The sequence below is a fragment of the Plecotus auritus genome, assembly GCF_963455305.1.
Source record: "Plecotus auritus genome assembly, chromosome: 1".
In the NCBI taxonomy this organism is placed as follows: domain Eukaryota; kingdom Metazoa; phylum Chordata; class Mammalia; order Chiroptera; family Vespertilionidae; genus Plecotus; species Plecotus auritus.
In genome coordinates, this window is record NC_137770.1 from 50376500 (window position 1) to 50517367 (window position 140868).

Consider the following 140868-nt stretch of genomic DNA (forward strand, 5'->3'; position numbering starts at 1 on the left):
CACATGTCCCAATGTGGTTTTTTTCCTTTCTTTCCCATACTGGGAAGCATATACAATGGCTTGGCCCATGGTCTGGTAAGCTGGCCAAGTGGTCTTTCAGCAACCCCCACAGCCCGCTGCCTTCTCCAGCTGGGCTGGCTGGCCTCACGCAGAAATTATGGACTTTGTCTTTCTTTCTTTTTTCTTTTCTTCTTTTTCTTTCTTTTTTTTTCCCCCCTCCAAGCTCTTCTAAAGACATCCACCTTTTCCAGACACCAGATTTCTATTGTGTGTGACAGCCCCTGTTCCTTGAGTAAAACAACTGGTCCAAATGAATAGGCCTTTGTTTTTAGAAAAGAGGTTTGGGTTAAAATAGTAAATCAGAGGCTGGTGGATGGTTCCAAAGTGATCTTGGACACATGGACAGTCAGGACAGAGGGGTGTGGGGTTGGGTAAGATGCACTGACTGCCCCTCCCCCAACCCCTCCTGTCAAGAAAGAGGCCATGGGGATTGGGAGAAGAAAGCGTTATTTATAATCAGGACAAAAAACTTTCCTTGATCCCCTGGCTGGCCCAGGGTAGCTCCTTTTGGTCGCCTCTGGCCTGGACTGGATTTGTACTCTTGGATCAGTATCTGCCCAACTCCCAGGGGTTTGGTTCATAATCAATTAGAAATTTCTCTGGCGGAGCACCCCTTCCCCATGACCTCTGAGAAAGAGAGCACATGCAGGGTTGGGCCCAGTGACCTTATGATTGATTGCTCCTTGATTCACTTCCAGACTATGCTTCCCAGGGAGCAGCTCTCACTGACTGCCTGGGGGTGGGGCATTGACTGACCTTCCCGAAGGGTCAGTGTTAACTATCTGCAGCACAGACGCCTTGCCATACTGCTTTAGGAGCCAGTGTGTGCTGCTTCAACCTGTCCACCAGTTCCCTTCCAACTCACCGAGACGGGTGCTGGGAGAGTGAGCTGGCTGGGCTCCCACCCCATGACCTTCCCTTTCTGTTCTTCATTGAGGACCTGAATAACTCGACTCCAGCAGGTTGCAGCTGGCACCTGACTTCTTTCTTTACTTATCAAACATTTATTGAGTATCTACCTACTCTATGCCAAGCCATGTGTATAGGTGGACTGGACTGTATGAGTATATAAAATATACCATACATAGTGGCACTACCACTTGAGGTGGTAATCAGAGGGGCTTCTTGGAGGAGGTTACATCTCATTTAAGGACTAAATGCTAGCTAGGAGCTTAAGCTGTGGCTGTCAGGAGCAAGGAGCACAAGCAGAAACAGCTTGGAGGCTGGGTGGGAATGGCAAATACCTCACTTTCAGAAAAGGAAACACTGTTGAGCTCATGGCACCGAATTTCTAAGCATCTTGCTTCCAAAGACTGGTATGCTGCCTGCTAGCTGCATGACTTTGGTCCATTTCCCTGGACCTCATTTTCCTTATCTATAAATGAAGGAGTTGGTTGTACACTAAAACAAATATAATGTTAGAGGTAGAAAAGGGTGTAGGGGGATAAATGGTGATGGGAAAAATATAAAAATAATAAAAACTAATATAGTTATATGTCAGTTATATCTCAATAGCTTTTTTCTTTTCTTTTTTTTTTTTTTAAGTGAAGGAGTCAGTCTAGCTTAGAATCTAACCCATCTCTAAAGTCCTTACCATGATTTCCAGTGAGGCTAAGAGCACGGTTCCCAGGATGCCTTCGCTTTACCAAACTGCTGATGATTCACCGGGTGTTTCCTTCCCCCGTGGAGACTGTACACTGGATGGACAAAACGTTCATTTCAGAAAAACCCTGGGGTTTTGGTCTCAGCCTGCTGTATACTGGCTGGTCACCCAGTTACTGGGCGTGAACTGTATGGGGATGGACAGCACATGGCAGGGAGGAAGGGCACAGGCCGAAAGATAGCAGGGCCAATCAGGCTGCTTCTGCTCCAGCCAAGGGATGCTCCAGGCAGAAAGCTCTCTGTAGTTTGGAAAGCTCTAGCAGATAAGGTGATAGAGCACACTGTCAGTAAGAGATCAGGACAAGAACAGAGTCTTGAAAGATTGAGAAAATTTAGACAAGCCAAGTTGGAGGCAGTGCAGGGATAGGTGGTTTCCAGCACAATGATTGGCCAGAGCCAAGTAATGGAGGTGGGACTGAACACTGGAAGGCTTTTAGTTACATGTAGCTGGGGTGCCGGCAGACAACAGGAAGGACTGGAACCAGGAACTGCAAAGCCATTGAATCCTGGCCATCACTCTCTCTGGTTTTGATTCTCTCATTTCCTCCCACTCAGTGGTTTTTCTCTCTTCAGTCTCTAACTCAGTCTTGCTCTGCTTCTCAGATTGACTCTCTGACTGTTTCTCCCTCCTCTTTCTAGGCCTCTCTCTGGTCAGCCTATTTCTCAGTCTCTTCTTTTTGCAGGCACCCTTAGTTTCTCTTTGCAGATCTGCTATGTCTGCTCGTCTGGATTCATAGAAGAGGTGGCCGTTTCCTCAAGTCAAAGAGTCCTGTCCTAAGCCCAGATTCCTTGGAGAGAGAATCTGATTGGCTCAGTTTGAAATGGGGCTCCACCTCTGGTCTAACCAACTGTGGCTATAGTGGGGGTGGGGTGAGGGGATGCTTAGGGGCAGTCCTATTAGTCATGGTTGCTGGGGAGATGGGGCAATTCTCAGAGAAATGGAATCCTGATGAATTGGGGAGACATTGCAAAAGGTGAATACTTCAGGTGACAGTGAACAGATCATTGTGGGCTTACTGGAAGTTTAGGGTTTTTCATTTCCAAACACCAAGGGATTTTAAATACATCAAATGAGATCTGTGTGGTACCTGTTTTTTGAAATCTGATGTCTTGCTTCATGACTTAGAACTTGATCAGTTTTTGTAGTTTCCATGTGCGATTGAAAAAAAAAAAAGTGTATTCCCTAATCATTGAGTGCAGGTTTCTACATAAGACCATTAACTCAAACTTGTTAATTGTTCTGTTCAGTAAATAAAGAGTGTGTTGAAATTGTCCACTAGATGATGCACTTGTCCGTTTCCCTCTGTGATCCTAAATTCGGCTTTATATATTTGGAGGTTATTTTAATGGTTGCCTATTATGTTTTGAATTTTTATGCCTTCTTCTGAGTTGAATCTTTTATTGTTATATGTATAACTATGTTATTTGTTCCCATAAAGGCTTTTTGTCTTAAAGCCTATATCTCCAAATTTTCTTTTCGTTAGTATTTTCTCAGTATATCTTTTAAAATCTTTTTGCTTTTAACCTTATGTATCCTTTTTTGTTGTTGTTAGTTTATTTTGTTCATAAGATTCCACATATAAATGAGATCATATGGTATTTGTCTTTCTCTGACTGGCTTATTTCACTTAGCATAGTACCCTCCTGATCCATCGATGCAATTGCAAAGGGTAATATTTCCTTCCCTTTTTTTTTTTTTCTGGTGAGATAATACTGAATTGTGTAAATATACCATAGCTGTTTTATCCACTTATCTACTGATGGGCACTTGGTTTGCTTCCAAATCTTGGCTATTGTAAATAACACTGCAATGAACATAGGAGTGCGTGTATTCTTTTGAATTAGTGTTGTGGGTTTCTTTGGATATATTCCCAGAAGTGGAATCACTGTGCTTCTGTGTCTTTTTAAAATGTGTTCTTATAAACAGCATATAGCTGAGTTTTAGTTTATCTAATCTAATAATCTGTCTTTTAACTATCGAGTCTAGTAAATATATATGGTAATTAGTTGTGTTTGCACTGTTTTTATCATCTTACCTGTTGATTTTTTTAAATTACCTTTTCTCTTTTACTGTTAACATTATGATTGAGCAATATTTTTCTTATTCAGTTTTTCCCCTTATATTAATATGGGAGTTTTACACTTTTTCTGTTCTTTCAGTGTTTTCTCTTGAATTATTTTTGTAAACTGATTTTAACAAAATCAAAGTTAAATAGTATCTTCAGCCCTGGCCAGTGTGGCTCAGGCGTCATCCATGCACCAAAAGGTTGCTGGTTCCATTCCTGGTCAGGGCACATGCCCAGGTTTTAGGCTTGATCCCCAATAGGGGGCATGTGGCAGCAGCCAACCCATGTTGCTCTCTTGGTCCTTCCTCTCTCTCTAAAAATCAATAAACTATTTTAAAGAACTGTATCTTTGCCCCTTAAACAATATTTTAGTTATTTTTTGCACCTCAAAACAAACATTTTAATGTTACCATGTTTGTTTAGATTTATTTACATGTTTATCACCTCAGACCTTGCTTTTAAGGTTATTTTTTCTTCTTCCTGAAAAGTATCTTTTAGATATTATTTTAGTGAAGGTCTGTTGTTGGTAGAACTATTGGGTTTTTTTAAAATTGGAATATAATTCATATACTATAAAATTCACCATTTTAAATTGTACAGTTTAAAAACTCAGTATATTAACTGAGTTCTAAAAACCACTATCACTGTCTATTTCCAGAACATTTTCATCCCAGGAAGAAATCCCATACCCAGTTACTCCCTAACCATCCTCCCCCACTCCTCTGGCAACTACTTTGTCTTTATGGATTAGCCTATTCTGGACATTTCACATAAATGCGTTCATACAATATGTGGTCTTTTATGTTTGACTTCTTTCATTTAGCATGTTTTCAAGGTTCATTCATATTGTAGTATGTATTAATATTTCATTACTTTTTATGTTTGAATAATAGTCCATTGTATGGACATACCAAATTTTATCTATTAAGCAGTTGAATATTTGAGCTGTATCCACTTTTTCCCTATTTTGAATTATGCTGGTATGAACATTTATGTACACGTTTTTGTATGAACATATATTTTCAATTCTCTTAGTTATATATCCAGGAGTGGAATTGCTAGGTCATTTAGTATCTCTATGTTTAAGTTTTGAGTAACTACCAAATTGTTTTCCACAGCAGCCATCCATTTTACATTCCCACCAGCACTATATGAGTTCTAGTTTCTCATATAGTTTCTCACTATATGAGAGTTCTAGTTTCTAGTTCTAGTTGTCCTTGCCAACACTTGGCATTTTTGTTTTAAGTTATAGCCATCTAGTAAGTGTAAAGTGGTATCTCATTGTTGTTTTGATTTGCATTTTACTAGTGGCAAATAATGTTGAGCATATTTTCATATACTTATTCATATCACTTGTATATCTTTCTTGGAGAAATGTCTATTCAAATCCTTTGTCCATTGTCTTAGTCTGTTCAGGCTGCTATAACAAAAATAGCAAAGACCAGGTGGCTTATGAACAAGAAAGAAATGGATTTCTCACAGTTCTGAAGGCTGGGAAGTCCAAGATCAAAGTGCTGACAATGTGGTGAGAGTTTGCTTCCTGGTTCATATAGATGCGTGGTGGAAGGGGCAAGGGAGCTCTCTGAGGTTTCTTTTAATAAGGGCACTAATCACATTTATGAAGGTCCCACACTCATGACTTAATTACCTCCCAAAGCCTCATCTCCTAATACCATTACATTGGGGATTAGGTTTCAACATATGAATTTGGGGTGGGAGTGGGGGCAGGGGACACAAACATTCAGTCTATAGCACCCATTTAAAAAATTGGATTATTGCCCTGACTGGTTTGGCTCAGTGGGTGTAGCGTTGGCCTGCTGACTGAAGGGTCCCGGGTTTGATTCCGGTTAAGGGCATGTACCTTGGTTGCGGGCACATCCCAAGTAGGGGGTGTGCAGGAGGCAGCTGATCGATGTTTCTCTCTCATCGATGTTTCTAACTCTCTATCCCTCTCCCTTCCTCTCTGTAAAAAATCAATAAAATATATATTTTTTTAAAAATTGGATTATTTGTCTTTATATTGTTGAGTTTCAAGAGGTCTTTGTATATTCTGAATGCTAGACCCTTATCAATATTTTTCTGTGGGTTGTCTTTTTAGTTCTTGATAGTGTCTTTTGCAGTACAATATTTTTTTGTTTTGCTGAAGTGTAATTCATTTATTTTTGGTTGCGTATGCTTTTAGTATCATATCTAAGGAACTGTTGCCTTAGAAAATCCAAGATCATAAACTTAACACCTATATTTTCTTCTAAGAGCTTTATAGTTTTAGCATTTACATTTAGGTTTTTGATTCATTTTGAGTTAAATTATGTACATGTATATAGGCAGGGGTCCAACTTCATTTGTATGTAGATATCCAGTTGACCAGCACCATTTGGTGAAAAGATTCTTCTTTCCCATTGAATGGACTTGGCACTCTTGTTGAGAATCAATTGACTATAAATGTAAGGGTTTACTTCTGGACTCTTAATTATATTCTATTGCTCTATTTATCTATTCTTATGACAGTACCACTTTGTCTTTTTTTGTTTTACTCTTCACCTGAGGACATGTTCATTGATCTCTTTCTTTCTTTTTTTTTTTTTTTAGAGAGAGGAAGAGGGGGGAGGGAAAGAAACACTGATTGGTTAACTCCAACCAGGGATCAAACCTGCAACCTATGTGTGCCCAGACCAGGAATCAAACCTTCGACCTTTTGGTGTATGGGACAATGCTTCAACCAACTGAGCCACCCAGCCAGGGTGTACCACTCTGTCATGATTATTGTAACTTTGTAGTTAGTTTTAAAACCAGGAAGTGTGAGTCCTCCAAGTTTGTTCTATAAGTTTTTGTTATCTGAAAATGTCTTTATTTTGTCCTAATGCCTAAGATAGTTTTGCCATTACACAAATACTAATTCAATTTATCCATATAATTTTAACAATTATATTTTTCATCTTCAAAAAGTTTTGCAAAAGAACAACAAAAATCATCTGGCCATGTTTGATAACCTCCAATTACTTGCTTATTTTATTTTATTTCATTACTAGAGGTCTGGTGCATGACATTCTTGCACTGGGGGCAGGGGGTTCCTCAGCCCGGCCTGTGCCCTCTCACAGTCCAGGACCCCTTGGGGGATGTCTGCCTGCCAGCTTAGGCCTGATCAGGCCTAAGCTGGCAGTTACACATTGCTCTCGCAGTCCGGGACCCCTTGCTCCTTACTGCCTGCGTGCAGCAGAGGCAGGAGAGGTTCCTGCCACTGCCGCTGTGCTTGCCAGCCGTGAGCCTGGCTTCTGGCTGAACAGTGCTCCCCTCTCGCATTGAGCGTCTGCCCCCTGGTGGTCAGTGTGCGTCATAGTGACTGGTCATTCCACCATTTGGTTGCTTTGCATATTATAAGGATTTTTTGAAATATATTTTTATTGATTTCAGAGAGGGAGGGAGAGGGAGAGAGAGAGACAGAAACATCAATGATGAGAGAGAATCATTGATTGGCTGCCTCCTGCATGCCCCCCACTAGAGATCAAGCCCACAACCCAGGCATGTGCCCCCAACCAAAATCGAACCTGGGACCCCTCTGTCCACCAAGACAAACCAGCCAGGGCTACCTGCTCATTTTAAAAACAATTCCTGAGTTTATTTTTTATTTTTTAAAACATTTATATTATAGTAGAGGTTTGCATTCATATTCTTGAAGAATTTTCTTTTTGTGAACCCAAGAATGTAATAAAAAACTGTGTTTCATGCAAGAGGATCTAATAGTGAGTCCTGCAGAGTACAGTGCACTGGTTAAATGCATGACTCTAAAAGCAGACTACCTGGGTCCAAATATTTGTTCTTATACTTATTGGCAGTGCAATCTTGGACATATTATTTACCTCTGTATGCTTTAGTTTCCTCAACTATAAACTTGAGAAAATAATATGTATCCCATGGGACTGTTATGAGGACCATTTGAATATACATATAAACACAGTATATATTAGTTACTGGCATATAGTAACCTCTATATACATGTTTACTGTTATTACTGCATACCATGCTGTTGGAAATGAAAAAAATGAATATTTGTGTAGATTTAATAAGCTAATGCTTCATTTTTGTGATATCATGGGAAATTGAGTTGTTTTACAGAAGTAGTTTTCCAGAAAATGCAATTTTATTCCTTTCATTAAAACTTTTTTGTTGTTGTTAATCCTCACTAGAGGATATTTTTTTCTCCAAATACATTTGTATTAATTTCAGAGAGAAAAGGAGAGGGAGAGAGAGATAGATAGAAACATCAATGATGAAAGAGAATCATCAGATCAGCTGCCTCCCCCGCAAACCCCTGCAGGGGATCCAGCCTGCAACCCAGGCATGTGCTGGGAATCAAACCTCAACCTCCTGGTTCATGGATCAACACTCAACCACTGAGTCACGCCAGCTGGGCAGGATATTTTTGCTTTTGAGAGAGAGAGAGAGAGAGAGAGACCAACTAGGGACAGGGAGTGAATTGGCAACCCAGGTACATAACCTTGACCGGGAATTGAACCGAGACACTGGTGCACGGGCAATGCTCTAACCACTGAACACACCCGCCAGGGCTAAGCTCCAAAACTTTTCAACTTTTATCTTGATCTGTTTTGGGTAGGAATCTTTATAATGAAGTACATATTATATCTTTTACAAAACAAAAGTAACATAATTCAACCTTTTTTCCATGTATTGGGAACACCAGTTATTATGGTGGTATAATTAAATGGCAACCAGGGCTGATATGATAGATAAGAAATGTGACCAATACCAAAGGACTTCAGATTAGATATTCTTCTTGTTGAGTTCTTATATTCATTTTTCTGTTTCCTCCTTTTTTGTCAGACTTTTAAAGAACTCTTTGGTTGTGGTTAATATGCCTGGTTCTAATACCACTCTCATTTCTAATTTACTCATTTGTAGGGTGGGGATCTATATGACCAAAACAATAATAAAAACGAGTATATAGACCCAGAGTGAGATTCTGAAGGCCTAGGTATGAGCAAAGTACATGAACTTTTTCATGCAAACTTTGCAATATCCATTTTGGAGACTCAAGCCTTTTCTCCTCATTTCCTTCATATTGACTAATTTACCAACGGGTACTACTTTACACACATAGCCCAGAGGGTTCTTGTGTATGAATAAATATCAATTGCAAGTAGTAAATTATTACAATTGCTACTGAAGTAAATATCACTTTTATTATTTAATACTAGAGGCCCAGTACATGAATTTGTGCATGGGTGGGGTTGGGCCAGCCCTCCAGACCTGTTGGGAGGAGGAGACGGGAGGAGGTTGGCCAGCTGTCCCACCCCGATCAGGGCCTGATTAGACCCAGGCTGGCTGGGGGGGAGAGGCTGTGGGCGATTGGTCAGTGGACCCGGCCCCTGATTCGGGGGGGAGAGCCGATTGGGGGCCGGGCAGGCTGTAGAGAGGGGCTGTGGGTGGTGGGCCTGCCGGTCCTGCCCCGGAATGGGGTGGAGGGGGCCGATCAGGGGTAGACGGTGGGGGAAGGGCTGTGGGAGGTTGGCCATCCAGCCCCACCCCTGATTGGTGTTGGAGGGGACCGATGGGGAGTGGAGCTGGCTTGGGGGAGGGGCTGCAGGAGGTTGGCTGGCTGGCCCCGCCCCCTATCAGGGTAGGAGGGGGCAATCAGGGGTGGGGCTGGCCAGGGGTAGGGGCTGTGGGCCAATGTGGGTGGTGGGGGCCCACTGGGGGTGGGGCTGGCTGGGGGGAGCAGCTGCGGGGGTATTGGCTGGCCGCCCTGCCCTTGATGGGGTCGGAGAGGCTCAACAGGGGCAGGCTGGCCGGGGGAAGGGGCCGAGGAAGGTTGGTGGGTTCGCTGGCGGCAGTGGGCATCATAGCAACTGGTCATTCCAGTCGTTAGGGCATTACAGTTGCTGGCTTTTTATATATATAGATTATGGCTAGTATAAGTGAATTGCAAATTGAAAAGACATAAACCAAAGATCCATATATATCCTTTCTCTTTCATCTCTTTTTCATATTTCCTTTTTTTTTTTTTATTTTAGAGAGTGGAGGGGGGAGAGAGAGAGAGACAGAGACATCAATGAGAGAAACATCGATTGCCTCCTGTATTCATCTGGACCAGGGATTAAACCTATAACCTGGACATGTGCCCTGACCTGGAATTGAACCTACCACCTTTCGATATACTGGATGATGCTCCAACCACCTGAGCCACACCAGCCAGGGCTCTTTTTCAGTTTGTTTGTTTTTTTATTAGAAATCAAGCAAGCTCCTTAAAACGCTAAGGTATAATGAATGGGATGAGTTCATCAACAAGCTAGCTAAGAATTACAACTAAAGCCCTGGATGGTGTTCTCAGTGGTTAGAGCGTCTGCCTGCACACTGAAGGTTTGAGTGTTCCATTTCTGGTCAAGGGCAAGTACCTGGGTGTGCTCCCCCCGTGGGGGCGCGTGTGGGAGGCAACCAGTAGATGTGTCACTCTCACATGGATGTTTTCTCTCTTCTCCCTCCTTCCCTTCACTCTGTCTGAAAAGCAATGGAAAAAATATCCTCAAACAAAAAAGAATCACAACTAAACAGGAATTTTATAGTGTTAACTATTGAAACCTGTAAAGAATTTTTGTGAGTTTATTTGATCCAAACTGTCAACATATGCCGGGAAGCAGAACCTCAAGTAATTGAGATAATGCTCTGGAGAATGGTGGGTTTCATCTGTATTTATACAGTGCAATCAAAGGAAAGGGACCTAGGTGGGTTACATGAAATCCATTGGTGTTAGAATAGAAAGGTGGGAGAAGCAAAGTGGGGGGTAGGGGGAACCCCTGGAATTGGATAAAAGGTAAAATAATAGACACATACTTAGGTGGGTACAGGAACAATTAACATGACAATGAAGGAATTTGTGGTATCTGTCTTGGTGCCCAGCACATTAGGTTGTGCTCTAAGGGGTCTGGGGGAAATAAAAAAAAAGGAAGTTACAAGTTACCCAGACATTTCAGATATGTTATCTTAGATGCAAAAAGACAAATGGGCTCAGTAAAGATCTAAGTTGATCTTTGTCAGGGAAAATACTGGCCTAGGACATGACTACCCACTATAACCTGTTTTTAGTTAAAGTTTAATTTCAGGCCATCCTTTGTAGTTACTCTAGGTCTCTGATTTTTCAAGACCGCCATGCAGGTCTTCCCTGAGCTTGTCAAGTTAGCATGTGCCCCTTTTGTCCACAATAGGCATAAAAGGAAAGCCAAAAATTACACATTGCACAGCAAAAAATATCTTTATTTATGAAGCACTTACTGTGTGCTATGGATCAAAGAATCATTTATTTCTCACATTAACCCTAGGAGGTCAACATCCCAATTTATAGTTGAAAAAACAGGCTTATGAAGTAAGTTGTCAGAAGTCACACAGCTGGTAAGTGACTCAGCTGGAATCCACGCACCAGTGATGCTACCATTGACATCTGGACCCTTTAGAAAAAAATGAAACAAGTATTTCCTAGCACTGTCTTCAAGATTGGGTACGCTATTTCCAATGATTAGCTTTGAGGACACTCCCCATCCCCCACCTCCATTCAAAGAGGAAAGCCATGGTGAGTTAGTGCCATCTGCTGGCCATTTCCCTGGGCATTAGAAAGAAGGACTGACCTCTAATTGAGGATAAGAGTGGGGGGGGCAGGGGTGGGGGGGGCGCGAGGGTCCTTGTGCTCTCTGAAGTCATCACCAGCCCTCAAGGATAGGCCTAAGAGGATGGTGAGCATCCTGCAGTAGATCCCATTGGTCTCCCTACAATATCAAGACTGAGCAGTGAGTCTGAGGGAGGAAGTGGTGGCAATTGGAGGGAGCCTAAAAAAGAGACCTTTAGAAGTAAAAGCACAGGCTTTTACCACCAAAGTGAAAATTCACCTTATTCGTTTCTACAAATACACTTTAGCGTCTCCTGATTTTAGTATTCTAGAAAAAATAGATTTCCGCGCCCACTCCAGACTATTTTGTCAAAACCTTTAGTGGAGGGGCCTAGGTATATTTCATTTTATTATTTAATCTTTATTGTTGAAATTATTACAAATGTCCACATTTTCCCCCATTGACCCCACCTGCCCCTGCTCCAGGCCTTCACCACACTATTGTCTGTGTCCATGGGTTATGCATATAAGCATACAAGTTCTTTGGTTAATTTCTTCCCACCCACCCCTACCTTCCCTCTGAGATTTGACAGTCTGTCCCTTGCTTCTATGTCTCTGTATTTGTTTTGTTCATCAGTTTATTTTGCTATTTAGATTCCACATGTGAGTGAGATTATGTGATACTTGCCTTTCTCTGACTGTCTTGTTTCACTTAGCATAATACTCTCCAGGTCCCTCCATGCTGTCTCAAAGGGTAAGAGATCCTTCTTTTTTAGCCTAAGTATATTTTAACAAACAACCCAGGTCATTCTTTTGTTAATCCTCACCCGAGGATATCTTTCCATTGATTTTTAGAGAGAGTAGAAGGGAGGGGGAGAAACCCTGATGACTGAGGCACATGTCCTTGACTAGAATTGAACCTGGGATCCTTCAGTCTGCTGGCCGATGCTCTATCCACTGAATCAAACCGGCCAGGGCAACCCAGGTCATTCTTAAGGAAAAATAGGCGGCGGGGTGGGGGGGGGGGGGGTACGTAAGGGGGGTAGGTTTCTGCCTTAATGGGATGGTAGCTTTTTAGTCTCTGATGTGAGATTATTTATGGGTAGGAAGTGGAAATTATACAGACCTTTACAATCTTACCAGCTTTTGGAGGAGGTTATAGGACGTAATGAAACCAGTATGAGTCCTGGTTCTGCTGTGACCTTGGGAAAGTCACATAAACCCTCTATGTCTTGATTTCCTCAGCTGCAAAACTGGAATGCAGATAACAATACCTCTCTTGCTGAGACTCAAGGTGAGAATAGAGTGAAAGTGCCTGGCCAGTGGTTGGGTGTCAGCCCATGAACCAAGATCTCACCTGTTCCATTCCCTGTCAGGCCGGGTTTCTGGCCAGTCCCTAGTGGGAGTGTATGTGTGCAGGAGGCAGCAGGAGGCAGCTGATCCATGTTTCTATCTCTCTATCTCTCTCCTTTCCTCTCTAAAAATCAATAAAAACATATTTAAAAAAATAAAAGAGAATAGTGAAAGTATTCAGTATCGTCCCATACAGTGTTGTATTATTTGAATCTCATACTACCTATCGACATAAGCCCTTTTTTTCAGTCCTTATCTTTTAAAATGTTCCTGTTATGTGCCTGGCAGCATCAATGTCTGATTATCTGAAGGATCAGTGTTCAGCCATAAAAAAAGAAATGCCTTCATTCAGAAGATACAGTGATTCCCAACAGAATGATGGCTCCCTGAGAGGCTGTACCAAAATCTTTGATGGAGAGGTAAGATTTTTATGTTTATCAGAAGGAGTTTTAGGTTAAAAAAGAAAAGATTAAGAAACAACGTTTTAAAATCAGAAGACTTGAACTCTATTTCTCTTTCTATTTCTGACTCATTATGTCACCTTGGTCAAGTCCCTGCTTTTTCACATGCCTATTACCTCATCTGAAAAATCCAGTGCTAAATTGGATGACTCCCTGACTCTAACCTATAAGATATTTTTCACTTAGCAACTCACAATGTTCACAATCTTGGGAGGTAGAATCAAGTATTAAAAGGGGAAAAAAAGACTTTTATGTAAATTTTAGGTAAATAACTCAAGAAGGGGAGTCAGATCCTGGAAACTATTTGATCTGGAAAATTGCATTTGACTTTATTTTTAAAGCATCATTAACCTGTCAGAACAGAGCTGAAAGTAGGTGTGATGTGGACATATTTTGTTTCAAAGAGTTGATAAGATGTGGCCACAGGTATTGCTATCACTCTTCTAATAGAGGAACCATTTTATTACAAGGAAAATATCAAATGGCTCTGTTTCCAAATCCATAACTTGTGGGGATGGCTTGATAGGAACCTGGCCAGAGGTTATCCATGAAGTGCCAAGTGAGAGAGAAGGGTCCTAGTGTGCCTCTGGAACCTCATTGCCCTTTGCCCAGATGCCAAGCTCTGCTCCATCTCATGGCTGTGTGGCTACACCCTGGAGCAAGGACACTGTCCCAATGCCTGGGCTGACTGGCAGACCCTGAATGATGGATAAATGATTACTTTGACACACATTTCTGTGAAAGAGAAGGCTAAGGGGCTGTTTTGCTTTAGGAGCAAACAGCCTCGATTGCCTGCCTCCTTAGGCTTTTATTGTAACAACAGTTTGAACTAAAATTAACTATTAGATACTATCAGCAGGGTAAGTATCCTTGAGAAAGCACATGCTTCTACAAGGTCGGGTTTGAAGACTAAACAGAGATTCCAGTAAAACACCTGGGAGCTTGGACTTGTTTGGAAAAGTCAAGGAGGGGCTGCTGCCCTCAGCAAGGTCCCCCTATGAGGCCCCCAACCTTTCGGAGAATCCTTCTTACAAGGCTTTCCAACCAAGTCCCATGCTTCCCCACATCCCAACCTGTGAATTTCAGGTCAGGGAATGTACACTTGTAAAATGGAACATGCTCCTCTGTCAAATAGTCACATGGTTCCTAAAGAATGATCCTTTACATTCGAACCCTTTCCAATATAGATGTTATTTTATTTAAACTTAACAACCCTCTAACAAATAAAAAACAAAACAAACAAATAAAAAACACCCCTCTGTGTTCAAACATCAAATGGGAAGTCTTAGTATATTTCCATGGTACAAGTTCCCCAATCTGAACACGACTATAAGACCTACACCAACAAAGAGCCTAGTACAAAGTTAGTGTCCCAATCCATGCTTGTTGGGTGGTGATCCTAATAATCCAGGTATATTCTGACCTACAGAGTACGGATTTGGGGTGATGTATTGAAACTACCAAAATCATGTTGCCTGTGTGATGAAACCATCACCAGTCTAATGCCAGAGCCACATGACCCTTGTTCACATTACCGAGAAAAAGTTAAACAGTTGTGTACAGATCCCTTTGTTTTTGTATTTTCTAGGGCAAAGTCTACACTCTGCTAATCTGGAATCTCCTGAGAATTTCTTCTGAGACACTCCAGTCAGTTGGATTAACCATTGTATAAAATTGTGTCTATTAACACTCACCTCTTTGTCAATTATAATTTGCTCTGATTATATGTCAGATTTTCTGGCCTAGGTATATAATAAAATACCTGCCTTCAAAGAGCTCATAGTCCAGTTGGGATACAGGCAAAACAGAAAACATCAATCCATAAATAAAATGAAATGCTCAATTGTCCTGCGAGTAACATAAGAATATATTACACAACAATATAAGGATATTCTATGTCATCATACCAGTGGAATATACATATACTAGTATATTTTTTTTACTTACTGTCTTACTGTAGAGGGCCCCCTGGGAATGCACATGGATGACCTTTAAATTAATGTCAGCTGAGTCCGAGGTGATTGGCATGGTCCTCCCCCGGAGACAGCCTTCCAAAATGTCGGAGACTGTTATCAGTACTGATTTCTTATCTTTATCCATGTGCTGGGAATAAGGAATGAATAGGACCTTGGCTTACCCAGGTCTTGATATGCTAAATCCCGTCCTTGTACCAAGAATGAGGAATGAATAGGACCTGGGCACACCCAAAACTCCTTTGACCTTAACCCCCCCTTTTGGAAACCAATAAATCGCTGTGTTGTCTGTGGTGGGTATGACTGTCCCTCCATCAGAGTGACAGCCTCCCACCCGGATCCCAGCTTGTCTCTATTTCTGTGTCTGGTCTCATTTTTTCTTTAATTTCTTAATCCCCAGCTCCTCTGCTCAGGAACCTGTTGTTTTCTGTGTGGGTCGCGGAAAACAGAGAAACAGCCCCCCACATCTTACATTTCCCCACTACAATAGAAGCTCCATGAGGGAAACATTTTTGTGTGTATGTGGTTCAATGTTATTTCCTCAGTTCCCAGCATGTAATAAATAGTGCTTAATAAATAGTCATTGACTGAATGAATGAGAAATCCAGCTCTTATACTAGACAGAGAAAGGGAAAGCTCCATGGAGTGCTCCCAGATGAGCCTTAATTCATTAAGCTTTTATTTAGCTTGATTTATAGCAATCTATAGGTTTTATAAAAAAATTCATTATTTATAGAATAAGAAGTGTTGTAGGCATTTAGACAGACATGAGCAGAGCAAGATTGATGGGCCATGCAGAGAAGGTCGCCAGGATGGAAAGCCCCAGGTGCCTAGAATAGACAATTGTAGGGTGGGACCTTGCCCCCAGGGTGACTTGCCCTCCCCTAGCATATTGCTGGTTGGGCCATTGTGTGGTTTGGACCCTCTGAGCTTTTGTCCCTAGAAAGAACATCTGTACCTCAGTTGTATTTCAGCTCCAGGCCCAGATAAGCAATAAAATCAGCCACAGCTGGCCCTAGCTGGTTTGGCTCAATGGTTGGAGTGTCACCCCTTGGACTGAAGGGTCCCAGGTTCAATTCTGGTCAAGGGCATGTACTTCCTTCAGCTGGTTGCAGGATCCACAAAAAATCAGCTGACATCAGGACCAGCTCAATCTCCTTGGCCATTTGAGGGTCCTGGACTCTGAATTATTTCCTAGCCAGAACCCAAGTACCGAGGTTGCTGAACCCAGGTTTGATCTGACCCCATCAGTCATACAACTGGTGCCATTCCTGCCACCTACAACAGAAAGAAATGTGCATATAATTGAAATACAAGGTAGGGTGAGATGACTATTTAAGTTGGGTGTTAAGGTCCATTGCTAAAAGGAAAGGTTTGTCCTAGCATCAGTGGTTTTGAAACATTGCTTTAAAGCTAAAGAACTCTATTTTCAAACAAAACCCTAATACATTAAACAGATAAAAGCAGAGCTGTTTTGATTGACCTTGGGGAGGAATAAGAGACAGAGGAGGTCCTCTTAGTCTCCTCACCCCCACCACAGAGCTATGGCTTCTGAGGGATTCTAAGAACATAATTTGAAAACACTGTATTGAGAGAACTTTATAGAGTTTTTCCTTCCTCAAAATTATATTAATGAGGCAGCTGAGGAAGACGGGCTGATTCTGGTGTCTGCCACTTTAAAACTGAGGGAATACCAGGAGTCAGCTCCCTTAGAAAGAAGAAACACAACGCGACAGGCTGGGCCTGGGCCAAGGCCAAGGCCAATGCCCCTTCTCATGGCCAGACCCACGGAACTAGAAGCCACATTTCTCTAATCCAAGATTGATGTGGGCTCAATAACTTGTGGCCTAGTCCTGACTCTAGCTTGCCCAACTCCCCCCAAATTCAGAACTAGAAGCATTCAAGATCACTTGGCAATTTCTCTGGGTTTCTGAGTTAATCAAAATCTTAATACACAAATAGTCTGGCGCCAACTCAGATGGGAAGAGTCTGATTACTTTGTCACCATCCTCCACCTTGTATAGGGTTGATCTGTTATAGCTGTCCAGAGAGGAACCAGCCATGCAGAGAGGACTCAAAGAGAGTTAATGAAGGAACGATTTACCAGGGTGTGATCAGGTTTAAAGGAACCATCAAAGGATTGTAAAGCAGTCAGGGATTAGCAACAGCTGCAAGTTATCAGCACTGGCTTATAAAACAAAGAGAGCCATCATCCAATAGTTGTTGCTCGGTAAAAAAAAAAACAACACCACACAAAAAAACACAAAACAAAAAAACACCACTTCCATGTTACAAGTGAGGAAACAAAGGAAAATAAGAAGCCAAGATATGGAATCCCGACGAAAGTAATTTCTGAAACATCCAGCGGCAGCCAGAAGCCTTTAAAGACTCCACGTGGGGCTGGCTAAGCCACCGGTCTCACTTTCATCTTCCTTCCCTGCCACCAGTCGAAAATGACCAGGACTTGACTGCGACGGGTTAGGACTACAACTCCCGGCCTGCATCTCTGTGTTTATCTCAAATTTTTTTCAACACTAGGATTAAAGGGGCTTCCGGAAGAATTGCCTTTCCGGACCTGTAGTTCCTGCAGTTAGGGCCAGCCACCGTCGCAGCGTGCTCATTGGCTCCGAGGTCTCCGCCCCCTTCCCCTCGCCGTACGACGGTGTCTCACGTACACACACGTAGCACGTGCCAACGCCCCGCCCTAGGCCTAGGACGCAGGCGCGCGCACGCACCCCGGGCCCGGTAGGCGGGTGTGGGGTGGGGGGTGGGGAGGTAGAGGAGGAGGGGAGGGAGGGAGAGGGGTTAGGTGTCTACAGTATTGGGTACACGTCAGAGGGCCACTGAGAACGCGCAGGCCTGGCTGCCTGGCGGGTGAAGTCTGCACTGGGCCTAGGGGTTGGCGGGAGGGTCCGGAGCCTGGTCAGCGCACCCTGCAAGTAGGAGTCGGGCTCCTGAGACTCGGAGGAGAGCCCAGGAGAGAGGAGGAGGAGAGCAGGGGGAGAAGCCCGGCCTAGGCCCCGCGGAGATGTCTGGCTGCGGCGCTTGTAGTTGCGGAGCGGTCGCCGCGCGGCTCATCACTTCCTCGCTTGCCTCCGCGCCGAGAGGTAACGAAGTAGTACTTCATCTGAGCCTTTGGGCCCGGAGTGTACCGGCCGACGGTGGGGATCCCGGGGAGAGCCAGAGGCCTACCCCATTGCGAGAGTGTGAGGGCTGCGCGGCGCTTCGCCTGGCACTCTCTACTTTCCCGGGAGAGTGGGGCTCTGGCAACCTCTAGAGCAGCTGTTTCTCAGATTTGGAGTAAACGCCTGTGCTCCCCCGCTCGCGCACTTTCAAGCCTCCGGACTTTAGGGCCAGAATGGGGCCACTTCGCAGAAACCCTGAAAGGCACAAAATGCTCCTCCTCTCGTTAAAAACGTCCCCAGACCCTACTCAAAGCTCCCCCAAAACTGCTGTCTGCCCTGCTGCGATTCCTCTTCCGGAGCGCGACCGGGTCCCCTTCGGGCCTGTCGGGAGCTCAGAAGAGGGCTCTGGTGGGGGCTGCCCAGTGGGGTCCGGGGTCTGCGGTCCGCGGTCCGCGGGGCGGCGAGCCGACGTCCCAGCCGCAGGCCGCGCGGGACCCGCCGTGTCATTGCCATTGTGCGGCCGCTGACGCCCGGACGTAGGCAGGTTTCAGAACACTTCCCGGCGCCCGGGAAACTTGCCGGGCCGCAGGAAAGCGGCGGGGAGATTTGTTTAGGTACTAAGGTCTCAGCAGTTGTTACTACAACTTGACAGTCCCGGATAGTTTCTTAAGGGTGGCGCTGTTTACTTTTCCTTTCTGTTTATCAGGAGCTGTGAAAGTGGCACTCCAGCCAGGAGGCTCCGGAAAAGAAACCATTTTTTCTCTTCCCCGAATTTATGAATATCAGACTATGAGGCTAGATCCTGTTATAATCACTTCTAGACAAATCCGTTTCACTTTGGGTTGACAGCTTATGACCCTTGGATAGATTAAAAAAAGAAAAGCACCTTTTTCCTAAATTTTAGGTTAATTATAAAATTTTTATTGTTTACTAAATGTACATTTTTCTGACAGTTTATTTCACAGAGGAATTAAATGAACATGTGGGCAGAAGCATTTGTAAAATGATATATAAACGTAAAGGAGTGAATTTAGTCCCAAGACCTTAACAAGTACATGTCCCTATTCCAGGAATTTGAGTTGCATACACTTGAAAGTGACAGATTTAAATGTATTTGTTTGACATATTTGTTGAGGGCCTAGGCTGTGTTGGCGCTGGAAATAGAATGGTGAACAAGTCCTCACCTTCAAGTTTAAATCTGGCAGAGGAGACAAATAATATTGTTTCTAGGAATGGATAAAGTATATGTGTGTTCAAGGTCATTATAGAATTTAATATTTTTACATGAAAAACAGCAAAATACTTTTCACATTGATTTAAGACTTTCCCAAGACATAATTACATAAAATATTTATTTTTCATAGTAGAAAAGTCTAAAAGTCTATAATAATATAGAGATAGTTTCTTTAAGGATTAAAAAAAAACACCAGGAGGATTATTTTTTCTTCCTGAAAAAAGGAAGAAAGGCAAAGATAGAAAAATCAGAATTGAACTTTTAACTAGTTTATTTTTATAAACAGTGGAGTTAAGAATTTTAGCAACATAATAAAAACAAACAAAAGAACTTGATCAAATTAGTCTTCTAACACAAAATTGTAAAATGAGTTAAGACTAAAAGGAGACATTTCAGAGCTCCTCTGAAGTACAGTGCTATTCTCTATTTCCATTGGTTTGTCTGTCATGTTAGACTTTAAATGTTATGTGGTAGTTTGAAAAATTATTTGGGAAATTAAATTGTCATCCTAGATACTGGATCTATTTTCTTTCCCTGATGGCCTATGTTTACCCAGTTTAATGTGTTTTTTCTCATTAGTTTCTTTGAATATGAAACCTATAGTAAAGTAAAATTTTAAATATTTTTTTCTACCCAAGTCACGTGTATTTTTAAATTTTAGTGTATATTTTAAAAAATGTACTTTGCATGTGTAAGTCAATTTGTTTTCTAAATATGTGTATTCAGAAATGCTTGATGCCATTTAAAAGATTGAGTGGCAGTATTTGGTCTGAATTTGGCTGTGAGACTTGTAGGATCAGAATTGCGATTTCTGGCTGCTTTCTGTCCTTGTCTGTTTAAAAGTTGTTACCTCATGAAGGTGTAATGATACGAAGATGCTTAAACATGTCCATAATTTTCATGATTGTTGCATAGTATGCCTAGACTATAATTGTAATTCTTTCTTTCTCTGTAGTTAAATACAGTACAGTTTAAATAAGGCAAAGTGAATAAATTATACAATATCTTTATTTCTTAATCAACATTTCTCTTTTTTTGGCGTGTTCATCTTCAGAGCAGCAGACTAGCCTTAGTGAAAAACCGTCAAACACTTTTAAACTTGAGGAAAGCTATCATAGGAGTGATGCTATTTTTTTTTTTAAGAAGTATTTCAAATTCATGAAACAATAACCTGGGCATAAAATGAAAATTTGAAGTTAATAAAAGCAATAAGCGTGTACTAAATTGCTGATTTTGTTTGTGAGTTTTGAATTTTCCCCCAATTTGTGTTAGAGGCTAGAGTCCAAGTGTTTAAGTCAGGGGTCCTCAAACTTTTTAAACAGGGGGCCAGTTCACTGTCCCTCAGACCGCTGGAGGGCCGGACTACAGTTTAAAAAAAACAACGATGAACAAATTCCTATGCGCACTGTGGGCCCGGGAAGAGTCGGCTGCTAAGCAGGACAGGCAGCGGCACCCGGCGGGCCACATGTGGCCCTCGGGCCGTAGTTTGAGGACCCCTGGAAACTTTAAGTGATCATTTACCTTGATTTGCCATTTCATCAATTGTTATGCACTTAAATATTGTCACAGCAAATAGTTTAAATTTTTCATTCGTTCTATATTTCTAAAATATAAATTAAAGATTGGTTTATCTTTTAAACTGAATCATTTGCATGTTTTTGGAGAATGCTTAATTCAAGATTGAGTATAGGCAGTCAAATATTTAAAAGTTTAATAAATAACTCTCCTACGTTTTAATAGCCCGAAAATTAAGTGTACCTTATTCTAATATTTCTTTTTAAAAACACTTGCTCTGAAACTCAGAAAGCTTGATCTATATAACAGAAGTTTGTAAATGGTTTAACTTTTAACTGTCTTTTGTCATTGCTGCCAAGTAGTCTTTTGAAATACACTTCACAGAAATACTTCCCGTTTTTGGCTTTAGGATTTTTTCCTTTGGAATTTACAGGCTTCCAACAGGGTCTAGGGATAGAATTCAGAGGTTCCGTGAACTTTATTTTCACTAATCTTGATGTGAAATACATTTCCTTCAATTCTGAACGTAGGCAACAAATCTACAGTAGCTGCAGTATCTGAATTTGTCACCAATCAAAATTACAAATATTTTCATATCATTACAGTTGCATATATCTCAAAATATATTGCTTATACTTTTCACACCTTTGAAATCATGGTAGTTATAAGAGCTGTTAGGCCTTATTTAATTCTGTTAGTAAAGGAGAATATTTTAAAGATATTTTGATAACTACAGTATAATTGGTTTTCTTTATTGTGTATTCTGTACATTTAAAAACATTATTCTGAGAAGGGGCCTGTCTGTAGGCTTCACTTGACTGCCAAAGGGGTTCATGGTGCAAAAAGGGTTAAAAACTCCTGATTAGTTTGCTGCAATGATTTCTGTGAAGATTTATATGATTTGTGAATGACTGGTTATTTAAATTGTTTAGTACAGTGGTTTAAAAGTGTGGTTTCCAGACCAGCAGCATCAGTATCACCTGGGAACTTGATAGAAAAGCAAGTTCCACCTCATACCTTCTGAATCAGAACCAGGGAAGGTCCCCTACAATGTTTTAACAAGCTCTCCAGGTGATTTTTTTTTTTTTTAATATATTTTATTGATATTTCACAGAGAGGAAGGGAGAGGGATAGAGAGCTAGAAACATCGATGAGAGAGAAACATCCATCAGCTGCCTCCTGCACACCTCCCACTGGGGATGTGCCCACAACCAAGGTACATGCCCTTAACCGGAATCGAACCCGGGACCTTTCAGTCCGCAGGCTGACGCTCTATCCACTGAGCCAAACCGGTTTCGGCTCTCCAGGTGATTTTGATGTGTGTTCAATTTTGAGAGCCACAGGTTTAGTATTTATGGCATCTTGTTGGTATACTATCCAGTGGTCGGCAAATTGCGGCTCGCGAGCCACATGCAGCTCTTTGGCCCCTTGAGTGTGGCTCTTCCACAAAATACCACGGCCTGAGCGAGTCTATTTTGAAGAAGTGGCGTTAGAAGAAGTTTAAGTTTAAAAAATTTGGCTCTCAAAAGAAATTTCAATCGTTGTACTGTTGATATTTGGCTCTGTTGACTAATGAGTTTGCCGACCACTGCGTATAGCCCATAGATTATAGAAAGTTAAAACAACACTACAGTACCATACCATCAGGGCCAGCAAAGAAATTCTTAAACTTTGAAGTTTAAATGACACAAACATGTTTTTCATATAGTATTTTCTGTGGTGACTGTATAGTTGCATTGTTGAGTTATTTAAGGGGACTTATTTTTCTTTCTATTCAAGTAGACTTTAAAAGGATTATGTTCACAGTTTTTTATATAATATTTTCTAATTTAATAAACCTTTATTGTTCAGATTATTACAATTGTTTCTCCTTTTTCCCACCAAAGCTCCCCTCCACCCGGTTCCCACCCCACCCTCTGCCCTTACCTCCCACCCCACCCTCTGCCCTTACCTCCCACCCACTGTCCTCATCCATAGGTGTATAATTTTTGTCCAGTCTCTTCCTGCACCCCCCATACCCTTTCCCCCTGAGAAATATCAGTCCACTCCCTTTCTATGCCCCTGATTCTATTATATTCACCAGTTTATTTTGTTCCTCAGATTTTTAATTCACTTGATTTTTAGGTTCACTTGTTGATAGATATGTATTTGTTGTTCATAATTTTTCTCTTTACTTTTTTCTTCTTCCTCTTCTTAAAGAATACCTTTCAGCATTTCATATAATAATGGTTTGGTGGTGATGAACTCCTTTAGATTTTTCTTATCTGTGAAGCTCTTTATCTGACCTTCCATTCTGAATGATAATTTTGCTGGGTAGAGTAATCTTGGTTGTAGGTTCTTGCTATTCATCACTTTGAAAATTAATTTCTTGCCACTCCCGTCTGGCCTGCATAGTTTCTGTTGAGAAATCAGCTGACAGTCGTATGGGTGCTCCCTTGTAGGTAATTAACTGTTTTTCTCTTGCTGCTTTTAATATTCTCTCTTTGTCTTTTGCCCTTGGCATTTTAATTATGATGTGTCTTGTTGTGGTCCTCTTTGGATTCCTCTTGTTTGGGGTTCTGTGCACTTCCTGGACTTGTAAGTCTATTTCTTTCACCAGGTAGGGGAAGTTTTCAGTCATTATTTTCTTCCAATAGGTTTTCAGTATCTTGCTCTCTCTCTTCTTCTGGCACCCCCATAATTCTGATATTGGTATGCTTGAAGTTGTCCCAGAGGCTTCTTACACTATCTTCAACTTTTTGGATTCTTTTTTCTTTTTGCTTTTCCAGTTGAGTGTTTTTTGCTTCTTTGTATTTCAATTCTTTGACTTGATTCTTGCATTCCTCTAGTCTGCTGTTGGGTCTCTGTATAATATTTTTTATTTGAGTCAATGTATGTTTAGTTTCTGGTTGGTCCTTTTTCATATCCTCGAGGGTCTCGCTAAATTTATCGGCTTTTTCTAGGATATTCTTGAAAAGCCTTATAACCGTGATTTTGAATTCTATATCCAGTCGTTTGTTTTCCTCCATTTCTTTCGTTTGTGATCTGTTTCTTTGTCTCCCCATTTTTCACTGCTTCCCTGAGTTGGTAGGGTAGCTTTGTGTGCTAGGTTTCCTATATGGCCCAGTGGGTCGGCCTCCCCAGGTTTAACCTGAGGTGGACACTCTTGGTGCACCCCTTTGTGGACTGTGTGTACAGCCTTGTTGTTGTTAAGTCTTGATTGTTGTTGGTATCACTGGGAGGAATAGACCTCCAGGCCAGTTGGCTGTGAGGATCAGCTGTGTCTACACTGGGAGAAGTTCAGTGCTGGAGACAGCCTTACAGGATTAGACTTGCAAAATTGCAAAAGCCTCTGTGCTCAGCTTGGATGGGGTGGAGTCTCAGGGCGGAGCAGACAGTCTTGGCTTCCAGTCAGTCCTGCCCTTGCGCCACTAACCTGAGTTTCCGCCTGACAGTCCAGATTCCCCCTGTAAGAGCGTGGGTCCCCAGGGGCTCGCCCGGAACTTGGGTTCAGTACAGTCGGAACTAGGGTTCAGTGCAGTCAGGAGCTTCCGACTCCTTTCCGCTAGGGAATGCCTGCGGCAACCTCCGCATTCAGCTTTCTCTGTGAGCACTCGCGTGTGCGCGCGCGCGCACCTCCAGACCTCCCTCGGCTCCCCCATGTCTCCGAGTCTCCGTGTGTCTTTCTCTCTACCTGACAGTCCAGACCCCCCCTGTATGAGCCTGGGTCCACGGGGTTTCACCCGGAACTGGGTTTCAGTGCAGTCGGAACTGGGGTTCAGTGCAGTCGGGGGCTTCCTTCCCCCTCCCACCAGAGAAAGTCAGCCAGGCACTCAGTCGCCCTTCCTCTCTGCGCACGTCTCCGTACCTCAGCCTTCCTTTGCCGCTCCTCTGATTCTCTGTGAGCTTTCCTCTTTCCTTCTAGTTGTAGAATTTCCACTCAGCCTTCCTGTGGTTCTGGATGATGTCCGTTCTGTCTTTTAGTTGTAGTTTTGAAATTGTTGTACGAGGCAGCAGTTTAGGTGCTTACCTATGCCGCCATCTTGGTTTCTCCTGTTCACAGTTTTTATTTCTCTTAAATTCCCAAAGATAATTTCCTTTCAGCTTATTTTCTAATATTAGATATTGTAAATTGTTCAACACTATTTTAAAAGATATATTTTATTGTAAATGGGAAAAAATATACCCACTATATGTGATAATTCAGGGTTGTTTTGTCTAAACATCTAAGTAAAATAGCCTCATATAATTTTGTTATAATTGTAGTTTTCTTTGTGAATACATTGTAATGGCTCAATTTAAAAAGCTATACTTGTTACATTGGTTATAATTTTATTTTGCTACCTCTCCTTCATTTATTATGAACATTTTCATACACACATAAAATAGACAATGAACTGCCACATACCCATCACCCAGCTTCAGTGTCCATTAACTTTCTGCATTACTTGATTTCCTCTCCCCGTTATTTTTTCTAGACTTGATTTTTACATTGTCATAGTCTTTAGATCATATTTTGTCCTTGGAAAAACATTAAACATGTTTAGCTTAAAATTTATGAGCTACCTTAAATCTCATTCTTATGAGGTAGTAATGGCAATTGTCATTTACTGCAAAAAATGGAAATGTTGCACTTGAAAAAATTTGCAATGTCTTTTGAAAACATTACTTAAGAGAAAATCATCAATTGTATTTTTTTAAATTATTTTTCAAGTTTAATAGTGTTAAGCAAAATTTTGCAGTCTAGATTAGGGACTGGGATGTCAAACCTTAAATCTTTTTCGGTATTTATATAGAGATAAAAAAAAATTTGATTCCTCTTATTTGTATCTTTCCTGAGAAGTTTGATGCATTCAGTTTTGTACTTTGTGGAACAGATGATGGCCTAGGGCAGCAATTTTTAACCTTTTTCATCTCATGGCACACATAAATAATTACTAAAATTTTGTGGCATACCAAAAAACATTTTTTGCTGATCTGACAAAAAATAGGTATACTTTTGATTGATTTATAAAAAATAATAGTAATTACCTACCCTTTTTGCTCCAAAATGACTTAAAGTTGTTTGTTTTTTATTTGATTTTAGAAAGGGAAGAAGGGAGAAAGAAACATCGATTTATTGTACCACTTATGCATTCATTGGTTGATTCTTGTATGTACCCTGACTGGGGATCGAACCAGTAACCTTGGTAAATCAGAATGAGGTTCTAATCAACTGAGCTACCCAGCCAAGGCTCAAAGTGACTTTTTAAAAAATCAGGTGCCTATACTTGTATATAAAGCTTTCTAGTACCAAGAATTAACCAGTCAGGCCCAACCTTATGTGACGTGACTAATAAGATGCAACTCTATTATATGACCTATATATTTATGGTTCAAGATAAAGCATTCACACTGGATTGCTGTTGTTATGTTTTTATTTGACAATCTAAGGGGAAAGAGGTCAGTGCCCTGCTAAATAGTCGGGTATTGCACGTTTTAGAAATTCTTGTGGCGCACTGGTTGAAAATCGCTGGCCTAGGGTGATAAATAGCTAAAGAAATTAGTTATTCTAACATTGCATACTGCTGGAAAATTGGAATTAATAAATCAGTTATATAACTAAGCAATTTTTTTTTTTTACTTGTTTGAAGGACATAATTTTAAACCAGTTTTTGGCTTTGGATACAATATATACATATGTGCATGATCTCTTAAAAGCTCTTAACAGGTGTAGAAATAAAAATTTAAAGCCTGAGTTGAGAATTTTGCAGGGAATAAAATGAGGGAGGCAAAAAACCCCAATATCTTAAATTTATTTAAATATTAACATTAACACACATACCCTTTCTGTTTATTACCTCCTAAGAGCACTTAGGTAAACTGCTGGGAAACTTCCTTCTTGGAAGTTCATTAATGTAGGTTAGCTTATGCAAGGTTCTGAATATCCCTACAGTACTGAAATATATAGCATTTTTTTAAATCTAGGACCATCTTGTGTAAGGAACACTTTTAAAGACCAGCTTGGGAAATGCTGCCTCACAGTATGCAGTATGGCTCTTTTGCTATTGTCTATAATTTATTTTGTATTTATGTAAGAAAAATGAGAGGTCAGCAAACAATGACCCTGTGGATCAAATCTGGCCACACCCATTTGTGTACATATTGTTTACATTTACTTTCCTGTTACAGGCAAATAGACTGAGATTATGTGGCTCACAAAGCTGAAAATATTTACTATCCTGGTCCTTTACAGGAAACGTTTGCTAAATAATAACTTACATTCTATTAAAGAATTTTAACTTTATGTCAAAAAGTTAAAATCCTTGAAAGCAGAATGGTGGTTACACAATATTTACTGAATTATATTTTTTTCTGTAGGATTGAATATTTCATTAGGCTAGGCTGAGGGACCTCCCTCTCTCCCCCCCCCCCCCCCCAGTGCACAGATGTTGTGCACTGGGCCTCTAGTATAAGAAGAATAAGAATATAGGACATAAATGGTCTTTTCCCCCTGCTAGCAAGGCAGATGTTGAACTAATTATCTCAAACTTTGAGTCACTCATTGTTATGACCTTGGTGGTCTTTCCTCACTTCCAAAAGTCAGGCCTGGAAAGAAAAAAACATTTTTACGCACCTGGAATCTGTCCAAGTCCAGGTCTGGCCTATATTTGAGAGGGCTTTGCCTCTAATGGTATTATTAGTTTCTTTACCAGTTTGTACTACTGTAAAAACTATAACTTTTTCAACCTCTTGTGCTTAACACATTTTTGTTTCCAGGGTATTTTATTGAAAGAATGTTAATATTTGATGTGTAGACTAATAAGGTTTTTATACTTTCAGGTATTTCTTGTGGTCGCATTCATATACCCATTTTAGGAAGGCTTGGGACCTTTGAAACTCAGATTCTACGAAGAGTTCCTTTTAGAACCTTTACAGAAACATCAGCATGCTTAGCCTCAAAAGATGGGATAAGTAAAGATGGCTCTGGAGATGGAAATAAGGTATTGGCACCTATGTACATATTTGAGTTCCCTTGTTTAAACAATCCTATCTAATAAAAGAGTAATATGCAAATTGACCGTCACTCGAACACACAATATGGCCGCTCCCATGTGGTCAAAGATGGCTGCCCCCATGTGGACACAAGATGGCCAGCAGGGGAGGGCAGTTGTGGGCAATCAGGCCAGCAGGGGAGGGCAGTTGGGAGGGACCAGGCCTGCAAGGTAGGGCAGTTGGGGGCGATCAGGCCTGCAGGGGAGGGCAGTTAGGGGCAACCAGGCCTGCAGGGGAGGGCAGTTGCGGGGGGACCAGGCCTGCAAGGGAGGGCAGTTGGGGGCGATCAGGCCTGCAGGGGAGGGCAGTTAGGGGTGACCAGGCCTGCAGGGGAGGGCAGTTGGGGGGTACCAGGCCTGCAGGGGAGGACAGTTAGGGGTGACCAGGCCGGCAGGGGAGGGCAGTTAGGGGCAATCAGGCAGGCAGGCAGGCGAGCGGTTGGGAGCCAGCATTCCTGGATTGTGTTAGGTATGTCCGACTGCCCGTTTAGGCTCGATCCCACTGGGCAGTTGGACATCCCTCAAGGGGTCCCAGATTGGAGAGGGTGCAGGCTGGGCTGAGGGACACGCTCCTCCCCCCCACCCTCGCCCCATGCATGAATTTTGTGCACCGGGCCTCTAGTCTATATACATAAAAGCCTAAGCAACCATTCTGACCGGTCAGGTTGACCAAACGACCAGTCGCTGTGACAACATACTGACCACCACGGGGCAGAGGCTCAACACAAGCTGCTCCCTGGTGGTCAGTGCGCTCCCACAACCAACCTTCCGCAGCCGGCCAACCTCCCGCAGTCTCCCCCCCCCCCAAAGCTGTAAAGAAGCTTCATTAAGTAACCTATGTAGTTAGTCTGTAGGGTTGAATTAGGAATAGCCATCACTTCTACTTTCATACAATTTTTGCAACTCATAACAGTGTAAACCCCACTTCATCCTCTACTAAAAATCTTGGATATCTTTATGACAATGCTGGGCTACTCCGTAGCTAGCAAGTAGATGATTGGTGATTGTATTGGGTCAGTGAATTACTATCAAATTTTTTATTATGTGAATTTGACTGACACTTGAGTTAATATTAAATGCGAGACAAAATGCTTGATGCTTTCACATTTGCACTTAATCCTAACAGTGACTCTGAAGTAGATGATATCTTTATTTTAGAAATGAAAAAAGTTAGATTTAAGAAAGTTAAGAATCACTACTTGCCATGGTAATAACACCCAATTTAATTTCATTGAAATGTAGTTTTATACTTTCAGAAATTTTTTTCCTAGTTATTATTGAGTCATTGAAAGAAAACTTTTTTTTATACATGGTGGCACATACCTACATGTGCCAGCAATAGTAGAGATTAAGTTATGCAAATGATTTAATTCTAGAAATTGTAAAAATAGTAATTAATTATCAACTATATTGTTTATATTTGTTTACATATAAAATGGTTGCCCGAAATTAATAATTGACACTCTCCTTTTTCCTTCTCCAAAAACTTTAGAAATCAGTAAGTGAGGGAAGCAGTAAAAAATCAGGCTCTGGGAATTCTGGGAAAGGTGGAAACCAGCTACGCTGCCCTAAATGTGGTGACTTGTGCACACATGTAGAGACCTTTGTGTGTAAGTATTACTTCTGTTTTTGTTCTTTTTCTCTACCTTTTCTATAAACGGTTAACTGCATAGAAATATATAAATGATATAAACTGAGGTTATTTTGTTCCTAAACTTACATAATTCTCTCTTATGTTCACCAGATACTAAAAATCCCCAGGACTAGTAATATTTTACACTGTGTATAGGAGAGAATTTAAGGAAACTATTTGCTTCTTTATTTTGCTTAAGTCTTTATTTTAAATTTGGATCTTAAGAACTGTTTTATTATATTTTATTTATTTGTATAATATATCTATAAAAACAATTCAAATTTATTGAATGAGGCCCTGGCCATGTAGCTCAGTTGGTAGAGCGTCATCCTGATACACCAAGGTTTTGGGTTTGATCCCTGGTCAGGGTACATGCAAGAATAAACCAATGAATGCTTAAATAAGCGGAACAACAAACTGATGATGTCTCTCTCTCTCTCTCTCTCTCTCTTCCCTCCCTCCTTCCCTCCTTCCATTCCTCCCTTCTTCCCTCCTCTTTCCCTCCTTCCCTCCCTCCTTTCCTCCCTTCCTCTCTCTCTAAATTCAATTTTAAAAATTTCTTGAATGAAAGGCTTTGCTTATAATTTACAAAGAAATAAAAAAATAAGTTGTTGAAGAGGTAGCATTTAGTGAATTAAATAATATAGTTCTGGGGGGAGGGAATCTGTGATTGATGTACATTCGATTGAAAAAAGAAACTTTGTATTAGGTTACCATGCAGATTTATACAACAATCAAATGTAGAAAAACACAAGAAATTATAAGTTCTGTGATCCCAACAGGGTACCCTTTCTTTGCTATAAGAACAACAAATATTTTTAGAAGCTAAAGCTATTAAGTTCACAGAAGTGCAAAACACTAAACAAAAACTTTATTTTTAAGAAAAAAGTACATTTTTTTAATTTTCTGTTCTTGGCATAAGTTTTTATTCTTTCCAGTGTAATCAAAATCTCTTGAACTCCTTTCAGTGTCATCCAAAACTTGAACTTCCTCTATTTCTGGATTAAAAAATCCATTCACAAATGAGCTATGTAATTTGGTCACCCTTTTTTACTTCAAACTTTTCTTTGCCAAAATTAAACAGTACAATAAGATTTCCTATAATTTTCATTTATGACACCAGCTCCTGCATCTATGAAATGTTTGCAGCCAAGACAGAACATGGAGCTATTCTTTCATAGCACCCAGAAGGAAGAGCTGTCTGAATGTCGGTTTTCGCAAGGGTTTTCTCTATAGGTGGTACTGTATAATCATAGGCACTGTACAGGTCATAGCCTGCTACCTATGCAGATCCCTTGGTCGGGTGGTGGCATGCTCCAAAAGCCCGGCAAAGCCACTTGCTGGGAGGTGGCAGGTATCTCTTCAGAGCACAGCATGGCAGAGCAGAACAAGAGTGGTGAGGGGGGTGGGGAGAGAGGCAGAGGGGGAACGAGAAGGTGCAGGGTCGGTTTTTGTAACTATTAAGCTATACAAGAACCAAGGCTTGCTTTTTCTGTATTTATTATTCTGTTCTTCACATACCTATTGATTGTCTCATAAAACGAGAACTGGGTCATTCAAATATTAAGGTATTTTCCTTCAATAAGTACTTTTCAGGGGAGCTATGCTCTCAATTCTAGAAAATGTCTTTATAATCATTAATGATTCAGACACTAAGAGAAGGAAGAAATCAACAGTCCTACTTTTGCTTAATGTCAATAATTCTCTCTGAAATCAACAGATATATTTTGTTTTAATGAATCAAATAACTAATTTCCTATATGATTAGAGTTAATGGTAATGTCTCCAGTAAATTGCATTATACTAACATGTCAGCCTTCCTATACAGTCCAATTATGAAAAGGTTGATGGTAAGGTGTGGCAGAAGTTTCAGTTTCTGATTATTAGTTGGAGAGGATTCTCTGTATTCTAACCCAAATAACTTCAGTTTCACATTTATCAGTGCTATAATTAGCCACTATACAAAAAAGTACTACATGTAGCATGTTTTTACAGTTTTAAAAAGACTTTAAAGTAGTTCCATTCTATAGCTGCAATGTTAGAGGTTCTGTTTGTAGTTTTTACCTAGTAAGAGATCAAAGAGAAAAATCAATCTGAATGAATAGTAATTTGAATTGCAGTATAAAATGAAAGTAGTAGAACTGGATGATATAACTTTTTTTAAAAAATATATTTTATTGATATTTTACAGAGAGGAAGGGAGAGGGATAGAGAGCTAGAAACATTGATGAGAAAGAAACATCGATCAGCTGCCTCCTGCACACCTCCCACTGGGGATGTGCCCGCAACCAAGGTACATGCCCTTGACCGGAATCGAACCCGGGACCCTTCAGTCCGCAGGCCAACGCTCTATCCACTGAGCCAAACCAGTTTCGGCTATAACTTCTAAATAACATTTTCTGTTAACAAAATTTGGTGTGATATACTAAAGTTCTCAAAAATCTGAGAATTGCTCAGTTCATAATGGTAATGTCATATATATTTTTAAATAAACTAGGTCCTCTCAAGATTAAGTTTAGTTTTCTTTTATGCAGTGTTTTCAAAACCTGCCAGGTCACTGTTGTTTAACTGATTAAGTGAACACTTCAAATATTAAAACTTTTTTTTTTTAAGTGAACACTGAGGATGATTGTTGACTATAGATTCCCTCCTTCCCTAGAGATTAACATTCGGTAGGTATTGGTAGGACCCTAGAATCTGTAAATATAACAGTGAGACCCAAGTGTGGAAAACACTCTACACTAATCAGCTCAGCTCTGAGGTGGTCTATTTTCTTTGGGACTTCTAATGGGGAAGGGAGATGTGAAAGAGAAAAGTAAAAGAAGTATACCTGCTCAAACATCTATTGAGTCAGACACTGCTGGGCTCAGAAAATTCACAGATGAGCATGACACTGTCCCTGTTCTCTGGATCTTTACTACTGAGGAGTAATAGGCCCCAGCAGTGAGACTAGGCCCTCCTCCTTTGGTTTTGTTGATCCATAATAAAAGTCTCTTCAGCATGCATCCCTTTTGAATGCAGTGGATTTTCTGTCTACTTATGGAAAATTTGGTCATCCTAGTTCTAAAGAGTTTTGTTTGATCTTAGGTTATTTATTTAAATCTGTATTTATATAGTTATTCATAAACATCTTTTTAAAATATTTTTAAATTGATTTTAGAGAAGAAGGGAGAGAGAGAGGAAACATTGATGAAGAAAGAGAAACGTTACTTCCTTGGTTGCCTCCTGCAGGCCCCTATTGGGGATGGAGCCCGAAACCCGGGCATGTGCCTGGACCAGGAATGGAACTGATGACTTCTCAGTGCATGGACCATTGTTCAGCCAACTGAGCTACACTGGCCAGGGCCATAAACATCTTTTTATGTGCTTTTTGTCACTTACAGGTCTTTTATGAATGGCCTGTTTAGGTAATTGTCCATTTTTTTGTCATATTTAATTATTTTAAATTACCTGAGGAATACATGTATATGTCCCTCTTTATGAAAAAGTAGAGCATTATAGATAAAGCTAAAAATATATTTTATAATATATCTTTGTTGAACATAAAACTTTTTAAAAGCATAAGTGGTATCATATTCATGTTTTTGTTTTCAACTCAGCAATGTTTTGAGAGCTATATATGTTAATACATACAGGTCTAGTCCTTTTTAAAAATTTTTTTGAGGTTTTAGTTTTTTGTTTTTTAATCCTTACCCAAGATGTTTTTTATTGATTCTAGAGAGAGAGGAAGAGAGAGAGAAACATCTATGTGAGAGAGAAACATTGATTGTTTGCCTCCCATATGCCCTGACTGGGGATCGAACCCACAACCTTTTAGTGTCCAGAACCATGCTCCAACAGATTGAACCACCTGGCCAGGGCTGTGTCTGGCTTCTTTTTTTTTAGCAGTAGAAGCCCGATGCACGAAAATTTGTGCAAGAGTAGCCTTCCTTCCCCCAGCTGCTGGCCTGGGCTGGCTTCCCTCCAGCCCCAGCTTCGTCAGGAAGGAGGTCTGGAATGACATCCGGAAGGCATCTGGTCTAATTAGCATATTACCCTTTTATTATTATAGATGATTATTATTATAGATGTTTTCAAGGTTCATTTGTGTTGCATTATGTATCAGTCTTCATTGCTTTTTATGGTTGAACTAGAGGCCCGGTGCACGAAATTCGTGCACGGGGGTGTGTGTCCCTCAGCCCAGCCTGTACCCTCTCCAATCTGGGACCCCTCAAGGGCAGTCGGACATCCCTCTCACAATCCAGGACTGCTGGCTCCCAACCACTCGCCTGCCTGCCTGCCTGATTGCTCCTAACCGCTTCTGCCTGCCAACCTAATCACCCCCTAACCACTCTCCTGCCTGCCTGATCGACACCTAACTGCTCCCCTGCTGGCCCGATTGCCCCTAACTGCCCTCCCCTGCTGGCCTGATTCCCCCCCAATACTCCTTCCCTACAGGCCTGGTCTCCCCCAACTGCCCTCCTCTGCCAGCCCAGTCACCCCTAACTGCCCTCCCCTGCTGGCTTGGTCACCCACAACTGCCCTCCCTTGCAGGCCATCTTGTGGCAGCCATCTTGTGTCCACATGGGGACAGCCATCTTTGACCACATGGGGGTGGCCATCTTGTGTGTTGGAGTGACTGTCAATTTGCATATTACTCTTTTATTATATAGGATGTTAGTATTTCCTTGTCCACTCATCTATTGATGGACATTTGAGTTGCTTCTACTTGTTAGCTATTATAAATAATGCTACAGTGCCCAGGCCAGTGTGGTTAAGTGGTTAGAGCATTTGGCGCACGCACCTAATGGTCATGGGTTCGATTCCCAGTCAAGGGCACTTACTTGGTTTGCAAGTTTGATCCCTGACCCCATTGGGGTGCATATCGATTGATGTGTCTCTCTCACATTGATGTTTTTCTCTCTCTCCCTTCCCTTTCTCTCTCTCCCTGTTTCTCTCTTGCCCGCCCTCTATCCCTTCCACTCTCTTAAAAAAAAAATCAGTGGAAAAATTATCCTCAGGTGAGGATTAACCAAAAAAAAAAAAAAAAAGCAATGCCACTATGAACATTTGTGTACATGATTTTTGTTTTTACTTGGGCATCTGCTTAGGAACGGAATTGCTAGGTGAAATGGTAACTATGTTTAGCTTTTTAAAAAAAATTGTTTTTAGTTTTTATTTATTGATTGGTGAAGGGAGGGAGGGAGGGAAGGAGAGAGAGAGAGAGAGAGAGAGAGAGAGAGAGAGAGAGAAACATCGATTTGTTGTTCTACTTATTTATTACTCAGTTGGTTGCTTCTTGTATGTGCCCTGACCTGGGATGAAACCTGTAACCTTGGCATATCAGGCCGATGATCTTACCAACTGAGCTACCTGGCCAGGGCCTATGTTTAGCTTTTTAAGAAACTGCCAAACTGTTTTTTAAAGAGACTGTACCATCCTACAACCCAACTAGCTATGTATAAGGGTTCCAATTATTACACATCCTTTTCAACACTTATCTTTTTTATTATAGCCATCATAGGAATTTGATTTACATTTCCTTAATGAGTAAGAATGTTAAGCATCTTTTCATATGTTTATTGGTCATTTCTATGTCTTCTTTGGAGAAAAGAATATTTAAATCCTATGTTCATTTTTACAAGACCAGTGCTCTAACCCTGAGCTACAGGGCCGATTCCTGTGTTCATTTTTAAATTGGGTTATCTGTATTGTTGAGTTAGGAGTTCTTTATATATTTTGAATACTAGACCCTTATTCAGATATGTGATTTGCAAATATTTTCTCTCATTCTATGGGTAGTTCTTCCCTTTTAAATGCTGTATAGCAGGAGTGAGCAAATAGTAAATATTTTAGGCTTTGTGGGCCATATGATTTCTATTGCAACTATTCTCCTTTAAAATTATAGTGCAAAAACAACCACAGACGATGTAAATGAATGAGGACGCTGTGCTCCAATAAAACTTTGTATGGACACTGACATTTGAATTTCATATAATTTTCATTGTCATTTTTTCCAAAATGTAAAAATAATTTTTAGCTCATGGACCTTGCTGTATATATTTAATCTAACAGGTTTGTTTGTAGTAATGTTTGTTTTTTTATAGTGGTATTACTCTTGCTTGTCTTTGTTGAAATAAAATACCATTTTTATAGATATCATTATGAATATGTAGAAAATCATCAGAAATTGAAATTAAGAATAATATCTAAGAAAGTTGATTATAATGACTAAGATATACTATTCTTTAGCCCATTTAAAAAATAACTTGTCAAACATGAATAGTCTCCCCTCTTTTATTTAAATTAGAGCCTTTAGTTTTTATTTTCATGTATATAATACTTTTTGAAGGCTTACTGCACTTACCTGTCTCATAGGGCAGAAATTAAACATTTCTGCAGTGTTTTGGAAATTTTGTGTTGGACCCTGAAATTTGTTTAAAATCATGAAACTTTGATTTAAACAAATCTCTTAGAAAAGTTTTTACTAAGGTAGTCTCTCTGTTGTTGGCATACTATATAAGCATGTTTACTGGGATCAGTATTCTGTATATAAAGGAATATAAGGTACTTGTAGTAATCATTTAAAGAAAAGAGGCTTAGCCCAGCCAGAGTGGCTCAGTGATTGAGCATCGACTTATGAACCAGGAAGTCATGGTTTGATTCCCAGTCAGGGTGCATGCCTGGTTGCAGGCTCCATCCCAGTTGGGGAGCATGCAGGAGGCAGCCGATTGATGATTCTCACTCATCATTATGTTTCTATCTCTCTCTGCCTTTCCCTTCCTCTCTGAAATCAGTAAAAATATATTTTTAAGAAAGGTTTATCCCCTTATAATTTAACAAAATTAGATTTTTGCTCTTAGTTTTTAAGAGTACAATATGCATTGCAATGTTTTTTATTAAAATAAGCATTTCGATAAATAAAATTGAATCTTTGAATTTGGGTATATGTTGAATATGTTTCTGTGTAAAATTGTATTGCAAATATTCAATTGGAATTTAAGCAGCCCTTTAACAGTAAGCAAAAAAGGATGATTGTTGGTGTTTAATCTCTTCCCCTTTGACCTAATTTCTGTAGAGAAATGTTTTGTTTGTATGTTCTCAAGCCAGATTTTCTTGTCACTCAGCCTGAATTAAATCAGAGGCTTCTCTGCCCTTTAATCCTTGTCCTGTTTACCATCACTAACAGTTGTAAGCTGGTGCCTCATAAAATAGAGGCATTGACTTTTCCCTGTTTTTTTTTTTTTTTTTTTTTTTTATAGTGATAATATAGGCAACAGGAGATGGCTGACTACATAACAGGCAGCCATGTGATCAAATTTATTCACTTGACACGTCTTTTTTCTTTCTTTTTTTTTTTTTAAACGTATTTTATTGATATTTTACAGAGAGGAAGGGAGAGGGATAGAGAGCTAGAAACATCGATGAGAGAGAAACATCGATCAGCTGCCTCCTGCACACCCCCCACTGGGGATGTGCCCGCAACCAAGGTACATGCCCTTGACCGGAATCGAACCCGGGACCCTTCAGTCCACAGGCCGACGCTCTATCCACTGAGCCAAACCGGTTTCGGCGACTTTTCCCTGTTGATGGGAAATGGTGATAATGTATTTGGGCTTGGGTTAATTGAAAGTACTTAGAATAGTTTGATATTTTCTTTAGGTAAGCATTCCATCTTCTAGTTTAAAATTTGCTGCTATAATTTATCCTGAATGAATTTTTAATTGGCCTGTGTTTAAGAAGGAACACATAAGAATCAAATTGATTGAATTAATAATTACATTTATGTTTTCATTGTGGGATTGTCCATTTTGTAAAATTTAGATTATTTTGTGAAGATTTAGGTGTATTTGCCAGTGCAGTTTTTCTTATAATCTGTGTTATAATATTTCCAAAGGAGAGAGATTATCATAGTTTTAAAAATTCTTTTAAGACTATGTTTAGTTTTATTACAATTCACCTGTCTAGTTATATTATACAAAAAATATATTACCTAAACCTACCAACATATAACTAATATCTATGCGTCTTTTGCTTTGTATCTGTTAATAGTCTGTATGGGTTTCTCTACTATCATGCTGCTTTCTGAGTTCCCTAGTTACCCTCAGTAGGGGTAGGCTTAGAAAAGGTTAAGAGTTTATGACCATATGTCTATATCCTAAAGCTGTGTTTTAGAAAGAGAAAGGAAGAAGTCACTTTTGGTTTAACACAGGATATTATGTAGTTGATGTATGCCATTAAGAAAGCATTTTCACCCTCACTTTTACCTGCCCTTGTTTTCAAGCGCTGTATGATTATCTTTAAATGAAGTAAATATGACTGAGAATATTGTTACTTTGTTAGTGTCTCAGTGATTTTTAGGTCAAAGACATAGGAATTAGTGGAAGTATTAAAGATAAAAATAAGGAAGCTATGAAATAATTTTATCTTTTTACCAAGTTACAGTTTTAGGCTTGAAGAACCTAAAAAATATACTTTTTTATATTTTGGGTGGATTAAAATAGATTTCTCTCTTTCAACTTCTGTGTATGAAATTTTTAATAATAAAATATTAGGGGAATAGATTAATTTATTTGTATTTTACTTTTTTACAGTTCACATATTTCAATGAAATAAAAAATATTTTAATATTCTTATGGTGGTTTTCAAGATTAACTTTAGTGTTTGGGAAGTTGAAAGACTCAATCTTTTCTCTTAATGTATTATATTATAAAATGACAGAACCTAGTGAAAATGAAGAAAATGTAGTTGACTAAACTCATCTATCTTTATTATCTATCTTAGATGTAAACTAGGCTATTTGTTTGTGGCTAGTGGAGTGAACTACAAGCATACTTTTTGTCAAGTACATAGTTTTATTTTTCATTGAATCTGAGGTGAAATACTATTTGAATTATTTCTTTTTCTCTGCTGACTCTTCTTTTACAGCATCCACCCGTTTTGTGAAGTGTGAAAAATGTCATCATTTTTTTGTTGTGCTATCTGAAGCAGACTCAAAGAAAAGCATAATTAAAGAACCAGAATCAGCAGCAGAAGCTGTAAAATTGGCATTCCAACAGAAACCACCTCCTCCCCCCAAGAAGGTATAAAGTCTTATACAAGCATTTGATCTTGAAAGCATTTCATTGTTCCCCTCTCCTCAGTTTATATTGTATCCTAATACTAGTATCTAAACACATATTCTAAGTTATTAATATGGACTATATTTGGCCAAATTGTTTTTGATAATTTGATACCTGGAATTTAGGTATGGAGTCCGTTGCTTTTTTCCCCATGTCATGATTACTCTATTCAGTAGCAATGAAATGTAGTTGTGCCCTGACCTGGTTCATAGATCAACGGCTCAACCACTGAGCCACCGCAGCCGGGCAAGGATACTTTTATAATACATTGTCTTTGTGAAGAATATTATTCCTATAATTGAGAAAGGTGTAGAAGGGATTAATTTTAATGATTTACATTAATGATAATGTCTTTAGACTTTGGGTGGCATATGTAGGTATTCTAAGTAACTTTAATATTAACTTTTAAAAATTAGGATCAATGGCATTGTTTATAGAATAGAAACTAGCATAGCACTAGAAGAGGCCAGTGATACTTTGTTAGGCTAAAGAACAAATTGTGTTTTTGTACATGTAGGGTTTTGGACCTTGAATCATTGCTACATAATGTATCATGCCCTTGCATTTTGTTTTTGATGAGTATTTGTTCAAATTTAAAACTGGAAGCATATATGCTCACTGTATAACTTCCTTTTAAATGTATGTATTTTTATGATAGCTCACATTAAATTATCCATACCTAATTATTTTTCAGATTTATAACTACCTCGACAAGTATGTTGTTGGCCAGTCATTTGCTAAGAAGGTGCTTTCAGTTGCCGTGTACAATCATTACAAGAGAATATATAATAATATTCCAACTAATCTGAGGCAGCAAGCAGAAGTTGAGAAGCAGACATCATTAACACCTAGAGGTTAGTGTTTTGATAATTGACCAAAATAGAGATTACTATGCCTAGAAGGAATCTTTATTGCAACTCCTTGCTTTTGTCTTAAAATGCTTTTGGTATAGTACAGCATTTTTCAAAGTACTGAAATGATTTTGGCATTTAAAAAGTTAATAGATATTAATAGAAAATATCAGAGTGCATTTAACTGTATTGTTTCTTAAAACTTTTTCTTTTAGTTATATGTGCGTGGGTTCTGAGTCACAGAGTAAAATGTATTTCTTACCAAGGTTCTCAGTGAAAAATGTTTGAAAGTTACTAAGGTAGAGATTGAGATACACCTTTGAATTACAGACCTCACCACAACTAGTTCCCCATGAACCTATCTTTGCAGTGCTCTGTATGACTCTGAGTTCTCTTCTCTTTTTTGAGTTCAGGGTACAGAATTCATCTGCCTAAGTTATATACATACATATATAATTCTTGGAGAACATACAGCACTCTTTCCTTTTTGGGCCCCAACTACAGTGCACAAGGTTAGGGGAAAATTTGTAAGCGATTCAAAGTATAATTCCTATTAATGATTGATTCTACTATACCAGTAAACTGTGTAATCTCAACGTACTGTGCATAATAATGTGTCATGTATATTTTTTATAGAATAGTTTATTGATTTATGGGAAGTAAGGGAAAGAGAGAAACATCAATGTGAGAGCACAACATCGATTGACTGCCTCCTGCACAAACCCTACCCATGATTGAGCCTGCAACCTGGACATGTGCCCCTGACCAGGAATGGAACTGGCAACCTCCATGGTGCACAGGATGATGCTCAACCAACTGAGCCATACTGGCCAGGGCAATGTGTGTTATATTAATAGAATGATTTTATTTAAAAAAAACTGAATAGAGTAAAATGTTAATATTTAAAATTTTGTTGTTGTTATGGGCCATGGAGTCCTGATATCTTACTTAGGCCTACAGCTATCATTTTACATTGTTTTAGTCATCATTTTACAATTTGAGGGAATTCTGCTAACTATTTACATTTATAAAACTACAATATCTTTTGATTGCTTTCAGTAGCTACTAAATATAGAACTAGCTCAATGAAAACACTTGTTCACTTGAACTTACTGCAAAATAGTTATGTAGTAGCATCAGTTACTCTATTTTTAGAAAGCATAAGTCATAATAACTAATGAAGATTTAGAACCTTCATTTTATAAGGTCCAAATAGCATTGCCTAGTCATGAAGCAAAAGGATTTTTTCTGGTTTCTTCAGTCAACAAATCAATAATTAGCTGTTCTAGTTCTAGAAAAATAAATGGTTATGTAGTATTTGTAGTATGAAGGGTTTAAACGCTTATTAAATACTTAAATTATTACTACTCTTTTCTTAAAATAGATACCAACTTTATATTTGACAAATGTGAATATTAGCAACTGGACAGCCATCATTAAGTATGTTTGGGTTTTTTTTTTTAATGTAGAAAGAATGCAGCATATAGATTCTTCATTATGTTTGAAAAGCTAAAAAAAGTTAATGAACATATTCTTTATTTGCAAGAGACAAGAAGTGGAATACTCCTTGTTTGTTCCCCTAAAACTATATAATATTTTCATGTTGCCATTTTCATCCTCTTTCTTAGAGTTAGAAATAAGAAGACGGGAGGATGAGTACAGATTTACAAGTAAGTGACCTTTCCTCAGGTCCTCTGTAATCATTCTTCCCTTTGAGATTTACCTCAGTGAAGTATGTCAGCAATAGTAATGGGGGACATGTATTTGTGTATTACCAAGAAAGATGTATATTATCTAAACATGTTTATCATATATGGTATATATAACTTTGGAATAGTTTTTCATAACTAATTTGTGTAGTTTGTGTATGTTGGCTTATTTCAGATAGTTAGTTTGATCTATTTTGTTGTATTTTGTAAAGCATAATGTAGAGAGATAAAAAGTAATATATATAGTTTTTCTCTATAAATGTAGACCTACATAATAACAGGAGTTGTATTTGTAAAAATCTATAGTTTGCCATTTTTTTTGTGTGTGTATATATATATATTTGCCTTAAAATTAGAGTTGGTCTGCATAATTATAAGTGACAGAAGTTTTGGGGAAGACCGATTATTTTACAGCTACTCTTTGCCAAAAACCACACTTTATTTTTTAGCATATATGAAGCTTAGTGTAGCTTGTAAATTATGAATAAGCCCCAATTCACCGTTTCCAACGTTGGATTGCCCCTATAAGCATCAGAAGATCTGATAGAGGGTGTGGAAGGACCTGATACATTAAGGATAGTGGCCATTCTGATGTCTTGCACCCATTCCTTTTGAGGTGGATATAATTGCTACACAGGGTGAAGATTCCAGGGATATCATAAAAAGAGTTATGTGGCCTTTGTTTCAGTAATTAAAATAACAAACACAAGTAAACAGATAATAAACCAGTATGAACATTTTTCACTTATTCACTTAAGTTTGATACTTTTACTTTGCCTTTGACTAAGCAGTATTATATACCTACTAATTGAAGTGTACTATATATATAGGATGTGCCATGAGAGCATAACCAGTTTATCAACTCTGGCATGAGATTTATTATATGTAATAGAATGATATTATCTCTAGTTATTTTTAAATCGTATGGAAATAATGATTATACCATGCATGATAAAATTAAGAAACACAGTAAATGCAATAGAATTAGATTACATATAAGAATGTAAGATCTAAATAATACAGCTTATTATACACTGCATGTATAATACATATTTTATAACCTAAAAATATAATCAAATATGCTGTCAATATTCATAAATTTGGGCAGATGGCTTATGAAACTAGTAAAGAAAAATTTATAGTGAATATAAATATATATGTAGTGATTTAATGTAATTTAAATGTTAACAAGTAATAGTACTTACGAACTTAGGTAAAAGCAATTTGTAAATATATATATTGATTGACTTGGAAATTAATATATTGAAAGTTTAAATAGAATTTATTTTCAGTATAATTTAGTCTTGTCCTATGTGGGGTTTTAAGTTCTAAAGTTAGGGCATTAGGCCAAAGACATATATAATCAAAATATTCTTGCATGTTCCTTTGGAAATCACATGTTAGATACCAATATACTACATAATAAAACTGACGACTGATGGTAGATGTACCCCATGCCATAAAAATTTACAGTCTGTATTTGGAACAAAGTGACTGGAAATGGGACTGGGACATTATTCTAGGTCTTGACCATGAAGCATGTTCATTTCCTTGTACAAAAAGAAGAGAAAACCAACTAAAAAAAAAGATGATAGTTTTTTTCTCCATCATTGGAACAGATGTTTTTAAGTTGAGCATCAGATGAAATAGTTGGCTTGCATTTAAAGGCCATATGATAGAAATAATTAAACACTAGCAAAATAGCAATGCTGATAGCAAATTCTTCTGTGACACTTATAAAACTACTAGAGGCCTGGTGCATGAAATTCGTGCACTCGGGGAGGGGAGTCCCTCAGCCCGGCCTGCACCCTCTTGCAGTTTGGGAGCCCTTAGTGGGGAGCGGGCCTAAGCCAACAGTTGGACATCTTTAGTGCTGCTGCAGAGGCGAGAGAGGCTCCCGCCACCACCTGCGCTCGCCAGCCTGAGCCCTGTGGGAGCACACTGACCACCAGGGGGCAGCTCCTGCGTTGAGCATCTGCCCCTGGTGGTCAGTGTACTGGTAGTTCTGCAGTTCAGTCAGTTTGCATATTAGCCTTTTATGATAGGATCTGCCAGGCATATATTTTACATATATTAATTCACTTAATCTTTCCAATACCTGTAAGACCAAAATGTATTTTCACTCTCATTTTTACAGATGAGAAATTTTGAAGCACAGAAGTTTCAAGTAATTTATCCAGGGCCACAAACAGCTGATGATGTTCATGCATCTAATCACTGTGCTAGCCTGCCTGTTCATAGTTCTGCTCATTATAGAGAGGTGCTTATGCAGGTAGAGATATGCAGCAACAGAGACTAATTAAAAGAACAGGAGAGTTATCTCAAGTTTACTGTGGCCTATTTTCATAAAATGTAATAATTAACATAACTGTTCTGCACTATTTAAAGTATTTCTCTTTTTAAAACTTAAATCATTGAGTAAGTTAAATACATGCATCATGTGACTCCATTGTAGTTAATGTGCTTCTTGCGACTTCATTCAAATTATTCACCTAAATTGTATTTTCCTCATTGGTCAGACCTATACTTGAGCCAGCCCCTTCTTATATTGTCACAATTTCTATCTAGATTTTGCTGAAATTTAAAAAACAATTTTGCTAGGGACAAACTAGCTAATTTCACTAAAATAGGGGACTGCATTTTTTTTGCATGATGTGGATTGTAATGAGGTATAGCATTGTGAGTTAGTCATTAATCATTCTCAACTTATCGCAATTTAATTAAATTCAAATGTTGATTAAATTCTGTTATTTCTGATGAATAGAATAACCCTTTACCTTAAGTGTGACCACTAAGATAGTTTGAAAGTGACTGCAAGATGGAAAGGACCATAAATATTTGTGTCTGCTGACATCTGTTGGTTAGATTAAAATAATGCATTGGAAAGTACTGATATTCTTAAACCATTTATTAGAAACAACCTAAAAATAAATTCAGAATATATAAGCAAGTATGATTAATTTTAGGGATCTGCTGATAAACTGATAGTTCACCAACAATATCAGTCCCATCTACTTAAGCTTTGTATCTTTTGTAAAGGGACTAGAAAGATCCAATGGAGATCCTATAACATTAGATTCAGATAGGGCCAGGGATAGTGAGTCTTACCATATTTGGTTTTTCTGGGAGACTCACAGAATTATTCTTAGATGTGGAAGAGACTGGAGATCGTGTGGCTCAGTATTTTCACTTTATAGTAAGGTAGCAGGGCCAGTAAAGTTAAGTGACTTGCCATGGACCTATGAGACCAGAACCAAGTTCTCTATTTCTCAGTTCAGTATTTTCCTCTGCAGCTATGCTTCTTTTCATATGTACTGAAAAAAATAATATATCTTTGTTTATCTTTGAAGTGCCTCCAAATCAATTGCATTTTATTCTTACACTTTGAAATTGATAAGGCAAGAACTGTTGCCATTTTATAGATTAGGAAACAGCACTAAGTTTATAGACTTGCCCCAAATCATATAGCCATTTACAGACAAAGGGTCAAAACGAATGCTTTCTGACTCAAGCACTGTTCTCTTTCCATTATATTTCCTTCCCTTGAGCAAAGGGCTTTCTTCATACAGGTTTACATAAATAAGGAGGAGAGGATAAAAAGAATTTTCTTTGCTCGAGGTTCCCTAAATAAATCACTGTGCCTTGTAATTTTGTCACTAGATAATTGGAATTTTTCTTTCTTTTTAGGTAAGACAAATTGTCAAAATATTTAAATTTTTCTAAATAAGCGATTGGTTTTAGACATAAGGTTTTATTAGGCATTTTTTCAAATAAAATAAAATGAAACTCTAGTAATTCTTTTGACTTTTTTTCAGAATTGCTTCAGATTGCTGGAATTAGTCCACATGGTAATGCTTTAGGAGCATCAATGCAGCAACAGGTAAATCAACAAATGCCTCAGGAAAAACGAGGAGGTGAAGTATTGGATTCTGCCCATGATGACATAAAACTTGAAAAGAGTAATATTTTGCTGCTTGGACCAACTGGGTCAGGTAAATAACTTACTGAAAAAAATTATTACTAATTTTAAAAAACAATATAAATGATTTTGTAACTGTTTTGTGATTGAGAGACCTTGGCTCTTGAAAAAAAAAAATCTTAAGGCCAATCATTCATATATTATCAGTATTTCTGCATAGGCTTCAAGCTGAATTTGAGACCTATAATTGGCCTAATAAGATGTTAGAAATTACAATTTTAGGCCAATTTCTAACATCTTATTAGGAACTAGAGGCCTGGTGCACGAAATTTGTGCACTGGGAGGGGGTTGTCCCTTAGCCCAGCCTGCACCCTCTCCAATCTGGGAACTCTTAAGGGATGTCCCGACTGCCAGTTTAGGCCCGATCCCTGAAATCATCCCAGCCATTCACTGTTCTGTGGATTGAAGTTTATCTCATAGATGCATTGGGTAGTGTCTTTTTAGCTTCATGTTGCTTTGTTACCCTGTGCTTTCTGTTTTCTAAATACATTGCCCAGTTCTGAAAATGTTTGGCATATGAAAAAGGACTTCAGTATCAACTGAGACTACTTTTGTTCATCTCAGGGAGCTTTCAGTACTCAAGAATGCTTCTCACAATCCGGGACTGCTGTCTCCCAACCGCTCGCCTGCCTGCCAGCCTGATCACCCCCTAACTATTCCCCTGCCAGCCTGGATCGATGCCTAACTGCTCCCCTGCCAGCCTGATTGCCCCCAACTGCCCTCCCTGCTGGCCCAATGGCCCCCACTGCCCTCCCCTGCTGGCCTGGTCACCCCTAACTGACTTCCCCTACAGGCCTGGTCCCCCCAACTGCCCTCCCCTGCTGGCCTGGTCACCCATAACTGCACTCCTCTGCAGGCCTAGTTCCCCCCCAACTGCCCTCCCCTGCTGGCCTGGTCACCCATAACTGCACTCCTCTGCAGGCCTGGTCCCCCCCAACTGCCCTCCTCTGCCGGCCCGGTCACCCCTAACTGCCCTCCCCTGCAGGCCTGGTCCCTCCCAACTGCCCTCCTCTGCTGGCCTGGTCACTCCTAACTGACCTCCCTGCAGGCCTGGTCCCTCCCAACTGCCCTCCTCTGCCGGCCCGGTCACCCCTAACTGCCCTCCCCTGCAGGCCTGGTCCCCCGCAACTGCTCTCCCCTGCAGGCCTGGGTCCCCCCCAACTGCCCTTCCCTGCAGGCCCGGTCATCCCCAACTGCCCTCCCCGGCTGCCCAGTCATCCCTAACTGCCCTCCCCTGCAGGCCTGGTTTCCCCCCAACTGCCCTCCTCTGCCGGCCTGGTCACCCCTAACTGCCCTCCCTTTCAGGCCCTCCCCTGCTGGCCATCTTGTGGCGGCCATCTTGTGTGCACATGGGGGCAGCCATCTTTGACCACATGGGAGTGGCCATCTTGTGTGTTGGAGTGATGGTCAATTTGCATATTACTCTTTTATTAGATAGGATAATAAAAGTAAAAGGACATTAGATCTGAATAATAGTGGAGAAAAGATGTAGCAGGGATTTTTTTTTTAATTGATTTCAGAGAGGAAGAGACAGGGGGAGAGAGATAGAAACATCAATGATGAGAATCATTGATTGGCTGCCTCCTGCATGCCCCCTACTGGGGATCGAGCCCACAACCCGGGCATATGTCCTTGACCAGAATCAAACCTGGAACCCTTCAGTCTGCAGGCTGATGCTTTATCCAGCTAAGGCTCAGTGATTTTCTTATTATATACCATTCCAGTTTATTTTGTATTTTAGTAGAAAATTTGTACATCAACATATTTTCAGTAAACTTTTAGTTACTGTTTCTATTTGTAGGTAAAACTCTGCTGGCACAAACTCTAGCTAAATGCCTTGATGTTCCTTTTGCTATCTGTGACTGTACAACTTTGACTCAGGCTGGATACGTAGGTGAAGATATTGAATCTGTGATTGCCAAACTGCTCCAAGATGCCAATTACAATGTAGAAAAAGCACAACAAGGTATGTTTTCAGAATAGCTTGCTTGTCTATCCCCAGATGTAGTCTACTGAGGAAGCAGTCTAATATTCAGTAAGAGCTAATGTAATTCTTATTTTGAATCAAGTAAAATTCTGTAATTATATAAAAGTACGTATGTTAAATGTTCTCTAGTATACTGACTAATGGCCACAAAGTTTGCTTTGCCTTATTGTCATTAGTTGATTACTAGGGTGAAAATTGGCTAAATTATTACTTTGTTAGATCCTTAATACTATCATTGTGTTTGCTGTTCTGACTCTCCTCCAGACTCTGATTGCTGGGATGGGGAGGGGAAGAAGGCAAGGACAGGGGAGTGCAAGATGAATCTAGAAACAGATGAGCCTATTGCCCTATGGGATATCATAGATGCTGCATTTCTCCTTTCCCATCTACTATCTGTCCTTGTTTACATGAAGAACTTGACAAATTCCTTTAAGACAATAATATAGTTGGGAAAGTTTTACTAGTATCAGCACTACGTGTACCTCATGCTTCTACACTATACCTCTCTCTCAGCTCCTAGAATAAAAAACCTGAAAACATCAGTGGGACAGAGTGCTATTGTCAGAGAGAATTGGTTATCATACCCAAGTGATATTCTATAAAATAAATTATAAAACATTTGCATGAAATGATGAATGGGAGAGATAGCAGCGCATGTTTATATATTTCTGTATGTTAAATGTGAAAGATCGAATAACCTTGCTCTCTGGCTACCTAGTATTTAAAAGCTGAGGTTATCTTGTGTATATATTTTTCATATTATAAATAGACTCCTCCTTAAATTATAGGAATTGTCTTTCTGGATGAAGTAGATAAGATTGGCAGTGTGCCAGGCATTCATCAGTTACGGGATGTAGGTGGAGAAGGCGTTCAGCAAGTAAGCAGTTGAATATTTTGTTCAAGCCCACTAAAAGGAAGGGAATACATCAACCTCCCAATATTGTACGTTTGGTTTCATATTCAATTAGATTCTGTTTTGTTTATTTTTCCCACCCCCAAACTCCACATGACCACTTTAAAGTACTTCAGATCCTAAGAGAAAGCTATTGGCAATTTTAAATACCAAATAACCTTTCTTAGGAAATTGAAAATATTTTAAAGAACAGAAAAAAAGTGAAATTTAATTTCTGTTGGTTTTATTCCTCAAAGGCCCAGTTAAACATATTTAGAGGACTCCTAAAGAAAGTTCTGGTTCTAACTAGACACAGATGAACTATGTACCTGTATCTTATTCTTTTCATTTAGTTATAAGGTGGGATAAAATAGTGTTTCATTCCTTGTAGGGTCATAATTGAAGTCCTAATGATATTGGTCAAATGTCCTTTTACTGGTGACTAATTATGACATAACTACAGGATAAGGAAATTGCTTTCTTTTTCTGACCAAGACATAGAGAGGTACAATCACAGTTAGAAAATATGCTGGATAATTTTTTATAAAGGCATCTCAAAATATAGTATTCTCAAAGTTTAATACTAGGAGTATAATAAAATTTTTATTTATATGAAAGACAAATCTTTGTTTTCAAAATTTTGAATGTTCCTACAATGGTTGGGCACCATCTTAGAGTCATAATTCTGACTTGATGTCAGGATTATGTCTTTACCATCGAAAACAACCTCTCAGTTGATTGATTCCTAAATGCATCAGCAGTCCCGAAACTATTTCAAATAAATTTATTAATTATTAATGTGATAGTGCATTAGATTTTCATGTTCTAGAAATGGAGTTTTCTTTAGTTATGCTCATTGACCATAACCACATATTATTTTCCCCATTGAATCACATCTAAAGTATAATAAATAATACACTTATATGATGATGCTAAAAATCATTCATTCTTTAGGGCTTATTGAAACTACTAGAAGGCACAATAGTCAATGTTCCAGAAAAGAATTCCCGCAAGTTACGTGGAGAAACAGTACAAGTTGATACAACAAACATCCTGTTTGTTGCATCTGGTGCTTTCAATGGTTTAGATAGAATCATCAGCAGGAGGAAAAATGAAAAGGTAAGTTTTTCTGAGAAGTTACTGGGATACAGAGCATTTGAAGTTACAGAGGATGGCTATTCACTTTCTATTCTCATATGTGCTGGCTGCCAGTTGTGAATTTTAAAGAGTTAAGGTTTTCTTAGAGCATACCAGAAACATATTTCTAGTTTTTTAATTTTTTTATTTTAGAGTAGCAAATTAGAATATTTCTAAATATCATCCATATACAGGATGTCCCCCAAAAATGTATACACACTTGCTATTGATTAGTCAGTACTTATTAACATACAGTTCATTTTCAAAATGTAAAAGAATCTACAGAAATGAATTTTTTTTTTTTTCGTCAATGCCTGTTTTCAAACTGATGACTGTTCTGGTCCAGGCACAGCTGATAACATGAAGTAGTAGAATCTCAAACATCAAGAATCATTTCGTTTGGTATTTGTGTGCCTTCAATTATTGATTGTTGCCGGTTTTATACCATAAAGTTTATCTTTTATGTATCCTCATAAAAAAAGTCTAGTGGCACTTCAGGAAAAATTTTCTTTGTTCAAAGCTTAATCTGACTTCACCCATTATTTCAAATCAGTTAAACCTGAAAAGGAGTGAAAAGTGAGTTATCAGCTGTTAAACTGTGTATATATATTTTTTGGGACATATATATATTTGGACATTTCAGAAGTATAACTTGATTATATCAATTTTCTATTTAATTTAAGGAGTTATTTTATTATTTGAGGTAGGTGCTGTATCAGTAAAATTTCTGTTCATTCCTCTTACTCAATTCACTGAAGCCCAATAAAGAGCTAGTCTCCATTGCCCCTGCTGACAAATGGAAGGGAGCAATTTGGGGATTGGAGCAAGGGTTGTGAATCCCACATAGTTTTTTAGATGTTTCCTGAATATTCTTATAAACCTTGATTTTTTAACTGGAACTTATTCATATCTTCAAGGTACATGCTCAGTATTTATTTATTGATTTATTATACTAAAATATAATATCAACATAGAAGCCTGAAAGACCTGTATTTTCCATGTGTTTTATATAATGGCTAGCCACAAATCAGCCACAAATCATCCCTTTTACATAACATAATATTCTACCTAAATGAATATATCATAAATAAATCAGCTCTTTGCTGTATCACTTGCTTTAAGTCTCTCTCCTTGGCTTTGCATGCAGTAGTTTCAGTAGCAGTTTAGTAGTATAAAAATACAGTGCTGCTAATGGAAGGGTTGCCTGTGGTAATCCCTTTGCATAGTCTAGATGAGAAAACTTTTGTACAAATACTAACAAAGCCACGTGATGCTGTTATTCCTCTGTACCAGGCCTTACTCAGCATGGATAGAGTTTTCATATTCTTAATTTGGTTGGTTTTTATTTTTTGCTTTTGAAATTTTGCATAAATTAGCCAAATAAACTAGAATGATGTTATTTCTGTGCGCGTGTGTGTGTATGTGTGTGTGAGAGAGAGAAAGAAAGATAACTTTATATTTGAAATTCTGTGACCTAAGGCAGGGACCATGTTCTGATACTTATTTGTAACTCATAATTTCAAAAAAGAATTTGAAGCTAAAAACATGTAGAAAAGAACAGTTAAAAGTAATATGAGAAAAGAGGTTAGAAGAATGTAGAAGGAAGGTTTAGATCATATGAGGTCTTGAGGAGAGACAAAGATTAAAAAAGTTTTTCATATAGATCTTTATGAAAATTCCTGTTCATAAGGGTCTTCAACAGGGATTTTACAGAGGATTAAACACATTAATGTGGCTTTTGTTTTATCAACCCTCACTGAAAGCAGCTAGGGTTACAATCTATCTATAATAATCTATAATAATCTATAATAATAAAACGGTAATATGGCCGAACAGCAGAACAACCATCCGGACAACCTTCCGGACAAAGTAGGCTGCGAGGGCCTACTCTTGGCACAAATTTCATGCATCAGGCCTCTAGTGTCAAATAACATACTTGTATTCCAACCGTATCAAAGTGCTTGTAGTCCTAAGTTTTATCCCTTTATCTCATGCCCTCCACTACCTCAATCTAGTTGGCAAATACATTCATCCTTTAAGACTCAGTCTGTTAAATGATTAGGTAATTCCTCTGTGAAGGCTTTCTTGATCACCTCCTACCTTCATTCCCCTGTATGTGCCTTTTCCTCCTTTCCACTGCCATTGTTTCCTGTACAGTTGTCCTTTATTACATCTACTAGAGGCCCGGTGCACGAAATTCGTGCACGGGGGGGCGGGGGAGGTGTCCCTCAGACTAGCCTGCACCCTCTCCAATCTGGGACCCCTTGAGGGATGTCCAACTGCCCGTTTAGGCCTGATCCCGGTGGGATCCCTCTCACAATCCAGGACTGCTGGCTCCCAACTACTCGCCTGCCTGCCTTCCTGATTGCCCCTAACTGCTTCTGCCTGCCATCCTGATCACCCCTTAACCACTCCCCTGCCAGCCTGATTGATGCCTAACTGCTCCCTTGCCAGCCTGTTTGCCCCTAACTGCCCTCCCCTGCAGGCCTGGTCACCCCTAACTGCCCTCCCCTGCAGGCCTGGTCCCCCCAAATGCTCTCCCCTGCAGGCCTGGTCACCTCTAACTGCCCTCCCCTGCAGGCCTGGTCCCCCCCCCCCCCAACTGCTCTCCCCTGCAGGCCTGGGTCCCTCCCAACTACCTTTCCCTGCAGGCCTGGTAACCCCCAAATTCCCTCCTTTGCCGGCTTGGTCACCCCTAACTGCCCTCCCCTGCAGGCTTGATCGCCCCCAACTGCTCTCCCTTGCAGGCCTGGTCCCTCCCAACTGCCCTCCCTTGCTGGCCATCTTGTGGTGGCCATCTTGTGTCCACATGGGGGCAGGATCTTTGACCACATGGGGGCAGCCATCTTGTGTGTTGGAGTGATGGTCAATATGCATATTACTTTTATTAGATAGGATAGAGGCCTGGTGCATGGGTGGGGGTTCCCTTGGGGCGTGGGGCAGCCTGGGCGAGGGGCCTGTGGTGGTTTGCAGGCCGGCCACGCCCGCTGGTGACCCAAGCGGAGGCCCTGGTATCTGGGGTTTATTTATCTTCTACAATTGAAACTTTGTAGCCTGGAGCGGAGCCAAGCCTTCTGCTTGCTCCGTGGCAGCAGCCATTTCTGTTGGGATTTATGTATCTTCTATAATTGAAACTCTGTAGCCTTAAGCGGAGGCCTGGGCCGGCCAGAGTGTGCGGAAAGCTTGGCTTCCTCCATCGCCAGGGGCAACCCTAGCCTCCTGCTCTTTCCAGCTCTGTGGCTGCTGCCATTTCTGTTTGGGTTTATGTATCTTCTATCATTGAAACTTTGTAGCCTTGAGTGAAGGCCTAGGCCGGCAAGGGCAAGCGGAAAGCTTGGCTTCCTCCATTGCCGGGGAAACTCAAGCCTGCCTCCTTCTCTCTGTGGCTGTAGCCATCTTGGTTGGGTTTATTTGCATATTTGCTCCTGATTGGTGGGTGTGGCTTGTGGGTGTAGCAGAGTGATGGTTAATTTACATATTACTCTTTTATTAGATAGGATGATACTTTAATACCTTCATGTGTTCTCACTCTCAATAAGCCCTTTTAGGGTAAGGACTGTGTTCAGGTTTGTATCCCCAGTGTTTTATAGTAATTGCTTAATGTTTATACTTACATAAAAATATGTATACATTTATTACTAGATATGCTTATATATAAAATATGCTTAATAAGTGTTTAATTTATTGAATGAAAGGTATTTTGCTTTCCTATACACTAACTGTTCATATACACAGCTTAGAGAATCAGAGGAATTGATTTTTTAAAAATACGTTTTTATTGTTTTTTAGAGAGAGAGGAAGGGAGAGGGATAGAGATATAGAAACATCAATGAGAGAGGAACACCATCAATCGGCTCCCTCCTACACATCCCCCACTGGGGATTGAGCCCACAACCCAGGCATATGCCCTGGCCAGGAATTGAACCAGTGACCTCTTGGTTACTGGGTCGAGGCTCAACTGCTGAGCCACACAGGCCAAGCCAGAGGAATTGATTCTGTTTTCTCATACATCATGAGCTTATACTTTTGACAAAAGCTATATGACATATCAAAATTAAGCTTTCTGATAATTACCTAGAGTATAGTTCTTTTATATTGACCGAAACAAGATCCAGACACCTTAGAGATCCAACCTTTTGTAGCAAACTTAGCATTCTTATTTGATGTCATCCTTAAGTGTTCTTTTTAAAATCTAATCTTAAATTATTCTAATTCATAGGTTGATATATGCAACCCCAAATGATTTTAATTGAATGCTTAGGAGTGACTTAAGACCCTTGTGGATAATTTTTTTTTAATATATTTTTATTTATTTCAGAGAGTAAGGGAGAGGGAGAAAGAGAGCAACATCATTGATGAGAGAGAATCATTGATTGGTTACCTCCTGCACGCCCCACACTGGGGATCAAGCCTGCAACAGAGACACATGCCCTTGACCGGAATAAAACCTGGGACCCTTTAGTCCTCAAGCCAACACTTTATCCACTGAGCCAAACCAGCTAGGGTTGGATAATTTCTTTATCAGGCTGCTTGTTCTGTAGGCACTACTCCTGTTTATAGTATTATAAAATTAACTTTGGTGACACAATAATTACTGTCTCCATTTTCACAGTTCTTACCTATTTTGGAAATCACACTAGTTCACAGGTCTCAGAAAAACCCTGAAACATCATTATCTGAGTTCTAAGGGACTTCTTACTTATCTACTTTACTAGAAATCATTCTTTGAGAGTTGGTTATTATAGGTTCTCAATTCTGAAGGTAGATAGACCTGAGTTTGAATCCTGCCTTTACCACTTCAGCAACAAGAGCTTTGACAAGGTACTTAATCTTTCTAGACCAATATGCTTTATTTGTAAAATGTTAAAGATAATAGAACTTTCTTCTGTTGCAAAGATCACGAGACATGCATGCAAAGTACTTAGTACAATGCAACTTCATTCTGTTATTTATAACATCCATCTGTTTTTTGGCAGTATCTTGGATTTGGAACACCATCAAATCTTGGAAAAGGCAGAAGGGCTGCAGCTGCTGCAGACCTTGCCAATCGAAGTGGCGAATCAAATACTCACCAAGACATTGAAGAAAAAGATCGATTATTACGTCATGTAGAAGCCAGAGATCTCATTGAATTTGGCATGATTCCTGAGTTTGTGGGACGGTTGCCTGTGGTAGTTCCTTTACATAGCCTAGATGAGAAAACACTTGTACAAATACTAACTGAGCCACGTAATGCTGTTATTCCTCAGTACCAGGCCTTATTCAGCATGGATAAGGTTAGATTTTTATTTTTCATAACTTAATTAATTTATGTATTTTTGCTATTGAAATTGCATATATTTGCATCATACACACACACACACACACACACACACACACACACACACAAGCCTAATATGGTAAGTGTCCAACCGTTTGTTCGACCAGTCGCTATGACATGCACTGACCACTAGGGGGCAGACGCTCTGACCAGTATATTAGCTTGTTGCTGGGGTCCCGCCGATTGGGACTGGGCGAGATGGGCCAGACATGCCCTGGAGTCTTCCCAAGGTCCCTCCCCAGCCCCGATTGTGCACCGGTAGGGTCCCTCAGCCTCGCCTGTGCCCTCTTGCAATCTGGGATCCCTCAGGGGATGTCGGAGAGCCAGTGTTGGCCTGATCCCCACAGGCCAGGCCAAGGGATCCCACCAGTGCATGAAGCCGTGCACCAGGCCTCTAGTAAAAAATAAAAAAGCAGTCATGTTCATCTGGAATACTAGCCTATTCCTCATTAAATACAGATCTAGGAATCAGGGAAAGTACATTTTGTTATATTAGACATTTAGGAGTTGGCTTTATTTGTCACAATTAAAAACTTCATTGTAGTTTAAAGTTTAAAGATAAATAAATATATATATGCTAGAGGCCTGATGCATGAAATTGAGTAGGCCTTCCTTCCCCTAGCTGCCGGCACCAGCTTCCCTCTGGCTGCCAGCAGGCACCCGGGCCCCAGGCTTCCCACGCAGCACCAGCTTCTTCTGGAAGGACGTCCTGTCTAATTAGCATATTACGCTTTTATTATTATAGATTATTCCAGCAGCCTACTCTAAACCCTTCAAGCCAGACACAGGATTGTCATTTCAGCCTTGTCATTCTAAAAGCTCTTGTTGTGTTATACTGTGTATACATACTTTTATATAGTTTTTTCTGTAAAGTTTTATTAGCTCCCACATCTACTTATCTGGGCCAGGCACCTGGAGGTCACTCAGACCCACACAATCAATCTGATAGCAAATGTTTTGGGTTTTATTAACTTAGTATCTCTAAATATTAGTCTCCTCTCCATTGCCATTGCCACTACCTCAACTCAAGCTCCTTTATCATTCTTCACCTTGACCCATGCATTTGGTTCCTAATTGGTCAGTTTCCCTGTCTCAAATCTGTTTATGACCATCACTACCATCATTATCTTCCACTTTACTTCCTGATCGGACCATTTTTAAATTATTAAGCACAGTGCCCAGCAAACGGCTATTAAGTTCTTAATAAATATTTATTGAATGAATAAACACAAAGCTAATTATCTTATACCCCTCCTTAAAATCCTTCTTGGTCCCCTGGTCTTACTTAGATACCCCCACTTTGGTGCTCCCTTAGCACAATGTGCATACACTGTGTTGTAAATGCTGATTTGCTAATTTTTCACCACCCAGTAGAGTAAGTTCTTTGAGGTCAAAGAGAGTGTCGCATTCATCATTCAGTCTCTAAAATATAATCACATAAGGGATTCAATAATTGTTGAATGAAAGTCCATGTTAATCTAGAAAAAAAACCTTTTCAAGGATTAAGGACAAAATAGGTTAATTGATAGAAGCAAGTGGTGGGGTTTTTTTTTGTTGTTGTTGTTTATCTTAGAGAGAGGAAGGGAGGGGGAGAGAGAGAGAAAGAGAGAGAAACAACACTATGAAAGAGAAACATTGCTAGATTGCCTCCCACATGCACCCTGACCAGGGATTGAACCTGTGACCTTGGCCTATGCCCTGACCAGAAATCAAACCCGCCACCCTCTGGTGGATGGGACGACACTCCAACCAACTGAGCCATACCGGCCAGGGCAAGTGGTGCTTCTTCAAGGCAAGGTTCTAAAAAACCATGAGAGACAAATATCTCACTTAAATTTTATATTTCCTGGAGGTAGGAATTAATAACTGAAGTAGTTTAATACTAAGATTTTGTAAAATTTAATGTTCCAAAGTACTTTGAAAATGTCTTGGGGGTATATTCTCAATAATTTGAACTCTATTTTGAAATGTGTGGTAATTTAGAGAGGCTTATCTAAAGTTTAGTAACACTCTTTAAAATGTATGTTTTCTAGTAAGAAATTGAGACTCTAAAAACCCTTTATTCTGAAAGGGGATAGAGAGGGTCAGTCAAGACATAAGATTCTGGCCCCATATTTCTAAGTGAATCGCTTACCCCTCTGGCTCTTTCTTATCTGTAAAGTCTGGACATTGGTTCCTTTTTGTTCTAAATAGACTAGTAATGGTGGTAGGTAGTAATAGTTAATGGATCAAATGCTATATGGTTATATTAGGAAAATATCATCAAGTATTATCTAAGTTCTTATTTCTTTTAAATCTATTTTTAGTGTGAACTGAATGTTACTGAGGATGCTTTGAAAGCTATAGCCAGATTGGCACTAGAACGAAAAACAGGTGCACGAGGTCTTCGGTCCATAATGGTAAGTTGGTGTTATTATTACAAAAACTAGATTATTTGTTGATCTTAGTTTTGAGAATATTAACACTCCCATGTTTTTCCTTTGGAAATATATCCAGTGCTTTTATGGTTTTTCAAAATTGTCATAGTAGATTATATTTTTCTTCTTTCTAAAAAGAAACTTTAAGATATTTGCAACAAAGGATACACATAATATGATTAATGAAATAGAGAAAAATCAGGATCAAGGGAGGGAGAATTTCAGAAAATTCTACACAGGCCTTTGGACTAAGCCCCAGAGTGCCTTTTCAGACCCATTGAAATCCTCATTTTTATGTTTGTTGGCTTGAAATTTACTTGCAAATACCTTGATCCTATACCCCTACATTTTTCAGTATGGTATGAACTATTTTTTATTTTGTAACAAATTCTAGAGACCCAGCCTATTTTCAGCCACAACCCACTTTCTTCTTTAGAGCTCTCTCCCCTACCTGCACAGTCTGGCTGTACAGTGTGTTACTATTTCCCTACATGCTTCCAAAGCAAAATCATGTTCCTGTTTTCTTTTAAGGATTTCACTGCTAAATATTACTTCTGTCATCTCAGTAGGACATTTTGAGATTATATAGTCAAACCTCGTTTCTCGAATATCTCCCATCTTGAACAGTTCAGTTCTGGACCAAACTCACAGAAAAAAAATGTCTTAGTTATCAAACCTGATACGCTGATACCGCAGCATGACAAAAAGTGTCTCGAAGGTAACAAACTGAGAGAGAATACTTTCGTTGCTGGCAGAAAAACAATTAGCACAATTTTAAAGCATAAAGAGGCCATCAAGAGTGCTCATGTTGCTAAGGGTGTGAAAGAAACATTGAACACAGGCAGTTGAACAGGTAGAAAAACTTGTTGATTTGGATAAATGAAAAGCAGTTAGCCAGTGACAGCATTTAGGAGGCAATGATATATGAACAAGCAAAAATGCTGCATACAGACCTGAAAGACACCCATGGAACAAGTGCTGAAAGTGGTTCCTTTAAGGTTAGTAGGGGGTGGTTTGATAAATTGAATAAGTGTTTGTTTATAGATTAAACAGTACATTAGACATGTACTGTATATAAGAAAGGATAAAATAGAATTATTTGAGGGTCTGGAATGGATTAATTCAATTTGCATTATTTCTAATGGGAAAAAATGATTCCATTTTTTGAACAAATCACTTCTTGAACAGCCTTCTGGAATGAATTAAGTTCGAGAACCGAGGTTCTACTGCACTGTCTAATGAAGGCCTAGACTTTAGGTGCTACTGATTAAGGACAAATTTATATTAAAAATGCACATTAGAAAAGTAGGTGATAGCATTGACATTTTATAAGAAATTTGTTGTACTCAACCAGTATTTATTATACAATGCTTGACATTAATGTTACCTACACAAAAATTAGGTTTCTGTTTTAACTGTCTCAAGGTATGTTATATTTTATGTTTGCTTATCTTCTGAGATAACTTAGGCGGTTGGTTTTGAACAACTTTAGTTATTCAAAGAACAGTCTTTTATTTTTGTTTTTAAATGACATTACTTACAAAGTAATTGTGGTCTGATCATAATTTTGATTAGTTTGAGTCAAGTCAGATTTTCCTTAAAATGGAATATAATCCAGCCACAACTTGTAGGCAAAACTAGTTTCCTTTAGTAAAGTTTTCTTTAATATGTTTTTATTGTTTTTTTCTTTTTTTTGAGGGATCGGTAGGGAGAGGAAGAGAGAGATAGAAACATAAGTGATGAGAGAGAATCATCAGTTAGCTGCCTCCTGCATGCCCCCTATTGGGGATCGAGCCTGCAACCCAGGCATGTGCCCTAACTAGGAATCAAACCCTGATTTCCTGGTTCATAGGCCAATGCTCAGCCACTGAGCCACATCAGCTGGGCATTAGTAAACAACTTTAAATCTACTGAAGCACTTGAGATAAATGCTTATTTGAAGTCATGGTAAAAATTGAAGAGCCTGGTAGAGATGATTTAGGATTAATCATTTTTAAAGTAAGACTAGTCATAGAATATGCCAGGAATGCTTTTGAGAAACATCCGAATCCGAAAGTATGTAGTCCTTTTGTATGTGCATGGTGACCTAAGTAGGCAGAAGTACAGACAAATAGCTTTCCTTATAGAATGACTTCTTTCTGAATTTATTTAGAAGTTGTTTTAATATGAATATAAAAACTTTTACATTGACTTTTGCAACTCTCAGTTCCTGGTACATAATAGGACTCAGTAATGTTTACTGAGTTAATGACTTTGATTTGTGACCTGTGGAATACAAGTATGTTATATGTAACCCCAGTTTTCCATGCCATTTATTATTTTTTGTCTCTTTAGGAAAAGCTATTATTAGAACCAATGTTCGAAGTCCCTAATTCTGATATTGTATGTGTGGAGGTTGACAAAGAAGTAGTAGAAGGAAAAAAGGAGCCAGGATACATCCGGTAAGGTGTTCTGTCAAGCTAGAACAGATCTAAAATTTAAGAACAGCTCTTCAGTGCTATAATTTATTGGTTTGTCATAAAAATCCTTATATTCATAAGGGAAGTAATAATCTCATAGGGGGTGGTTTCTGTAGAAAAACGTTCTCATTTTGGTTTATAAAATAGAGGCCCGGTGCACGAAATTCATGCACGGAGGTGGGGGGTCCCCTCATCCCAGCCTGCACCCTCTCCAATCCGGGACCCCTTGAGGGATGTCTGACTGCCAGTTTAGACCTGAACCCGGGGATCAAGCCTAAACCAGCAGTCAGACATCCCTCTCACAATCCTGGACCGCTGGCTCCTAATCGCTCACCTGCCTGCCGGCCAGGTTATCCCCAACTGCTCCCTCCCTGCTGGCCTGGTCGCCCCTAACTTGCCCCCCTCTGCCAGCCTGGTCACCCCCAACTGCACCCCCCACCCCCCCCGCCGCCAGCCTGGTCACCTCTTACTACCCCTCGCTGGCCTGGTCACCCCCAACTGGCCTCTTCCCCCCGCCCCCCTGGTTGCCCCCAACTGTCCCCCCCTGCCAGCCTGGTTGCCACATGCAGCCTGCTGCTCAGTCGTTTGGTTGTCCCTCACTAACCCCCCTGCTGGCCTGGTTGCCCCACACAGCCTGCTTGTTCAGTCGTTTGGTTGTCCCTCACCCCCGTGCTGGCCTGATCGTAGGCAGCCATCTTGTGAGGGTGTGAGGATTAATTTGCATATTACCTCTTTATTATATAGGATAGTTTGTGAGTCTTTCAAAAATTGATCTTCAAAATTGGCCTCTACTTTTTCCATTAAGGAAGAAGATTTAAAGAGACATAAAAGTAATACAAATGAAAAAATTTAAGTGAACTTCACTGCTAATTCTGTAACTTGTGAATGACTTGTTTTATGTCTTTCACAAGACCAAAACTTTGTGGACATAATTTTTCTCTCATTTGTATCATATCAGTTGACAAATTTGATACATCTTTCATTGCTTTATCTATTCCAGGAGTCAGCATACTTTCTTGTAAAGGGCAAAATATTTTAGGGCCATACAGTCTATATTGGCAACTACTCACAGTATAACAGCCATAGACAATCTGTAAATGAATGAGGATGTTTGTATTACACTTTCTTTATTTACAAAAACAGATGATGGGCCTGTAGGCTGTGGTTTACTGACCTGATCTATTCAATAAATAATTATTTAGTGCTTGACATTAATGTTACCTACACAAAAACTAGATTTCTATTTTAACTGTCACAAGATGTGTTAAATTTTATGTTTGCATATCTTCTGAGATAACTTAGGAAGCAGTTGATTGATTTTGAACAACTTTAGTTATTCAAAGAACAATCTTTGATTGATTTTGAACAACTTTAGTTATTCAAAGAACACCTTTTATTTTTGTTTTTAAATGACATTACTATATAAAGGAATTGTAGTGGTCTGATCATAATTTTTATTAATTTGAGTTAAACCAGATTTGGTCAGAGCTTAATCTTCTTTACCATAGACATATGCTAAAAGTCAAGCATTTGAGTTGAAATAATAGGCTCTAGCTACTTGCTGGAAAAATGGATTTTTTTTTTTTAAATCCTCACCTGAGGACATGTTCATTGGTTTTTAGAGAGGGAGGGAGGGTGGGAGAGAAAGAGAGGGAGAAGAGAAAGAAAGAGAAGCATTGATGTGAGAGAAATATCGATTGGTTGCCTCCTGCATGCACCCCAACCAGGGATCAAACCTGTAACGTACATATGTGCCCTGACCAGGAATTGAGCCCACAAGCTTTTGGTGCACAGGACAACACTCTAACCAACTGAGCCACACTGGCTAGGGCGAAATGGATTTTTTTAAGCCTTGTTGTCAATTTATTTCAGTAATACAGTTGTTGTTAAGGAGAATGTTAAGCCTAGAAATCATGTTTAGTCCTCATTTTTATTAAAAAAAAATTTATGGTTTTTTATTATAGGGCTCCAACAAAAGAATCCTCTGAAGAGGAGTATGATTCCGGAGTTGAAGAAGAAGGATGGCCTCGCCAAGCAGATGCTGCAAACAGCTAATTTGTCAGACTTTTGTCCTGTATATAAAGCTTTTCCTTCTGTGGTTAGGGTCATAACTGTCTCTACAGTCTGACATTAAAAGCATTGGATCTGTCTTGGATATCATACATGGTCAGAAGCCTTTAGAATAAAAATCAGATCATGTATATTAAGTAACATCACATTGATTGGTACAAAAGACATTATGTGGATTTTAATGACACAGTGTTCAGTGATAAAATGTACATTATTTTGGTTCAGTTTTTTTAAATAATATGCTAAAACAAAATTCTAAGGAGTTCTTTTAAGCAATGCAGATGTTGCAATAACTGTGGATTTTACAATAATGTTACTCTACAAATGGGAAAATAAATTCTTTAAAATTGAAGATTGAGATACCATTCTTTAATCTTTCTTACCCATATTTGTTTCCTGAAAAATAATAGAATTTTATTTATCTTAAACATTGGAAGAGGTAGTTTCCAAGTAGTTGAAATTTTCATGGAGAAAGTACCCTGAAGAACCATATTTTAATGATTTGTTTAGCTGTATTCTTAGTCTTACCTGCTAATGCATGACACTAACTTCCCAATTGGTACTTTAAGAAAGGCCAATCTCTTCTGATGTGTCTGATTTATTTGCCATCTTTAATGCATTTTAGTACCAGGAGTGAGCAGATGGAATTGAAGTCTGCCTTAAATCTTCAGAAAAAGACTACATCTAATTCTAAAAGTAGCATGCAGCATCAGTCATAATAACAGCCATGTGCTGAACTAAATAAAATATCCTAAAACTGCATTTACCTAAAATACTCAGCTAGTTTTTTTTGTTTTGTTTTGTTTTTCTGTGTGCTGGGTATTTGTCTAATTTTTTGGCTTCATTGAACATTAAAGAAAACTGCTTTGCTATCAGCATAAGTTAATGTGGTCACACTACAATATAAGTTATTCATCCTTGTTACAGGGTGGGGCAAAAGATTTATAGTTCATATGGAAAATAATACAAGAGTAAACTTTCACATATAACTGTAAACCTATTTTTGCCCCAACCTGCATATAATTAAACAGTGGGGGAAATTTGAGGGACTTAAAAATGAAAATTACTGCCCTAACTAACCAGTTTGGCTCAGTGGATAGAGCGTCGGCCTGCGGACTCAAGGGTCCCAGGTTTGATTCCAGTCAAGGGTACGTACCTTGGTTGCGAGCACATCCCCAGTAGGGGGCGTGCAGGAGGCAGCTGATTGATGTTTCTCTCTCATCGATGTTTCTAACTCTCTATCCCTCTCCCTTCCTCTCTGTAAAAAATCAATAAAATATATTAAAATTAAAAAAACCTCTTACCATTTAAAAAAAATGAAAATTACTTGTTTGCATAAATATTAAAATATTTGGGTACCTTTTAAGCTTTTTCTTCCCTTCTATAATATTGATGTAATGTTCAAACTTATTTGAAATTGTTTAAATCAAAGTACATTTAAATGTTTGTTTTTATTTTTTTGGTTTATAAATGTTTTTATTTTTTGGTTTATAGACTCTTTAAGTTTTCCTTTTACCACCCTTTTCTCAGGAAGAGAACCTTAAGCTTTTAGCAAATTCTAAATCCTGTGGATGAAGAGTTGGGCTTTCTATGATATAATAAGGAATGTGAGATATCTATGGCTGAGGTAGAACCAGAAATGCACTTTTGCAGAGTAAGTCTGACTGCTATAGTGTGGAACAGAAACTAGTATCCTTGTTAGTCTCCATAGTAATGGTTAAAGTTTTTCTCAGGAAGTCTTTCATATTATAACTGTTCATTATCTTTCTCTTATGACATCATTATTTTCCTTTTTGTAGAGTGAAAATTGAAGTAGCTACTAAATACATTAAGAGTAATCCTCCAGAAATGGACTCGGAGACGTTTTAGTCACAACAGCTCACATTGGTTTGGAAGTTGTTAACGAAACATAATGTTTTTAAATCAAACTCAACTGAGTATAACTACGATTTGTATCTTGAAACTTACGTTTTGGCATTTGAATAAAACAAAAGGACTAAATGAATGCCAATGTGGTGGTGTGTCCATAATGCAGTGCCATTTTTAAAATGACACATATATCATGAGCTGCTTTATTCCAATGTTTAATTAATCCTTGGCACTTTCATATCCTGCTAATTCTCCTAACTTCAAATTCCACAGAAAAAAAGACTTTTTAATGTTTATGTTAAACATCTATTGAAAATCCTTGGCGGAGAAACCAAGATGGCGACATAGGTAAGCACCTAAACTGCTGCCTCGCACAACAATCTCAAAACTACAACTAAAAGACAGAACGGACACCATCCAGAACCACAGGAAAGCTGGCTGAGTGAAAATTCTACAACTAGAAGGAAAGAGAAAAGCTCACAGAGAATTGGAGGTACGGCAAAGGGTCTTTGTGCGCGCAGAGAGGAAGGGTGGCTGAGAGCCTGGCTGACTTTCTCTGGCGGAAGGGGGAAGGAAGCCCCCGACCGCACTGAACCCCAGTTCTGACTGCACTGAACCCCAGTTCCAGGCGAGCCCCTGGGGACCCACGCTCTTACGGGAGGAGTCTGGACTCTCGGGCGGAGACTCGGGAGCTGGGGAAGGCGGAGGACTGAAAGCGCGCACACGCCAGTGCGCACAAAGGCTGCAGAGGCTGCCACAGGCTTTCCCTAGTGCAAGGGAGTCAGAGGCTCCTGAATGCACTGAGCCCCAGTTCCAGGTGAGCCCCTGGGGACCCACGCTCTTATGGGGGGAGTCTGGACTCTCGGGCGGAGACTCGGGAGCCGGGGAAGGCAGAAGTCTGAAGGCGCGCGCGTGCCAGTGCGCACAAAGGCTGCGGAGGTTGCCACAGGCTTTCCCTAGTGGAAGGGAGTCGGAGATTCCTGACTCCACTGGGCCCCAGTTCTGACTGCACTGAACCCCGGTTCCAGGCGAGCCCCTGGGGACCCACGCTCTTGTGGGGGGAGTCTGGACTCTCGGGCAGAGACTCGGGAGCCGGGGAAGGCGGAGGACTGAAAGCGCAAGCGCGCACGCCAGTGCGCACAAAGGCTGCGGAGGTTGCCACAGGCTTTCCCTAGTGGAAGGGAGTTGGAGGTTCCTGACTCCACTGGGCCCCAGTTCTGACTGCACTGAACCCCGGTTCCAGGCGAGCCCCTGGGGACCCACGCTCTTGTTGGGGGAGTCTGGACTCTCGGGCAGAGACTCAGGAGCCAGGGAAGGTGGAGGTCTGAAGGCGCGCACATGCGCGCAAGGGTAAGGCTGACAGGAAGCCAAGACTGAGACTCCACCCCATCCAAGCTGAGCACAGAGGCTATTGCAATTTGGCAAGTCTAATCCTATAAGGCTGTCTCCAGCACCGAACTTCTCCCAGCATAGACACAGCTGATCCTTACAGCCAACTGGCCTGGAGGTCAATTCTTCCCAGTGATACCAACAACAATCAAGACTTAATTACAACAAGGCTGTACACACAGTCCACAAAGGGGTGCACCAAGAGTGTCCACCTCAGGTTAACTGGGGAGGCAGACCCACTGGGCCATATTGGAAACCTAGCACACAAATCTACCTTACCAACTCGGGGAAGCAGTGAAAATGCGGCGTCAAAGAATTAGATCACAAACGAAAGAAATGGAGGAAAACAAACGACTGGATATAGAATTCAAAACCACGGTTATAAGGCTTTTTTTTTTTTTTAAATATATTTCTTTATTGATTTCAGATAGGAAGGGAGAAGGAGAGAGAGATAGAAACATCAATGATGACAGAGAATCATTGATTGGCTGCCTCCTGCACGCCCCCCACTGGGGATCAAGCCCGCAACCCAGGCATGTGCCCCTGGCCAGAATCGAACCCGGGACCCTTCAGTCCGCAGGCTGACGCTCTATCCACTGAGCCAAGCTGGCCAGGGCTATAAGGCTTTTTAAGAATATCCTAGAAAAGGCCGATAAATATAACGAGACCCTCGAAGATATGAAAAAGGACCAACTAGAAATTAAACATACACTGACTGAAATAAAAAATATTATACAGAGACCCAAAAACAGACAAGAGGAACACAAAAATCAAGTCAAAGAATTGAAACACAAAGAAGCAAAAAACACTCAACCGAAAAAGCAAAAAGCAAAAAAAAAAATCCAAAAAGTTGAAGATAGTGTAAGAAGACTCTGGGACAACTTCAAGCGTACCAAAATCAGAATTATGGGGGTGCCAGAAGAAGAGAGAGAGCAAGATACTGAAAACCTATTTGAAGAAATAATGACAGAAAACTTCCCCCACCTGGTGAAAGAAATAGACTTACAAGTCCAGGAAGCGCACAGAACCCCAAACAAAAGGAATCCAAAGAGGGCCACACCAAGACACATAATTAAAATGCCAAGAGCAAAAGACAAAGAGAATATTAAAAGCAGCAAGAGAAAAAAGTTAATTACCTACAAGGGAGCACCCATACGACTGTCAGCTGATTTCTCAACAGAAACTATGCAGGCCAGACGGGAGTGGCAAGAAATTTTCAATGTGATGAATAGCAAGAACCTATAACCAAGATTACTCTACCCAGCAAAGCTATCATTCAGAATTGAAGGGAAGATAAAGAGCTTCACAGATAAGAAAAGGCTAAAGGAGTTCATCACCACCAAACCATTATTATATGAAATGCTGAAAGGTATTCTTAAAGAAGAGGAAGAAGAAAAAAGTAAAGAGAAAAATTATGAACAACAAATACATATCTATCAACAAGTGAACCTAAAAATCAAGTGAATTAAAAACCTGAGGAACAGAATAATCTGGTGAATATAATAGAATCAGGGGCATAGAAAGGGAGTGGACTGATAATTCTCAGGGGGAAAGGGGTATTGGGGGGTTCATGAAGTAACTGACAAAAATCATACACCTATGGATGAGGACAGTGGGGGGGAGGTAAGGGCAGAAGGTGGGGTGGGAACTGGGTGGAGGGGAGCTATGGGGGGGAAAAGGAGAAATAATTGTAATAATCTGAATAAAGATTCATTAAAAAAAAATAAAATGAAAATGCATTCATAAAAAAAAAAAAGAAAATCCTTACATATCCTGCATTGGCTCCACACTAGGTACACAAACCAAGCTTTTCAAGATTACTAGTCTAGTAGGGGAAGTAAACACAAATATCAGCGCATTATAATAATGGAAGTGAGGTAGGTGCCAGGTGTGGTGCATAAAGGGTAGTGGCCCAGATGATCTGGAAGAGCAAGTATGACTTTTCCAGAAAAGTAATGAAAACACTGGAAATTTTAAACAATAACTAGGGAGCTTTAGGAGTTGAGGAATAGGCAACAAGTATGACTTCACATTACTGCTGAGATGACCATGTAATATATTCTCTCCCTTTTCCATTCAACTGAAGACTGCCTCATATTTCGTTGAGATACCATCAGAAGATGAAAGTCATCTTCCCATCATCAAATCTATAAATCTACCTGCTTCAGGACCCAATCTTTTCTCCAATTACAACTGAAGAATCCCTCTTACCCAAACTCAGTCACTCCACATCATTAGGGGATCCCATCATCCCCTCTCATTTCTCAACACCTTTATTTCTTTTGTCAGTATGTCTTCTACATTATCTGTCTCCTATGCCAGATTCACTACTTATAATTTTATGCAGAAAGGAGAAGGTCATTAAAAGGGTTTTGAGTTGCCCTGGCTGGTGTGGCTCAATTGGTTTAGCATAGTCCCTGTCACCCAAGGTCACCAGTATGATTCCTGTCAGGGCACATGCCTAGGTTTCAGGCTTGATCCCCATTTGGAGTATGTGTGGGAGGCAGCCAATATATGTTTCTCCTCTCAAAAGGGGGTGGAGAGTTTAGTAGAAAAGTTAGACATTAGATGTGTTTTTATTTTTCCCCCCACATTTTTATAAAAAATTCTTTATTGTTGAAAGTATTACATGTCTCCTTTTCCTCCCATTAACCTCTCCCAGCCTCCTCCCACCTCCCAGTACAGGTCCTCACCCCCTATTGTCTGTGTCCATTTGATTATGCCTATATGCATGCATATAGGTCTTTTGGTTGATCTCTTACCCTCCCCCTCAACCTCCCCTGCCTTCCCTCTGAGGATTGATGGTCTGTTCGATCCTTCTATGTCTCTGGACCTATTTTTGTTCACCAGTTTAATGTTGTTCATTACATTCCACAAATGAGTGAGATCATGTGATATTTATCTTTCTTTGACTGGCTTATTTCACTTAGCATAATGCTCTCTAGGTCCATCCATGCTGTTGCAAATGGTAAGTTCTTTTTTTACAGCAGTGTAGTATTCCATTGTGTAGATGTACCACAGTTTTTTAATCCACTCATCTGCTGATGGGCACTTAGGCTGTTTCCAAATCTTATCTATTGCAAATTGTGCTGCTCTGAACATAGGGGTGCATATATTCTTTCTGATTGGTGTTTCTGATTTCTTGGGATATATTCCTAGGAGTGAGATTACTGGGTAAAATGGGAGTTCCATTTTTAATTTTATGAGAAAACTCCACACTTTTCCACAATGTCTGCACGAGTCTGCATTTCTACCAGCAGTGTATGAGGGCTCCTTTTTCTCCACATCCTCTCTAGCACTTGTTTATTGAGGATAGCCATTCTGACAAGTGTGAGATGGTACCTCGTTGTTTTGATTCGCTTCTCTCAGATGATTAGTGACTGAGCATTTTTTTCACATGCCTCTTGGCCTTCTGTGTATGTCCACTTTCTAAAAGTGTCTATTTAGGTCCTTTGCCCATTTTTTGATTGGATTGTTTATCTTCCTCTTGTTAAATTGTATGGGTTCCCTATAAATTGTGGAGATTAAACCCTCATCGTATGTAACATTGGCAAATATGTTCTCCCATGCAGTGGGCTCTCTTGTTTTGTTGATGGTTTCTTTTGCTGTGCAGAGCTTTTTATTTTGATGTAGTCCCATTTGTTTATTTTCTCCTTAGATTCCATTGTCCTAGGACAGTGGTCGGCAAACTGCGGCTCGCGAGCCACATGCGGCTCTTTGGCCCCTTGAGTGTGGCTCTTCCACAAAATGCCACGTGCAGGCGTGCACGTACAGTGCGATTGAAACTTCGTGGCCCATGCGCAGAAGTCAGTTTTCGGCTCTCAAAAGAAATTTCAATCGTTGTACAGTTGATATTTGGCTCTGTTGACTAATGAGTTTGCCGACCACTGTCCTAGGAGATGTATTGGTAAACATATTGCTACAAGATATGTCTGATATTTTGCTGCTTATGTATTCTTCTAAGATTTTCCTATCTTACGTTTAAATCTTCTATCCATTTTGAGTTTATTTTTGTGTATGGTGTAAGTTGGTGGTCTAGTTTCATTTTTTTGCATGTATCTGTCCAATTTTTCCAACACCATTTATTGAAGAGACTATCTTGACTCCATTGTATGGTCTTGTTTCCTTGGTTAAATATTAATAGATGTGTTTTTAGATTATTGGGAAGGGAAGCGCTGAGAAAAATGGAGGGAAACATAACTAGAGGCTTACTTATGGACATTTCTCCAGCACTGCCCCTTTATCTCCTACCTCATCACTGTCCTCCTGTTTCTCAGATCATCTCATCCTCATACAAACAAAACAAAACTCCCTTGAACTCACCACATCCCCTCCACAGTAAACTAAAAGTTGGCCTTTCGTTTTTTACCAATTCCTTCCCAGGCTTTGATTTGAAGTGAGATGAGAAGTTATTGGAAGATTTTGCACAGAGAAATGACATAATGTCACTTAAGTTTTGAAAAACCATTCTGGTTGCAGTGTAAGTGAATAGATGATAGAGGAGCAAGGATTGAATCGGGGACATGTGGGACTATTATAATAAGCCTGCCAGGTGATAATGGATTGGACTAAGGTGATAACAATGGAAGTGGAAGAGTAGATGGGTACCTATTTTTGAAAATCTGATGAAAAGTGGTATCCCATGTTATTCAATGGGGAAACAGTATTATAAAGATGTCTGTTACCTCTACATTAATTTATATATTTAATGTTCCAATAAAACACTGGTAAGGTTTTAAATTAAAATTGACAAATAGATCTAAAATTCATATGGAAAAGTAGGTTAGAATGGTAAGCAAAATGATAATGTGCACTCATACGGTGTTTACTCTGTATCACTGTTCATGTAATGCAACAATTCTATGAGTTAGATTCTATTAACCCTTTTTATAGATGAAACTGAAGCCCAGTGGTTAAGTAGATTTCCCAAGACCATACAACTATTAAGTAACAGGATTTAATCCCAGGCATATTGGTTGGCCTCTCCACTTAACCAAGAGATGCTGCCTATTCTATTAAAAAAATTATAGCTTCACAAATTTAAGTGCATACCAGTGTATGAATGAACAGACATCAAAGGAAAATAATGTAAAGTTCAGAAATAGACCCCAAATATATATGGGAATTCAATATCAGAAATGTTATTTCAAATTAGGAAAAGAATATTCAATAAATGGTAATGACAACTGAGTATCCATCTAGAAAATATAGGATGTCAAAAATGTATATACACAGAATAATTATAAAGGCAGTGTTCATTAAAATACATTTCATTTTAAAAATTGAGCTATTAGCTGTTAAAATGTATACACTTTGGGGGATACCCTCTATAAAGTTAGAGCCATGCCTTACCTAATACGTTTTAAGATAAGCCTTTAAATGTTATGCAGAGTATTACAAATTATTCAATACGTAAGATACAAATAAATATTATTTAGAGCATTAAAAAGAGTTTCTGAGAAATATGAGAGGTCTGTTGGGAAGTGGGGTCAGGCTTTGATTAGTTCTTTTAATGGGATAGAGCTGGGCTCTTACCCAAGAGGGCATCCATTACTTTTGCCCAGCTGGTGTGGGTCAATGGTTGAGTGTTGACCCATTCACCAACAGGTCACTGGTTCGATTCCCAGTCAGGGCATATGCCGGGGTGACTGGCTCAATCCCCAGTAGGGGGCGTGCAGGAGGCAGCCAATCAATGATTCTCAACCATGTTTCTATCCCTCTCCCTTCCTCTCTGAAATCAATAAAAATATATTTTAAAAAACTAAACATCCAACTGCCATATGACTCAGCAATTGCACTCTGGGCATTTACTCCAATGCAATGAAGGTTTATGGTCACAGAAAACCCCGCATGCAAGTTTTATAGCAGCTTTATTCGTGATAACCCCAAAGTGGAAATATCTTTCAATAAGTGAATGATTAAACCAAGTGTGGTTTAACTTTACCCTCACTTTTTTTTGCACACTCTATTGCAATAAAAGGGAATGCTATTAATATAACCTGGATGAATCTCCAAAGGATTATACTGAGTGGAAACAGGGAATCCCAAAAGGTTATGTACTATATGATTCCATTTATATTACATTCTTGAAAGGACAGAAGTTATAGAAATGGAGACCGGGTTAGCAGTTGCCGTTAAAGGGAAGTGGGTGTGACTATAGAAGGGCAAATGAGGGATCCTAGAAATGATGGAAATAAATGATCTGTATCTTGAATATCAATGCCAACATCCTGGTTGTGATATTGTACTACAGCTTTGCAAGATATTACTACCGTGTTTCCCCGAAAATAAGACAGTGTCTTATATTAATTTTTGCCCCCAAAGACACGCTAGGTCTTATTTTCAGGGGATGTCTTATTTTTCCATGAAGAAGAATACGGTACACATTTATAGTAAAATGAAAATAAAGGAAATTTATTACCTGTATACGGTAGTACAGTAGTTGTCAACACAAACCAGACAAACTGTGAATCCTACAGTATCAAGAATTTACTCATTTATTCAATGACAATCATGTCATCATCTTCTGGAACATCATCATAACAATCCAATTCCTGAATTTCCTGTTGAATTTCTTGTGACTCCATTTCTTTCAGAATCAGTGGACCAAATCTCTCATGTTTAGCAATAGCACTGTCTTTAAATGAGTACTTCTTGTCAAGGTAGCCTGCTCGCAGTGCATTTGCAATGCAACTGTCAGTGATTTTCTCCCATGAATTCTTCACCCAAGTCACAACTTCTTGCAGTTTAGGTTTCACAAAGTTTCCACGCTGATTTCTCTCCATTCTATTTTCAATGTAGTCATTAATTTCCATGCACAAATTGTCTTTGAATGGCTTGTTTATTGCAATATCAAGAGTCTGGAGATAGGCCGTCATTCCTGCGGGAATCATTATCTGATCTATTTTTCTTTCGTGAAGAAATGTCTTCATGTCTTTAGCGCGGTGAGTGCTGGCTGCATCCCAGACTAGCAGACCTCTTTGGCTCCCTCGCATAACAAGCGGCAGCATTAAATCGACCCACTTCCTTGTAACTGCTTGTGTGGCCCAGGCTTTTTCAGTTTCAGGAATAAAAATGCCCAAAACACGTTCAATCTTTTCCTTCTTGCCCTTAGAAATGATTAAAGGTGGGATTTTAGTGCCATCCAGACGAATTGCCAAAATACAGGAAACACGTGCACTTTCGTAAGCAGTGGAGGGAATGTACGCTAAGGAGGCACCCCGCTGTTCAATTGTTGTTTGAGATGATTGGCCCATAAACACTGCAGTTTCATCCATAGCAATCATGTTGGAAAGATTGTATTTAGAGAAGTCAGCATCATCAATAAAGGACTTGAATGCAAGTGCTCGCTTAATAACTTGAGTATCTTCCAACCTAAACAATGTTGTAGATCTTCTTAAAGACAGTTCACTTCGCTGAAGGAAATTAACCAGCCAGTGTTGTGATGCTTTGAAGTCTTCGGGGGCTATGTCAAACTGTGGTGCCATTGCAAGGGCAAATTATTGAATCTGAGCCCTATTCACAACCAAAGCCTTTGCTCTCCTGTCAACAACCCATTCACAGATCAGGTCTTCCAGCTCGGAAAATAATGGTTGCCGACCTGATCCACACTTGCGCTTTTTAGCATTTCCCTTGTCCACTTGTTCAATGAGGTTACCATACTCTGCTCGCCATTTTCAGACCAATCGGATACTCAACATCTTCTCTTTGCAGAAAGCAGTAAGATTTTGGCCCCAAGAGTCTTCCACGATTCCTTTCTTGTACTCCACAGAGTAGCTTTTTCTTTTTGCGCTCATTTCTAGGGGAAAAAAAAAAAGGAATTGGGGGATCAAGGTGGGGGAGGGGGATCACTCAAAATGACACAGGGGGGATCAGAGGGGGAATCAAAATGGCACAGGAGAATCAGAGGGGGGATTACCATTTTAGTAACCCCTTTTGATCCTCCTGTGTCATTTTGATTGTCCCCTCTGATCCTCCTGTGTCATTTTGATTGTCCCCTCTGATCCTCCTGTGTCATTTTGATTGCCCCCTCTGATCCTCCTGTGTCATTTTAAGTGATCCCCCTCCCCCCACCCCTGTGCCACTGAACACCTTCACCAGACATCCCCCCTACCCCTTCATCAGACATTTACCCCCTGGAGCCTGCCTGGGGACTGTCACTGGGCTTTCTGGGGCCTGGATCTGGGCTGGAGCAGGGTCTGCCACTGACTGAGAATCTTCAGTCATCATGAAGGCGGCCGTGAGCATCAGGTAGTGTCACCAGAGACAGACCAGCACTCACCACCTTCGCCGCGTCCCGTCCGCTCTAATCCTCCTGTTCTTCTACATGCATCTGCGAAAGTCTCCTCCTCTCTCCCGCCCCACGCTCACCGCTCACTCCGACCTCTGCTCTGCCTCCACACAGCAGTGACGTCAGGACTCTGCATAACGTCACTGGTTGCTAGACGCCAGTCGGGATGGCCCTAGTGACCAGTTTACAGTAAATTAATTTTCATTCTGAGACAGAGCCTGGGGGCCTTATTTTTGGGGGATGCCTTATATTTCACTCAGAAGGAAACCTGTAAGTAGGTCTTATTTTCGGGAAACACGTTATTTCTTACAACTGCATATGAATTTACAATGATCTCAAAATAGAGTTTAATTAAAAAAACAAAACAACAATCACGTAGCATGGCTTTCCCTTCCCCTTCTGCTTAAAATCCCCCAGTAGTTTCCCATTGTTCTTAAAATATGAGATCCTGCACGCTGTATCTCTGTTCACCTGCCAGGATCACCAGGCTCCCTTCAGGCTTTCTGTGCTCCATCTGCTCTGGCATTCTTTCAGTTCCCCCACTAAGCCTACTCCTACCTGAGCCACGCCAGGGTTCGGGGAGCCTGAGGGAGGGCCCCTGAAGGATGAAGAAAAAGACAAAGAATAAGCTGGGTCTAGGTGGATCTTCTATGCCTTGCTGAGGCCACAGAACAGATCCAGACTGCAAAGCTGATGCTTTATTTATAGTCAGGGGCAAACAAGGTAATTTACAATGTTCTTATAAGTTTCACTTGTTTTGGCAGCACTTGCTGCCCCTCCCACAGCCCATTAGCTACCCAGGAAAGATCTAGGGAGCAGTCACAAGATCAAGCTTAATTATGCTTAGAGGACTGTGCCCTCCAAGCTGGGACTTGTTTGCGACTTTGCCAGCAGGTCAGTCCGAGCTTGCTCTGTGCTTTCCTCTTTGGTAGTACTATATTCACCGCGGCACTTTCACATTTGCTTGCATAATTACTTGATTAATGTGTTTTCTTTATTAGACAGGTAGCTCCACAGGAGAGGATCTGTATGTTAGTCTCGCTGTCTGCAAAGCAGCTGGCTTCACACCTAAAATGATCATTAAGAACATGCATGCCCTAGCCCGTTTGCCCTGGCGGGGCTCGTGCTGGAGGCAACCAATGCATGTGTTTCTCCCACACTGATGTTTCTCTCTTTTTCCCTCTCCTTAAAAATCAAAGGAAAAACGGGTGAGGATTTAAAAAAAGAACAACAAAAAAGAACAGTATTTTTTTAAAAAAAGTAACAGTATTAATTGGAGGACTGCATGAACGCCCACCCACGCGCCGGGCGGGTCACACTGGAGTCGCGAGTGACATACGTCACTTCCTCCCGGAAGACACTTTCTCGGAGACCACTCAGATTCCTGTCACTTCTCTGAACCCTCGGGTGGTGGCCATGGCTCTGCCGCCCTTCTTCGCCCCGGGTCGCCCGGGCCCGCCGCCCCCGCAGCCGCTGCCTCCCGCTCCCTTTGGCTGTCCGCCACCGCCGCTGCCCTCTCCGGCTTTTCCACCTCCTCTTCCCCAGCGGCCCGGCCCCTTTCCGGGGGCCTCCGCCCCCTTCCTCCAGCCCCCGCTGGCTGTGCAGCCCCGAGCGCCTGGGGAAGCCTCCCGCGGCGGCGGCGCCTTCTACCCGGTGCCGCCACCGCCGCTGCCTCCGCCGCCGCCTCAGTGCCGACCTTTCCCGGGGATCGACGCCGGCGAGCGCCCGCGGCCGCCGCCTCCAGGCCCGGGGCCGCCCTGGAGCCCGCGCTGGCCTGATGCGCCGCCGCCCGACGTGCTTGGGGACTCAGCCCTGCAGCGCCTGCGCGATCGGCAGTGGCTGGAGGCGGTGTTCGGAGCCCCGCGGCGAGCGGGCTGCCCGGTGCCCCCGCGCGCACCTGTCGGGCCCACTCTGGGTGAAGTGCGCGCGCGGTTGCGCGGGGCTCTGCGCTTAGTGCGGCGGCTGCGGGATCTGGGCCAGGCCCTGCGCGAGGCTGAGGAGGACGGCGCGGCCTGGGCACTGCTGCACGCCCAGGCGGCGCCGCTGCGCGCGGAGCTGGCTGAGCGACTCCAGTTGCTGACCCAGGCCGCCTATGTGGGCGAGGCTCGGCGGAGGCTGGAGAGGGTCCGGCGCCGCCGGCTGCGGCTCCGCGAGAGGGCCCGGGAACGCGAGGCCGAGCGGGAGGCGGAGGCCGCGCGAGCTGCGGAGCGCGAGCAGGAGATTGATCGCTGGAGGGTCAAGTGCGTTCAGGAGGTGGAGGAGAAGAAGCGGGTAAGAGCAGCGGTTGCGCACGGGAGTAAGGGTAGTGGCGTTTGGAACGTGAAGGGGCATGAGGTTTTGCGCTATTTCCCAGGGCTAAGCCTCCTTATCTTCATTTGTAAAGTAAAAAGATAGTTTAGTTTGCCTTTCCGACCTCATATCTCCGTATTGATTGCGTGTTAATAATGAATAGTAGCAACACCAGTGCTCTATGTATTGTGCAAAGCCCTGTATACATTATGTAGGAGGATTACACAGTGGCGTTGCAGAGATGACAGATCTGCACTGACATTCTTACATCAGCATTCAACACTAACGAGCATCTGGTGCTTTTATTTTTTAAAGTATATTTTTATTGATTTCAGAGAGGGAGAGAGAGATAGAAACATCAGTGATGAGAGAGGATCATTGATCTGCTTCCTCCTGCACCCCCTCCCCAACCCCCACTGGGGATGGATCCGGCAACCCTGGCATGTTCCCTGACCAGGAATTGGTGAAATCCTGGTTCATAAGTCCCTGCTCAACCACCGGCTGGACCCTAGGTGACTTTAAAAATACAATACATAGAGAACTTGTGGCCTTTCCTTAAGGAACATATATCCAAATTAGCTAATGGGTCAATAGTGATGATTTCCCCAGAAATCCTTTGTTTACGAATTTTAAACCACAAATCTTGAGACTCAACAATGGTGTTTTTTGAGCACTGACTATATACTAGGCACTGTGCTAAGGTCGTTACATACACCAGATCTTGAATCCTGGTAATAACCCTGAGAGGTAGGTGGTATTATCCCAATTTTACAGATGAGGAAATTAAGGCATAAGGAAGTTAACCTGCCAACAATCACACAAATTGGTTTGTGGCAGTTTCACTTTTGATTTGAGCCCAAGTTGTGTGATTTGAAAACCTGTTAACCGGCTCTTAAGTGGGGGCCGGAGTGAAACTGGAAATTGGTCAGGTAGTTGTTTAAGACATTGTCATTACTTTTGAATGCTTCAACTTTCCCCTTCCTCCACTCCATTACCAGCTAGTGTTTCCTCCTCCTCCTCCTTTCGCTTCTCCTGGTGTCTGCTACTGCCCCAGAGACTGATGTAACTCCCCCTCTGAAGTGTATTGATGTCAAGCTTTGTCTTCAAGCCCTCCAAAACACCAGTGCTTTTAAGAATACTTGGAGGCAAGGCCTTAATCTAAGAGAATTTGAGTCAGTTCAGAAATTTAGTGAGGGTCCATTAAGTACCAGGCCAGTGCAGGGTGCTGGGGATAGAGATAAATAGGACATAGTGCTTTTCGTTGAGGGGTTTAGAGCCCCCTGGGGTATCATGTCTGTATAGCATTGTGTGTTAGGATTTCACATGTAGGTGCTGTCGGAGCCCAGAAAAGGAATGTCTAATCCTTTGGGGAAGGTGTCAGGGAAGGTTTGGATGATAAAGTAACAACTGAACTGAGTCTTAAAGGAAATGTCAAAGCCAAGTGAGAATAACAGGTGCATTTCAGGCGAGAAGAGTGAAACAGCATGGTAGCTGAAATGGTGCAGCTACAGTGCTGATTTGAGAGATGGGAAAGAGAGCTTTAGGCAAAAGCATCTTCCCTACAACCTATGGTGAGTCCTTTGAGTAGTGGCTTAGAGCAGTGGTCGGCAAACTCATTAGTCAACAGAGCCAAATATCAACAGTACAACGATTGAAATTTCTTTTGAGAGCCGAAAACTGACTTCTGCGCATGGGCCACAAAGTTTCAATCACACTGTACGTGTGTGCCTGCACGTGGTATTTTGTGGAAGAGCCACACTCAGGGGGCCAAAGAGCCTCATGTGGCTCGTGCGCCACAGTTTGCCGACCACTGGCTTAGAGTAACCAGAATTATTTATCTACATGTGAACTTAAGGAGAGTACAATAGGGTCTTTAGATGTTTGAAAGGCTGTCATGTTGAAGAGATTCTTGGCAGGAGAGTATTTTAGGTTGTCACTGAGCACTGTAGAGTCCTGGGCTTTTATAACTCCACTAGAGGCCCGGTGCATGAAATTTGTGCACTGGGCGGGGGGAGGGGTGGTCCCTCAGCCCGGCCTGCGCCTTTTTGCAGTCTGGGAGCCCTCAGCGGATGTCCAACTGATGGCTTAGGCCCGCTCCCTACAAAGTCAGACATCCTTAGCACTGCTGCGGAGGCGGGAAAGGCTACCGCCACCGCTGCTGTGCTTGCCAGCCTTGAGCCCGGCTTCTGGCTGAGCAGCACTCCCCCTGTGGGAGTGCACTGACCACCAGGGGGCAGCTCCTGTGTTGAGCATCTGCTCCCTGGTGGTCAGTGTGTGTCATAGTGACAGGTCGTTCCGCAGTTCGGTCGATTTGCATATTAGCCTTTTATTATATAGGATAAGATTCCTTTTCTTCCCTGCTAGCCTCAGTCTTTGGATCCAGTTGTCTTTTTTTTTTTTTTTAATCTTCACCCAAGGATATGTTTATTTGTTTTAGAGAGAGGAAGGGGGGAGAGAGAGAGAGAAGCATTGATTGGTTGCCTCCTGTACATGCCCCAACTGGGGATTGAACCTGCAACCTAGGTATGTGCCCTGTTCAGGAATTGAACCTACAACCTTTTGGTGCACAGGACAATGCTCCAGCCAACTGGGACCCCCGGCCAGGGCCAGGTGTTTGCATTTTTAATGAGACCCCCAACTTAACAAGGTAAGTTGAATGCAGATGTTCCTTGGACCACACTTTAGAAACTCTGAGGAAGAAACAAACACCAGTGTCCACTTGGAAGTTGCAGAGAGGATAATCCTTTGGCTGGACCAGTGTAGAGAGGTGTTTTGGGCATGGCCCAGGAAATTGGGGTGTAAATCCAGTAGAATCTTTCTTAACCCTGGGACTGTCTGATTCTCCAAAATCTCACTGCTGGGCAGCTGTTCTCATGGGCTCTTTCTTCCCCAGGAGCAGGAACTTAAAGCTGCTGCTGATGGTGTCTTGTCTGAAGTGAGGAAAAAACAAGCAGACACCAAAAGAATGGTGGACATTCTTCGGGCCTTGGAGAAATTGAGGAAACTCAGGAAAGAGGCTGCAGCAAGGAAAGGTAACCGTGGCTTTGCATTTCTACTTGCATTTCTTCCTTTGTTCCCCTGTTCCTTCCCTTTCTTTACCATAGCGCTTGCCCTTCCCCAAAAATTTTGAAGGAAAATGCTTGATACTTCAAATTTTTCACCCAGCAGGGTAACTGAGCTTGTCAGCAGTATCTCAGAACCTTTGAAGTAGAAACCCTCTGATGTTTAGCTCTTGGTAGCCAAGGTTGAAAGAGAGGCAGGTGTGGAAACCCACTGCACCATCTTCCCCTGGACTCATCATTTCCACTACAGGCATTCCTGGCCACATTTTTCTGAGTAAGGTTACAGGGCTGGTCAGTTTTACCCATGTGCCAAGGTGAAAGCTATCCTATCCTATCCTGTCCTTACTTGAGGCTTCAGAAGGTGTTGAAAACTTGGCATGTTCCTTCAGATACATTTCAAATCTGAAATATGGATATTTGAAGAGGTGTGAATGGGATTTGGCTGGAGGGCCCTCAGTCCCATCTTTGCTATTTTAAAATCTCACTATCCTTCAAAACCAAATTTAGATGTCATATCTCCCATCCTTCTCTGCTCTAGGCTCAGGTAACCTCCTGCTCCTTCTCATTTGCAACTGGTTTGGGCCGGCTTAGTAGGTTGTAGGCCAATGACATTCACCAGTGATATTTGAAAGTACACAAATTAGCAAATACCATGACAGCAAGTTAATTCCTCTGTGTGATTTAAAATATAATGAATGAAAACTATAATTCAGACCCTTAATAAAAAGTTTTGTTGGGCTCTAGCTGGTTTGGTTCAGTGGATAGAGCGTGGGCCTGCAGACTGAAAGGTCCCGAGTTCAATTCTAGTCAAGGGCACATGCTAGAGCGTGGGCCTGCAGACTGAAAGGTCCCGAGTTCAATTCCAGTCAAGGGCACATGCCTGGGTTGCGTGCTTGATCCCCAGTTGGGGGCATGGGGCAGGCAGCCAATCAATGATTCTCTCTCATCATTGATGTTTCTATTCCTCTCTCTCTCTCTTCCTCTCTGAAATCAATAAAAATATATTTTAAAAAAAGTTTTGTTGGGATGTGACCATTGTGCATTCAGCCAGTCTTACTCACTAGCTAAGTGATGAGCTTCTGCATGCCAGCCCTTAGAGTGGCTGATTCAGGTTCAGGCCTCAGAATCAGATGATTCTGTAGGGCATTTGTGAATCATCTACTGTGGGTCATCTAGATTTGCTTCTACTGTGTCTACCCATGCCTCATCCTTATGAGAATGCAAAACTTGAGGGCTACTATTTAATGTTCCTCTGCTCCATGTCCTCTGTGAGGTGAGGGTCAGTAATATTCTGCCAAGTGAATTTATCAGCATAATTTCTCACTGTTAGTCTCTCCTCTATTTGGTCCAAAAGAAAGAGGAAATTTTAGGAGGAATTATGGTCTATCTAATAAGCAGGCTGTGTGGAGGTAATTGACTTGAATGTAAAATGATATGGGACTAGCAGCTGGTTGCCTTGTGTACTTTAAAAGAAAACAAGCAGCTTTCTAACTTCTCTCTTCAAAGCGTATGTACCTCCAAGTAAGTGCTGAGAGAATGAGACTGGATATGTAAGTAGGGTCACATCACAAAGTGTCTTATGGGCCCTAGCTTGGTTTGGCTCAGTGGATAGAGCATCACCCTGTGGACTGAAGGGTCCCGGGTTCGATTCAGGTCGAGGGCACATGCCCAGGTTGTGGGTTCCCAGTACGGGGTGTGCAAGAGGCAGCCAATCAATGATTCTCATCATTGATGTTTCTATCTCCTCTCCCTCTCCCTTCCTCTCTGAAATAAATAAAATATGTTTTAAAAAAACCCACAAAGTGTCTTATGGGCCAGGCTAGACTTCTCACCTATGCTTAAAGCTGAGGGGAAGATCAACCAAAGGACTTGTATGCATGCATATAAGCCTAACCAATGGACACAGACAACGGGGGGGGTGAGGGCATGAGTGGGGGGGGATGGGGAGGTAATGGGGGAATAAGGACACATATGTAACACCTTAATAAAGAAATTTTTTTAAAAAGCAAAACAAAACAGAAACAACAACAAAAAATAAAGCTGAGGGGAACCACTGAAAGATTTCAAACAGAGTGAAATGATGACAGATCGTTGCTGGCAGAGCAGAGAAAGGTTTGGAGCATCTAGGAAGAGAGACTAATAAAGGCTGTCATAGTCTGGGCCAGGATAGTATGGGAGTGTGAACTAAGGACCACAGTTGGAGAAAAGTAAATGGATTTAAGAGATATGAATAGAGTGTGTGTGTGCGCGTGTGTGTGCGCGCATATATATTAATAACTTGGGAAACTCAGCATGTGGGAGCTGAAGGAAAAAATGGCTTCCAGGTTGTAGCTTGATCCACTGAATGAATGATGATACCATTCTAAATGACCAGGAAAACAGCAGGAGGAGTAGGCTTTGGGTTGATGAGTTCAGTTTGGGACTTGTTGAGTTTGAGGTGCCTGTGGGACACCCTGGATAAGGATTCATTAGCATGTAAACAGACCTTAAAGAGGTTGTGTAGGATGAAATGAGAGCCAGAAAGACAATATCAAGATGAATAAAGAGGATTCCACAAAAGAGATCAAGAGAGGTCAGATAGATAGGAGGAAAAGGTAGACCCACTACCTTCTTCTGCAGAGTGGCAAATGTTCACAGAGATTGTGCAATCTTGGCACGTTTACTTAAACTTCTTTATGCCTTCGTTTCTTCATCTGTAAGGAAGGAATAATGATAGTACCTACCCATGGGGTGTTGTGGTGATTAAATTAGTAGACTTGAGTTAAGTGCTTAAAGCAGTCCTGGCACATAGTAAATGCATGCAAGTGTTTCATCTTATTTTTATTATTAAGTAATAAAAAGCTTGAGGGAATTAGTAACTGTGCTAGGGGCATTTCAGGGGATGGTAGAAGTAGAAGCCCGACTAAAGTAGAGTAAAGATGGAGTAGGACATAAGAAAAGCAGACAGTGAGATCAACTCATTAAACATTTGCCTGTGAAGAAAAGGAGAGTACAAGATCAGCATCTGACAGTCTGTGTATGTGTGGGGGGATGGGGTAAGGGGAGCTACCTTAGGGTCATGGGAAAAACTTGAAAATGTTTAAATCCTGAGCCAAGGAGTGAATAGAGGGAGAAAGATCAGTGAGAAGCAGAGGAATAGTTGATGGCTCAAGGTCTTGGAGGAGGTAGTCAGATTCAGATCCCAGGTGGAGGGATTAACTTAAATGGAGAAGAACCATCTTCTACTGGAATGAAATGAAGGGGACAATGATGGGTAGTAATGCAGATGAGTGAAAATGGGGGCAGAAAGTTAAGGAATTTTCCTTCTTGGTGGCCTGTTTCCTCTGGGACATAGATTAGAGGGTTTGCGCTGAGAGTAGAGAAGTAGGGCTTTCAGAGAGTGGTGAAATAAGCAGTGAGTGAGAGCCAAGCAGAGACCATGGCAGTATGGTTGCAGGAGGTGCAATGGGCCCAGCTGATGTAACTATATACTGGCACCAGGCCACATAATCACATGGCTTCTCCCAGGAGTACTCTACAGCTAGCACATGAGCACAGAGCTCTGGGCTGATGGGGTTTTGCTTTGTGGGTGACTATAAGTTTTGGTGAGAACAAATAGAAGATGGGTAGAATCTCATACATTAGATGAGAGATTTTAATGAAGTTCACAGAATCTTGAGGGAGAAGAAAATGAGAATACTGAAGCGGTAGAAAGTTGTCAGAGAAGAGAATATTTGGGTTTAAGATTTCAGGGTGGAAAGTATTTTCGCATTATGCCAAGGTCCAAAGACCGGATGAGGCCCCATGGTGCAGGTAGCTGAAGGGGAATAAAGGCGGCTGGTATCTAGGAGCTGTAGGAATTGCAGAAGTAAGTGGTAGAGGTGGAGGAAACCTATGCCGTGTCAGCACTTGGGATCAAGAGGAAGATTGAGTGAGGAATACCCTTTCCAAGGGAATGTGTCAAGGTGACCAGGAGTGATCCATGAGAGGTTGAGGGAGATATGGGTGGGTGGCGCAGGCCCAGCAACCTGAGATGGGAGCAGGCCACGGTTCCTTCTGGAGTCTGGAGGCACTTATGGGCTGATGATATGTCTATATATTTTCTCTATATGGGAAGATTTTAGTATTGCAACAGAGATTGTATAGCTCATAACCCTAAAATATTTACTATCTAGCCCTTTACAGAAAAAGTTGCTAATCCCTGGGCTAGGTAAAGAAACTAAAAACATCAAATTACTACAAAACAACTTAGTGACAGTTTAAATTTCTCTGTGCATAAGAATTTTAAGTGTATGTATATTTACAAAATAATAGCCCAGCAACTTAGTAGAAAATGGATTTGAGTTGTACAGTTTCCATTTCCAGTTGGGAAAAAGTGAATAGAAACCTATTCAAGCAAAGCAGTCATGAGAAAATGATCTGGAGAAATCTTAGCCTTGAAGGAGAGAGAATTCCACAACGGCTTAGCTACTTAAGGAACCATTATTTTATAACCATTATCAGCCAAAATTGAAAATTTAGTGCTCAAAGCTGGCATTGGCGGCAGCATAAATTGCCAAAACCCTGTTGAAAATCATTTGTTAAAGAAATAAATATTAATTATTTTCTTTGTGTCAGGTGTTAGGTACTGAGTAAATATATAACTTTTTAAAGAAACAGTTTAGTACTATACTTAGGTTAGTCTTGAAAGTATTAACATTTCCATTATAGAAATAATCCATACAAAGGAAAAAAGTAACATGCCTAAGATTATTCATTGTAGCATTATATAATAACAAGTCATTTGGAACAGCCTAACTGTCCAGGACTAGAGAGCTTATTAAGTAAATTATGGTAGGTACATTGATTTGGTGTAGCAGGATGGATCCATTAAATAGTTATAAGGAGAGGAAAAAAATGTAGGGAATTGACATGGAGATACGTAAGTTACACACATTTTACATTGAACTATGTGAAGTTGCTAATATAGGGACAAAAATGCCTGAAGGATCAACATGGGGAAATAAAAAGGGTTGATTATGATAGCAGAATTAGGATTTTTTTCTTCCATGTATCTGGTATTGTTAAAATACTGCCACAATACATACATTTTCCTTTAAAATCTTTAAGGACTAATAGGATTGACCACACATCACTCTAGGATGAATTAGCAGCTTCAGCAACTTTTTTATTGAAGGGCCATTATGGTAGTGAGTCACTATTGCAACCTACTTGAATATTCAATAAATTTCAAAAAGTTTTCCATATGAAATTTTATGAAAACTTTCACATGTGTGCAAAAATAGAATGCCTAAGCCAAAACCGGTTTGGCTCAGTGGATAGAGCGTCAGCCTGCGGACTGAAAGGTCCCAGGTTCGATTCCGGTCAAGGGCACGTAACTTGGTTGCGGGCACATCCCCAGTAGGAGGTGTGCAGGAGGCAGCTGATCGATGTTTCTCTCTCATCGATGTTTCTAACTCTCTATCCCTCATCCTTCCTCTCTGTAAAAAATCAATAAAATATATTTAAAAAAAAAAATAGAATGCCTAAGTAAATTACTCATCATCAATTATGCCATTATCAACATAAAATTAGTAATAATATTTGCATATCACCTAATAACTAGTCTAAAATGTTCCCAGTTGTGACTGTAGCTATGTTGGCTATAAAATTAGCTGACCTCACAATTAAATCAGGGTGACCAACCATCCCAGATTTCCCAGTACACTGGGTTTTCAAGTGCTAAAACGGGCAAACTGACACATTTGGTCACCCTACTCTCAGCAGCAGACTGTGAGGCCAGTGTGGCTGGTTAAATGTATTTCTTCTCAATATCCATATGTGCCCTAACTGGTTTGGCGCAGTGGATAGAGCATCGGCCTGCAGACTGAAGGTTCCCAGGTTTGATTCCGGTCAAGGGCATGTACCTTGGTTGCGTGCACATATCCAGTAGGGGGTGTGCAGGAGGCGGCTGATCGATGTTTCTCATAGATGTTTCTAACTCTCTATACCTCTCCCTTCCTCTCTGTAAGAAATCAATAAAATATATTTTTTAAAAAAATATCCATATGTGCTTTCCCAGAACTTCACACTTAAAGAGAGAATTGTTTTTTAGCTGTGGGAATTTCATAATGAAGAATATAAGACAGGAGAAACCAAGATGGCGGCATAGGTAAACACCTAAACTGCTGCCTCACACAACAATTTCAAAACTACAACTAAAAGACAAAATGGACATCATCCAGAACCACAGGAAGGCTGGCTGAGTGGAAATTCTACACTAGAAGGAAAGAGAAAAGCACACTGAGACTCAGAGGAGCTGCAGAAGGCAGAGGTACGAAGACATGTGCGCGGAGAGAGCTGGCAACTGAGTGCGTGGCTGGCTTTCTCAAGCGGGAGGGAGACAAAAAGCTCCCGACTGCTGTGAACTCCAGTTCCTGGCGAGACTCTGGGGACCCAGACTCAAATGGGGAGAAACTGGACTGTCTGGCAGCCGGCGAAACTCCAGGGCGGCTTTCTCTCAGAGGTGCTTGCAGCGATTAGCACGGGACACTGAGAACCAGGGCCCGCATAGGGCAGGGCTGACGGGAAGCCATCACTGTTTGCCCTGCCCTGAGATCCCGCCCCACGAAGCCATAGCTGTTTGCTCCACCATGAGACTCCGCCCCATCCAAGCTGAGCACAGAGGCTTTTGCATATGAATGGCCTCGTCCTTTGAATTTTAAACTTACCTACAGATGAGTCAGTGAGACCCAGAACATCCAAAAGAAGGCCCAAGGCTCCACAGAAGCCTGCATTGCTTCACAACTGGGCCTCATCTGGGCCACCTCCAAAACCCAAACAAAGAAGAGGAATCTGCAGATCTCTCCTGAGCTCCTGCTGGGTGGCCTCAGGCAGAGGCTAAATTAGCACCTCCTTGGAGATCCAAGAGCCAGTGTACCCAGGGGTCAGAGTGGGACCATCCATATTACAACTCCTCAGATCCATAGGGATGCACGCAGGGGGCAGACTCAGTGAGCACCAAAGCCCCACTGAAGCAAGTCTTGTCTCATAAGGGTGTCTCCAGCACAGAAGTTCTCCCAGCATAGACACAGCTGATCCTCACAGCCAGTTGGCCTGGAGGTCAATTACCCCAGTGATACCAACAACAATCAAGGCTTACCTACAACAAGACTGCACACAGCCCACAAAGGGGTGCACCAAGAGTGTCCACCTCAGGTAACTGGGGAGGCTGAGCCACTAGGCCCTATAGGACACCTAGCACACAAAGCTACTCTACCAAATCAGGGAAGCAGCAAAAAATATGGAGACAAAGAAACAGATCACAAATGAAAGAAATGGAGGAAAGCAAATGACTGGATATAGCAGGCATCCTCACTACGGCCCGCAGGCCACATGTGGCCCGAGGAGGACATTTATGCGGCCCACCGGGTGCCACAGCCTGTCCTGCTTAGCAGCCGACTCACCCCGGGCCCGCAGTGCACATAGGAGTTTGTTCAGAGTTTTTTTTTAAAACTATAGTCCGGCCCTCCAACGGTCTGAGGGACAGTGAACTGGCCCCCTGTTTAAAAAGTTTGAGGACCCCTGGGATATAGAGTTCAAAACCACCATTATAAGGTTTTTCAAGAATTTCCTAGAAAAGGCCGATAAATTTAGTGAGACCCTCAAGGATATGAAAAAGGACCAACTAGAAATTAAGCATACACTGACTGAAATAAAAAATATTATACAGAGATCCAACAGCAGACTAGAGGACTGCAAGAATCAAGTCAAAGATTTGAAATACAAAGCAGCAAAAAAACACTCAACCGGAAAAGCAAAAAGAAAATAGAATCCAAAAATATGAAGATAGTGTAAGGAGCCTCTGGGACAACCTCAAGCGTACCAACATCAGAATTATTGGGGTGCCAGAAGAAGAGAGAGAGCAAGATACTGAAAAAATATTTGAAGAAATAATGACAGAAAACTTCCCCCACCTGGTGAAAGAAATAGACTTACAAGTCCAGGAAGCGCACAGAACCCCAAACAAAAGGAATCCAAAGAGGACCACACCAAGACACATCATAATTAAAATGCCAAGAGCAAAAGACAAAGAGAGAATCTTAAAAGCAGCAAGAGAAAAACAGTTAATTACCTACAAGGGAGCACCCATATGAATGTCAGCTGATTTCTCAACAGAAACCATGCAGGCCAGACGGGAGTGGCAAGAAATATTCAAAGTGATGAATAGCAAGAACCTACAACCAAGATTACTCTACTCAGCAAAGCTATCATTCAGAATTGAAGGTCAGATAAAGAGCTTCACAGATAAGAAAAAGCTAAAGGAGTTCATCACCGCCAAACCAGTATTATATGAAATGCTGAAAGGTATCCTTTAAGAAGAGGAAGAAGAAAAAGGTAAAGATAAAAATTATGAACAACAAATACATATCAATAAGTGAATCTAAAAATCTAGTGAATAAAAAATCTGAGGAACAGAATAAACTGGTGAATATAATAGAATCAGGGGCATAGAAAGGGAGTGGACTGACAATACTCAGGGGGAAAGGGGTGTGGGAAGAGACTGAACAAAATCGTACACCTATGGATGAGGACAGTGGGGGGCGGGTAAGGGCAGAGGGTGGGGTGGGAACTGGATGGAGGGGAGCTATGCGGGGGGGAAGAGGAACAATTGTAATAATCTGAACAATAAAGATTTATTTATTTATTTTAATTTAATAAATCTTTATTGTTCAGATTATTCTCTTCCCGCACCCCCCACACCCCTTTCCCCCGGAGAATTGTCAGTCCACTTCCCTTCTATGTCCCTGATTCTATTATAGTCACCAGTTTATTATTTTCATCAGATTTTTTATTTACTTGATTTTTAGATTCACTTGTTGATAGACATGTATTTGTTGTTCATAATTTTTATCTTTACCTTTTTCTTCTTCCTTTTCTTAAAGAATACCCTTCAGCATTTGATATAATACTGGTTTGGCGGTGATGAACTCCTTTAGCTTTTTCTTATCTGTGAAGCTCTTTATCTGACCTTCAATTCTGAATGATAGCTTTGCTGAGTAGAGTAATCTTGGTTGTAGGTTCTTGCTATTCATCTCTTTGAATATTTCTTGCCACTCCCGTCTGGCCTGCATGGTTTCTGTTGAGAAATCAGCTGACAGTCGAATGGGTGCTCCCTTGTAGGTAACTAACTGTTTTTCTCTTGCTGCTTTTAATATTCTCTTTGTCTTTTGCTCTTGGCATTTTAATTATGATGTGTCTTGGTGTGGTCCTCTTTGCATTCCTTTTGTTTGGGGTTCTGTGCGCTGCCTGGACTTGTAAGTCTATTTCTTTCACCAGGTGGGGAAGTTTTCTGTCATTATTTCTTCAAATAGGTTTTCATTATCTTGCTCTCTTCTTCTGGCACCCCCATAATTTTATGTTGGTATGCTTGAGGTTGTCCCAGAGGCCCCTTACACTATCTTCAAATTTTTGGATTATTTTTTCTTTTTGCTTTAATGGTTGAGTGTTTTTTGCTTCTTGGTATTTCAAATCTTTTGACTTGATTCTTGCGGTCCTCTCGTCTGCTGTTAGGTCTCTGTATAATATTTTTTATTTCTGTCAGTGTATGCTTAATTTCTAGTTGGTCCTTTTTCATATCCTTGAGGGTCTCGCTAAATTTATCGGCCTTTTCTAGGAAATTCTTGAAAAACCTTATAACCATGGTTTTGAACTCTATATCCAGTCATTTACTTGCCTCCATTTCTTTCATTTGTGATCTGTTTCTTTGTCTCCGCATTTTCGTTGCTTCCCTGAGTTGGTAGAGTAGCTTTGTGTGTTAGGTGTCCTATAGGGCCCAGTGGCTCAGCCTCCCCCAGTTACCTGAGGTGGACACTCTTGATGCACCCCTTTGTGGACTGTGTGCACAGCCTTGTTGAGGTTAAGTCTTAATTATTGTTGGTATCACTGGGAGGACTTGAATTCCAGGCCAATTGGCTGTGAGGATCAGCTGTGTCTACGCTGGGAGAACTTCTGTGCTGGAGACACACTTATGAGACAAGAATTGCAAAATTACAAAAGCCTCTGTGCTCAGCTTGGATGGGGCGGAGTCTCAGGGTGGAGCAGGCAGCCTTGGCTTCCCATCAGCCCTGCCCTATGAGGCCCCTGGGTCTCAGTGTCCCTCCGTAATTGCTGCAAGCACCTCTGAGAGAAAGCCGCCCTTGAGTTTCGCCCGCTGCCAGAGAGTCCAGTTTGTTCCCGAATTAGTGGATTCCCAGAAACTCACCCGGAACTGGAGTTCAGCGTAGTTGGGAGCTTCCGTCTCCTTCCCACTTTAGAAAGCCAGCTGTGCACTCAGCAGCCCATGCACTTAGCAGTCAGTCCTCTCTGCGCATGTGCATGCCTCCAGACCTCTGCCTTCCACAGCTCCCCTGAGTCTCAGTGTGCTTTCTCTTTTCCTGACAGTCCAGATTCCCCTCTTATGGGGTCTGGGTTCCCAGAGTCTTGCCCGGGACTGGAGTTCAGCGCATTTGGGAGCTTCCGTCTCCCTCCTGCTTTAGAAAGCCAGCCGCGCACTCAGCCGCCTGTCCTCTCAGTGCGCGTGCGTGCGCGTCTCTGTACCTCAGCCTTTTGCAGCTCCTCTGAGTCTCAATGTGCTTTCCTCTTTCCTTGTAGTTTTAGAATTTCCACTCAGCCAGCTTTCCTGTGGTTCTGGATGGTGTCCGTTTTGTCTTTTAGTTGTAGTTTTGATATTGTTGTGCGAGGCAGCAGTTTAGGTGTTTACCTATGCCTCCATCTGGGTTTCTCCAGTAAAGATTTATTTTAAAAAAAGAAAAAAGAACATAAGGTAGTTTCTTCCTTTTGGGAGCCCACTCTCTAACTGCAGGATGAAAACCATTAGAAATAAACAAAATCAAAAGTTAAGTGGTAGTCTTCAGAAAGAGGAATTAGAGTAAAAAGAAAGTCAGGGTGGGGTCAGATTAATTGGAGATTCAAATTGATCTGTGAAGAGGGATTAGAATCTATAAATTCTAAGCAAATTCATACTATAAGTAGGACTTTGAGTTGGCTCATTAGAACACAGATTTGGAGATAAAGAAAAAGTTGTAACTAAAATGCCATTTGCATCTCTTTGCCCAGGGGTCTGTCCTCCAGCCTCAGCAGATGAGACTTTTGAGCATCATCTTCAGCGACTGAGAAAACTCATTAAAAAACGCTCTGAACTATATGAAGCTGAAGAGAGAGCCCTCAGAGTTATGTTGGAAGGAGAACAAGAGGAAGAGAGGAAAAGAGAACTAGAAAAGAAACAGAGGAAAGAAAAAGAGAAAATTTTATTGCAGAAGCGGGAAATTGAGTCCAAGTTATTTGGGGATCCAGGTAAGTTCCTCTGTAACCAGTGGAGAAAAGGACAATACTAGATTGACTTATTCTCATGGGTGACCTCAACCTAAGCTAAGAGATCGGTAGGCAACAATGACACCTAAACTATATCCTGGAAATCATGGATAAAGATGAAACATGTTTGAGCATATTGTCATCATAGGCTCAGTCATCTTGCCTTGAGAAATACACTCTGGATATGAAGTGTGATGGTGTGGTATTGTGCCTTTTCTTTTTCAGATGAGTTCCCACTCGCTCACCTCTTGCAGCCTTTCAGACAGTATTACCTCCAAGCTGAGCACTCCCTGCCAGCACTCATCCAAATAAGGTCAGAGGGCACTCTCCATGTCGCCTGTATCTTTATTTTTTTTAAAATTTCCAATGGGTTTATAGAAAGTTTCCAAGTGTTGGGATGCCACAAACATCTGTTTAGTCCTCACTCATCCTTGAGAAATAGATGTCCCTATTTTAACAGGTGAAGAAACAAACTCAGGTGTGACATGCCCTTTTGTGTTCTCCCAGGCTGCGCTGTTACGTTGACTTAAAGCACTGGCTACCTTTTTCTAGTTCTCTTCTGCTGCTAGACCCTCCCTGTATACTTGCCTGTGGAGACTGTTTAAGACCCATGCTGCTGACTTGTGAGTTCTTACAGGTCAGAGTCAAGAGAGCTAGGAACAAAGAGTCTCATCTTTATGTGCAGTTAATACTGAGCTATACTTTGCAGCTCTCTGGGTCTCACACTTTCCTCACCTATAAAATGAAGATGGTGGACTAGAATGTGGCCTTCAAACTTGGGCAGTATTACTCTTCCCACATGCAGTCTTTGGACAAATCAGTTTGTAAAACAGAATGAATGAATGGGTTCCACAGGTAACTTAAATCTGTTATTGATTGGAAGCAATTTGTTGTTTCTAGATTCCCAAAGCATCTACTTGGGGCCTAGGGGTCTTCAAAGCCTGGTTTGAAAATCACGGACCTAAGTGATTTCTAAGGTTCTTTCCAAAGCTCCAACAATGCTCTTTTGCATACCAAGTTTATGTCTGGGGAAAGTGCATTTCTGGCTAATATACAAGTTTTAGCTTCTAAACATAACTACAGTCAGTTCTTGTTATTTACAGTAGCTGTGTTCTGTAAAGCCACAAACACTGAATTAGAGAATACTGAACGGCTGCTGCTCCTAAAGGAAATATATGATTAGGTTTCTGTGGGCCTTTGGCCACATTTTCATCAACTGATCAATACATAACATTGTTTTATGTGTATTTCTTTTTAAAGACACCTCATTTAATATACTTTCTTAAAATATATATTTTTTATTGATTTCAGAGAGGAAGGCAGAGGGAGAGAGATAGAAACATCAATGATGAGAGAGACCCGGCTAGCGTGGCTCAGTCAACCTGTGAACCAGGAGGTCATGGTTCGATTCTCAGTCAGGGCATATGCCCAGGTTGTGGGCTCAATTCCCAGTGTGGGGCATGCAGGAGGCAGTCGATCGATGATTCTCTCTCCTCATTGATGTTTCTATCTCTCTTCCTCTCTCTACTTCCCTCTCTAAAATCAATAAAAACATATTTTTAAAATGACTATAAGTTCTTGGGAGTTTTTCCCCCTTTATATGTATATTTAAGAAATGCAGTCTTTTGCATTATTCCTGATAATCTAGTTCTTTTTAGTACATCAGTCATTGAAAAGTTAAGTCCTGAAATAGAATATTTAGTTGCTGAACATCTTGCTTGGACTAAAACAGAAATAAACAGTTGTTCTATAATGTTCCTATTAAGGCATGATTGGGATCAATACCTGGTGCCATCTGATCATCCTGAAGGCAATTCTGTTCCCCAAGGATGGGTCCTTCCACCGCTCCCCAGCAACGACATCTGGGCAACTGCCATTAAGCTGCATTAGTAAAGACGCTCCAGGAGTGTGAACCAGGCAACGCTCTTTGCAGCTCTGAATATTAGTGATGCTGCCATCTTCTTGTGCTGTAGACTAAACAACAACCTGTAAACTCCACATGGCATGGCCCTTCCCAGAAGTTCCATTTTCCTTCCATGCTCTGTCCTGGCCAAATGTGCTTTGGAATCAGATTAATATGGTTCTTTGGAAAGGACTTAGGTGAAGTGAGGCTATTGCCACTGAATTTGCCTCTGTTTTGAGGGGCTTGGTCCAGAGTGACTGGCTAATTTACTCAACTTCCTTGTGTGATAATGGGTAAGTACATGCCATACACTCAACACAGGTGTGCTCTGGGTAGTTTAGTAGCCCTCCCCCCACTACAGAGTGTGAAGGCAAGCTTGATGCAAAACCTCCATATCCTTCCTACCCGTGTAGCCCTCTAACTTCCAGGAAGAAAGGGGAAAATGCTTTATCTGTGAAACCCACTTTCGGTGCAGCTTGAGAGGCTGTCGGCTGCAGGCTGGGCTGGCAGTGAAGCTGGTGGCTTAGTCGGGTACTCATTTGGAGAACTTGGGACACCTGAAGAGTACCTACACCTACACTGGATCGTGTTTTATTGGGTGACGGCTACATGTTCCCTATGTTAGAAGGATCCTAATGAAAGGAACTGCTTTGTAAGTTCCTAGAGGTCTAGTTGTTCAGAATCCCTAAGGATAGAAATTTATTTCCCTATGGGAGTAGGGCCTTAACCTCAAGTACTCAGAAGGGGCCGGTATAACTGTGGAATTTCTTAGGAATATTCATGTAGTGAAAGCTGGGGAAAGCAGATAAAAATAATGAAATTTATTTTTTTATATTCATTAATAAATAAATGCTCTTGTGCCTGGAGATGATCAGTGATATAACATGTCAGTTTTTCTGTTTTATTTTGCCTTTTGTCATTTACTGTTATTTATATTTCCAAAAACCTAAATAAATATTTTTATTTTTTAGTTTGAGCCTTTGCTCCCAATTTGTTGCCTCCCAAATCACTGCACACACTTTCACACTGATAAGACACATTTTCATTCTAAAATTCAAGCTTATTAAATAGGCACTTGCTAGAGGAGAGTGGATCTACACCACCGAACTCTGTGGAATCCAACTATGGGTAGGCAGGAAAGGATGCCATCAACCTTAGAAATGATTTCATATAGTCAGAAGCTGTTGGGTGCAAGATGCTAAAACCTTTGTTCTTTTCTGTTGTTTAATTTGCAGTGTTAAATTTATGTAATGTGCATTACAGAGTTAACAGTATATGAGCCAGCACTCCTCCAAAGTGTGTCTAAGCTCATAATCTGAAATCTGATGTGATTAGCTTCACTTGACCCCATAGGCTTGTGTGCCCTTTTGTTATAAATCTCCACCATTTGCTCTCTGATGAGGTGCAGGAACATAGAAATAAAAGAGGACTGTACAGTACATTGTATGTTTGGTGTCCAGATAGCCTTGCCAGTAAGACATCTGCATTGATGGGTCAGGGAGTGTAAAGCAGGGACTCAGGCAGCACAACCCAAGGAAAAGGTATTTAATGCCAGGTGGAAAAAACCATTCCCTCTTGCCTTTGGCAACTTCAGTGTTTTAATAAAGTGAGTGTTTTCTTTGTCCGGTTTTTATTTTGTAAGTTTTTCTTGGTTTGTTGCCTTCGGTGGTGGCAGTAGGCACTGGTACTTTATGGGCTTAGAAAGAAAGACTTATAGTGGTATCTTTAACAAATGATGCTTCTGAGAATATGGACAGTGTCATTGTAATCTTATCCCACAGTCTTTTATTAAAAAAATTGTGCAGTCCTGGCTGGTGTGACTGGGTTGGAGTGTCGTCCGCCGGAAGGTCGCCGGTTTGATTATCGGTCAGGGCACGTACCTAGCTTACAGGTTCAGTCCCTGGCAGGGTGTGTACAGAGGCAACCAATCAGTATATCTCTCTCACATGGATGTTTCTCTCTCCCTATCTAAAATTAATAATAAATTATTGTGCAAAATTTCAAACATATCAAAAGTAAAGATAATAATATAATTTTTCCCCATATATCCATCATCCAGCTTCAAATAATTGTCAACTCCTGGACAAGCCTGTTTCATCTGTACCCCACCACTCACTCTGGATTATTTTGAAGCAAATCCCAGACATCATATTACTTTATACATTTTCCAGTATATAGCTCTAAAGATGTTTTTAAAATGTAACCACAGTGCTCTATCACACCTAACGAAACGAATAACTCCTTAATAACAGAAAAAAAAAAATCAGTGTTCAAATTTCCTTATCTCACAAATGTGTGTTTTACACTGTTCAAATCAAGATGTAGATGCAGTCTATGCATTGTTGGTTGATATGTCTGTTAAGTTTCTGATCATCTTTAGAAACTTACTCCCATGTACTTTGTACTCTTTCTCTCCCTTGTAATGTTTTGCTTGAAAAAATCAGGTCATTTTTTTCTTGACGTTCCCAGTCTGGATTTTGCTAATCGCATCCTTGGGATAGCATGTTCCTCTGTTCTGTATTTCTTATAATTTAGTGGTTAGAGCTGTACTGTCTGATATGGTAGCCATGTATGACTATTGGGCACTAGAAATTGAGAGTTTGAATTGAAATTGGGGTTGAATTGAGATGTACAATTACATATTTGGCTCACATTTCTATTGGACAGTGCTGATCTAGAGACTTGATCACATTTAGATTGGAATATTTTGGTAAGACTATTTCATAGACCTGTTATGTAATTGAGGAGGACTAATGTCTGCTTGTCTCTTTTTGTGACCTTAGCAGTCATTGATAATCAAGTTGCATTTTGGGTTGCCAAATAGTTTAATTCTGCCATTCTTTCTTTATTAGCTGGAATGCTTCTAAAAGGAGAAATATCCCCTTACCAACTATTTTGTTATCCTCGGGTACAATTTGCATAGGAAAGACAAGAGATTAATATGTAATTTCCTTGATTTACTAGTTTTCAAAATAGTGGTTTCCTAGCTTTGTCCAAACGTGACTAGTGAATTTTGTGTTCAAGTTTCTTTATGAACTCCGATCTAAACATATTTAACTTTCAACTCATTTTATTGTTTTCTTTATTGATTATGTCACCTTGAGCCAATGGGAGTCTCTTTAACTCAGCTCCTTAGTTCCCATTCGATCCCAGTATTCTGCTCCAAATTTGTTTTTCACATTTCCTACCCCACTGGAAGAAATGACTGGAATCAGGTTCCTCTTCAATGGAAAAGGCATTTACAAGCCACAACCTGCATGATAGGGGGCTCATTGTTATTGCTGATCATTGCTAGTCAGTTCTTACTTTTTCTGTTAGAACTAAGAACTACAGTTCTGTTGAGTCTCCAGCCCTCTTCTAAGTCATGCCTTTTTAACACCTATATATAAATGCTTTATGTATTGAACAAAAATTAATGAAAATAGAGAAGCTCACTCAAAGATTAACCAGAAATGTATTGATTCATCATGTCTTATATGCAAGAATATTGTTTATCTTCCCAGTAGAGACGGCCCTGGACTTGTGAGAAGCTTTAACAAAATAATTTATTTATAAGAAATTAAGTAAATACAGGGAAGAAGAGAAAATTAAATAAAGAGGTTAGTTATACATTAATACTAAGAGTATTCATCCCAGTGGCTGAGTTTATGACGTCAAAGACTTTGGTATAAGCCACCCAACTTAATCACTCTAAAACCATTCATGTTTCTTGTCCACGTGACTTTTGTGCAAGGATATATCAAGAAGTTTAGCTGGGATTATACCATCTGTTGTAGCAATTCACTTCTATGAGTTTTGCCACAGGGAAGCTATCCTGGGAATTACAAGGTAAGTACAAAGCATGTCTTGTTCCATTCAAACAAGTATAATATATAGCAGGAATGTGAATGCTATGAAGTATTAGCAGTGGTATATTGTAAGGGCTAGAGATGATATGAGGCATTTCCAACTTAATCTTTTTTTTTAATGCTTGTAACCAATAAGCTATTTCTGAATAATTAACTGTTTACTTTTGGAATAAGCTGCATTTCTTACAGTCTCTGAAGCAAAGATTAAAGTTTTTGAAGTGATTGGTGTTGAAGTGCATAACTATACAGAACAGGAGACACTTCTCAACTTTATTAACTCATGCTTGACAGAATCTAGATACCTGGATTTGAACCATATACTTGGGAAATTATTTTGATTTACCATTTTCTAGGTATGATGTTAAATGCTACAGACATAAAAAGGAGCAAACAGGATTCCTGCCATCCTGGAGTTAGAGCAGAGAAGCCTAATGACTGTACAGATAATTAGTCAGTTACAATTGTGATAAGTGCTAAAAGTGCCTACTCACCAATTTACATTTTTTATTATTCAAATATTTACTAAGTGACTGTTGAGGCTCAGATAATTTGTCAAATACAAGGGCTATTGCAATGAACAAAATACCAAATACACCCTAACACACGTTTTGAGGGAGATAGACATAATCCAATAATCATAAAAAATGTGCTGAGTGCTTTGAAGGACAGATATCCTATCTAATAAAGAGGGAATATGCTAATTGACCATTACTCTGTCACAAAGATGGCTGCATCCACAGCTGAGGCCAAGTTCCCATAAGGAGCCTTAACGAGCAATCAGCAGGGACCTGAGGCTACGCCCTCCCCCGCCCCCCAGGGGCTTGACGGGATCTCAGGCTGCACCCCCCACCCAGCAGGGCTTGACAGGGGACCTCAGGCTGCGCCCTCCGCCCTGGCGTCAGGCTGGGGGACCTCAGGCTATGTCCCCCGCCCTGGCACCAGGCCAGGGGACCTGAGGCCATGCCCCCTGACCGGCGGGGCTTGACAGGGGACCTCAAGGTGCACTTCCCGTCCTGGTGCTGGGCTAGGGGACCTCAGGCTGCTCCCCCTGCCCCAGCGCCAGGCCGGGGGACCTCAGGCCGCGCCCCCCACCAGGTGGGGCTTGACAGGGGACCTCAAGGTGCACCCCCAGTGCTGGGTCGGGGGAACACAGGCTGCACCCCCTGCCGAGCGGGGCTTGACGGGGGACCTGAGGTTGCGCTCCCCTGCTGGTGGGGCTTGATGGAGGACCTGAGGCTGCGCCCCCCCTCCTGGTGGTGGGCCGGCAGACCTGAGGCTGCACCCCCCTGCCTGGCAGGGCTTGATGGGGGACCTCAGGCCATGCCCCCATCCAGTGGGGCTTGACGGGGGACCTCAAGGCACACCCCCCGGCCTGGCACCGGGCCAGGGGACCTGAGGCTACGCCCCCTGCCTGGTGGGGCTTGACAAGGGTGGGACTGGCTGGGTCTGGATCTAGCCCAATGGCGGGGGGCCGGCCGGGTCTGGATCTCATGCGATTTTAAGGCGCATGTGGGTGCATGGGGACTTGACTCTGAGTCCCATGGTGTGCCCCAGATTCTGACAGGAGGAAGGTTTTCATATACATTTTACTAATTTTCTTTCATCTCTGACACTTCTATTATAGAGAAAGGGCAAATCACAATATTAAATTATTTCCTCTAATTAATCCCCTTTTAATGTGCACGAATTTCGTGCACCGGGCCACTAGTGGTTCTATAAGATTAGGCCTTTTTTTTTTTTCTTTTCCCAAACTGAGTGTTCTGTAATGCATTTAGATGAAATAACAGAAAATATCTATATCATATAATAAGGGTAAGAAATGTCATTATTCAGTTTACATATGTATATGCTATGTCACAAAGTCAAATATATTTTATCCTGTGGGTCACAGTTAAAAAAAAGTTGAAAGCCACCATACTAGGTGAATCTATCCAAGTTTGGGGGTCAGGGAAAGCTTTTTTGAAGAAATGATGTTTCAACTGAGCTCTGAAAAATGAACAGCTATTAACTAGTTGGGAAGAGACAAGGAAGAACATAGCAAGTATCTGGTATAGCCTATGCAAGAGCCCTGTGCTAGACCAAGAGACCGGAGACTGAAGGTCAACATAGCTAGCGGTGAGAGGGGCGGGGCCAGGCTCTGCATGGCTTTGGAAGCCCTTGTGGGGGTTTGAGTTTGATTCTGAGAGCAGCAGGAAATCATTGGAAGCTTTTAGCAATGGCTTAGTTTGCTGCTTTGAAATGATCACTTTTGTCCCAGTGTGTGGAACACAATTACAATAATAGGGCATAAGAGGATACATGGACACCAGTGGTCCAAGTGAGAGAGAACTGGGGGATGAAGAGCAGTTTGGGGGAGGAAAAATCAGGAGTTCACTTTGGATATGTTGGGTTTGTGGCACCCTGGAGACATCTTGGAGGAGATGCCTTGTAGGCAGTTGTGCTTTTGAGTTTAATCTCAGAAGAGAACTGGAGAATTTCACATGTGAGTCATTGGCACATAGATTATTGGTGCTATGGGCAAGGAGGAAGTCATTTAGAGAGTATAATGGAGACCTTTAAACATAATACTTATGTCATTGCCTGGGCTCCTTGTAGACTGATTACTATAACCCCCACCCACCCTGCCCCTTGCCCTCAAGCTCAGTCGGAGCCAAATGGACACAGACCATTGGAGAGATCAAGTATTACGCTGTTTGCTGAAGCATCACAGACTGGCATTCCTAACATCCCACTCCCCCACCCTCGCCGCACCCCTTTAAGCCCCTTCAGAGCTTTCTCCACTGTCTACTGAATGGAGTCAGCACTCAGCCTAAAGTTCAGGGCCCGCCCAGCTCCACCCCAATCTACCCTTTCAATCTTACTGCAACTGCTTCCCAGCACACACTATCTACTTGAGTTAAGCAGCTTGTCCCCCCCACTTACTCTGCCCTGCCTCTGCTCCCTGGCTCACGTTGTCCTCTCCCTGGAGTTACACTCTCCACCCCACCTTTACCCTGCTCACAGGCTGTTCCCCCACCCTCCAGGGTCCAAGTCAAGTCCCATCTTTCCTGAAGCTTCCCCACCCACAAGGACTAGAATACTCACTTTCCTCTGAAGAATATCATCACTTAAGAGTCTGTACTTCTCATTTTGTACTTAGCAGAGGTGACCTTCACTTTAGAATATGTTCCAACTAGAACACTATAGCCCTTGCTGTTCTTAAGAGATGTATTTGCAGAATCCTCAAACTCTTCAATTACTCCAGAAGCAAAGAGAGAACTGAATAGAGAATATCTATTGAGGATACAGATGCTGGGCCAGAGGTAAGGGAGGACGAGGGTGGCCCTGTACCTGCTCATTGGACCTGTGGCAGTTCACACTTGGGTGTCAATAAAATTGAGGTTCTTCCCCATGGCTCAAAATTCTAATGATAGCTGAAAACGTGAATGATAAACCTGAGAATGACAACATTTGCTAACTTTCCTATGTTTCCTGCAATGCCCTGAACCTCAAAGTCCCCTGTAAGAACAGGGTGTTGGGGCATATAATTTACTGATCACACTGGGACCTGTCTGATCCTGTAGCATAGAGCCACTCCAATGTGCTGGGAGACAGTCTTCTGAGTCTTACAAAATTAAGATACTGACAAGAGTGAGCTTACGGTGGAGATGAGGGAATTAAGGGATTTGCCCGTCTAGTCTCATTTGACCTCTCTATACTCAGATTACCTACTCTACATTTTTACATGATGCTCTCATGTGGGCATGGAGATGACCCCAGTGACCTTACATTACATCATACACAAAAATCAATTCTATGGGCTTTGACATATTAAGCCAAAGGTACTCCTAGGTAAACCCTTATTGTTTGCAAAATGCCAGACTGCAGTCAGGAGTCTGGATTACATATTATAGGCAGTCATGAGCTTGAATTCTGCGAATGAGTGCTGATTTGTGTTTTAAAGTGACAGAATCTTTATTTAATGTTTAAAATACAAAAAATTAAATCCATGGCTATTGTGATTATTAAACTAACAGATACTACACTTGTTCTTAGACAAAAGGCCCAGATGCTATGTGTCGATGCGTTTTTAATTCTTAGATTTCAGCATTAGTAGATACTGTTGACTAACACTAATGGACTTTCTCACCAACAGTGCACAAGAGTTCCAGATATTTCCACATCCTCATCAGTTGATTATTGTCAGGCTTTTAAAATTTTAACTGTATGGTGATACCTCATTGTTTTATTTTGCATTTCCCTGATGGCTAATGAAGTTAAACAACTTATATATTTATTGGCTATTTGGCTAGTCTCTTTTGTGAAGTGCCTATTAAACTTTCTTGCTATTTTTATATTGGCTCTTTTTCTTATGGATTTATAGAAGTTATTGGTATATACTGAATATGAATCCTTTGTCAGATACATGTGCTGCAAATATCTTCTCCCATTCTGATTTTTAAAAATTCTCTTAATGGTATATTCTGATGAATAGGAGTTCCTAACTTTATTTTTTAAAAATCTTTTTAAAAAATACATTTTTATTGATTTCAGAGAGGAAGGGAGAGGGATAGAGAGATAGAAACATCAATGATAAGAGAATCATTGATTGGCTGCCTCCTGCATACCCCCGACTGGGGATTGAGCCCACAATCCGGGCATGACCAGAATTGAACCCAGGACCCTTCAGTCCGCAGGCCGAAGCTCTATCCACTGAGCCAAACTGGCTAGGGCAGAAGTTCTTAACTTTAATATAACCCAATTTATCAGTATTTTCCTTTATGGTTAGTCCTTTTTGTAATCTGTTTAAAAAACATTTGCCTATTCTAAGGCCATGAGTATATTCTCCAATTTATCTTCAAGCTTTACCTTTTTACCTTTTACAATTAGATCTACAGTCTACGTAGAATTGATTTTTGTGTATGATGTAATGTAAGGTCAAAATTTTTATTTTTTAGGCGGCCATCCAATTGACCCAGAACCATTTATTAAAAATACCTTCAGCCCTAGCTGGTTTGACTTAGTGCATAGAGTGTCAGCCTGCAGACTGAAGGGTCCTGGGTTTGATTCCGGTCAAGGGCATGTACCTGGGGAGCCACCCGACCCTGGTTGGGGGCATGCCAGAGGCAACCAATTGATGTGTCTCTCTCACATCGGTGTTTCTCTCTGTCTCTCCCTCTCCCTTCCACTCTCTCTAAAAAAATCAATGGAAAAAAATATCCTTGTCTGAGGATTAAATAAATGAATAAATAAATAAAAATACCATAATTTTCCTACTGCTCTGCAGGGTCATATATCAAAGATCTATCTATATATGTGTGGACCTGTCTCTGGATTTTCTTTTATGTTCTGTTGGTCCCTTCATAAGCCCTCATGTTAGTACAACACTCTCTTAATTTCTGTAACTTTAAAGTAAGTCTTGATTGATATCAAAAAGTATATATCTTCCAACTGTGTTGCTTCTTCTTCAAGTTTGTCTTGACTTTTCTTGGCCTTCTACATTTCATTTAAATTTTAGAATTAGTTTGCCAATCTACTTCAAAACATGTGATGGGCCGAAACCGGTTTGGCTCAGTGGATAGAGCATCGGCCTGTGGACTGAAGGGTCCCGGGTTCGATTCCGGTCAAGGGCATGTACCTTGGTTGCGGGCACATCTCCAGTGGGAGTTGTGCAGGAGGCAGCTGATCGATGTTTCTCTCTCATCGATGTTTCTAACTCTCTATCCCTCTCCCTTCCTCTCTGTAAAAAATCAATAAAATATATTAAAAAAAAAAAAACATGTGATGGAATTTTGATATGTGGGGTCTGTAAATCAATTCAGGGAGAACTGATATCTTTACATTATTGAATCTTACAATCATGGTCGTGGTATGTTCCTCCATTTATTCTAATATTTTACAGTTTTCTGTGTAGAGGTCTTATACATGTTGTGTTATACTGAGTCCTAGGTAGTTGATGCTAATATCAATGGTATCTTTTAAAAATTGCAATCTCTAATTTCTAATTTTTAAAATATAACATTTATATGGTTTGTTGTTTGTATATAGAGATATAATTGATTCTTATATATGATCATATATCCAATAACCTTCATAAATTCTTTTGGATTTTCTACATATAATTATGTCATCTATAAATAATGGTGGTTTTCTTCCTTTCCAATCCTCATACTTTTATTTGTTTTCCTTCTCTTTTTAACAGGCTAGTACCTCAGTGTAATATTGAGCAGAAGAGATGATGGGGACATCCTTGTCTCATCATTTCCAATCTTGGGGATATCTTTCAGTATTTACCATTAAGTGGGATGTTTGCTTTAGATATTTTGGAGCTATTTTTATAGACTCTCGATTCCAGTAATTACAGGCTGTTGTTGTTCCTTGTGATTAAGCTCTTAACCCAGTGGTTGGCAAACTCATTATTCAAAAGAGCGGTAAACTGCGGCTCGCGAGCCGCAGTTTGCTGACCACTGGAAGGAAATTCTTTTCTATTCCTAAGTTGTTAAAAGGGTTTGTTGTTCTTAAAATAATGAAAAGGTATTAATTTTATCAAGCACTTTTTCTGCATCTATGGAGAGAAATAATTATATAATTTTTAATTTTTATTCTATTGGTGTTAATCTTTACTCCCATTGATTGATTTTGTAATGTTAAGCCAACCTCTCATTCCTGAACTAAACTCAACTTGGCAGTGTTTTTTTATCCATAATTATTTTTGTTAAGAAAGATTTTTTTCATTTATGTTCATGAGAAATCAGCGTCTAATTTTCTTGTCAAGTTTGGTATCAAGGTGATGCCAAACAAGTTAGGAAGTATTCCTTCTTTTCTTCTTTTTTGGAAGAGTTTTTGTAATTTGATATTTCTTCCTTAAACATTTGAGTGAAAATTCTTTTTTGTTAATTTTAATCCACTGATTTTGATATTTATTAGGTTTAAAAGAACTATACATTTTTTGGGGGGGTGAAAACTCGTTTGATGCAAGACTTTAGAACTAGGGTTCTAGACCTTGTTTTGGTAAACAATGCCCTAGTATAAGACTTAAACATGAAATAGTCAATCCCTGTCAGTTTGAATGGTCTTGTTTTTATCCATTTCCTTCCTTATGCAGCACTGGCCACATTACCTTTCCTTCTTAGCTGTGAGGGACTCAGCTAAGTCACCACAGAGGAAAGCACTGAGGCCATTTGAGGCCTGAGCCTGGTCCTCAGGACTACACTCTCCCACTGCCACAGGCAGCCTGCCTCAGCCACCACCACACTCCTCTGACAGAATGAGTGCCCTTGATGGTGTCCCTTTCAAGGTGCCCAAGGGCTTTCTGACCAGCACAGAGCTTCTCCCTGGGCCAGAACTCAGTGTCCCAGACTGCAGGGAGCTTCTGCTGGGTTCTATGGTAAGTGTATTTCTCTGTCTGTCTGTCTATGTAACTCCTAGTCCCTGGGTCTGTGGGCCTGATGCTGAGCCTCATGGGACCTTGTTCCTTGATTTTAAAGGGCAGCTAGGCCTGCTCTGGTATATTTAAGGGAGTTTGGAAATAATCTAAGAGGGAAAGGTGTTTCATGAGGAAGGCTGGTTGCCTGGTGATGAGGATTATTTACTGGGTCTTATTTTAGCGTTAGGATAACTAGAAGGTCATATAAAGTAATTGAGGATCATGGCACGGATGTTCCAGTTCCTCTCTGCTGCCATATCTAAAATTCCATTAGAATCACTCCTTAAGGTTAAGACATTAGATCCAGAATCCTCTGTTAAAATGCCACCTGGGGTACATTAGAAAGGAATACTATTTTGGAGGCACTCTTAAAGCACCCCTTGCCCCATGGCTCACACACTGGGATAGGCACCCAGTGTATATGGTCATATCACATGTGGCCTCAGGATAAACATGATTATTTAACTTTCAGAAGAATCAAGTTTACTTGAAGAATTAGGGGGAACCTATTGTATTCACATTAGAACACAGATATATCATGGGGTAGCATGCAAAATTCACATGAATTCTTTTTAAATGAAAGAATAAGCCCTAACCAGTTTGGCTCAGTGGATAGAGCATTGGCCTGTGGACTGAAGGGTCCCAGGTTCGATTCTGGTCAAGGGCATGTATCTTGGTTGTGGGCTTGATCCCCAATAGGGGTTGTGCTGGAGGCAGCTGTTCGATGTTTCTACCTCTCTATCCCTCCTTCTTCCTCTCTGTAAAATCAATAAAAATATACTTTTAAAAATAATAATAATAAATAAATAAAAATGAAAGAATAAGATTGCAAAGAACTGTGAAACTGGCTTTGGGCCTCTTGGGACCAAATATGCAGACTCCTACATGCTCATTCTTCCCTGTCTGCCAGGTGCTTCGTGGAACAGTTTGAGGATCTAGATAAGCTTTCACTCATTTTGAGGAACCTGAAACCCAGAAAAAGGAAATGATTTGTGCAAAGTTAGTGTCAAGACTAAAACCCAAGTCCTGACTCCAGATAATTTTTTATTAGCTAAGAGCAGGACTGGAACATGAGAGAAACTGGACAGGTGATGTTTGAAGGCAAAGGGTTTCGGGAAGTCAGTAGAGAACACAGTCCAGAAAGGAGAGTCCTGGAGAGGGGCTTGAGTGGCCTGGAGCACAGAAGCAGGAGGTGTGGTGCAGTTTTGCTCCATCTGCAGACCCCAGAGTTGCACTGAGGTTCCTCAGGACAGATGTTTCCAGAGTTGAAATAAGCTTTGTGAAGCCCAGAGCACTCTCTGTGGGGCAGGAGCTCTTGCTCTCCCCCACACCCTGTGTTGTGGGCGCTCACTCTGGCAGGAGAGCTTGTATTGTTGGGAAGAGGAATTTGCTTTACTGAGCTCCAGTGGAGGTGGATTATCACAGCTTTTCCTTCCCTGCTGAGCTCAAGTCAAGCCGGGAAGAGGCTATTTTTTCCTAGTAGCAGAAACAGGCACCCTTCTGCCAAGCCCATGTCTAGTGTCCTAGCCAAATGCTGACTTGGCTTAGCCTCCTGCTTTCAGGGTGGGCACCTGCAATCCCTTAAGCCTATTTCCCTTCCTGAGCCTGCATTTCATTAACTGTTGTGCCAAACTAACAAATAGAGAAGCATGAGACTCCAAGTATGATTCACAGCCTCTCCTGATCAGTCCTTCGAGTTCACTGGGCTGTACTTCCAGTGTTAAGAACTTAAAATGCATTTTCCCATAATGATGATGTTAGATTACTCGACGAACCTGTCGTGGCCTAAAGGGAAAAATAATAACAGCTACCATTTATTGAGCACCTACTGTGCACCAGGCCCATGTTAGGTGCTCTTTACATGTTCACTCTTCTCATTTTTATGAGTCTTTCAGCTGGGTGTTCCTACCCCACGGCACAGGAAATCAAAGCTCCCACCTGAGTGATCCACCGGGTCTCATGGCTTGTGAGGGGTACAGCCAGGATTCCAACAGGAGCCTGTCACACCCCAGAGCCCATGCCCACCCCTTCACCCTGCTCCTTCCCAAGGAGCCCTTCCTTACATGCGTAAAGCCTCTTCAAGTCTGTTTTGTTGTTTCATAGTCTAATTGCCAAAGTTTTAGGGGAAGGAGAGGATGGACATGGCTCTGTTTCAGTAACACTTTATTTACAAAATCAAGGTGATGGGGTCAGTTTGGCCCCCAAGCAGTTTGCCTTCCCATCTGCCCTGTTCCCCACCTCCACCCCATTACTGATGGCCTCTGTTACTCATTTTTTATATATTCTTCTAGGGATTCTTATGTGTGTATATACAAGCAAATACAGATATTTCCCCCCTTTTACACTAAAGTAGCATTTTATATGCACCGTTCTTCTTGCTTTTTTCACTTAATATATTTTAAGATCTTCCATATCTGTACCTAGAAAGCTTCTTCAGTTTTGTTCACTGAAGTATTGCACTATATGGATAATCATACTTTATTGACCGAGACCCCTCCTGATAGACACTTAGGTTCTTCCCAATCTTTTTTTAATTTATTTTTTCTTTTTCTTTTTTAGGGAGAGAGGTGAGTGGAGAGAGAAAGAGAGAGGGAGAGAAAAACATCGATATGAGAGAGAAACATTGATCGGCTCTGATCAGGGATCGAACCTGCAACTAGGATATGTGCTGTGACTGGGAATTAAACACACCACCTTTTGACATTCCAACGAGCTGAGCTAAACTGGCCAGGGCAGGTTCTTCCCAGTGTTTTGCCATTACAAACAATGCTGCAGGAAATGAGTATATACAAATGTCCTTTTGAATTTAAGTACATTACCAAATTGTTCTCCATAGGGATTATCTATATAATAAAAGCCTAAGCGACCCTTAGGGCGGAACAACCAGAATGACTGGATGCTATGATGCTCACTGACCACCAGGGGGCAGACGCTCAACACAGGAGCTGCTCCCTGGTGGTCAGTGCGCTCCCAGAGGGGGAATGCTGCCCAGCCAGAAGCTGGGCTCACGGCTGGCGAGTGCAGTGGCTGTGGCAGGAGCCTCTCCCGCCTCCGTAGCAGCGCTAAGGAGTAGCGAGCCGAGCGGTAAGGAGCAGCAAGCAGGCAGGCGGTAAGCAGCGAGGGGTCCTGGACTGCGAGAGGGATGTCCGGCTGCTGGCTTAGGCCTGTTCCCTGTGGGGAGTGGGCCTAAGTCAGCAGGCAGACATCCCCCGAGGGGTCCCGGACTGCAAGAGGGTGCCGGCCGGGCTTAGGGACCTCCCCCAATTCCAGTGCACAAATTCTATGCACCAGGCCTCTAGTACTGATATATATCCCAACCAGCACACTACAAGAGGCCTGTACCTCCCACACTCCCAACAGAGTGTCATCAGACTGTGGGTCCTTGCCAAGGGATAGGCAAATGTATTTTAGAGTAGTTTTATTTTGCTTTCTTTTATTACGAGTGAGGTTGAGCAGCTTTTTCTATATTTAAGAGAGCTCTGTATTTCCTTTTCTGTGGACTGTCCATATTATCTTTTCTCCACTTTCCTGTTGGGCTGTGAGTCTCTTTCTTGTCTATTTCTAGGCACTCCCTATATTAGTAAAATTAGCCCTTTATCTCTATGTGAGTGCTATTCTCCCCCCCCCCCCCCCCCCGCAAGTTTGTCATCTGTCTTTGACCTTGCTCATGACATTTGCCATGCAGATTTTGGGCATATGCCTGTGTGTACTTTTATGGCTTCTGGATTTTGATTCTGAGTAAGAAAGGTTTTCCCCCTTGATGTTATGAAGGATTTCTATCTTGTTTTCTTCTAGTACTTTTATGGTTTCATATCACACATTTGAATCTTTGATCTTTTTTTAATTTATCCTTTTGTATATAATGTGATAATGGATCTAACTTTATTTTCTTCCAGATAGCTAACACCATTTATTGATTAGTTCTTCTTTTTCCCATTGCCTGAGATGCTATCTTATTATTTACTAAAGCCCTATAGATATTAAGGTCTATTTCTGGACTTTCTATTCTCTAATCTATCTGTGCCAGTACCATAGTTTTAATTGTTGATGTTTTATAATAAAATAAAACAGTTGGTAGGGCCAGTCCTATTTATATTTTTGTCCCCAGGGTTTTTCTGGCTATTCTTATTTGTTTATTTTTCATGTGAACTTTAGAATCATCTTGCTTAATTCCAGAAATCACAAGTGTTGGTATTTTTATTGGGTCTTTATATCATTTTATTCCTGAAGTCCTGCTGGCTGTCTCTTTAATTTAGTCTCTTTCTTTACAAGTCTGTCTCACCAGTTCTGAAGTTGTCTTTTTCCTCTTATGTTTTTCACAACTCATCTATTTTGCTCCAATCTCTTTCTCGAACCATGTATTCTGTACACCTTTACAAATGTCCACTCCGTGCCAGGCTCGCCCCAGCTCTGAGGAGTAAGCCACAGTCCTTGACCTCGGGGAGTCACACTGGGCCAGCTAAATTATGCTCCTCTCCCCAATGCAGGGTCATGTCCGAGGTGGGAGGGAACAGTGCCTGTCTGTCTTTCTGTCTCCCCTTTCCCTCACACACAACATTCCCCTAGCCTCTCTTTTCCTTAAATGGCCATCATAGAACATTGAAATTGCCCTTAATTTTTTTTATATTTTTAATGCCATGTTATATTCCTGGTTCTTAATTTTAAAGGTATGTGACAGGAATCTTTTATTTTTGCCTCATTTATAAACTCTCAAGTTAGGTTATTTATGTGGGCTCCAGATTGCTTTCTTAGGTGGCCTTATATGTAGTGGATAAAGCCCTACAGTGAGATGGTCAGAAAAATCCCAGCTCAGCCTCTCACCTCCAAGCTGACCTCCAGCAAATTAAACTTGCTGAGCCTCATTTTCATAATCTGGAAAAAGGAATAACACTAAAACCTACTAAGTGGGGTTCAACAAAGATTAGCAAGTTTTAGATTGCCTGGGTCCCAAAGCAACCTCAGATGGCAGCCAGGAGGATGGGGGCAGATGTCACCCACAGGGAGGTTATGTGCCTGGCGGGCTGCCAAGGCTGACTGCTTACTGGCAAATGGTGCTGGGCTCAAGTGAAAGCGCCTTGAGCAAGTTTTTAAGCTGCTACTACTGTTCAATAGCATACTAAATGGCAAAGGGACTTAGATATTAGATTTCACTGCATTTGTCCTTCATGCAGAGTTTACCTTTAAATTGTTGATATCCATCTACCCCAGTGCTAGCTAAAACGGAGGCTGGGGAGGGTGCGGGTGGACTGTGCTGACTGCCTGGAGCTCAGAATTGGAAGCTGTGCAGGTCTGGCAAGTCTTTGGCTGAACAGGGTCCTGGAGACCAGAGGTAGTGGTGCGCCCTCGAGCCCTGGTTTGCCTGGCTACGCCTCACGTAGCCTTCTCTCAGCAGCACGACTTCAGCCTGGAGAGGAGGACCCTCTTCTGGGTGGAGGCTGTCATCCGGGGACCCTGCCAGTTCCAATGCGATGCTCCCGAGACAGCGTCAGCTCCTCCAGCCTGGCTCTTGCTGGACAGCCCGGAATGCGGGCTGGCGTCCGCGCCTGCTGCAGCCGCAGGCCCCGAGGCTGGACCCCAAGAGCAGCCCGAGGAAGAGGAGCAGAAGGAGGAAGAGAAGGAGGAAGAAGCCACGCCTGCCAATGAGGAAAAGCCGGGGCCGTGCAGCCCCCAGCCCAGCGCTCCTGCGAGCCCCAGCCCGGGCCGTCACCGGTGCTCACTGCATGTGCTGCGAGGCGTGAGGTCAGAGCTGGCCGGTGTGCGGCGGAGGCTCTCCGAGGGCAGGACGGCTGCCCGCCCACGCGCCTTTCTGCAGCGCATCCGCCACCGGGCGTGGAGCCTCTGTCCCAGCCCAGAGCCGCCCCAGAGCCCCGCGCCCCCACCCCCGGGTCCCTGTGTACCCGCCCCGGCCCCGCGGCCCTCCACGGCCCCACGGCCCTCCACGGCTGGTGCCGTGCCCCCGCTGCGGAGCCACAAGCCCACGGTCGCGGTAAGGAACTTGCAGGCTCTGCCAATATCAGCAGCAAGGCCCCCATAGTCTGGGTCCCCAGCCAGGTCCATAGCTACGGTCCCCTCCTCTCTGTGCTCCTCCTCCCTAGCCTTTCCTGCTGCTCTTCCTGCAGCCCTTTGCCTAGAATAGTCCCTGCTCAGAGGGCTCCCATTCCCTCTGTTTCCCATTGTGCCTGCTTTGCCTCTGCTAGGGCTCATGCCACATCATTGTAGTTATCCAGTACCCGTCTCTCTCTTCCCGTGGAATATGAACTCATGTTCTTTTAGGGCAGGGGTTGGTTCGCATTCATTTTTGTTTCCAGAGCACCCAGCAGCAGACTTGGCCCCTAGGGGGTGCTCAATGAATGTGACTCAAATCTAGGGCTTGCTGGCAGGGCTTGCTGTAGACTCGGTGAGCTGGACGCCAAATGAGGGAATAGTCACTGTCTGTAAATTCCTGCCAGACACTGGGTTGGAAGAGACAGTCAAAACCACTGGACAATTGCCTAAGGGGGTGTGGAGACAAGGCAGTACTGTATAGAGCGTGGGATCAGGTGTTGAGAGAGAGGTGAGGGTTGTTACAGGCTGGGAAAGCTGGGGACAGAAGACTGTACCCAGCAGAATGGGGAGCAGAAGTGAATTTACCATGAAACCAATGAAGCTAAGCCTCAGGCCTCTGACTTTGCTCTTTCCAAAGCTTTATGCCTAATTTTATATTTATAATTCTGTCTTTTTTAATTTAAGAGGTCCAAATTGTATAATCATCAAATTCCACACAACCTGGATCCTGAGTAGATGGGGTGGGTCAGGATTAGCAGCAGGAGGTAGCAATAGGGCACATCTTTCTGCCCCCCAGCGGCCCCAGTCAAGCCAGTAGGTACAAAAGAATAAGGCCAACATGAAATTAAATCCAAAAGAGACTCGCGGTCTGGCTTTTCCACTCACTGGTGTGTGATCTTATGCAAGTCACTGAGGTGCTCTGAGCCATCCCTTCTCCACTTTGTAAAGAGGGCCAGCAACCCTTCTCACCGTTGTTCGGAGCAAACACAGAGAAGAGGCTCTGTGAGCTGGGCTGGCTGGGCCCACATCCAGGGCCAGATGTTAATGCCAGGATGGCTCTTTTCTGATCCGGATTAAAATAACTCTTCAGCCTCGTAACAACCCTTGAGGTATCTAGTATGATTGCCTTCATGTCACATATGAGTAAATTGAGTAAACAGTAGAGATCTGGAGTTTGAACCAGAGCAGGACTCCAGGCTCTCCACAGCATTTGCCCCTACACTCTGTATAGAAGGTGGCATGAAAGACACCTTTTAAAATGTTCTGCCCAACCAGATGTTGCTCCCAGTGGTAAATGACACATCCAGCTTGTCTGTATTTCAGTCCCTCAGCCCATACACTTGCCTGCCACCTCTTGTGCGGGAGCCCCAGCCTCTCATCGCCCGAAGATCACACCCTGATTCTGCTGACCTGCTGTCTGCCCTTAGCCAAGAGGAGCAAGATCTCATCGGGCCAGTGGTCGCCCTGGGGTATCCCCTGCATAGGGCCATCGTGGCTCTGCAGAAGACGGGGCGTCAGAGTCTGAGCCAGGTGAGTGATCCTCCAGAGTTGGGGGGCTGTGGAGCTGGAACCAGACGGGTGGCCATGTGGTTTTATCTTTAACTTGAAGAAATTTTGTTTCCTTCTCTTCAGAGGCAGAATCGCAGCCTGGCATTAATTATTGGGGGTTATGAGCAAGTTTCTAGATCCTAAAGCTACCTTCTGCATAGGAGTTTATCAGGAATCCCCATGCACACTTGGGGAAGTCTTGATATTTTACTCCTCTCCTGGTTTGTATCCCAAATGCAGGGGCTGGAGCTTTGGGCAGCAAAGAATCTCTCTATAGCTTCCCAGTAGAACTTTTTGTAATGAGCGATGTTTTATACCTGTTGTCCAATACAGTATCAACTAGCCATACGTTATTACTTGAAATGTGGCTAGTATGACTGAGAATTTTATGTAATTGTAATTAATTAAAATAGTTACATGTGACTACTACTAGATGTTGCAGCTCCAACCACTTCCCTCAATGAAGGAACTGTGTTCAGTTTACCCATACCCACCTATCCATCTAGTCAACAGTGTTTATTGGGTATTTCCTGGGTGTTTAGATGTGGCCAGGAGGTATGGGGGATACCAGGTACATAAAAAGCGCTGTTGTAGGTTGGAGTCCCCAGGAATCAGACTCAGATGGAGTTAATTAAGGAGGCTCTTGGGATCAACTCCTGGAGAAGGAAGTGGACAGAAGCAGGAGTGGGTAGATGGAGAGGTTGAGCTTTGTAGACCCAATGACAGTGTCAGCCATCCCCTCAGCTCTGGAGCAGATATGGCCCTTCAGAGTCATCCTAAGTGGGGCTTAGCTAGTCAGACCTTTATATCCCTTCATCATTCAGGCATTAGTGGTGTTAATATTTCGTAAACACCTTTTTTGTGTGTGCCAGTCCCTCAGTCTGAGAGTATACAATTAGGTCTTCTCAATTCTTCAAGGTTGCTGTTACTATCCTCACTTTGCAGATGGGGAAACAGGCTGGTTAACTCTGAATCTTTACTGTTCAATGCTTTTCTCTCATTTTTCTGTATGAGAACCTTTCAGGGCAGCACCCCAGGCTCATCTGAGATTTAAGAATAGATCTAAAGTTGCCTCCACCTTCAGCTGCCACTGAAAGCCAGGACCATGGCCAAGAAGCTACCCAGAGGATTGTGAGAGACCAGGCCCACAGAGGGGGCCCTGACATGTCTCCCCCAACCCTAGTCTCTAGGACTGGTGACAGGCTGAGGTCTCAGGCTGTCACTGTGAAGATCTGAAGATTAGTTGGAGCCAGAAGAGGCACTGGCCTCCCTGTGGGTGGCCTGGAAGAATCCACTGTATCAGGAACATTGTGTTTCCAGACATAGACCGACCAGCTGCCTGGCCCGCTGGGTCTCTGGGTGGCCTTCTTCCCCACTAGGCAGTCAGGGGCTAGGCCCGGAGGGGTGGGCCTGAAGGGCCATTGGATGACTGTATCTATCCTCCCCTACCAAGTTAATATTTTCCTCTATTCTCTGAAGTTCTTCCATTAACTAAGAAACTCGTTTGGGTTCAGTTTCCTTCTCCCCTTGAAACATATATACTACAGTAAATCCTTTATGGCCAGAGACGGCTCACGAGGGAGGACATCAGGTGATCTTCACTTTGAAGAGCCAGGGAGAACGAAGGAGACTCAAAAGATAAGCTTTGTCCATCACTCCTTCCTTCCTTCCACAAGGATCAAAGTGCCCACTGACTGCCTGCAGGACACATGGGTGGCACATGTGAGGGCCCATAGGCCAGGCCCAGATTTGCCATATGACTCCAGGCACATCAGGGAGTCTCTTTGAGTCTCACTTTCCCTATTCACAGAATGGAGGGGGAACATGTGCTTATAGACTTCTGGGGGCCCCACCCTGGGGTCTGAGGTAGGCCTGGTGGCTTTTACAGTCCCATAGGCCCCAAAACTGACAAAGCAGCAGAATCTTCACAAATGCAGATTCCCAGGACCTACTCGGGAGGGTCCCAATCAGTGGATCTGGAGTACCCTCAAGAGCCTGTTATTTTTAGAGATCTGTAGGTGGTTCTGATATGCAGCCTGGCATGGGATCCTCAGTATGGACTGAGGACAGCTCTCCCTTGAGTAAGTGGTCCTCAACCATGGCTTCTTATTAGAATCCTCTGGAGAGCTATAAGAGTCCCAGTGCCCAGGCGGCACCCCCTATATCAGAGACTCTGGAGGCAAGATCAATGGTTTATGGGTAGTTTTTTTTTAAAAAAAAATACATTTTTCTTGATTTCAGAGAGGATGGGAGAGGGAAAGAGAGAGAAACATCAGTGATGAGAGAGAATCATTGATAAGCTGCCTCCGGCATGCTCCCCACTTGGAATCGAGCCCACAACCCGGGAATGTGCCCTGACCGGGAATGGAACCATGGCCTCCTGGTTCATAGGTCAATGCTCAACCACTGAGCGATGCTGGTCGGGCAGTTTATGAGTAGTTTTAAAACTCCCAGGTAGCTGCAATCAACACTAAGGCCATGATCTATTGCTGTGGATGAGCTAAGAGGTGAAGGGAGATCTCCCATCTGCCCTTGCCCCCACTCCTGTTCTCACCTTCAGAAACTCTGTCTACTTTTAAGCTAGCTCAAGCCCCTCCTCTAGTAGTGGCCCCATGATGGACAAGGCATTAGCAGGAGATTAGGTGATCTAGGCCCTAGTCCTGGGACCCTGAGCAAGCTGCCCGCATTGCCTAGACCTCAGTTTCCTCAGGTGTGCAAGGAGGGCTTGGCTGGGTGGTTTTCCAGATGTGTTCAGAGCAAGGTGTAGGTGTCCTGGAGCAAGTGCTTGGACAGTTCAGAAGCTGAAACCATTAGTTTATATTATCCATGCTTTCTGCCTAGCTCTGAAGGTCTGCAGAAACCCAACCTCTTTCTTTTCCACTTATACCCACAATTCTTATGGCCTGGCACTAACTTCATTTGGCACTGACTCCCTATAAATTCTGTTTTGATTTGTCTGGGCCTCATGATTTCCAGTATCTGGTTTATCTCCCCCACTGAGCTGTGAGCTCCTTGAAGGTAGTTCTTAATTCACTTTATAAACACAGCATGTATTTATTGAGCTCCTTCTGCCTGCCATGCTGGGTGCTGGGACACAGCGGTGACACAACCCTTCCCTCATGGAGGAAAAAGCCAGTGGGTGAGAAAGATGAGAAAGACAGTAGAGCAGTTACAAAGTTGTATGTGCTGTGGGACCACCAAGCACGGCACCTTGGAAACAGGACAGAGAGGATCCCCAGGTAAGAGGAGTGAGGCTGGCCTTGATGAGGGACCTAGGGGGCTGGGGGAGGAGCAGAGGTGACTGACAGGCAGGAACAAGCCTTTGAGCCCTGGTTGGGAGGCAGCACTTCATCCTGAGGACCAAAGCAGCCCCTGAGTACTAGGCAGGAAGTGACTGGAACAGGTCTTCAGCCCTGTGAGGTCCACTCTGTCCCCTCCCCTCTCCAGCACGGACGCAGGTCTGTTGCATAGTGGGGGCTCATGAAGTCCTGGGTGGCAGAGATGTATGTGTCTAGGGGTGGGGTGGGGATACACAGGTATGGATGGCACCTTCATACAGGTAGGTGCTCACCAGGGAGGGTGAGCAGGCTGGGATGGGTGGTGAGTGAGAAGAGACCCTGTGTTTCAGGCCTGTCCCTCTTCCCACTTAGCTTCTGGGAGCACCTTAGCTCACCCTAACAGCCCCTTTCCTGGATTCCAGCCCATAGTTTGGGATAGTTGGTGTCTACCTGTCCACAGCCATGGGGTTTCTGGGGCCATGTCATGTGTGGTGGATTGCCTAGTCAGCTGGCCTGAGCTCAGGCCTTACGGAGGTCCTTGGGGTGTCTCCTCTACCCCATCCACTGCCCCTGCTGTTCCCCTTTTTTAAAAAACAAAAAACATGTTTTCATTGATTTCAGACAGGAAGAGAGAGGGAGAGAGAAATAGAAACATCAATGATGAGAGAGAATCATTGAACAGCTGCCTCTTGCATACCCTTTGCTGGGGATCAAGCCCTCAACCCAGGCATGTGCCCTGATTGGGAATTGAACCGTGACCTTCTGATTCATAGGTCGATGCTCAACCACTGAGCCACTCATCTTATCCCCTCCTTCTTTGCCCCTTTCTGGCCCAGTTTCTCAGCTACCTTAGTGCCTGTGACCGGCTGCTGCGGCAGGGCTACGACGAGGGCCTGGTGGAGGAGGCCATGGAGATGTTCCAGTTCTCTGAGAGCCAGGTCAGCTGGCCACCTGCCTGAGCCCGAGGCAGAGAAGGGATGGGGGTATACACATGAGCCTGGTGTGCAGGGGCATGCGGTGCCAGAGCCAGCCTGGGGGCGACAGGGAGAGAGCCTGCTTGCTCAGTGCTGGGGAGCAGACAGCCCAGGGAGATGAAGCACTGAAGGTGAGGGGACGAGGTGGGGAGGAAACCAGAGGCACGGCTTTTGTATTATTTAACTGAATCAGCACACGTGTCATTGAATGCCCTCTCATGCTTGAACTCTCTGCTCAAGGAGTTGGCCGTCTATCTGGAATCCAGAATATAGGCAGCTGTGAGCCCAGTAGTACATTCTGCGTGCCTGATGAATATGATCTGTCCATGCTCAGCAGCTGGTTCAGGCTTGAGAGCAACTCTTCACGGAGGCTGATGAAGGGACAGAAGGGTGGGAGAAACACAGGGGAGGAGGGAGGAAGAAAAGCAGGGATGCTTAAAGTGCTGGTGCCAGAGGAGGAAGGAGGACCAAAGCTGTACTGTGTGAAACCTTGGCAGAGTTTGGGGCCTGGCAGAGATCCTGGGCTGTGCCTCCTCTGGGCACCAGTATTTGGCTTTCCTCTTCCTGCCCCAGCCCCCAAGCACAGGTAGTCAGGAGAGAGCCGGAGTAGGGGAGTAAAGCCAGGACCAAGCCAGTGGCCAGGCTGGGGCCTCCTTCCTTGGCCCATGTCACCTCACAGGTACAAAGGAAATGCAGGTATCGCCCAGGGTCAGGTTTACCTGGCCTGTGAGGGCCACAGCTTTCTGGAAGTAGATACAGAGAACACCAGGGAGGGGGCTCCCCAGGGTGGAGGCTAAGCCTCAGTGCCCTCTCTGCCTTCCCCTCCTCAGGCAGGGGAGTTCCTGCGCCTCTGGGAGCAGTTCAGCGACATGGGCTTCCAGCAGGACCGGATCAAGGAGGTGCTGCTGGTCCATGGCAACCGCCGCGACCAAGCCCTGGAGGAGCTGGTGGCCTGTGCCCAGTGACCTCTGGGGCACTCTGCAATGCCCAGGCATCCCAGACCTGTGCTAAACCTGGCAATCCAAGTCTACAATGCATACTCATTGTAAAAATGCAACAATGCCAAGGGTGGGAGGAAATGCTATAGGAGAGGCAAAACTTCACCCATGTTGGGTTTTCAGCTGGACCAATTAATAACAGAAAAACAGTTTATTAATATATGCAGCACACATTATGTGGGAGAACCCTCAGTGAAAAGTAGCTCAAAGCAGGGGTTTAGAACTCTGGCTTATGTAGCATCAACAAAGAACACATTTGTATAGAGATAACAAGACAAAGGAAATCCGTTTTAGCCTTCCAAAAATGACAAACTTGGAAGGTAAATGTATGGGAGGGAACTAATGGAGTAAGGCTCACTTGCAGATTCCTCTAGTCCTCAGAGTCTAGTGTATCTCTGGAAGGATAAGAATCAATCTCAAGAAAAAGAGAATTTATATCCTGCCTTTAGACAGAAAAGGGAGAGGGGGAAGAAAAGCTTTTCCTGCATTTGCTGCTGCTTAATTGCCTTCAGCTCGAAATAATTTTTATGTCAAAGAAGCATATTTTGGGTGACATTCTGGCTTCGTTCAATACCCAAAGAATCGGCTAAAAGAGTTGAAAGTGGTTACCGGTGGGGAGGGAGAAGTGGGAGGGTGTAGACAAGGAGCTGTGTTTTCTCATACAAGTCTTGTAAAACTACCTTTATTTGAGCCTTTAAATTGTGTGCTTTGGTTTTAAGGAAATTAAAACAAACAAACAAAATGATGGGCAATTCTTTTGGGTCTTATAGGTTCCTGGTCTTTTGTGGAAATAATATCTAACTGTGGGTTCAAAGATCTAATTTCTGATTTTGGTTCTGCTGATGACTGGCTCAAAACTTTTTTGGGCCTCAGTTTCCCCAGGAAAAGTAGAGAGATTGGACCTGGCTGTTAGTCATACGAATCCCCTGGGAAGTCTGTTAGAGTTCCAGGCCCCACTCCTGGAGAATCTGACTCAGAAGGTCCAACTTGGTAGCCCCTAGGGATCTGGGTTTTGTTTTGTTTTTTCTTTTTTTTAAGAAGCTCTCTGGGATTGTTTTTTAAAAATCTTTTTTTTTTTTTTAATCTGCTGTTTGTTGTTGTTGATTTTCTTCACCCATTCTCCCACCTCCCATCCCCTGGGCCCACCTCTGGCAATTGCTAATCTGTTATCTGTATCTATAAGCTTGGTTTTTTATTTTTAGGTTTCACATATGAAACCATATGGTATTTGTCTTTCTCCATCTGACTTATTTATTTAGCATAATATCCTTGAGGTCTACTCATGTTGTCACAAATGGCAAGATTTTATTCTTTTTTATAGCTGAACTAGAGGCCCGGTGCATGAATTCGTGCATGGGTGGGGTCTGGCCAGCCCGCTCCAATTGGAGCCAATCAGGGCAGGCTGGCCGGGGGGGAAGGGACCCAGGAGGTTGGCCAGACGGCCCTGCCCCCTGGTCCAACTCCCAGTCGAACTCCTGGTTGAGTGGACAATTTGCATATTAGCCTTTTATTATATAGGATAATATTATATTATATATCCTATATAATATTCCATTATATAGCCTATATAATAAAAGGCTAATATATATTCCATTATATATCTTATATAAGAAAAGGCTAATATGCAGTTGTCCCCTCGATCAGGCGTTTGACCAGGGGATGGGGCCGGTTGGCAACCACCATGGCCCCTCCCCCCCAGCCGGCCCCACCCCCACCAGCTCTTCCCAACCCCAATCGGGGGCGGGGCCTGCCCTCCAACTGCCCACTGCCCCCCCCCCCTCTGGCCGGCCCAGCTCGATTGGGGTGGGCCAGCTGGACCCCACCCATGCACAAATTCACACACCAGGCTTCTAGTATATATATATATACATATATATATATGTATATATATATATACATATATATATATATATACACATATATATATATATACACACACACACAATTTTTTAAAATATGTTTTTATTGATTTCAGAGAGAGGAAGGGAGAGGGAGAGAGAGATAGAAACATCAGTGATGAGAGAGAGTCATTGGTTAGCTGCCTCCTGCACACCCCCCACTGGGGATGGAGCCTGCAACCTGGGCATATGCCCTGGCTGGGAATCAAACCATGACCTCCTGGGTTCATGGGCTGACCTTCAACCACTAAGCCACACTGGCGGGGCATACACAATTTCTTTATCCATTGATCTGTTGATAGACATTTAGATTATTTCCATATCTTAGCTATTGTAAATAATGTTGCAATGACTATGGGGGTGTACATATATTTCTGAGTTAGTGTTTTCATTTCTTTGGACAAATACCCAGAATTAAGATTCCTGGATCATATGGTAATTCTATTTTTAATTTTTTGAGGAACCTCCATACTGTTTTCCATAGTGGCTGCACCAATGTACACTCCCACCAGCAGTGCACAAGGGTTCCCTTTTCTCTACAGCCTTGCAACACTTATTTCTTATCTTGTTGATAATAGCCATTCTAACAGGTATGAGGTGATATATCATTGTGGTTTCAATTTGCATTTCCCTAATGATTAGTGCTGTTGAGCATCTTTTCATGTACCTTCTTTGGAAAAGTGTCTATATAGTTCTACCTATTTTTTGTTGTTGTTAATCTTCACCAGAAGATATTTTTCCATTGATTTTTAGAGAGAGTGGAAGGGAGGGGAGAGATAGAGAGAGAGAAACATCAATATGTGAGAGAGACATCGACTGGTTGCCTCCCGCAGTCCACCTGACCAGGGCCAGGGATTGAGCCTGCAACCTAGGTACGTGCCCTTGACCGGAATAGAACCCAGGACCCTTCAGTAGGCAGGCTGACGCTTAAGGCTAGATCTGACTTTTTTTTTTTAGATCTGCCTATTTTTTAATCAGATTGTGGTTGTTTTGTTTTTTTTTGTTTGTTTTTTGCTATTGAGTTGCTTGAGTTCTTTATATAATTTGGATTTTAATCTCTTATCAGATATATGATTTGCAAATATTGTCTCTTGTTGCCTTTTTATTTTATTGATGGTTTCCTTTGCTGTGTAGAAGTTTTATAGTTTGATGTAGTCCCACTTGTTCTTTCTGTGTATGTGTATGGTTTTTATTTGCTTGTTTGCTGCTTTTGCTTTTGGTGTCATATCAAAAATATTGCCAAGACCAGATGTCAAGGAACTTACTACCTTTGTTTTTTTTCTAGAAACTTTATGGTTTGGGCTTTACATGTAAGCCTTTAGCCCATTTTGAATTGACTTTTGTGTATGGTGTAAGATAGTGGTAGAATTTCATTCTTTTGCATGTGTCTGTCCAGTTTTCCCAACATCATTTTTGAAGAGACTATCCTTTTGCCATCATATATTCTTGGCTCTTTTGTCATAAATTAATTAACCATATACATTGAGTGGCCAGATTATTATGATCTCTGAATGCATAATAATCTGGCCACTCAGTGTATATATACTGAGGCCCGGTGCATGAATTCGTGCATGGGTGGGGTCCGGCCAGCCTGGCCAGGGGGAGGAGACATGGGCAGTTGGCCGGCCTGCCTGCTGGTCGAACTCCTGGTCGAGGGGACAATTTGCATGTTAGCATTTTATTATATAGGATATACATTGAATGGCCAGATTATTATGCATTCAGAGATCATAATAATCTGGCCACTCAGTATGGGTTGATTTCTGGGCTTTCTATTATGTTCCATTGATCTATGTGTCTATATTTATGCCAATATCTCTGGGGATTCTTATTCATTGTAATGGGCTCAGGGCTAGTGTGTCCCTCAGGGTCAGCTGATCTGGGCTCCCTTCTGCTCTGACAGTTTGTGTGCTATGTCGGTCTGTCCTCCATGTGGGGGATGGGCCAGTTGGGAGCAGGGTTGTCTTCCGTCACTACAGGCCTACCTTCTGGAAGCCCCTGGGGCTTGAGAGGATCAGTGACTACGGCAAGCAGAGGTCAGAAGCCAAAACATTGATGCTCCTGCCCTTCCCAGCTGGTCCTGTGCAGAGGCCTGCAGCAATTTCCACAGAATAAAAATTTCTCACTCATCCACCCAGCAACACAGTTGGACCTAGAGCTGAGGCCTATAAAACAACAAGCAAAATCTTCCACATTTCTCATGGCTTCAACCCAGACACCTTGTCTGAGCATGAAGTTAGGACTTCTGCAGGCCCACACAGGTCTAAACAGAAAGTTTGGAACTACAACCCAGGTCTCCCGAGGCCCATCAGCCCCTGGTGCTTTCCACTAAGCCTCAATGCCTGCCAACTTGAAATCACATTAAAAATATTTTTGGGCCTTAAAACTTGAATTAGATAACTTGTAGCAATGTAAAACTATTTTGAGAAAATCAGCCAAATGTCCTAAAGTTGATAAAAAATAAAACTGCACTTGGAAAAGAAAGTAAAATTCAAGTTAAATTTCTAAGATGAAATGTTAAATCCAAAGCTATTTTTGTTTTTATTAAGGTAATCTGGCCTCAGTCTGCCACTTTATTAAGTCCCCATGATTCATAGTGACCAGTTGGCAGGCCCCTCACACATGTGACATGTCCTTCCCCAATGACACTCCTCCCATTCTTCTCTACCTGCCCCAAACTTCCCTATCCATGGAAAGCTATTATTTGATTTAAAAATGAGACATCAAGACATCATCGTTAGTTTAAAATGTTTTTAGGAGGTAGAATAGTGTGAATTAAACGTATGGACTCTGAAGTAGACTGGCTGAAACTACAGTCCTATCACGAACTAGCTGTGTGACCTTTAGAAAGTCACATAACCTTTCTGTGTCTTAGTTCCTTACCCATAAAACATGGCTATTGAAACTTCCCAACTGGGATGATTAAACAGGATAGTGCACAGGAGGCTTGTGGCATGGTATTGAGTAGCTTATCCATGTTTATACCCTGCCTTGTTCTATAATCAGTACTACTTTTACTCTGATCATGCTCCTCTTCATTGTTATGATGAACAGATCAGCATTTACAATCAAACTGAGAAATCCTCGCAGAACCTCTCCCCATCTCTGGTCAGAGGGTTTAAGAAGGTGGCTGGAGCAGAGGATTCTGGGAGTACCACCTTGGTGAAGGACAATCTCTACAGCTAATCCTAAGGGTCAGGTGACTGTATTGGTGGCTCCTTGAAATAGCAGCAAATGACACACTCCGCTCCCTGAAGGCAGGATCTAGACAAGGTAACCCTTGGTGCCCTGGCTGGTGTTGTTCTGTGGTTAGAATGTTGGCCCATGCACCGAAGGGTCGCAAGTTTGATTCCCAGTCAAGGGCACAAACCTGGGTTGCAGGTTCCATCTGGGCGAGTGCAGGAGGCAACTAATCAATGTACCTCACATCAATGTTTCCCTCTCTGTTTTCTCTCTCTCTCTCTGCTCCTCTTCCTCCCTCCTCCCCTCCCTCCCTTCTACTCTTCTACTCCCTATAAAAATCAATGGAAAAATATACTCCAGTGAGAATTAACAAAATTATTTATATCTATCTATCTATCTATCTATCTATCCATATAACCCTTGGAGAGGAGGCCAGGAGTATGGTAGAGTCTAGGCTCCAGGTGCTGAACCAAGGCCTGGCCCAAAGATGCAGAATGAAGCAAGTTATATCCTGATTCTTGGTTTCACTTCTGTCCCTTATGCTCTGTCTCCTCCCCTATATCCCTCAGAGGCCTAGTGCCAGCAAGTTGAAGAAGGTCTCCTGACCGATGAGGAAGAGAGTGAGGAAATATTTTTAGGAGGTAGAATATTGTGAATTAAATCCAGGGGTGGGCAAACTTTTTGACTCGAGGGCCACAATGGGTTCTTAAACTGGACCAGAGGGCCGGAACAAAAGCATGGATGGAGTGTTTGTGTGAACTAATATAAATTCAAAGTAAAGGAGCGGGGTGGGGGGGGGGGGGGCGTAGAGCAAGAGAACCGGATAGAACAGCCGGATCCGGCCCGTGGGCCGTAGTTTGCCCAAGGCTGGTATAGACTCTGAAGTCAGACCTGGGCTGATACTATAAACTCATAAACTATTTCAGGCTGAAATCTCATTTTCTGTGTGTTCCCTTCCCAGGGAAATGTGCACATTGCCTTCTATTAGTTAATCCTTATGCCTCCTTGTTATAAGGAGGTTTGTAATTAAGATGGGCCCACCTTGATAATCTAGGATAATCTCCCATCACAAAATCTCTAATTTAATCATATCTGCAAACTCCCTTTACCATGTAAGGTAACATAATTCCAAGGATTAGGACATGAACATCTTTGGGGGACCATTCTTCAGCCTACCACAGAGGGGCAATGCTTAACCCAAAATAACATGACTAATGGTAGAATTTCAGGCAGTCATCTAGAGGATGTTGTTATACAAGGGACATTTCTATTTTGGAGCAGAATGACTGTGGCGTAGGCTTTACCCAGGGGTCAGGGTCTCAGGCAAGGCTGGACACTCCCTGGGCTCAAGCTGACACAGCTGGCTCCGATCCTGTCTCCCCTCTGCTAGGAGCCTCTGGGGCTCTTGCTTCAACTCGAGTCCATCTCCTGTAGCTGACAACATTCTCCCGGCACCAGAAGAAGGGCCAGCTGCCCGGCTGCCAGAGCCTCCCCTCAGCCCTGACCCTTCCACTCTGGGGATGGTGGAGGGGGGTGTACCCTCAGATCAAGTGGAGAAGTCAGGAGCTTCCTCTTCCCAGACCCTTCCCCCTCTCAGGCCCCTTCCTTCTCCCGTTCCTCCCAGTCCTTCTCCCCAGTCTGACCTCTACCTGCCCTGTCCTGTCTTTTCTGGTGATTAGAGAATTCTTTTGTGGGCCCCTGCAGGGAGCACTGTTTGCCTTTTAAGAGGATTTAGGGAGAGGGCTTAACTCTGGAATCACATGGCTGATAAGTGATGGGGTTTTAGGCCTAGGAAAAGCTGGCGAAGGGACGGTGCGGCCCTCCAGCTCTTCCTCTCATCTGACCATCCATGCTGTCTCTAGGTAAGACTTGCCACCAGGCGGTGTTTGGGGAGCTCTGAAAGCCTTTTCAAATGAGGGGCGGGGAAGGCTTCCAGAGCCCTTCCTCTGCACAGGGACCTCCTGTGTTCGCGTCTCCTCACCCTCACATCCTAAGGGCCAGGGCTTTGTTCCGAGATATGCTTTGTTCCTCAGGGTCAGAGAAACACTTTGACAACCAGGACTCTTCCAGAAACTAGCTAACTCGCTCTCATCTCTATCTCTCTCCCGCCCTCTCCATCACGCACACACTGTCCTCAAGGGGACAGGCATTCTCTGGAGGAGTTTAGGAGCGTTCATGCCTTCACTTTGGGGACAAGTGCGACCCTGAGTGGGGCAAGAACTGATCACTTGGCTCTACTCAAAGTCATGGCCCATTCAACCACCAAATCCTTTATTGAGTTGCTACCGTGCACTCAGGCCTGCACTGGTCCCTCTGTGAAGATGCTGTGCCTGTGTTCCAGGTGCTTCAGCCCAGTTGATGAGCCAAAACTACCACTGAAGAAGCGTTCACTACTCATTCTTCCACCCAGCAAGCCTTTATTGCTTACCAGTTGGGCCCAGGAGTGGGCAAGGTGGGAAGAAGAATGAGAAGTGGCCTGTCCTGGGGTGGAGGTTCCCAGTGCGAGGCTGGGCAGTGTGGGTGAGCGCGGCAGCTGGCTGGGAGCAGGTCAGTGCCTGTGCTGGTGACGACGGCAGTGAAGGAGGACAGCAGGCTTCGGCCCAGCGAGGGCCTGTGGAGGTGGCGCTTTGCTAACTTCCCCTGTGGAACTGCGTCCTAGCTAGCACCCCTGCTGGCTCCACTCCCAGGCCAGCGGTGGGGCACCCATCCCCACCCCACATTCCCCTCCTGGCGGGTGGCCCTGCCTCCTGCCCACTCTCTTCCTGAACCTGTCCTTATAAGGCCACTCACTCAGGGGACGTGTGTTCCATGTCCTCTGGGAAGTTGCCCACGCAACGTCATCTGCTGTTTTATTGCTCAAGATTTTTAACCTATGATTTTATTTTTTTGTCATTTAAGAAAATGTTTATAGGCTTAGCAGAGACATTAACAGGGTGCCAGTTTAAGATGGAAGGATGGAAGCCAGGGGCTGGGGACCCAGGGTCCTAAGGCATAGCTGAGTCACAGATTCTGAAAACCCTCAGCAGCCGCACAATTCCATGAACCTCAGCCAGCCCCGTGTTGGGCACAGGAGGGGATGGGAGCAGGGAGGCCCTGAGGGACTCTGCCATGGGGTCGACAATGCATAAGCCATAAATTCTGGCGCAGTGAAGGTGGCCTTCAGGCAGACATGAGACTCCACACTACAGGAGCCTGAGCCAGGCTGAGCGATCTTCTAGGAGGGGCCACGACTGAGCTGGGCCTTGCAGGGTGGGCAGGCGTTCTCTGCATGGAGAAGTAGAGGAAGGACATCCAGACTGCAGTCACTCAGGCACGAGACAACCTGGGACAAGAGGGGGGATGGGGAGCTCCTCAGTGTGCCCCGGAGGTGGAGTCTGGACCTTGAGGCGTTTGGACTTGACGCTTGTAGCCCGGGAGCACTGGACTGAACACAGAGGGAGCACTGGACTGAACACAGAGGCGACAAAAGGGAGACCGTGGTGGTCACTGCTATTTTCTTGCCACCCACTTAAGGGCTATTTTTCCTTATTCTTAAGTGCCACCTGGTGAACGTGGAGGAATTACCTTCCTTGCCATTGGGGGGCCATCTTAGTGTGTTGTCAGTCAAAGTGCCCTGCCTCCCCCTGGCCAGGGGTGGGCACATGTCACCCACGCAGGGCCAGGATGTGGCCCTGGGATCTCGAGTGCACTCACTCTGGCTGCGGCCTCACAGGGGCTGCGTACAGTTCCTGCTGCTGCAGACCCTTCAGCTGCTGGGCTCCTGTCCTTTCCTGGCCAGGTGCGCTCATCTTCCCAGGGTGCCTGCAGCGTCCAAAGTCCTTCCAGTAGAACCCTGTCTCCTTAACTTTGCTGACAACCACAGCCCCCTGCTGGATGCAATGAGAGAACGCGAGTTAAGGCAGCCCCCAAAAGGGGCAAAGAGTGCGTCCTGTCACCCCTGGAACCTAGAGACAGGTCTAAGACGGCAAAGCAGGATGAGGCAGGTTGACTATCAGGAGGCTTGGAAGTCCTGGTTCTCACTGAGGGGTGTTATCTCATCAGGAAATTGTCATTGTGGTCCTATAACTGCCAAGGGGCCGCCTCCTTCATTCCATTGTGAAGCCCTGGGGGGCAGGGACTGCACCTGGTTTGTCTCTCTGCATCCCCTTCCCCCAGCTTGTGGTTGGAGGAGGTGCTCAGAAGTGTTTGCTGAATGAAGAGGAACAAAGGGAGCGGGGGGGGGGGGGGGGGGGGGGGAAGAAAGGCAACCCACGAAAGTAAAGTAAGCTCTGAGGAGTGGCCCACGCTGAAAGGCTCCCAAAAAGGTTTCACCGAATTGCCAAATGAAGGATTCACCAGAGAGTATTAAGGGAAGCTCTGGGTACTTGGGATGACACTGTCCGGGGGGTGATTTCAGGGGACAAAGGCACCCCAGCCCCTCAGAGCCTGGAGGGACCACACTGCTGGGACTGGAGTGAACAAGAGGTCCTGGCAGCTGCAGGGAAGGCCCTGGTGTTAATCTGCACAAGGCTCCCCAGTGCCCCAGGGAAGGGACAGGGTTCTCAGTCCCTTTGTGAAGTGTGACATGCTCCTTTGGGGAGCATGTGGCCTCTTTGATGCCAACAGGGCTGGGCAAAGACAAGCGTGGGTCACCGTCCCTGAACGGTCCAGAAGCAGTGACCGCTTCCTGTGGTGGGCCAGGCTGAGCTCTGAGAAGAGGGCTGGGTGCTGCAGGTCACGGAAGCCATTACCCCTGTCTCCGTGATGAGGAGCTTTGCTCTGTCCACCTGAACCCCAGGCCATGGGGGGAATGTGGCCAAGGGGATGGCTTAGTAGCAATCCAGAGCTGTTTTCAGGGTTCAAGGTAGGTCACTGTTTCTGCTGCTAAGAGAAACATTTTGAGCTCCCTGGGGGTGCAGGGCCTTCATTTACAGGGGCTGGGCCTTCTCAGTATCTGGTGAAAGGACTCACATGCCTACCCCTGAACCTTACCTGCCCTATATCCCTAAGACAGTGCAGGGTCAAGAAATTAAATTCTGGAGACAATGCCTACAAGGAGGAATAGTGGGAGAGGAAGGGAAAGGGAGAGAGAGATCAAAACATCAATGATGAAAGAGAATCATTGATTGGCTGCTTCCTGCACACCTCCTACTGGGGAACAAGCCCGCACCCGGGCATGTGCCCTGACCAGGAATCGAACAGTGACCTCCTGGTTCATAGGTCAACTCTCAACCACTGAGCCACACCAGCCAGGCAGTAGGAGATGATTTTAAGGCCAAAGCCTCTCTTTGGGGCTCCCAATCATGTAGTCATTAATTGCCTTTTCCATCTGAAACCAGAACAATTGCTGCTGCCAAGTTTAGCCACTGTCCTCCCCTGAGAGGAGAGCTTTCTGGTTTATTGACACTTGCTGTGGGCTGGGCACCATCCTAAGCTCTTTCTGTGCCCTATCTCTCTCACTTCGACAGCCCTATTGACAGATGCCACCTGACGTTAGCAGTGACGAAAGGTCACATGATTAGGAGTGCTAGAGCTGGTTTGGAATCCAGAAAGTATGAGCTAGAAGCTGGAGCATCTTAGCTCCCCTCACCATGGACCTGCACACAGTCCCCTCCCCTGACCACACAGCAAATGTGTGCATCAGATGGGAGCTACTGTCTTCGATGAAAGGTGCAAAGTTGGGCACAGAGAGGTAGGGCCGCTAGCCCCAACTAACCCAGCAAATGGGCAGCAGGGCTGGGCCTGGAGTGAGGGTATCCAGGGCTCCTCCTGAGTACCCAGCAGGACGTCTGGTTAAACCTGGTAAAGGCCAGGTCTGGCCAGAGAACCAGGCCTTACCTAGAGGTGGGGCCTGCAGACCTGCCTGGTCCCCCACTTGGGAGGGGGCAGCAGAAGCTGTGCACCCTGGAGCGCATGCATCTGGTTCTGTTCCCATTCCTAGCCACTCCTCCAAGAGCTTCTAAAGGTCACTTTATTCCCCTCCAATTCAAGTGGCTTGGGAGGCAAGTCCCTAGCTTCCGGTCACTGAGGCACCACCCCTTCTGGTAAGACATTCCTCTAGTTTCCCATCACTGTACAATCAGGCCAAGGCCCTGAAATGGACATGTTGCAGTATTCTTTCTGTGCCCAAACTAACCACTCAGTGACAGATGCCCAGAGAGACCAGGGCCAGAGGGGACAGGGCATGTATTTTGGCAGGAAGAAGAGAGCACCTCAAATTGGGAGACTTGAGGAAAGAAACTATCTACAAAGAGTGGAAGGCCAGTGACAGTGGGGCTCTCACCTCTCCTACACCTGGGGACTGAGCGGCCGTACAGAAAGGGCCACCTGGCAGGAGCTGTGACCCTGGTGAGTGGAGGAAGAAGATGGGTGCAAGGCAGCCCTGCAGGGAGGGATCCAGAAACAAAGTCCCTTGACTTCCCCCTCCTCCCCACCCCCACCTTCTGCTAGAGTCCCCCATTTGGAGCCACAATCAGGAGAACAACCCACTGATACAACCCGAAAGGGCAGCCTCCTGGGGTGTGGAGCATGAGAAGGGGAGAATGAGCCTGGAGGGGCAGGCAGGAGCCGTGCAGCACAGGGCAGGGGCTTGGTATTGGTATCCATCTTCCATAGTTACTACCTCAAACACTTGCTGTGGCTCCCCACTTCCTACAGAGTAAGGCCCAAGTTCTCAGCCTGGCATTGAAGGCTCTTCACACTCAGGCTCCAACCTCCCTTCCCACCCGAGAGCTACAGGTGCTCCACACAGCAACTCTGCATGGGTATGTAAATCCCACCATCATCATCAACATTTTATATAGAGACTGAGTTTGCCTGAGATGACACAGCTGGCAAGTGAGGGAGCTGCCAGGTGCCCTGCCACCAAAGCCGACGCCTACCTGTTCTGCCATCCTGAGTGATGAGTACATCAACAGCAGAACCATAGGCAGCTCATCCAACCCGAGCCTGCTTCACAGGAAGGGTCTCAATGAAGGGGTGGGGAGAAGGAGTAAAAAGGAAGGCAGGAGAAAGGAATGCGAAAGATGAGCATAACGTGCTGAGGTAGGTTCTCATCTCACTCTCATAACTGTCAGAGCCAGGGTTTGACCGAAAAAACAGCTGGTTGCCTGACAGGCAGAGCTAGCTTCTGCAGAGTGGTGCCTGCAAGATTCTCAGTCCCTTGCTTCCACCCCAACCCAAAGCTACGTCCCTCAGAGCACCTGAAATTCCCTCTGCCATTCACGACTTGGAGTTAGGCACATCTATAGAAGGCCCCTGTTAGAATGAAAATGTTACTGGAAAGAGAAGCGTACTGGGCTAATGGCATCAGGCCACCCTTACAGTTGTCAAAATTGTGTGTGTGTGTTTTGAAGGGCCCAGGTGCCCAAATACTACAATTAGAGATCAACTTCTTTGTCTCCACCTGCTGAATGAAAGCAGAATGCTCAAAGAGTGGGACCAAGAAGAGTGAGACTTACTGGAAAAATAAGGATGGAAGTCTGGAATCAGGGCGTAGGCCTGATGGGTCATTTGGGAGAACCTCCCTCACGGTGTCCTGGAAGGCAGCACAAGAGAGGCAGCATGGTGTAGTGATAAGAGGATTCTAGAGACGTGGGTTTGGGCTCAGGTGGTCCACTTGACTTCCTTCTCCTCCCTGTAAAAAGAGAGGGGTTGGATGAGATGCTTACATCCTGTTCCAAGACCCCGTGGCCCCATAAAAGGTCCCCTTTACCTTTTGTCAGCAGCTGAGAGACACCAGAGTGGGGCTCCCTCTGTCCATGCTTCCCCACTTCAGCTGGACAGAATCATGATGGCTGCAGGGGACACTGCTGGGGTGAATCCTAGGATACTCCTCCATTGGGGTCCCATATCCTGTGCCCATGACGGGTCTGCTCCAAGGTGGCCTGTCTGCCCACAGCTGTGTCTCCCACCAGCACAGTTAATATGCTGCTGTTCCTGGGAAGTGACAGCAACTTGAAGCAAAGTAATTAGGATGAAAAAGAGGCCCAGCTGCTTGGGGCCAAAGGAAAATAAACAGACCAGCCCTGTGTGTATTCCACCGCCAAGAGCAGCAATTCTTCACAGAGTGATTACCACTTCCAACTCCAGTCTCCTCCCCTCCATTGAAGGCAGAGAAGTGACCTACCAGCTGCTGCTGCTCCCAGATCCCACTCTTCCCACAGTGTACCTGACAGCCCAGCACCTCCTCATGAAGGTCTCCCTAATTACCTGCCCCCCTACCCCTGCAGAAATGAAATCTACCAGCCTCTGGGTTTTTCCTTTGATTGATTGACCAATTCATTCATTCTTCTGATATCCACTGAGTGCCATTCATTCATTAAATATTTATCGAACCCCTACTATGTTCTAGTCACTGTTCTGGGTCCTGGCTAGTACAGCAATAAACGAACAGACAAAAATCTGTGCCCTCATCAAGGAACAACCAAATCTCATCAAGCTCCATTTTAGTAGGAGGAACAGACACTAAACAAGTAAAAATATAACATGGTTGCCCTAGCTGCTTTGGCTCAGTAGATAAAGCGTCGGCCTGTGGACTGAAGAGTCCCAGGTTTGATTCCGGTCAAGGGCACATGCCCAGGTTGCAGGCTTGATCCCCAGTGGGGGATATGCAGGAGGCAGCCAATCAATGATTCCCTCTTATCGTTGATGTTTCTATCTCTCTCCCTCTCCATTCCTCTCTGAAATCAATAAAAAATATATTAAAAATATATATATAGCATGGTAGACAATGCTAGATACTATGGAGGGAAGAGAAGCAATAAAGGGGAGTATGGAATGTAGAGAAAGAAGAGGTAGATTTTATTTTATTTATTTATTTATTTTTTAAATATATTTTATTGATTTTTTACAGAGAGGAAGAGAGAGAGATAGTTAGAAACATCGATCAGCTGCCTCCTGCACACCCCCCACTGGGGATGTGCCTGCAACCAAGGTACATGCCCTTGACCGGAATCGAACCCGGGACCCTTCAGTCCGCAGACCGATGCTCTATCCACTGAGCCAAACCGGTTTCGGCCAAGAAGAGGTAGATTTTAAAGTAGGATGGTCAGGAAAGGCCTCAGAATGAAAGTGACATTTAAGCAAAAGCCTGTAGGAAGTGGGGAGTGAACCAGGCAGCTAGTGAGGGAGGTGTGCCCGGCAGAGGGACACCGTGCAAAGGCCCTGAAGTGTGCCCCGTGTTCAGTGAGGCTGGGGGAGAGTGGTAAGAGAAGTCAGAGAGGAAATGGACTTTGGTTTTCACTCATGTGAGCAGAGGGGCAACAGGACTGGCTGGCATTTCATTCTGGCTGCCATGTGAGCAGACTGAAGGGAGGCAAGCAGGGAAGCAGGCCCTGGGTGAAGTGTGAGAAGGTCTGGCTTCTCCTGCCTCTGTCACCAGGCTATATAAGCAGAACAGGATAATTTCCAGGGAGAGGAAAGCTTGGGGTGCAGGACATCCAGACACTAACTCTCTGGGTCAAGGAGCGTGTGTGGACAACTGGAGAGAGCTCCAGGGAGTTGGGCTGCAGGGCTATCATGGAGGTTCAGGAAAACGCTCCTTGCTGCATTGCGCATGTGTGCCACATATAGATCTCTCTGGAATGACAGATTTCTCATAGTGGGCCTCTGGGCTGGGACAGAGGGATTTCCTTACCTGCAAACTAGGCACGGTTACGATTCTTGCCAAGCATGTCGGGTTGTGGGAGGAACAACGGAGTCTGACCTTTGAGGCCAGAGAAGAGATGGGCCGAGTTATGAAAACTTCCTCCATACTTCATGAGAGGGAGTATCTGTGAAAGTGCAAACAACCCCAGGGCCTCCACCAGTCACTGACACTCTTGTGAAGTGGGCCATTAGTCTCCTAGCTAGATCCTAAGGCAGAAGAACCCAGGACAGTTAATTTTCCTCTTGGAGGAGGAGGGAAAGGGCTGGGTCCAGCAAAATGGATGAACTACACGAAGTAGAGGTGCTGAGAGAAGGTAACGGAGGGGAGTGTTAAGGAGACAGGCAGAAACACCCTGTCCATCTTAGAATGTCAGCCAAGCAAGGAGGCAACAACAGAAAATAAGCTTGTGGTCCTGGGTTCAAAGCTGGGCTCTGCTACTTCCTAGATGTGCCTCTTCCAATCTCATAACTTGGGGGTGTTTGGGTTATTTTTCTTCCTTCTTCTTTAAGAAGGGAGTAGGAGTGTTGCTGAGATGTCTATCACTTAAAATTCTTACAAAGCTTAAATAAGTCAACTGTGGGAAAGCTGTAAACATTGCATTATTACTATGCACAAAAGACATCCCAGAAAGGGCTGCTCTGGATCAAGGAACAACCAAATCTCAGGAGCCAGCAGGCCCCATCTGGGCTGATCCTTGCAGCCAGCTGCAAAAGCTGACAAACACAAAGCTCTGTGGATTGAGAGAGCAAATGAGCTGATAGATCATCTTGAGATTGCAAGTGTCAGGGTGGTCAGCCCTGGACTGAGCAGAGATCACTGTTGTTAAGTAGGCAAAAGGTCTGCGTGTCCTTTCAGTGTCATCCTGGGCAGAATTGAAGAGCTAAGAGTTACGCAAGTCTCTAGGGGAATGTACCTTTTTTTTTTTCCAATTTAATAAATCTTTATTGTTCAGATTATTACAATTGTTCCTCTTTTTTCCCCCCATAGCTCCCCTCCACCCGGTTCCCACCCCACCCTCTGCCCTTACCTCCCCCTCCACTGTCCTCATCCATAGGTGTATGATTTTTGTCCAGTCTCTTCCCGCACCCCCCACACCCTTCCCCCTGAGAATTGTCAGTCCACTCCCTTTCTATGCCCCTGATTCTATTATATTCACCAGTTCTACCTTTGCTTTTATAGTTTACTACTGATCAGTGTCCTGGCTTTGAGAACTTATATGCTACTATGTGGTTGCATGTACAAATATGTATATGCATGTATGTGAAGATGCAAAGGATTTTAGTCCAGTAGAGAACCACAAAATTTATGGTTTTATTGCCCTGTAAGACATTAACCAGCTTCATTTCTTACCTTAGCAAACTTATTTCAGTATGTCTTTCCCAACTAAATATACAAATCTCTGTATCTCAAATGCTCCTTTGATAAACCAGCTTTATCATTCCTCTGGTTCCCTTCTTAAAGAGTTAAATAAATCTTGGGTAAAGTTATGCTTTGACAAAACCCCAAAATGAGTACTCTGCCATACTTTGGCATGGGCCAGTGGCTTTGGGCCAGGCAATCAGCCTCTGAGCCTCACATATCTCATCTGCCACAGGGAGAAGGCACCCAACTCCAAGACTGAGGTAGGGCTGCAGTGGGAAAAGGGACGTGAAAGTACTTCGCACATCATTCACAGGATGCACAAGTCAGGACTCATTGCTGTGACTCATGACATTAGGCTACTCCAGGGCTAGAAGGTCCCAGGCTTCTGAGGGCAGCATTCTCCAAGGCTTGGGACATAGACCAGGGGAAAGGCAGGTAGGGCAGCCCTGATACTAGACTCCAGGTCCAGGAGGTGCCATGCTGATGCTGCATTCTCCACTTGTGATGAGGCCAGGATTTTCCATGGGCCTCGGGTCCTGGAGGATGGAGACCTTTCAGGACCACGCAGAGAAGTCTACCCAGGGGCATGGAAAGGATGGAGGACTGGAGTGGGAATCTGACCAGGAGCCAGGGTGGAGTATTCTAAAGGAGGGACAAGAGTCTTCATCTAACACCAGGTCCCTAACTAGTGGACTCTATAGCCTGTCAGGACCTCATCATATTATATTGTAGGTAGGAAAGTGCCCAGCTCAACTGACAGCACAATAGGATCTCCACCCTTGCTATCTGCATACTTGTGTGGCTGCAGACGCACGTGCAAACACACACACATACAGAGAATGATGTCAGTCAGGGGCCCAATAAGCAATGTAGGCAGTTAAGGTCAGCAACAGCCAACCCTGCACAGAGGAAGGGAGCACAGAGCCAGCAGAAAGAGAAGAAGAGGAAAGGCATTCCAGGCCCAGGGAATAGCAGGAGCAGAGGCTGGAAGACAGAATTAACCTGCAGAATGTGGGGGAAGGATAAGATGAGGCCATCAGACCTGGCCAGGATTGGCTCATACATTGAGTGACCTGTAATCATGGAAGTTAATCCACTGCCCCTGTGGTGATGGTAAAAAGGGAGTGGACAAGGGCTTCCAACTGGGTTCTCCCCTGCAGGGCCACACCCTGTAAGGGGTGTGAGAACCTCTTTTTTCCTCATAGGTCTCACTCCAGGTTCAGTTCAGTTATTGTCTCTATAAGCCAGCCTAGCCTTGCCCCCTCCTGGAATGCATCCATCCATAGCTGCTCTGCCTTAAAGCCTGGGTTCACAGACTCTTCCCATTTGCTTAAACCTTCTCCTCATCTCTCCTCTTCTGAGCTCTCATTGTCTCCACCATATGAACCTCCCCTTTCATCAGCTAATTATCCTGCATATCTTCCTCATAGAGTTAGTATACCCTCCTTCCTGGAGTTAGGTACTTTTCCTCTCCCTATTTTCCTTTGCCCTGATTTCCTCAGTACTTTGTTTTATATATATATATATATATATATATATATATATATATATATATATATATATATATATATTGTGTGTGTGGGGGGGGGTTTGTTTTGTTTTTGCACGTTGCCTTCAACCCTTTGTGGACCAAGACAAGTATGTGTAAGCCTTTTGTTGTCCTGTAAATGTTCTGTTAAGATGATTTGGTCTGGACGAAATTCTAAGCTTGTGGACCCCTGTCTGGCAACTACAGATTACATTAGGGCAAGCACTATGCAGGGCCCACAGTGGTTGCCTAATTCTTGCCTAGTGATTGGCAGTTTAACATTACTTAACCCACTCCTGGCCATGCTCAGTTACTGGCCCATTCACCTACAAGCCTAGGTGATAGAAATCCCACCCCCCTGCCCTTTCCACTGACCCCCAGCTCTCAGAAAAGCTCTAATAATTTGAGGGCTCAAACCCCAGCATTGATTGCTCCCTGAGTTTCTTGGACATGTTCACACCACCAAAAGACATGAGATTCAGACCTCGCAACCAGAGAGAGAGAAGTTGCCTGGCCCAGCCATAGCCCAGGGAAGACTCAGGAGGTCATCCCCTCCTAGAGCCTGGCCCAGGAGTCACAGTTCAGGCGTTGTCAAGGCCACAGGCCCCGGAGCCCCACGAGGCAGCCTCAGGAGAAAGGTTTGCAAAGAGCCGGGCCGTGGGAAGCCCGCCTTTTCCCTGAGCAGCCGCCAGGTGCTGCCCTCGATGGCATAGAGCAGCGTGAACATGCGGTTGACAGTATAGACAGTATCGCCACGAACTACTGCCGTAAAGAGTGCTCCCTTGCTGTTGACAAACTGGCCGGGCAGCGCCGTCCACTGGCCCGTGGCCAGGTTGAGGCAGTCGATGGCGCAGTGTAGGAAGTCATCTGATGGTCCGTTGCGCACCACGTAGAGACTGTCACGATGGGCCACCATGTAATGGCCGTAGCTCTGCGGACGCTGCAGGTCGGCCACCGGCAGCCACGCGTCGGTCCGCACCGTGTACTCCACGACAGCCGTGGTGTCCGCCGGTCGCCACAGACACACGAAGAGGCGACCGCACGCCTGGGCGCAGGGCACGCCGGCAGCCGGCTGCGGCAGGTCTGCCACGAAGCTCCAGCAGCCTGTGGCCGGGTCGTAGCGCTCCACGGAGCTTATGGCCATCCTCTGGAACTCGCCACCGATGGCGTAGAGGCGGCCATCGAAGCCGGCCAGTGCGGTGTCGTAGCGCGGCTGGTGCGGGCTGGGGAACTCGCACCACGTGCCACCGTCGGGGTCATAGCAGAAACCCAGTTCCACCACCTCCTTATTGGCGCCCCGCACGCCCCCCACGATATAGAGCTTGTTGCCCAGCGTGGCCACACCCGCCAGCAGCGTGCTGGCCTCCAGGGGCAGCGCGGCCAGCGTGCGCCACGCGTTCTCCTCCTCGTCCAGGTAACACACCGTGCGCGACTCGTCCTCCAGGAAGCCGGGCGCGGGCGTGTGCGTGCTCACGGCCACGTAGCTGCTGGGCCGCAGCGCCGCCACGTAGGCGCGGGCCTCGGGCAGCGCCAGCTCGGCCGCCAGCTCGCGCGCGCCGTCGCGGATGAAGAGCGCGGCGCTGTGGAACACGTCGCGCAGGCCGAAGGCGGCGGCCGCGTCGCACAGCAACGCGCAGTTGTCAGACGTGAGGCTGTGCTCCAGGAAGCGCGCCAGCGCCGGCGCCTGCAGGAAGGCGGCGCACTCCACGGCCTGCAGCAGGTCGTCGTCTGCCTCCAGCGCCGGCCGCTCGCCGCGCAGCACCCGCAGCGTGGTGCGGAAGCCGCCCGGGCTCAGCGCGCCCAGGCGCACCTCGGCCGCGCGCGCCTCCCGCATGCCCGAGCGGAAGAGGCCGCGGAAGAAGCCGCAGTGCTCCACCAGCAGGGCCCGGTCGGCCTGGAAGAGCTGGCCGTCCACCCACACCTGCACCGGGACCTGCGGACTTTGAAGCATGGCGAGCCGGAGGGCGGGGGCTGCCGCTGGGGGCCTGGATTCAGCGGCCACGGACTCTGGGGCTCCCCCGTAGCAGCGGAAAAACACTTCCCGGGGATATAAATATATCCCTGGCTAAAGATAGTATGGCTCATGTGATGTGGTGGCTGGCAGGTTGTATGGCCCTGGGCCCAGAGGGCATCAGAGACCTGCACGGTCACCCAGTTCCTCACGGGAAATGATAATAGTGCCCATCTACTGAGCACCGACCTACGGCATGCTGGGCAGTGTGAGGGATGCTTACAAAGATATCCCGTTTAACCTGCACTAAACCAGCGGCATGCTCTTCTGTAAGCAAGTGCCCTCACTATCCGACCCTCTGTTTCCTCAAAATGGGGCTAATAATAACACCTCTTTCATGGTACAGGTATCCCCTGCTTCTTTAAAGTTCGCTTTATGCCACTTTGCTTTCTTGAAAGACCCACATTACTATTTGTTTTCACTAAGAGAATATCTGAAAAGCAAAAATAGCGTTCAGTGTTTTGTAACCAGTCCTTGTAGGAGCAGCTGGTACCCTGAGCAGCAGCGAGAGTGGCCCCTCCAAGATCCTTCCCTGGGAATTACACTCAGCATCTCAACATCAAGCCGCCATAACTCTGAACTGTGTCTGTGAGCATCTCTGCTTTTTTTATCCATTTATTTTCTGCATCCATTAGCAAGATAATTGCTTCTTCGCTTTTAGGCTATTTTGGTTTACAAAAGGTTTTGTAGGAACGCTCTACTTTGGGATAATTGGAACAATAACTGTAGTGTTCAGAATAAGGTTCAGAGAATATTATGTGACTTGTTCAGGGTCATTCAACTGGGAAGAAGCAAGGACAGGATTAATACCTAGCCCACACCATCGGCTGGTGGGCACGGAGTACTTGGGCACTGGAGGGAAGAGGCAGAGGTGGAACAAACAGGTGAGCCAGGCTGGGGTCTGGAGCAGAGTGCTAACTTGGTCTGGGCCCTGACTCTGGCCTAGTCCGATCTTATTTTGAGCCTGGATTTTCTTCCCTGTAAAAATGGGAGGGTAGCACGTATCCAAAAAGCCCCTGAATGTGGAAATACTTCCTGACTTGGGATGAGAATGGGAAGCTGATGTCTATTCCCCACTTGCCAGCACTCCTCCACTTCTGTGTTTTTAAACCTTAGGAAAATGAAAGTGTGGCTGCTGATCATATATCTCTGGGTGAGAAGGAGAAGGGCTTCTTGAAATAATAATAGTTAACACTTAAATTGCACTGTGTCAGGCACTTTTGTAAGCACTTTAATTCCTATAATTATTGTAACAATCCTATGAGTAAATGCTATTATTTTCCCTCGTTTAATAGGTATTTTCTACTTATTGGTTATAGCAACACTATGACTTAAGACATTTTTTATTTTTATTGATTTCAGAGAGAAAGGGAGAGGGAGAGAGAGAAACATTAATGATGAGAGAAAATCATCAATCGGCTGCCTCCTGCATGCGCCCCACTGGGGATTGAGCCCACAACCCAGGCATGTGCCCTGACGGGGTTCATAGGTTAACACTCAACCACTGAGCCACACCAGTAGGGCAGTTACATATTATTCATGGCCCCACTTCATAGATTAGGAGACTAAGGCACTAAGAGGTTGTCACATGCTCAAGGTCACATGGCTGGAAAGTGGCAGAGCTAGGACTGGTGTGCAGCCAGTCTGACTCTAGAGCATGTGGCCCTAACCCCTGTGCCTGCTGTCTCTCTCTACTGCAAATGCTGGGCCAGGAGGTCACAATTGGAAGGAACTTCAGGCTCATAAGGCTCAACACCTTTATTTATAGTGGAAGATCAGAAAGAAAATTACCCAGAGTCATTTAGCTTGGGGCAGACAGTCCCAGGCCTTCTGCTGCTCAACCTTGGGGCAGTTTTCCCCCTGCACTGAACTTTCTTGCATGACTTCCTAAGACTCTGGGTCCCAAAATGTCAGTTGGGAGACCGAACCAAGATGGTGGCATAGGTAAACACCTAAACTGCTGCCTCGCACAACAATTTCAAAACTACAACTAAAAGACAAAATGTCTATCACCCAGAACCACGGGAAAGCTGGCTGAGTGGAAGTTCTACAACTAGCAGGAAAGAGAAAAGAGCATTGAGACGTGCACAAGCGCTGAAAAGTTGAGGGAAGGAGCAAAATGCAGAGACAAAGAAACATGTCACGAATGAAAGAAATGGAGGAAAGCAAACTACTGGACATAGAGTTCAAAACCACATTTATAAGGTTACTCAAGAATCTTATAAAAACCGCTGAGAAACTTAATGAGACCTCCGAGGAGCTTAGTGAGACCTTCAAAGACCTTAATGAGAATGCCAAAAAAAAAAAAAAAAAAAAAATGGAAAAGGACCAGTCAGAAATTAAGCATACACTGTCTGAAATAAAGAATATACAGAAATTCAACTGTAGATCAAAGGACCCCAAGAATCAAACCAAAGATCTGAAATATGAGGAAACAAAAAACACCCAACCAGAAAAACAAAAAGAAAAAAGAATCCAAAAATATGAAGATAGTGTAAGGAGCCTCTGGGACAACTTTAAGCGTACCACATCCGAATTTTTGGGGTGCCAGAAGAAGAGAGAGAGCAAAATATTGAAAACCTATTAGAAGAAATAATGACAGAAAACTTTCCCTACCTGGTGAAAGAAATAGACTTACAAGTCCAGGAAGCGCAGAGAACCCCAAACAAAAGGAATCCAAAGAGGACCACACCAAGACACATCATAATTAAAATGCCAAGGGCAAAAGACAAAGAGAGAATCTTGAAAGCAGCAAAAGAAAAACAGTTAGTTACCTACCAGGGAGTACCCATATGACTGTCAGCTGATTTCTCAACAGAAACTATGCAGGCCAGAAGGGAGTGGCAAGAAATATTCAAAGTGATGAACAGCACGAACCTACAACCAAGATTACTCTACCCAGCAAAACTGTCATTCAGAATTGAAGGTCAGATAAAGAGCTTCACAGACAAGAAAAAGCTAAAGAAGTTCATCACCACCAAACCAGTATTATATGAAATACTGAAGGGTATTCTCTTAAGAAGAGGAAGAAGAATAAAAAGGTAAAGATAAAAATTATGAACAACAAAATGACAACAAATACATCCCTACCAACAAGTGAATCTAAAAATCAAGTGAATAAAAAATCTGATGAACAGAATGTACTGATGAATATAATAGAATCAGGGGCATAGAAAGGGAGTGGACTGACAATTCTCGGGGGTAAGGGGGTGTGAGGGGGTGCGGGAAGAGACTGGACAAAAATTTTACACCTATGGATGAAGACAGTGGCGGGGGGTAAGGGCATGGGGTGGGGTGGGGAATCAGGTGGAGGGGAGCTATGGGGGGAAAAAAAGAGGAACACCTGTAATAATCTGAACAATAAAGATTTATTTAAACTTAAAAAAAATGTCAGTTGGAAGGGAGCTTAGTGATTATTTTCTCCTGCCACCTCATTCTACTGGTGGGGAAACTGAGGCCCAGACCTGTGTAGGATGATATCTGCCATTCTGGAGATGTTCAACTGCAGGACTACTTCAGGAGGACGTATAGGCTCACAGTGACCAAGTGGGAGTTGGGAGGAGGCAGGAGAATTTCCCTTCCCCCAGGACACAAGCATGCACAGACCCTCACGTATGAATCTGCAGACCCAACACAAATGTGTCTCCCCTGCCAGGGAACTGCCACCCAGTTCACTACATCAAAGCAGGTCTGGGATGTGGGGACCACGTTTGTGAGCCTGGGAAGCCAAAGGCCTGGAGGAGGCAGCCAGAAATATCCCAGATGCTCTGCCCTAGGGACCAGACAGGAAGAGGAAGTGGAGTTGGAGGGTATGGGCAGGAGTCCCCATGAATACTATCCCAGGCCCTCTGCCAGATTCTTTTCTTCCCTGAGGCCAGTCATTGGCTGACAGGGAACAGTTGTGACAATCCCCCTCTTGGAAGAAAATAGATGCTGCAATGCCTAGTCTTAACTATCCTTGCTACTGGGCTCAGGAGAAGGAAGTGGGTATCTGACTATTCCCATTTCACAGTTGAGGAAAGGGAGGCCCAGAGATGGAATGGGCTTTTCCTTGATTATGAACAAAGATGTGGTACTGGATTGAACCCTGTCCACTGATCCCAGGTCCCAGCCCAGCTGCCTCTCCTCACCAGCACTACTAGTCTTACCTCAGAGGAGAGAAACTGCTGTCTCCAGGCTCAAGCTAAGAGGTGGGGTTGAGAAGGGGCTGACGCCCAGGGGGCCACAGTTTCCTCCCAAATGGCCTGTTTCAGGTACTTAGTAACTGGCAGACACAACCAGATGGAGCCATTGCCTGGACCTCTCCTGAGAGCTTGTGGGGAAAGAGCAAATCCCTCCTGGCTGAAGCTTGCTCCCAATCTCACTTTTCCCCAAGTCCAGCCCTGGCTTGAGTGGGTTGGGACACTGGTGTACACACCAGCTCCCACCCTTCGGAGACAGGCAGTAGGGAGGGTTTCACCCAAGGTGGGGGTCATGGTTCTGAGGCTGGGCTGAGGATCAGGCCTTTGGCTCTGCCCCAAGACCCCAGTGGGGTGTTGTCTGCAGCTGGTGAGTTTCCTCCTCCCAGACAGTGAGCATCCCTCTGGGACTTGGAGAGGACAGGACCTATCCTGGCTGTGGGCAGCCCACGGAGTTCCCAGGCCCTGCCTGACCTCACACCAACCTCCTTCTCCACTTTGCACCCCTAATGCTGTGCAAGGTTGGAGGCGGGGAAATGAAAGGGGCTATGTGTCAGACTTTCTGAGCCTTTCTAGAGCATACACCCAGCCTTTTTTGTCTCTATACCAGGGGTGGGCAAACTTTTTGACTCGAGGGCCACAATGGGTTCTTAAACTGGACCGGAGGGCCGGAACAAGAGCATGGATGGAGTGTTTGTGTGAACTAATATAAATTCAAAGTAAAGGAGCGGAGGGGAGAGCAAGAGAACGCTCCACTCTTTCGGCTCTGCGGGCTGGATAGAACGGCCGAATGGGCCGGATCTGGCCCGCAGGCCGTAGTTTGCCCACGGCTGCTCTATACAGAATGATTGGCCCACAGTAAGGGGTCTGTTAAGTGGACTCCTGGGCCCTAACCTAAGTAGGAGTCCCAGTCTGATGAAGGAGACATAGCCCTTGCCCTGGGAGGGGCCCCCACAGTCTGATGGGGGACCCTTGGCCTTTGCTGCCCCTGGTGGTATTTCTGCACACAGGGTAGTGAGGAACTTGCCTGGACCTGACGAAGAACGCTGGACTAGGAATCAGTATTACTGCCAGGCTCTGATGCTGGGACTAGCACTGATTTGCAAAAGCCACCCAGCCCTCTCTGGGCCTCAGTTCTTCATCTGTAAAATGGAACTTTGGATCTGATTTCTAAGGTCTGTTCAGCTTTGACATCTGAATTTATCATTGTACAACCACAGGA

General features: G+C 43.1%; 4 protein-coding genes across 4 annotated transcripts; 3 read left to right on the forward strand and 1 right to left on the reverse strand.

Annotated features, from left to right (window-relative positions):
* The first annotated feature begins 17944 nt into the window (after positions 1–17944).
* CLPX (caseinolytic mitochondrial matrix peptidase chaperone subunit X) lies at positions 17945–63638 on the forward strand. Its single transcript, XM_080659644.1, has 14 exons — positions 17945–18294; positions 27863–28023; positions 29567–29684; positions 38615–38769; positions 39503–39662; positions 41288–41329; positions 45184–45360; positions 47149–47313; positions 48123–48211; positions 49181–49345; positions 54340–54639; positions 56990–57082; positions 59435–59541; positions 61524–63638. The coding sequence occupies exons 1-14, from the start codon at positions 18216–18218 to the stop codon at positions 61612–61614; spliced, it is 1902 nt and encodes a 633-aa protein (XP_080515770.1). The 5' UTR covers positions 17945–18215; the 3' UTR covers positions 61615–63638.
* A 10904-nt stretch (positions 63639–74542) lies between these two features.
* Positions 74543–92738, forward strand: PDCD7 (programmed cell death 7). The gene is made up of 5 exons (XM_080666336.1): positions 74543–75448; positions 78360–78498; positions 89605–89841; positions 90085–90172; positions 91626–92738. The coding sequence occupies exons 1-5, from the start codon at positions 74594–74596 to the stop codon at positions 91747–91749; spliced, it is 1443 nt and encodes a 480-aa protein (XP_080522462.1). The 5' UTR covers positions 74543–74593; the 3' UTR covers positions 91750–92738.
* A 10118-nt stretch (positions 92739–102856) lies between these two features.
* Positions 102857–116583, forward strand: UBAP1L (ubiquitin associated protein 1 like; the record flags this gene model as incomplete). The annotated part of the gene is made up of 5 exons (XM_080664103.1): positions 102857–102976; positions 108408–109001; positions 110384–110590; positions 114723–114824; positions 115691–116583. The coding sequence occupies 5 exons, from the start codon at positions 102857–102859 to the stop codon at positions 115823–115825; spliced, it is 1158 nt and encodes a 385-aa protein (XP_080520229.1). The 3' UTR covers positions 115826–116583.
* Positions 116584–134031: 17448 nt separating this feature from the next.
* KBTBD13 (kelch repeat and BTB domain containing 13) lies at positions 134032–135542 on the reverse strand (the record flags this gene model as incomplete). Its single annotated transcript, XM_080663399.1, is given in 2 exon segments — positions 134032–135438; positions 135441–135542. Coding segments are annotated over 2 exon segments (1509 nt in total).
* Positions 135543–140868: the final 5326 nt, after the last annotated feature.

Excerpts from the sequence above, each read along its gene's own strand:
- CLPX (XM_080659644.1), top strand. The coding sequence starts at position 18,216 with ATGTCTGGCTGCGGCGCTTGTAGTTGCGGAGCGGTCGCCGCGCGGCTC. Across the intron at positions 38,770-39,502 it reads CACCTCCTCCCCCCAAGAAG|ATTTATAACTACCTCGACAA; the intron begins GTATAAAGTCTT and ends ATTATTTTTCAG. Across the intron at positions 57,083-59,434 it reads GAGGTCTTCGGTCCATAATG|GAAAAGCTATTATTAGAACC; the intron begins GTAAGTTGGTGT and ends TTGTCTCTTTAG.
- PDCD7 (XM_080666336.1), top strand. The coding sequence starts at position 74,594 with ATGGCTCTGCCGCCCTTCTTCGCCCCGGGTCGCCCGGGCCCGCCGCCC. Across the intron at positions 75,449-78,359 it reads AGGTGGAGGAGAAGAAGCGG|GAGCAGGAACTTAAAGCTGC; the intron begins GTAAGAGCAGCG and ends TTTCTTCCCCAG. Across the intron at positions 78,499-89,604 it reads AGAGGCTGCAGCAAGGAAAG|GGGTCTGTCCTCCAGCCTCA; the intron begins GTAACCGTGGCT and ends CTCTTTGCCCAG.